General features: G+C 41.9%; 6 protein-coding genes across 8 annotated transcripts; 3 read left to right on the top strand and 3 right to left on the bottom strand.

Moving 5' to 3' along the window:
- Positions 1 to 33826: 33826 nt before the first annotated feature.
- On the top strand, positions 33827 to 62706 carry notch3 (notch receptor 3). Its single transcript, XM_083930977.1, has 32 exons — positions 33827 to 34079; positions 35116 to 35188; positions 46279 to 46421; positions 46523 to 46858; positions 47523 to 47645; positions 47738 to 47971; positions 48066 to 48221; positions 48340 to 48525; positions 49570 to 49683; positions 50848 to 50961; positions 52073 to 52306; positions 52387 to 52497; positions 52604 to 52796; positions 52929 to 53074; positions 53377 to 53610; positions 53718 to 53870; positions 53993 to 54221; positions 54326 to 54527; positions 54641 to 54797; positions 54885 to 55069; positions 55187 to 55319; positions 55432 to 55799; positions 55925 to 56448; positions 56545 to 56871; positions 56963 to 57111; positions 57223 to 57448; positions 57585 to 57675; positions 57833 to 58001; positions 58143 to 58447; positions 58577 to 58724; positions 58833 to 58930; positions 59034 to 62706. The coding sequence occupies exons 1-32, from the start codon at positions 34019 to 34021 to the stop codon at positions 60528 to 60530; spliced, it is 7419 nt and encodes a 2472-aa protein (XP_083787103.1). The 5' UTR covers positions 33827 to 34018; the 3' UTR covers positions 60531 to 62706.
- A 2000-nt stretch (positions 62707 to 64706) lies between these two features.
- LOC310959435 (retinol dehydrogenase 8) lies at positions 64707 to 68086 on the bottom strand (the record flags this gene model as incomplete). The annotated part of the gene is made up of 7 exons (XM_083930775.1): positions 67994 to 68086; positions 66493 to 66614; positions 66234 to 66395; positions 65955 to 66134; positions 65767 to 65860; positions 65430 to 65613; positions 64707 to 64916 (listed from the first exon to the last, which is right to left on the bottom strand). The coding sequence occupies exons 2-7, from the start codon at positions 66587 to 66589 to the stop codon at positions 64707 to 64709; spliced, it is 927 nt and encodes a 308-aa protein (XP_083786901.1). The 5' UTR covers positions 66590 to 66614; positions 67994 to 68086.
- Positions 68087 to 74808: 6722 nt separating this feature from the next.
- On the top strand, positions 74809 to 76881 carry soul5 (heme-binding protein soul5). Its single transcript, XM_083931774.1, has 7 exons — positions 74809 to 74894; positions 74992 to 75051; positions 75276 to 75357; positions 75545 to 75665; positions 76071 to 76219; positions 76327 to 76490; positions 76582 to 76881. Coding segments are annotated over exons 1-7 (681 nt in total). The 5' UTR covers positions 74809 to 74892; the 3' UTR covers positions 76685 to 76881.
- Positions 76882 to 78509: 1628 nt separating this feature from the next.
- nr5a5 (nuclear receptor subfamily 5, group A, member 5) lies at positions 78510 to 83071 on the top strand (the record flags this gene model as incomplete). Its single annotated transcript, XM_083931266.1, has 7 exons — positions 78510 to 78615; positions 80721 to 80836; positions 81036 to 81177; positions 81456 to 82213; positions 82337 to 82456; positions 82544 to 82691; positions 82824 to 83071. 7 exons carry the CDS (start codon positions 78510 to 78512, stop codon positions 83069 to 83071), a joined length of 1638 nt encoding a protein of 545 aa, XP_083787392.1.
- Positions 83072 to 84167: 1096 nt separating this feature from the next.
- Positions 84168 to 109120, bottom strand: camsap3 (calmodulin regulated spectrin-associated protein family, member 3). Of its 3 annotated transcripts, XM_083931381.1 has the most exons (18): positions 108881 to 109120; positions 108652 to 108785; positions 101550 to 101812; positions 94037 to 94177; positions 93727 to 93813; positions 92423 to 92561; positions 92196 to 92335; positions 91622 to 91706; positions 91480 to 91522; positions 91336 to 91391; positions 91016 to 91088; positions 88829 to 90920; positions 88601 to 88725; positions 87872 to 88164; positions 87671 to 87764; positions 86835 to 86947; positions 86621 to 86739; positions 84168 to 86498 (listed from the first exon to the last, which is right to left on the bottom strand). In XM_083931381.1, exons 2-18 carry the CDS (start codon positions 108776 to 108778, stop codon positions 86199 to 86201), a joined length of 4290 nt encoding a protein of 1429 aa, XP_083787507.1. In that variant the 5' UTR covers positions 108779 to 108785; positions 108881 to 109120; the 3' UTR covers positions 84168 to 86198. The 3 variants fall into 3 exon arrangements, with proteins under 3 accessions (XP_083787507.1, XP_083787508.1, XP_083787509.1); XM_083931382.1 differs by having other exon boundaries at positions 91016 to 91052; positions 108652 to 109120; XM_083931383.1 differs by lacking the exon at positions 101550 to 101812.
- Positions 109121 to 110694: 1574 nt separating this feature from the next.
- xab2 (XPA binding protein 2) lies at positions 110695 to 119000 on the bottom strand. Its single transcript, XM_083932093.1, has 19 exons — positions 118862 to 119000; positions 117680 to 117828; positions 117122 to 117245; positions 116796 to 116993; positions 116280 to 116414; positions 116009 to 116173; positions 115700 to 115844; positions 115460 to 115611; positions 115213 to 115332; positions 114971 to 115102; positions 114340 to 114471; positions 114045 to 114158; positions 113782 to 113944; positions 113473 to 113663; positions 112804 to 112926; positions 112523 to 112694; positions 112189 to 112315; positions 111686 to 111798; positions 110695 to 111568 (listed from the first exon to the last, which is right to left on the bottom strand). The coding sequence occupies exons 1-19, from the start codon at positions 118895 to 118897 to the stop codon at positions 111507 to 111509; spliced, it is 2553 nt and encodes an 850-aa protein (XP_083788219.1). The 5' UTR covers positions 118898 to 119000; the 3' UTR covers positions 110695 to 111506.
- Between the last annotated feature and the right edge of the window lie 1453 nt (positions 119001 to 120453).

Below are 120453 nucleotides of genomic sequence, written 5' to 3'. Positions count from 1 at the left end.
GTACTGATCTAGGGTCTGAGGGGAGCTATCAATCTTTGCAGCAGACGCCACAGGCAGAACGAACGTCTACCTCTCCTTCTCTGTCCACTCCATTTCTCTTTCCTTCTCACTCACTCTCTGAGGTGCACTGTCTGTCTGCCCTCTCCTCTGTCCATCTTCATAACTCCACTGTGCAGTGACCTCTCTCAGCCCCAACGTGGGTCACTTGTTTATTCACACACAGAGAGAGGGAGGTCATCATCTCACGTTGTGAGTAGAGCTGCTTGTTCACTAGCCCATTCAGGATCGTTTGGAGGTCACAACATAAATCAAAAGAATCTTGGCTCTAGATGGCCAGTCATACACATTGTTTTACTCTCACAGAACCACTATTGTCACCATCATTACAACATTAGCATTGTCCCCTTTTCCTAATGCTTTTCCAGAACATAAACAATCCAACAGGAATTTCCAGACTCAGTTTGCCCCCTAGTTTGGTTCCGCTCCCTTCACTCTCTCAAAACTACCAGTTCCAATGACTGTGAAGCTCTGTGATTAGAGGGTTCATTCTGTGTACAAGCGTTCTAATTGTCAAACAAGAGGATGATGGTTGATTGTGCTGGGTTTAGAGATGATGTAATCTGAGCTGGGGTAACATGATCCCCTTGTTGTTATTGTGGACAATGAGGTAAGATTGGTGTAATATTCCGCAAGAGGAGTCTCACAGCAAAGCTACTGACGTCAATGCAGAGATTTAAAAACCTGAAACTCCTGTTTATAGGCAAGAAAAGCCAAACGGCATGAAAAAGCAAAAAGAAAGAAAAAAGATTAGGGTTAAAAAATGAACTCAAACAAATAGCACTTTTCTCACCATCATGCACACTCACATTTCTTCCTGTAACATATCATCTTCCTTTGGGTTTCTAACCTCTTCCACCATGGATCAGTTGTTTCTCTTCTCAGTGTTGTAATTAGATGTCTGGGAATCTAGTGCGGAGAAGCATTTATAATTTTAATTTATAGAAAAATAAGCATATGATTTGCTTTCTGGTTTGACCGACGACAAGGAGGGAATATTTCCATCTAAGGGATGATTATGTTTTTTAATTTGTTTCCCAAGAACGGCTGTGTTTTTCTCTTATGACTCTGGGAATGTGTGTGTGCGTATAGATAGATAGATAGATAGATAGATAGATAGATAGATAGATAGATAGATAGATAGATAGATAGATATTATGCAAAGTGAGAGAGACAGTTAGTCTCTGTGTGACAGACAGTGACCTCATCAGTATTGAAGAGTGTCCTTGCCTGGCAACACTGGCTGAATCCCAGCCTAATTTCCCTGCCAGAGGAAAAAAATCCTTGCTTTGAACCCCATCAGCTCTTCCATAGATCTGATCCATTCAATGTCGCCAACCATAAAGATGAGAAACCAAACAGGGTACGGGCACACCCATGCCAGGAAGCCTGTCTTAGCCCAAAGAGCCCGCATCATTGTTTATTCAGCTTGAGTGCATCATATCTTGGCAGGCAGGGTGAGAGTGAATACGTTCAAAATGTTAGTTCTTAAGAACATAATGATAGATTCAAATAGCAGCGCACTTAAGCATAAGAAAGAATGAAAATGGCTCTTGTGCACACTTTCATGGCCCCAAACTCCAAAACCAGTATTGGTCATCTGTTTCATTCAGGAGCAGATGAACGTAAACTTTGTGCCGCATTCATGAATCCTCAGAGGCAGACTTTTTTTTCCTTCATCAAAACAAAAGAATGCCTCCATCTCTGGACCGTGAAAAGATGTTCATAGATTTGTCCTCAGTGAAGAGATGTCTTTGTTGATTATCTCTATTGGTGAGCCGCCTCCATTTGGCTCAGCCTAATCAGAACACAAACACGCCTCTGTCATTTGGCTGCTCTCCCTCTCACACTCTATCTCTCCCCCTCTCTCAGCCCGTCTCTTATTAACTCACACTACAAATTAGATTCTATTTGCTCCCTGCTCAATTCATTTTCACTTCTGTTTTTTTTTTAATATTTGCTCTCATCCTCCTGCTTATTTATGTGTGTGCATGTGCAGTAGAAAGAAAATCAAACCACACTCTTTCCCCATCCCTCTGTCCTCCCACCTCGGCCTCTGATTTGTTTATTTTCTTTCATCTTCCTTCTATCTAATCTGTTCATCTAGATGGTGTGTATCTGTCCCTGAGGCACAGACACTGAGGTCTGGCATAAATTAACGCTGCTTGTCTGTGCACAGCCTGGTTTCGGTTGCCGGAGGGGAAGTGGTGTGATGTAAAGACAATCCCTGAGGGAGAAGACTTGTGCTGGATTCCCAATGAATATGGAGTGGTCACATCCTGAGTATGTTCGAGACTACAGTTTCCTTACATAAAAGACACACACACACACACACACACACACACACACACACACACACACACACCTCTGAAGAACCAGAACAAGAACTGATTCCATTTTAACACAACTAAAGCAAAAGTTATTCACTACAAGTCAAATATGTTATGCACAGTTTTTACTGTTTTCGCATATTTGCTGGAACTAAGTTTCTAATTATAAATGACACTTATAAGAAAATGCTGCATATAGGTTTTTTTGATTTACATTACAAACACAGTCATATGTTCATTCCGAAGGCCCTGCCATTGCAAGTAAAGTTTGTGCCACTGGGCGTGCACTTCTGAATCCTATAGAAGAGCTCTTTTCAGCGTTGGGATGGTATACTCTTAACCAGGGCAAACTACAGGGGAGCCAGGGGGAGCTTGTTATAATCTATTTTTGCCATGCCTTTCTGCTTTCATCATCGCCATAAATTGTTTATTGATCACTAATTCACTTTAATAAACATAGCAGCATGCATGCTTTTCTTGCTATCACCAATGTACGTGCACTATACTGTGCCTTGCTTTAGTGGGTTGTATTGTATTAAACTGTATATCAGATGTGCTGACATAGAGCAAGTAGGCCTACGTGCTTGCAGCTATGAATGTTCAACAAGAATCACAGTAAAAACACAAAAAAAAAACTGAACTCCCTGAAAGCCATCGTACGCTGCTGCCAACCCTGCTGTTCTTCAGGCAATGTGGTCATATTGATGTGGGCACTACCCAGAGCTGGATACGTCACTCCAGGTTCTGTGTGCTGTCACTGGATTTCATAAGGAATCTTTCTTTTTTTGCACTATATACACAACCTTCTGCTTGTTATGTAGTGACTATACTGAATATTTCTCATTTAGGTTTGTTCTACAGATTATTCTGCATACAGCACAGTGTAATATAACACTAAACATGTAAAGCAAGATTTGAAAGGATAAAGGTAAAAAATAATAAATAAAGCATGTTAGTGTAGTTACATATTACATGTAAAATGAAGAATACATCTCAAAAACTCAAGCTTGTATCATAGTAACACAAAATAGGCTACTGTTACATATTGCAACATACATTGTTGTGCATCTATTGGTTGTATTTTACGGTTTTGAGCCTTGGTTTTTCTAAATGTACTGTATGTTAACAATTGAAAAAAATACTCCTCTTACTGTAACATCTAATTATGTAGTTGGTTATTTCTCAATACTGAGTTCCCGTTTTCCAAACACTTCAAACAACTGTAATCTGTGGATCAGTTTTCATTCACTGACCACTTTTCATTCACATTCAATCAAACTTAACAATCAACAAAACACCATGTGCTGTAACTATAACCGACTCTGCATATGTATATAGGCTATTCTATTCAGAACACTTAGATTTACTATATAGGTTCAAATAATGTGTAAGGCAGCAATATATTATTAATACCTTTCATAAAAAAACCTTGGAAAAAAACACTCCAATTTTAGCTTAACGCCTACATAGGTGTCTGTATTAGATTTGTTTATTTTGCATTTTATAACCATCTATAAAAAGGGAAAAAAGTGTTATATAAACAACAACAACAACAACAACAACAACAACAACAACATCAGTATGCATGTTCTCCCTGTGTTCTCCTTCGCTTTGGGTACTCCACTTTCCAAACATGCTTAAAAACATGAACAATCCTGCCATTGCTGAAATGAACTTTGGTCCTGGGCCCTTAACCGTAGCTGCCCACTGCTACTAAAATAGGTAACATCTAACCAGGAGGGACACATTTGGCTGCCATGACAAATACAAAAGTCTTGAATTATTATTGTATAATTTTGTATATTTTGGAATTACTCTATAATAGCGGTAAGAAGCAAACCCAACAACATCAGTCTTGTTTTGTAATGGAATAATGGTTTAGGCAAAATAAGCAAAGATCCCTCAGAGACACAAAGATCCTTTCTGTAATGCTTTATGTTGACAGTGCTTTTGGGATAATGTGACATGGTCTTCTTTTTGTTTGTGAAACATGTATAAAGTCTATGAAAAATAAATAAATAGGATTACATTTGCTGTGTAAAATCAGCACATCTAATATAATTTGGCCAATGTCACAGTAGCATATCCCTTGTCTTGAAGTTAAGTTGTGAATATGGTTGAAAATGAAAACATTTGTAATGGAATGAGAACCAAATGTTTCTATGCCATATGAGAGAGACCAGACCTTTCTCCCAGATCCAGGCCCTCTTCATATTTCCCCTGACCTGCGGAGAATGGCCTAACTGTGACATTGCTGAAGGTCAAGTTTGCCATGAGTACTGGGCAGGACCCCACTCATGTGATCGCCCACTTCCTTGGACTTTTTCCAGGAAAGAACAGAGTAATGTGTTTGGTCCATGGTGGGAAAAGCATCCTTTGGAATGTGACTTTGAGAGAACCATGTGGGACCAACAAGAGGTTCTTCCCTTTCTCAGTAAAAAGGCTTATCCTCCTGAGGCTGTGGGAAGATCAGAGGTCAAATGTACCCAGTGCCCACTCTTCGCAGCACACAAAACCCACAGCTCATGGTGCGACTCTATCCAGAAACCCTCAGGGCACTGTTGAAACAACCGGCTACACAGCTAGCCACACAATTCTTCTTGCGCTCAGTCTGACAAATCACAAATGCAGCTGTGTATGAGGCTGTCACAGGGAAAGTTATTCACAATGTATGGGGTTTGCCTTCATATTGACAGGTGGGATCAACAGATGAGTAATGTCTACTCAGTCGGGTGAATAGGTGTTCAAACCTGCAGCCAATATGTGCTACATGATGTAAGATGGTATATTCTTACATGTCTATTATGTGCTGTGTGTATGTGCTTTTTCTGTTTTAACACTTTCCTTTTAAAGCTTTGTTTCCTGTGCCTTGTTGCCTGGAATTAGTGTCCTATGTTTTGCTCCAGCACATAAAGCAAGCCAACCAGTGGAGCAGTCCAGGCACCTCACAAAACAACTTGCCTATGAAAGGCTTTCTACTACTCAAACATTACAGGGTTTCGACCAAAATGCTTTCCACTTCCCCTCAGGCATATTTATGACTAGTTCATGTTCAAAACCAATCATCCCAGTCTCTAGAGGTATAGTCAATGAAACATGGGAGAATATTCCCTCTATCTTGACCTTTATACCCCCTCCAACCCCCTCCTTCCTCTTCTTACAACACAAGTCCTCACAGGAAAATAATAAACAGATGAGTGGGATGGGAACAGCTCCCAGCAAAAGCAGCCAGGCACTTAGGTAAGCAGGCATCACTGCTCTGGTTCCCAGGCTGGAGGGAAGAGGGCAGGCCTCAGCTTGACTGTCTCAGTCATTGAGTAGAACCAGAAAAACTGGACAGAAATCACCGTTACCTGTCACCGTCATCCCCCAATTTACCATCTTCACACACCCCTTTGCACAAGTCTGGACACACAAACTGCGGAGCTGAGAGTAAAACAACTATTTCTACAACGAAAACACCAGTGAGGATTTGTTGTTCTGTCTTGTGCACTATGTGGTTTTGTGGCATGCAACTCTCCATTGGGTACTATAGCTTTTTGAGATGTTGTGTTTACAGTTGGGTAATCTTGGAGAGCGGAGGATTCTCCCAGTCTTGTTGGCCCAGGCCAATGCCAGAGTAATCTGCAGACAAACACTGACTATTAACTACTCAGTTTCACTGTGACCCCCCTTCCTGCACCCTTGTGCACACCCACACACTGAAACATACACCCATTTGCACAACTCTTTCCACAGCAGACACACAGAACCATGAGAAGGCTCAAAATGGCTCTGTCTGTCACATATGCCTATCTTGGAGAGGTCCAGCCTCAGCCTTATCGTCCGCAACGCAGAGAAGCACAGGATCGCTCGGCACTCAAACACACAGACAAAAGTACTGGCTTCATTTCCCCTGCTCCCTCTCTCTCCTTCATTCTCTCTCTGTATTCTGGCAAAGTCTGCTTTTGCAAATTAAACACAGATCTCCCAAAGATGCTGGGCTGACAGCTCCAGCTACGTGCCAACACTACTAACTGTCTGCAGGTCAGAGGGTCTAGGAACACAGGATTATCCCTACTGACTCTCTTGAGCCAGACAAGTATTTCAGTTGGCTCTAACTGCATATGCTTTTGTGTCACACGGATCTATCTGTTGGCCACCACCAGATGAACACCGCAGCTGTAGTGTGCTGATGATATTTTCAACAGTGTGGACATCGTAGAAATATTGAATTACTGAAACACACAAAGTTTTATAGACATGCACGTGAACACACACACACACACGCACGCACACGCACGCACGCACGCACGCACGCACGCACGCACACACGCACGCAAACACACACACACACACACACACACACGCACGCAGGCACACACGCAGGCACACACACACACGCACGCAGGCACACACACACTGTATGCACACAAAAACAAATGGAAATCAACAAAGTGGCGAAGCCCCAGATACACATAATGTAGGAGGGTGCAGTGACACCGCCGCAAGATTGAAGTGACGAAAGCATGTGTGCCTGGACTTGATCAGTGTGTACTTGCTTGTGTGTCTGAGTCATTCTATTGTCTGAAAGGTCTAGCTTGTGTGAGTCTCTGGTCACCAATGCAAAGTGCTTTTTCTCTACTGCTTCTGGGGAGTCGAGTAACCTGTCGGATTACTTCTTAAAGACTTACTGCCGCTATCAAGAAACTGATACCATGTGCAACCTGCTGCTATTTGTCTATTTGCCTAAATGTCCGTCCCTCTCTCTGTGAGTGTGTGTTTGCATGTTTCTTTGGCAGCATGTGGAAACAGGAACATGCTTCATCACAACCAGTCTACCGGGAGCCACATTGTCCAGTGGAACCCGGGAGCATATGGACTGAATGCAGATACACACTTTGAAAGGGCAAAAGAAAAGTCGGACGCCCCCGCAAATGTGGCTGTATGTGCTTTTAAGTGCTTGCACATACAAAAGAGAATGCTACAGAACAAAAGCACATAGATAATGTGCGGAACCCACAGCAGTCTGGTCCCTGAGGCAGCAGACCGGTCACTGTGGTGAGTGTGGTGGACGGTTTCGGCAGGGGATTGGGTATAGAGAGCAGGCCCTTGTATGGTGAAATGATGCAGACCCTCATTCCTCTGGCCTTACAAAAGACTATTTTGGGGCATTTTGAACTCTCCCACGCAGGCACAACAATTTTGGGGTTAGTTCATTTATTTATCTTTTATGTTTTCCATCTAATGAAGCCCAAGAGAGATGTGTATAGTTGTTCTTGGCCTTTAAGTCAGGGAGAAAAGGAGGAGGGGTGTGAGTGTGTCTGCATGCCAGAGTGTGTGACTGTTGCCTGAACAATCATTGCATTCGGTACTTTTGAGCCTTAGCCCAAAGCACCACTGCTGCTATGACTCAACTTTCATATTTGTAGCCTATTGCAAAAGGTGTGTCTGTTCCTCAACACCACTGAGCCTAACCCTTTCAGTGAGAGCCAGTTTCTTACTCTGTACTGGTCGAAGCTGGATGTGGCTGTGATTTATGGTTATTCTCATATACAGAGGAGGGGAAGGGGGAATGTGGAATGGGGCAATGGTGTGGGAGAGACCCTGGGGAAAGAAACTTCTCTCTCATAACCCCACTGCAAGGGCCAAGAGTGAGGTTATAACCTGAGTTTCTGTTCAGAAACTTTTCCTATGAAAGAGGGTGTGTCGCAAAAACCTACACACACACATTAAGTACAGCATTAAGGGATAAAGCCTAAGAACAGTACACAGTCAAAGCAAAAGCTTTTCTGTTTTTGTAATTAATAGCATTGGACGTGTCTGCTAGCATTAACAGGCTTCAAGGACATGGAAATGATTTGTGGGCCCCACATTTTGGAGAAGAAGCCTTTGTTTTCCTACCACTATTGTAGTGAGAGCTATGAAGAGTGCTCTATTATTCTTTTGAACAAGGTCATATAGTTTTTCTTGGCATATTTATGTTCTGTCCTCAGATTGTTTGCTGATTATTGGCGGTTTCAATGAGAGACTCCTGCATTAACTCACCACTGAGCTGCACAACCATAAAATATCTAAAAATAAAATGAGGGAGCATGTTTTATACCTCATCAAATATTTTCCTCTTATGGACTCATATGTCATCACAATGCAGTGTGTCAATGCAGCAGTGCATTTATGTCTTTCTGTAAGGTAGAAAAATGAAAGGGTCACCAAGGGCCATTTGAGCTGTGAGTTATGGACCATGACAGACTTTATTAAATATTTCTGTTTGACTTAGACCCTCATAGAATTGTGTGTTTTTTTAAACAGTCAGCCAGTTGAGACCAAGGGCTTTGAGCAGCAGTGGTGTGTGACTGGCTGCTATTGAGGCTGGTGACAGTTCTACTGTAACTACAGGCTCTGACAGAAGATTTCCAATGGGACCAGTAAAAATAAATGTCCAGCAAAGAGCTCACTTTCTCACCCTAGAGTTGATGACTAGATTAGTTTATGAGTCTCAAAGTGTTTGAATTGGTTGGTAACTATTTTGTTGCCCCTTAATTTCAGGTTATTTTTATGCCTATTAAGTTTTAACAGATTTTCCATTGACATGTCCACAACAATACATTGCTTAGCTTCTCTGTTGGAACTCCTGCCTGCTTCTCCAAACTGGCGTCTTGCTAACCATCATCTACTATAGGTAATACACTGACTTTTGATAAGTATCTCATAAATCTAAATAGCCAAAATGATCTCATTAAGTAAAAGTGGCATTGCAGCAAAATAAAGTTATAAATAAAGTAATTTACTGAAAATACCACAACTAAAAATGCACAAAGAAAGAAAGAAATGTAGCCTATTTAATGGGAAAGTTTGGTATTTTTCAACTTTGACACTATTTTGTCATGGTTTAGTGTTTAAGTGACTAATGGTGACCCGGACAACAATTTTAGAAATTAGTCCAGTATCGAACTGGAGCCTTGCAGCTGGCAGTCACGAATCAGGCTGCGATGTAATTGTTGGGTGCAAATGTGCGCTGTCAAACTATATCCACTAAAAGTGCTTGTTTGCTATTGTCAAATTGTTATTGTCTGACAACATTATGGAAAGAACCCTATAGAGAACTTTTTAAACCATGACATGACAAATCTATTAGAGTAATCGTTGAGCTATTGTTTCTGTACACAACAAACTCTTTCTGGCACTCCTCCCTTGTTCTCTCTGGAAATATAACATGTTGCGGGCCAACGTATTTTCATGAACAGGTTTGTACGAAATTGTATGAAAAGTTCTGAACTAAAATTTGCATGATATCTTACGAAACAGTTAATGAAAGTTGACCGCGAGACACGATGGACCGGAAGTGGACCGCAACCGGGCCACAACCGTTGCTTTTGTTGTCGGTTTAGTGTGGGCCCCCAAACTACGGTTGTGTGCCTGGTTTTAGTCAACAAAAGTTGACGATAAGGGTTAGGCATAAAAATCACTTGGTAAGGATTAGAAAAAAGGTTGTGGTTTTATTTAGTACATCCGGGACATCGAAGGCAACGGGTAAAAGGTTTAATCTTTCTGACTGAATCGTAGTAGCATGAAATTTAAATACTCAAGTAAAGAAGACCTACGAGTACAGTATAAATTTTTACTTAAGTACCGTGGTTGAGTAAAAGTCTTTGTTACAGCACTGCATATTTTGTTTAGCTGAATCTGTACACTACCATGACTTCATGGTACCATTGCCTTTGCTGTTGACCACTTAATCTTCCTCATCTTCCTCTTCTTCCTCCTCCTCCTCCACTCTGTATCCTACTATGTATACCCTGCTTCCTGGCCTGTCCCTAACACTTCACACATTAAAATGTGTACACGCTTCCAAGAACCCTGATGTGGGCCTTCTATATGGTACGTGAGATAGGACTAGTGCAGTCTTTCTGCTATCTTTACCTTTATCTGAGAGGCCCCATGAATGGGCCAGCATAGTTTTGCTGAAAATGCAACAATAACACACCTATCACACTCCATTCCCTCTCTCTCTCTCTCTGCTGGGATGAGTGTGAAAGATAAACTGTCAGACTATCTCACAGAGATCAAGTTCCAAGCTGCACCATCAAGCCTAAAAAAACTCCCTGAGCAAGATAACGCTTGCAGTGTGGATATACTTACAATAGGCAAGAAAATGACTTCACAATATCTGTGTGAGGTACATTTTCACAGTAAAATTAGTTGTTTATACTGTACAATGACAGCCAAACTGTCCTGAATGTTTATTCATGATTTATATTGTAAGTCACATACGCAAAGTCCAGTAACATCTCTCCTGCTGTGCCACACTTGCCCAAGTTCTTACCACCCTGTGAACACTGACAGGAAGTGATTTCACTAAGTGGATCTATTTCATTCTGTGTAGGAGTCAAACTCACACATCCTCAGGGAACAGACCTCTGACCCTTTTGTGTAGTCAGCCAGGAGGCTCCTTCTACATGGTCTCTTTTTCTTTATGGTGCTTCATCCCTCTCCAGTCCACTTGTTTTCTCACTGTAAGCTCCAACTCAATATGCATCCCACAGAACAACACCGCTAGCTTTTCTCAGAATGTTACTGTGTTGTTGATGGAGAGAATGACAGGTGAAATGGGAAATACAGCTCATTTTTTCACTATAGAATGGACTTTTCCCAGTGTTTAGGCCCCCCATTGGATTGCAAGAGCGTGTGTGGGAGGAGGAAAAGGGAGACAACTTATGGTTGCAATTTGAAGATGCTTTTTTTAGTTACTCTTAAATGTGGGAAGTCAAAGTCATTGAGCCTGGGGCGTCTGTGGGAAGGCGAGCTTGAGATCTGGGAGAGAGGGAAGTTTAGATCTCCTGGTGGAATTCTCTCACTTTCAACCAAAGGAGGGCTTTTGGTTTTTTGGGGGAATAGGCTTGTTGAAAGTTGGGAATGCTTATTTACATTAGATTGATTCAGTCTGTCACAGTAACGGGGGAGGCATACAAAGTTAATCTGCAGGAAACGGAACATGCAGCCCACACCACATGTAGTTCTCTGTAATGTGGGAATCCTGAACCACATGACACTGTAAATGCTGGAATGAGGCCTGGAACAGAGTCGCAGATTATAGTTTAACCAGGGGGTAAAAGTCAGAAACCTTAGTGTAATTTAGTGTGATGTGTGTGTGTGTGTGTGTGTGTGTGTGTGTGTGTGTGTGTGTGTGTGTGTGTGTGTGTGTGTGTGTGTGTGTGTGTGTGTGTGTGTGTGTGTGTGTGTGTGTGTGTGTGTGTGTGTGTGTTTGTGTGTGTGTGTGTGTGTGTGTGTGTGTGTGAAAGTGAAAGAGAGGGAAAAGGGAAAGAAAATAGGAGGAGGAGACAAGGACATGGGCTCGTAATGGTGTAAAGTGCATCTTAGCCTTTCTCACTGGTTCCCAGAGTCCGCGCCAGCTGGATGGTAACTGTCGGGTCTTTGCTACACAGCTGCCCTCCAAACTGATTAGAGAGAGCTGGCTCACTTCACCAGCAACCATTGTGGACTCTTTCTCCAATCTGAAACTCAAATAAAATGCGAAAACACAAAAAAGATTACTTTGGTGCTGTTTTTTTCTGTCTATTATACAGGATATCAAATGTAGCCAGGCGACACCCATGACATACTTCTAAGCGATTGCCTTCTGTGAAGTAAGAGAACCATAGGTTTGTAAACAGAGGGGATTAGTGTGAAAAATTAAGCAGGGAGAGTGAGTCTTTGAACGTACATATTCTTCAACTTTTCAAAAGAATATAGCTGACAGATGTGACAGTTGACCAATGACATTGCCAAGCTATATCCGTTGTGCGCGTGGCTTTTTAAAGAGTGGCTGAAATGCAATCTCCCCATCTGTACAGGGGCCAGAGCAGTCTGCTCCCGCCGGAACACAGCACGATGAAAAAGAGCATCAAATCGGCGTGCTAATTCACAGTAAATCCTCTTAAAAGACTCCGTTCCTTCCTGTCACTCACACACATACAGGGGTCACAACCTTTGGAGTGTATGGCTACAGAAGTTTTAAAAACCAGAACTAAAGTGTCATAGTCCAGCCACCGGCCCAAACCTGCAGCATAAGAAATAAGATATCCACAAAACGAACCTGCTGCTGGAAAAAAAAAAGCACAAAGGGGGTTTCAAAGACACAGGCATGCAGATGAGGAGTCTGAGAGGAGTCATGTTGAGGAGGGAACGTGAGTTGGAATGATGTGGAGGTCACACAGGCTTGCTGGAACGACTGGGTGGTAGCAGGTGGCGAGCAGCTTTGATTACCTGGAGTACGTAAGAAAAAGGGATTTTACTGTTTCGTATAATACATGCAAATTAAGTCCAAAAGGCTTGCACTCTATTGATGTTTTTATTTTGTTGGGATGAAGGGATAGTTCTGTTTTTTGTTGTGGAGTTGTATGAGGTACTACCATATAGTCAGTGTATTATCTACAGTAGATGGTGGTTGGCACAGCCCTAGTTCGGAGAAGACGGCATGAGAACAGACACAGAAGCTAAGCAATGTACTGCTGTGGATGGGGGCCACCTGAAAAAGGCACATCTAAAATAAAACATTTGTATAAGTTTAAGTGTAGGTTAAATTTAGAATATTTCAAAGCTTTAGCTTGCCGTTAAACCCCCCAGTTTAAGTTTACACAGGGGGAACTGAAGCTGATATTTATGCTATCGTCAAAGCCACCAGACTCCATTGAAAAAAAACACCAGTAATTTTACCTTGCAGAACATGGAAGTTACTATTCTTGCTGCTCTTTTAAAACACCAAAGTCACACAATTACACAAACTAACTGATGTAGGTAGCGATAAACCAGCACCTCCCATGTTCTTTTTTAACGTCCTTCTACCTTCTTCTCCAAACTGGATGTGCCACCGCACATACTGTACTGTAGCCAATACACTAACTATGTATAAGTACCTCAGACAAACTCACTTCATAAAAAATGCACACTATTCCTTTAACCTCAAGAAAAAACAGATTTTCCTGTGAAGGGAAAAACATTTAAAATGCATTTAAAAACATTTAAAAGTCACATGCACATCAGAGATGATAAATACCTAAACTGGGAAATAAAATAAAGGAACCATGCCACATTTAACTTTTATTATGTGGTCACAGAGTAAATACTGATGCATTTATCACTTGTGTTGTGGGAATCTAATTTACAGGCTGGTGCACTGAGTCTTTCCATGACTCTGTCCAGCGCTGCCACTATCAGCGTGCATGGTTGGTTTCAAGTTGGCTAATCAGATTCAGTGTTGATCAAGTTGTGTTATCTGGACTACCACGGTCCACCAGTCTGCCCATTCTGTGAGCTCTTAGTGGGAGTGCAGTTTCCATGCAGTCATGAACTATAAAGGGGAAGTTGTGTTGGCCTCCTGCAGTACTGTGGGAAAGTGTAGCTCTTGCTTCCTCTGCTTGTTTGGACCAATCTGGTTATAAATGGACATTCACAAGCAGGCAGCCCTGCAAGGACAGCCCAGAGCCTTCTTGTCACATTAGCCTCTTTAATATTCCCTATCTCAAGAGACCAGAGTTCTGAGAGAGAGGTGCTGGGGGGGCATGCATTTTTCCATTCAATAGAGCAGAAAAAAATGCACTAGTATGTTTTGAGTGGATGTTTAACCCAAGATGTTTACACTAGTAATTTAGATTGATTGTCTGAAACATTTAGTCCCCAGAGATCTTGTCAGATTTCTGATTTATTGTTTTTTCTCCCCTTTTTCTCTTTTTTTCCCCGATTGTCTGCCTTCTCCCTATTTATGTCCAGCATATAACGAGATAAAGGAGACAAGAAAGGCCATGGTAGACAGATTCCAAAAAGGAGAATCCGATGCATCTTATAATCTATGAAAGTTTCACACGTCTCTATTGTGCACTTGCACAGTCTCAAACTGCAACTCCATAAGAAAACCAAGCTTGTGTAAATTGCATTCCTGGACCCGCTATCACCACAGATATATTCCATATCATTAGATTACAGGCCTGCTGAGGTCAGAGCACCCACAGAGGAGCTTCATTGTTATGTATGGTGTCAGATCAGAAGCCAGTGGGTGGGGATGGAGAAAGGTCCTGGCCTCTGTTCCTGGCCGAGGTTCAGATTGGACCCACAGCTGCACAGGCAGGGTCCTGCAGAATCTTGGGTCAGAGCTGAGCCCTGACAGGTGCTGCATTAAAACTGCCCTGAAACCGCTCTCTTTGGCTTAACGTTGATCCCCTCTTGCAGGCGCCCATGGAATGGTACTTTCTTTGGCATGCTGTTAAACCAAACGCCTGTGAGCAAAGCACAGGCCGGCATGCCATCAGGCAACTAGATGGGCACTAGAATATTCAACTGTGGGACAGATGTGAAAGAAAGAAGGGAAACCTGAAAGGAAAACTAATGCTGTAGGGAAAACACAGGGATAACTTTGATCTGAGGATCATCTTTTCCTGTCTCATCTTTTGGATGACTTCCTTTGTATGATTTATATCATTCAGAGTTCACTGTTATCTCATGCCTGCCTCTCTCTTCACTCACATTTATTTGCAGTCTTATTTACTCAAATTCTGAGTTGAAACAACAAAACAGCAATGCAGCTTTGGAATGAGAAAAAAAAACAAATTACTGAGTCTTCTGGAGAAGTTTTGTCTGTGTTCCTAGAATCTCCCAGTTGAATGTAGTAGCAGCAGCAGCTGTCACTGTCGCTCGCTCTCTGGTGCAAAACAGCCTTATGCTTTTAATGGGTGATTAGTGTCAGATATCTGGCTTCTGCCGCCTGGGGCTCAACTGTGGGAAATAGTCGTGCTGGTTGCACCTGATCCAGAGCTCAGTTTAGAGTTTCCTCCTATCGAAGGAGGAACACAGGGATCAAACACACACAAAACAAGACTTAGAAGACTGACTCGAAATGGTATTTCATTAAGGAAAGCCCCGGAGCCTCTCCAACCATCACTGGGCCAAGGGGCATAGAGCACAAGTTAACCCTGCCACTTCTCTGCCTAAAATCCCCTTTACCATTATACAATATGACAGTTTGGCTAGCCTGTTCTGTGAAACTAAAGAGGCATGCTGACAGTTATTGTGTGCATGCATTAGGGTCAGGTGAGGTGAAATCTTTGACCTATGAATTCATAGCTGATGTTTATTATGTATAAAAGCCTACACACCCTGAAACTGAAAGTAGAAACTCATTTCACCCTGATCTGTTAATAATAAGGGAAGAAAATTGGAAAAGGGAACATGGTGCACACAAAATAGTTGTTGAAATTTATTTTTGTGTTTTGGGCCAAAAAAACATCAGGGAAAGTATCATTATATTAACCAGCTTTGTCAAAATGTGTCCGTTTCCTTTAGAGTTTGCATCCCACCGCAGATAAAACAATGGGATCCTATTGTTTTTGAAATTTTATTTTCAGTATTTAGAGGAGATGACTGTCTAAAAGAACAATTGCACACATCCTGGTTCCATTTATCTGCAATATCGAATTTACTGGATTTGGCTTTCTCTGTTTGCGTGTATTGCAACGGATCTGCAACCTCAGTCCTCTGTGTCTTCCCAGCAGCCGTGGGCTGACTCAATCACAGAGTGATGAGGACCATGTGGAACAGCTCTGAAAAAGCATCGGCACCTAATCACCTGTGTATTGCACAACAGCCTCATGCGGCTGTTTAGAGAACACTGGGAGATAGAAACAAACAGAAACAATGACATGAGCATTTGGTCGTACAGTATAGCAATGCTGATGCATATTGCCCCTCTCTCTTTCTGGCTCTACTGGCACAGCAGCATGTGAATGATGCCCTCACCGCAGCTAAGAGCAGTGGGTAGACGGCTGTCTGTGTGACGGCTGTGGTGTCCTCTCTAAGACAAAGAGAACTTGGCAGGCTGCTGGGCTGCGGCTGGATCAAACAGGGCCTGTTTATTGGACCTCTCCCTCTTTGCTCTGCGCTCATCAGAGGCTGTGTGTGAGACTGAAGTGTCTGAGAGATCTGCTCACCCCTCGAAGACGGGAACCACTCAGACCACACACAGGGCTGCTTCAACCACCACAAAGGAGGGCCAAAAACGACGCTGACACACTCACTGTGCATATGCTCTCTTTATGACTTCTTCAAGTCACCCAGTTCTCTGTATTGATATATCCCAGTCCTAAAAAATAATTTCTTTCTCTCACTCCTGCCCTTTCCTTTAGTTTTAGCCCATGCTGTCTCATTTTTTCCTCTCTCTCTTACTCAACTCCCCTCACCAACCCCCTGCCTTTCTTCTTTTCTGTCCCAATACTCACTCTGAGAACAATGTCCTGCTCCTGCTCTGTGTTTTCCCATGGTGCTAGCACAGGAATGTGTGCCTGTTAAAGGTGATATATATTTGCTATCGGGCTGAGAGAGAAGGCCTTCATTACTGCGGGATACAGATAGAAGGGTAGAGCTGAGGATGAACACCCCTTCCCAGGGATGGTATCTGAGATGTAGCCACTCCCAGTGGTAAATCTTACAACAACATGACAGCAGAAGGGAGTGGGTAGCATGCAAGAAAGTGTGTTGGTGTTTTTTACGACAGTTTGTGTGATAAGTGAGAGATAATGATCAGTGTGATAAATTTAAGTGGAAGATGTTGATGGAAGATCAGGTATGGACAGGTTGCTGTCTTATCTTTACATCTAACCGTTGGGTTCCCAGAGACTTATTGGCACTCAAGGATGACACACGTACAGTATGGAAGATTTCAAATTAAAGTTGTGACTGTAAGAAAGAAGACAGGTAAGAAGAGAAGAGGAGGATAGAGTCCCTTCTCTATCTGAGCCCCTTTCCTATAAATGTTGTGTTTGACTGACAGACTGTTCTTATTCTCCCACATGCTCCTATCGCTGCCCTTGATTCCCACGCTGAGCACCAACGCTGATGATGTAGACTCGAAAACACGGGGACAAATTCCAGGATTCTTGTTGTGTGTACAAATCTATCACAAAGGGAGAGAAAGGGGGCCAAGATGGCACTGCAAAAACTGTCCATTTTCCGTGTTGAAATCCAATTTATTTGAAAACATTAACAGTGCAATTCTTATAAGAGGGTTGTCTGTGTTCATGAGATTGTAAATTAGCAAATGTGCTTTGAATGATTGAAATGGATGATGAAAATTAATGTAATTGGTTTCAGCCTTCTCCAAAAAACAAAGGGCCTAATGAAGGTGTTTTTCAAAATATGCAAAATGATTCTGCTGGTATGATTGTATTTTGCAAAGTGCCCACTATTTATATTTATTTATATTGGATTTGCATTTCACTTTTGGAACCAGAACTCAATTGTTTGGTTTCAAACAATTGAGCTCTGGTTTCAGAAGGATCTGATTACACTGAACGAGCTGTTTGTAGTAGTTCAATAGCATTTTTGGAGCTCTGCTGGTTACATCTGGTATTTGGGAGGGCTGGGATAGAGTTAAAATATAGTAGTAGCTAAACCACAGTTTTTAGTCGTTTTCTCATATTTACTCTGGACAATGTCATGTCTGGGCATTCTCCAAAGTGTCCCTTTCACACATGTAACACACAACAGGAAATTGCCCATGTCAGATGCGTTCTCACTTACTGAAAATACTTATAATGATACTTGTTTTAGGTGAGGGGTGGTGCCTAGGTTGACAGGACTTGATGCAGATTACACTGTGGTTCATAATTTGGTCATAAACAACTGAGTTGCTTGCTGTTCCTCAAATGTGTCTGATAATTTTGGTGTCAGCCCTTATCAACAAAAGTTCCCGATCTCTCCAGTTAAACATTTCCGTTGCTGTCTTCATGTGAATCACCCTTCTTTTTCTTCTTTTTCATGTTTCCCGCAAACAGCATGATAGAAACGTCACATACGCCCACTCGCTTGTTGTGAATTCTTTGGACAATGAACTGCTCTATTTATACATGTGCTCAATCACAGATTACACAGACTTAGGAGGCTGGCAGGGTAAAGTCTGTTTAATGTCTGATCCAACTGATCTGGACATTTGCATTTTCACAAACAGCTCTGGGTAATGTCTAGATAATTTCAGGCTTTTCATGTGTGAAAAGGGCTTATGTTACATTGACACACAACTTCACCGGTGCCTAGTACATAACATGAAGATTTCAATAGTTAGCTGATCTGTTCTTTAGCCCCATATTTTTCGCGTCAAACTGAGCAATTCCCAGGCTGACTATACTGCTGCTCATATTATGGAGAAATTACAAATGAGGAGCAAGTTCTCACACATTAAAGGACTTCCATGCATGCTCAGCCAAGGCCACTGAGCGCTCTTATCTCTCCCTCATCGATCCCAACCGAGAGCAGCTTTCCCACACAGAGACCCCTCACCCAGCAGCACAAACAAATACACACAGCCTGCCATCTGCATGTGGAGCAGCAGAGCTAAGAAGGGACACACTGAGAACTCATTCACTGAAACATCAGAGCTACTGAAACCTTTACACAGTGGCCCAGTTGTGATATGTCTGATGAGGAAAGGAGAATAATATCAGGGTAGAGGAAGTCAATGGAGGATGTAGAGAGTTGGATGTGACTGAATGATGGAAAACATTAGAATGTGCAGTGTGCCAGGCTGTGTCATCTAGGTTTATAAAGCTAACCACTGGCCCACAAAGACCATGTGTTTCTGTCATCAGGAGGATTGTATGCCCTGAGTGCCGGTCACTTTGGGAGTTTTTGTTGCTTTGAACATGCTCGTGTTTATGCCACAGCCCCCATCAGGACAGAGAGATGAAACAGGTTATAGCGTTGTTAAAGCAGAAGTATAGATCTTATGTGAGCCACACGTGTGTAGAGAAGACCAAACATCCAAATAATTCAAAATCCGGAGTGTGTAACAATGAAACCCCCACCTGTTAAAAGTTTTCACTCAACTGAGTCAAGGTCAAACCTGCTCCTTCCAAATATCACAGGCTGAAAACTGCACTTGGCAGTGTTACAACCACTTTTAACTTCAAGTTATACATTTCACAAATGGGAACTTATTTGTAATTAGTTATGCTTGTAGAAGTGCAAACACCAGGCCTGATATTTTTCATCGTGCACAGTCAATTCAGCCATCCTCTAAACGCTCCTTTGTGCAAGACATGACATGATGGAAAATGAGTTTTGCCAGGGCTGCGCTGAAAAGGAAATCCAGGCATTAGTCACTCAGGCCCCTTCAGTGCTGTCACAGGAGGGACTTTCTGGCTTCGAGTAAACGCAAGGATTCCTAAGGACTTGCCACATTTTCTCTTCTTTGATGTCTCCTTCCTGAGTATCTCATCTGATCACTATACAAACAGTGTCCCGCATTCATTCATTTAGCCTTGATTTCAGCAACCACAGGGGTGGTGGTGCCTAATTTGTGGTTTGATTTAGAGGGGAATTATGACAGATCGAAAAGTTCAGTTCAGTGTTTCTATACAATCTTCTTTATTGATGTGTTTGCAAATGAACTCTCCCCGCCTAATCCAGATCACTCCTACACACTGTCACTGGGATTAATACTACACATGGAAACATTAAAGTTGAGGGTAAGACTCAGGACTCAGGTTTCAGAAGAACTTCAAACAGTCTGGGACTGGAGGCAAGTTTGCGTAAAACCACTAAATGAGCGGGACCCCATGTGAAGGAGAGAAATTCCCTAGTATATGAGGGCGTGGACAACCCATTTCCCTTATTTGGGACCCCCTCACTCCTGTGCCTCAAGCCCCACTGTGATTGCATTGACCCTCTTCCTCCTTGCTCCCCTAAGGCTGCTCTTATTGTTGCAATGTGGGACTTCAGTGCTTCCTCCTCCCTGTTTGTCCTACAGGAGCTAGGAGAGACAAGGGAATTAGAACAAGCTGTCGAAACAGCATTTCCATGGGAGCGCAGGTCAAGGAGACCCCCAAGATGGCCTTTCTCAAATATGTGGGAAATCCACCTCCAAAGCCCAGTGCTAAACAGGAAGAAGTCTATGTCCCATATATTCACAAAGAATAGTACAACATATGCTGAGAGGCAATTCATTGCCTCAAATTTGATGGTGTGATCTAGCATACACTAGCATAACAAATGACTACATTAGCCAGCTCTGACAAAACATCTGTAATTTTGTGTTGAGTGAGTGCAGTCTGTGCTGTTTACTGTATGCTCAACGTGTTATTGTAGTAACATGTCTGAGGGCATGCATGTACATTGGAGAAGGAGAGGGAAAATAAATCAACTGGCATCCACTAGCTTGAATCATAGAACGATTCCCAGTAATTATGTCCCATAAGGGAGTCAATAGTGTAATTAGGGGTTACTATGGACCACATTTAGGATCCCCCAGGGACTTTGTGTCTCAACATGTTTCCCAGAGTGTGAGAAACTCAGCCCATAAGTACACCTAAACACATAGAGTTGCTCCAAAAACAACACCACATCATGACCTTACATGACAAGTTTTATATCAAATGTTAGAGTATCATTTTCAAAATGCTTCAATCTTTGATCCAATTTTTCTCACAGATTTCCAACCTTTCATTTTCACTCCAGATACACAGTTCTTTTCTCTTTCAAGTTTGGCCATGTTAGGGGGAGGCCATTGCACTGTGAGAAGCCTCTGAGACATGGAATCTCATGACACAGCGCAATCATCACTCTTCCCTTTGACTAAAGGAATATGAATGAACCAAGCAACAGGTGATTCCAAGACTTTTTTTCTCCTCAAAGCAGCAGGTGTCTGCCTCAGTCCAAACAACCCAGCAGGAGCCTTTACTTTCCAGTGTGAGAACCACAAAGAAGGTCCAAGTACACATGAGAGCTGCATCGCCTTCTGACATTTCCAACACTCTGAACCTAATAAAAGTTTGGCCATGCTCACAATAATACTGATGGATTTGAAAACACAGTTTGTAAGTCCACAAATGGATAAAAAAACAAAACAAAGAAAAACTAAAACCCAATCCCGACCTTCCATACAAGGCTGTTCTCATTCATGGTTCGTATATATCCCTACAAAAAGTAATGCACTGTAATTCCTTTTTCATTTCTAGTATTGTTTTGTTTCCAGAGCAAGTGACTGTGCCAACAGAAGATCCTGAACTTTTAGGCACAGGGTTCCTACAGTAATGGGCAAGCTTTCCTGTCATGAAAAAAGTCATGGAATTAGTAAAATCCTTGAACTTTTTTTTTCATGGCTCTCTAATGATCAGTACAATTTGTAATGATTGTGGAATATTATGTATATTTATGTTGTCATTGTTTTTCAGACTTTTATCCAGGGATTAGATTATAATCAAGTGCATAAAGAATACACTGATCACTGTTAGAGATCAGAGTTGGTTGCTGTTTCATTTTTATACAATACATTCTTATTAGTTAAAGTATACATTACAGTTCTGTGAGTGTTTAGATGGTTACATCTCTGTCAACTGATTGATTGATAAAAATGTATGAAGAAATGTTGATTGAAAACGGAGTGAAAATTAAAAAAAATGGGAGATGTGCATTCAAATTATACACATTAGTGTGAATCAGGACTTAGTGGTTGATGGTGCCCAAAGGGTATAGGTGCATTTCTCTTATTGCGACCATCAATTGACTGACTTCTGTTTTAACAGCTGGGGACTGCAGTGAATAGAACCTATCCTGTAATCTAGCATCCATCCTACTTGTCACAGGTGTTCTGTTGAGAGTCAGTGCCACAACCTTGGAAAGTGTGATAGGGAGCATCAGTGCTCCTCATTCGCCCCGCCCCCACCTCCTTACTCAGCTTTGATGGTTAAGGCTTTGCAGGACCTGACAGCTGCTCTTAAATTAGAGAGTAGGAGAGAACACAACAGGACCCAGGAATGTCTGGATTGCCTTTCTCTTCCGCAGATTCCTGGGAAGATGGTTGCAGCTAAGTCAAAGTTTTGTCAGGATGCAGGATAATCCAGTACATCGTATCTATGCATAATGCATTCCTGGCCTTATATTCTAAACATTCTTGTGGAAAAAGCAGCTGGCTTAGAAGCATCAGGGGGTGGGGGCATATATGCAGGCAGTGGATATTGGAAGATTAATATAACTGAACAGCAGGGACAGAGGAATTGAACATGTCTGTTATTTGTGGCAAGCTGATGGTGTCTGCCCTGGGCCCAGTAGTCAGGCCATCCTGAGGTGAAGCCTCTTCTCGTATGCATTATCACACCTCCTTCATTAGTTGCTGGGGAGACAGTGACCTGGTCATAGGGGTCAGAGTGGCCAGAGGCATGGTTGTAAAATTGCCCGGACAATAATGTAGGCTGCAATAATGGTGTAGTGGCCATTCAGGAGAGATTAGCACTACACAGCCTGGGATCCACCCAGGAACGCAACCTTTACCTAAAGTCACAGGACACCAGGCAAAACACAGGACAAGACAGGCAGTGAGGGAGGAGCATCACAGAGTTTCCGGACAACAAAATCTGTGCAGTTCTGAGGGGCTCCAATGAGGTGGAAGAAGAAGCACAGATAGTAAGGCCATGATAAAGGAAATGGAGGAACAAGAGACTGATAGAGTGGGGGCGAGAGGATGGGCAGTATAGAAAAGATGAAGGAAGAGAGATTAAAGGAGTGGGCTGAGTCATGATGAAGTGAAGCTTAGAGGATACCAGATAGTGAGAAGGAGGTTGGATCCAGCCGTCATGCTGATTTTCTCCTCCTTCTGCCATGGACCAGCATGTTGTTTTTCTTCAATATGTTTTAATAAAAGTGGAATTACGACAAGCCCTCCTCTCTCCTCTGCCCCTGGGTGGTGTGATGTGGAATGTCTGCTGCTGTGAGCCACCCCTTCCACCAACTCTGCACCACAAGAAAGCCTTTCTGGAAAGGGCTACTACTTGTTTCAAATGTAAAATTTGACCCATGTGACCCATATCTGAAGAGCAAAATAATAACAGTAACTCTGGACTTAAAATTCCGGTGGTACGTGTTTCATCTCAATATGTGCAAAACAAACAAAGCAATGAAAAGACAATTATCCACACATTACAGTGTTTCCCGATCGCTAAGACACTCTTAACGAAACTGGGAAATTGCAAATGTGTTAAAAAATGTCACTGGTTCCACAACAGTTAACACAGACTTCATATAAAGACCCCAGACTCTGTTGGAATCATGGTTCGATACAAAGAAAACATCAGGAGTATTTCAACTCTTTATATTACTTTTTTTTTTTTTTTTACCAATAAGTTTCCTTTTGTTGATTTTATGTTTGTTTTATTTGAATTTACTTTATTCAGCATATTTTCAGTTTGAAAAGGATGGAAACAAGACTAGGTCAAAACCTAGAATATGGGTGTTGCGGTCCAGCCAAAAGGATAGACATAGAAAAATCTGATGCAGTACAATAAAAAAATGTTTCTGGTTAATTTCCGAAAGTAAGGTTAATCTTTTTATAACTACTTTGGTGAAGAAAACCTGTACCATAACGAATGTTTGAACTTGTCTTGTTTAGGTGCTTACCGTAGGTCTTACATGTCAACAATAGTTCATGGGCATGGGAAGACCTGCACTCAAGAATAAAATGAACAAAGAAAACTTTCTTAGAAAATTTCTTGTTTTGTTTCTTACAGTATTTCAACAGGGCATCACAAAAAGTGCAGCAGGGTTTATCTCTAGTAAAATCATCTTTGGAGAAAAGGATACAGTTCATGCTGTGATACGCTTGCTTGCCTTTTTTGGCACATACTATAACTATGTAAAGTATCAACAAAGGGCACGCATATAGCACAAATTAAGGCTGAAGTGGTTCATATTGATAGTGATATTTTGTTATCCATAGTGAAATGATTGATTGAAAGAATCTAAACATTTGAGCTATAAGTTGTGTTTTGTTGTATGTTTTTAAAGTTTTAGTGTTAGAACAAAAAAGTATGTTTTGGCCAGTGACTTTTAGTCCAGGCCTGAGTGTGAACTGTTTTGGAAATATTACTTTTGAAAGAGCAAATGTCTTCAAACTAATGAGAAAAACTGTAATCCAATCGTCTTTCTCAATGAGAGGCTTACAAGGCCGTGTCACAACAGATAATCTATCAGGGAAGTTTCTGCCTGAGTGAACAAGGATGGTGTGTTTGGAATAAACTACAATCAGAGAGCTCAACAATTCTTTAAGAGTTTCCTTTTTTAAAGCAGGATAGTCAGCCCTCAGGCACAGAGCACTTAAGCCATATCGACCCCAAACACTTCACTGTAGACCCACCCTATCTTATTCCATTACTGCAGTCCTTATCACTCAAGTGTGTCTTTGGGCTAGCTATAGCCTGAGGAAGGAATGTAGCATGCACCTTTCAATCCGTGTCCAGTAATCATCCCGTTTTTCAAATAAACTTTTTTCTACTTTTTTTTTTTTTACTTGATCCTAAATGACCATGGCACACCATCAGCCACTTTTTAATGAATTACAACAGCTGCTGTGGCATGTCTTTGTACGATAACATCTTTGACCGGACCAAGCTCTGCTGCTGCTTTCCACAACCCATCCAGTGTGATGAAGAGGAAGATGGTGGGGGTAATAACCACACATGTAATCTCACACCGCTTCAGTGGGCTGGGACAAAAGGGCCGGGGCTTCCATGACGGATTCCGCGATCAGAGACTGCTTGGCCGACAAAGAAAGCAGGCCTGTTGATCTTGGCAAGGAGTCAGTCTCACATTGGACAGCGTTGGACAGATCCATGCCAGACACTCACAAATAGCCGCTGTCCATCTTCAAAGCCATAATATCACAGAAGCATGCATCAATCTGGCAAAAACACACCAAATATATCCATCGCTTGGTTTGGGAGGAATGAAACTGCTGTCTAAGAAATCTCTGATGTAGAGTACTAGGAGATTTAGGTTTGTGTAGATGGAGCCAGGGCTAGTGTTGGGGGGTTGGGGGGGATTAATTAGGCAGGTACAAGATAATTATCCCATTCTTGGTTTCTTTAGTAGTAATTACACCTTAGTGATGCACTATCATTGTTGCTGTTGTTTTGATTGCGCACCATTCAGGTTTAGTGTTTTCTCCCTGTTCTTTTCTTAAGGAAGATCCTGGCTCATGAGGGCTCTGTTGGGACACGCTGAGGCACAGGTGAGGCTGTGATTGCAGACTCTCACCTCAGTGTGTAAGTGTGGGAACCACTCAGCCGCCAGTAGTGCATGAGTAACGAAGACCCTGAGGGAGTGTGGCGTAATCTCCTCCTAATGCTCGAGTCCATTCTGTTTCTCTCACTCGGCGGAACACACACATTCACTCAGAAGAAGCATTTATCTCAATCAGCATGCATTTGTAAACAGCAATCTTCAAATGAAAGCTCATTGTGAAATCACATAGACACAGAACTATTTGTATTGTAAATACAGCCACAGCCAGGTAAATAATACCTTGCATTGGTTCCATTGTTGGACCAAAATGAGGAGTATGTGACACAAATTTGGACGTCGGTGTGGTTTCAGGCAGCATCATTATCTACAGCATGAGATTACATCTGGTAATGCCATGCATTTATGAAAATACATTTGACAAAGTTTAACATTTTTCAGAAGCAGTTCACTATACCAATACTGCGAACACACGTGGTTTTGGTAATATCATCTCCTCTAAAACATGCCAATCAGCTAGGATAGGCACCAGCACCCTGCAACCCAGCAAAGGATAAGCTGGCATCGATAGGAATGAATAGATCAAACCATTTCATGACAGTGATAAACATATAATATGTAATTAACCATACAAACAATGGACTAATAATCTTAGTCATGACACCCTTGATTTCTCCCTTAAGTCCTTCTGGATAGAGCAAGGATTTTTATATTCTCAGACGGAACAAAATATACTATGACAAAATATTGTAATTTATATAAATCAATAGGTCTTTAAGCTTTCAGCCTATCAGATTTCACTTTCTTCTTCAGCTCTGGGAAGAGCTCTGAAATATGGCATCAAAACAACTAAAACTCAGCCACCCACTGAGAGAATACATAATTGCTATTCAAGTGCCTATGAAAAAATGGATCATGTTTCCCTAAATTAATACCATCTAATACATAACATCTTTTCACCCATTCATCAGAGTATACTGTGCTTAAGGGATTGATTCTGATGTGTAACGTGACCATCTCTGTGAAGGAATGTGAGGGATGACACTAAATTGCTGTTCTAATACAGATTTTATAGAGCTGAGTTGGCGGGGCGGTTGGGGGCAGGCTGGCAGCTGTTGTTGGTGTGCAGGGGCCCTCAGGTCTCGGGCCTACCCCTAATGGCCAGACCAGCTGTCGGAGTTCTGTCTGTAGGGGCGCGGGGCTTCAGGAGGCGGGGAGGGCATGAGAACTTCCACCCCCCTGTCCTGGGGGGCGGGTCCCCGCCTTGTCTGCCCTCCTCTGAAAGGGGGTGATTGATGGCGCAGGGTTGACACCATGCTTCCCCAACAATTGACTCAGGAGGGACAGAGGATGAACAGAAAACTCGGGACCCCTCCATGTCTTTCTCCTCTGGTTTTCAGAGGCAAATGTGGGATCAGTCGCAGTTATAATTCAGACATTTTTCTCAATATGTCTCTTATTTGACATTTTTAGCTAAGCATATACCACTCCAACCACTTTTTCAACCACTTTTTCTGTCACTGCACCAATTCTGCAGACAAACTCCACTTATTTTCTGCCTTATTTGTCAGATTACATGGATTTGAACATGGTTTTATGAAATGGCTTAAATGACCCTCTGCCTTTCGTTAAGATAAGCCCTCGTGTTGTAGTGCCCTCTTCCTTACACCAGTTCAATTAACCCTGACAACAGAGAGATCCATGGAGCTTCTTGGGTGGACAGCGCTTTGGCCTCAAGCGTGTGTGTCAGGTCATATCTGGGTATCAGCCCAAAGTCTCGGCACTGGGGCCTGCTAACACAGACCTGACCTTTTGCACTAAACTGCAGGATCCTCTCTGGATCCCTTTCAGCAAGTTGCCAGCACCTCCATCCTCTTTCGAGATTTACAGCCCCACGGAGGGAGAGAGGAGGTGGAAAGGGAGGGGGGCACTCTCCGGCAGCTGTTCACAGTGGTCTTAAGTAGCTATTTCACACGGAAACAGAGTCATAGCTTTCTGAATTCCTCCAACTGGCCAGTCTCCAGCTTGGTCTGAAACACATTCCCGTAAAGAGATGCCTTTGCACTCTCTGCCCTCCATTCTCATCTTCTCTGGGGATGCAAATTCGTCCAGACCTTCCATCGAGTCTCTGTCCACTGCCCACCCCAGAACCAAAAAGGAATAGGAAAAAATCATCTTGAAGTGACACAGGCGCCTGATCATGGAGAGAAGGACATCAAATTACATAAAATCTTTTTGTTTAGTCTCACTGTCTTCTGACAACAATTTAGCAAGAAAGATGGGCAATGAGACGCAGTTCAGAAAAACAAAACATTCCCATAAGTAGAAAAATCTATTTCCTTCCTTCTCTCTGTCCCTGTCCTCTGCAGAGTCATGTGTACACATACAGGATTTAATGGCCGTTTAGAGAGCTTGTGTGAAAGTCAAACACTTTTTCCCACAATCCAAAGAAAGATCCATCATTCACGTGTGTTTACTTTAGGCAAAAAGCCCCAGTCTCTCACTGTGTGTGTGTCACAGAGAGTGGGTGGAAGAAAAAGAAGAAAAGAATCACGGTGAAAGAGGATACAGAAAGTATGAATGCACACAACTCCAACAGAAACCTCTGCTGCTTTTTGCATGTACATGATGACAGATTAATCAATCACGGAGTAGGCGAGTACAATGTTTTTATTAAAATGGTTTATTCAAAACCTTTTGACTTGACAACAAAAGCAAAATATATGAATGTAATTACATAAACACACACTTTTCAAAATAACATAACAATACATTCTTCATGACATTCACTTTATATTTAAAATCTAGAAGATTAAAAAAGTATATTAGCAAAGACAGTACAGGAATGTCTTTTGTTTCTTTGATGTGTGTGTTTTTAAAACAAAAAAAACATTGACAAGAGTGTGTAAAGGGGGCTGGACAACTAACAGTGTAGGATCCTGGGAAAAGCAGAGGTGTTTCTTTCCTAATGGAGGATCACATAAGAGAGCCGAAACAAATAGAAGTTATCTTATCACTGTGGGATACAACTGTGTGTGTGAGTGTGCATGTGTTCATTGGGGCTGCTTCTGCCTTTGTCACACACAGAGACAACATCAGAAGTGTGCCTACTATCTCTTGAAACCTCAGAAGCCCTCTACACTTTACCCACAAACCCTGAATGATAAAGAGATCATACAATTATGAAGCAGCAATAAAAGGAGACACTCCAGATCATCATCTTGAACGCTGGGCTGCAATTGGCCCTGACATCTGTCTGTAGGGGGTCTCAGCTGCTGATTGGCCATGACCGGTTTTGTAGAGGGGCTTCTAATCCTCTCCACACTCTCTGTGGGTGCTCTTAGGGCTTTTCCCACATAAATCAGTCTGGCCTGGGTGGTAAAGTCATCACGTCCACAGTGTCCACAAACACTGCCTGTTAGCACCCCTATCACATGGAGCGTGCTAGCTCTGAAAGGCCACCAAGCAAGAAAGAAGAGCGCTGGCTGACCACACTATATATGTCGGCTCTAACTGGTAACTCCACTTGACACTTTACTGTTGAAAGCGATCACTGTAAGAAAACAACATATGTAACCGCCATGGGAATTTTTAGAGGCCCCATATTGTGCTCATTTTCAAGTTTACACTTGAATTTTGGGTTTCTACTAGAATATGTTTACATGAATTAATGTTCAAAAAACATATTATTTTTTCATATTGCCTGTCTAAATATACCTCCCTCCGTCTGAAACGCTCTGTTTTAGTGGCTGTCTTTTTAATACCCCCTCAATAAATGCCCAGTCTGCTCTGATTGGTAAGTGTTTCCATTTCTTCTGCATCTGGACTTTCGACATCTCTGCACAGTCAGTTCAGCCGGGGAATGACACTAACAGCACTGTTGTGGCACTTTCTACCAATAGATAGTATAGCTGTGACATCACAACCTTACGGAAGTCCTTTTACGGCTTGTTTAAAGGCACTGTTTCTGAATATGAGCTGTTTGCTTTCCCCTGTGGATTTAACATTTTCCTACTTTCACAGTGTTTATGTTGCATGAGAGGAAATGAGATGAGACTTTCACGCCTTACAATATGGGTCCTTTAAAATGTCCAACTCCACAGCTACCACAAGCTTTATCTTTGAGTATGGAAACTCAAATAATTTTTAGAGAAATATTATGCCAAGTTTGGCTCACTGACGTGTGCCGTGTACAGATACACTCCCCTGCTGTGTGAGTGCAAAGTAAATCTGGATTAAGAAGGACAGTGATAGCATGAGTACACCATTTTGTCTCTCACCCATGGGTGGTCTTCACTTAACAGGCTCTGGTCAGCTTTCCCTCTTTACATGGCAAACGTACAGTATCATTCACATGCAGTTCTGGATAAAAGCCTTTTTGTTAGCAATGTGCGTGACAATAGTGCTTGTTATCCCAAGGTATCAAATGCACAATGGTAAGAATTACAGAGAACTTTGTACAGCTGGGCATACAAAAGCAGAAAGGTAGGTTCTACCTACAAAAATGTGTACACTAAGGTGTACTGATTAAATGCGGTCCTACTATTTCTTCACATTTACACCTACTATTAACTATTAGCAATGCTAACAACTGTTCAAAGAGGAGTACAGCTCTCTCTCCAACAGAGAACAGCGTCATAAATCCTGTCCTGTCCCATCTATGTTTGTGTGTTAGGAGATCCCCCTGAGTCCTGTGCGAGAACTTTGTCGCCAGGGCTTCCACTCTCACACTTTGTCTCCAAAACAAACAAAACACTCACTAATTTCTTCTGTGTGTGTGTGTGTGTGTGTGTGTGTGTGTGTGTGTGTGTGTGTGTGTGTGTGTGTGTGTGCGTGTGTGCGTGTGTGTGCGTGTGTGTGTGTGTGTGTGTGTGTGTGTGTGTGTGTGTGTGTGTGTGTGTGTGTGTGTGTGTGTGTGTAGAAAGAAAGAGAGAGAGAGAAAGAGAAAGAGAGGGTGAGAGACAGAAGAGATAAGAAGACAAAGATGTAACATGATTAGGAATTCATTAAAATTACAATTTACAGACCATAGTAAGAAAAGAAACCAGAGGCTTGCCCTAATGCAGTTCACACAAGACTTAGTTCACTGTTCTCTTTCATTTCTGAAACAATCAAGGAAAGGTCGTATTTCCAGAGGGAAGGGCTGGAGCAGCCACTTCCAATAATGAGATCAGAGAGAAAGAAGACAAACTGGAATTTTCTCATTGGCTCTTTATTTTCTGGAGTCAAGCAGCGCAGATTGTAATCCTCTCAAACAAAGCACTTCATCTTGTGAGTGAAGAAAATTGGAAGTCTCGTGGACACGTTAGCAGCACTGTTTCCAAGTCTGGTCAAACACATGGGACAATGTAGTATTAATGAAATACCAGACATTAAAGGAATAAAAATTGCAGAACAACACTAAATATTCAGTCGAAATATATATTTTAAATGCTTCTATTTAATTGGATGTGATGTCACAACTATATATAAATAGAAAGTGCTGCCACAATGCCGTTAAGCCAAGTTCAGATCAAAGATTCGCAATGAGACGAAACCGTTTTAGAACGTTGCAGGTAAAAGTTGCAGCGGTGTGAACTGACCAGTCTCGTCTGGACTCAAACCGGCTTATGCTGTCGCCTGCCAGCTTGTCAAATCTCCAGAAGCTGGTTTTAGAACGTAAAACGAGTCATCTGTTTCAACAGCCAATTAAGTCTTAGCAAAGTGCTGGTCAAGTCACTTACAAACTGTCAGCTGATTGAAATGGTAGTTATGGATCGAGGCGTAACGTGCGTGCAAGAGAAAGAGAGAGAGAGAGAGAGAGAGAGAGAGAGAGAGAGAGAGAGAGAGAGAGAGAGAGAGAGAGAGAGAGAGAAGGGACGGAGAGAGAGGGGGTCAAGTGGGCAATACAATGTTATTTTCGGTGTTTCATCACTACTAGAAATGCCGATGTGGCATATATCTCACTATCTCTGTCATTTATATTTTATAATGCTACAAATTATATCCAGTTCCAAAAAAAGCCTGAAAAGTCAGGTTTCAGAACGTTGCAGACCTGCCCATGTAAGTAGTTTCCAGTTTCAACTTGTCTTGCCGTGAATCTTTGGTCTGAACTGGGCTTTACTCTCACTCACTGGGTGCACAGTGCAGATGCAGAAGACCCAGAAAAGCTGACCAATCAGAGCAGACTGGGCTTTTTCAGGAGGGGCCCTGAAATGGTTACTATATTCATATAAACAATGAGAATAATTCTGTTTTTGTTTTTTGTTTATTTTAACTTTAAAGCATGTGAACATGTTCTTGTAGAAACCCAAAATACAAGCATGAATCTAAAAATTTGCATACGTCTCCTTTAAGTTACTCTTTAAAGAATAGGAACATACACAGATCTACAATCCTGATCACATTAAGATATTTAATACATTCTTCTCTGAGCAGTTTTGTTTCAACAATGTGTTGAATGATAACTTGTGCTATTTTTGTTGTGAAAACATTGTCAGACATGAAGAAGCCAGCGGTTGTTTTTCATAATACGATCAGGGCCTTCAGTTTTTCAGAGAAAAGAGACACATGAAGCATTTGTAGACTGTGAGTGCAGGGATAGAAACATACTGTAAATACAACTGTGTGTCCCTGAGCACACTGAGAAATCTCTCCCTGGGACCATCTCCAACTGGAAGCTAGTCAAAGCACTGCCAACACCTGCCAGGGTGGGCTACAAATGCATCTACCACAACCCTAGGGGGTGAAAGAGATAATTCACAGTCAGATGAAAACTCAAAAACACAGTTTATTACACCTAATTGTAATATACATGAACCCATATTACACCTTCCTCCTTGTCTCTGCCTGGTTTTCACTTGCATGTGGAGACACTCAGAAAACATGTGAACATATATTTTTGGATACAAGCCACCGTTAAGATGAAAGAGGATTTGCCATCAGTCATTGTGTACAAAAAGCTGAATTCAGCTATTGAAGACTTTGCACTGCCCAACTTTCATCACATGGTGGGTGCCAAATGAAGCCTAGGAAAGTTCTTTTCACTGACCCCTATAGATGACGTCACATGCACTAACGAACTTCAGTCCAAACCAGCCTGCTACATTCATAGCACTACCCATGTCTGTAATTTATTCAAGGCCAGGACCAGGAATAGAGTGATGGAGAGGGGGAGATGGTGGTGTAGGGGCAGCGTGTTTGAATATTAGTGTGCTGCCCTCCCCTGCAGAGAGAAACTGTGTCATAATGCCGGACTCCTTTTATGATTCAAATCAAGGCTATTGTTTCTGTAAGCGACCGGCTCCGCTCTGTGCTGCAGAACAACCGAGGCACTATACGCCGGCTGCAGAAAAATGAGTCCACTGCCATAGGCTGAGACAGCAGGACTGCAACTTAGTTCATGGGCCGTGGGGATAACAGGAATGTCTGCACTCTCTGCTATCATATAAACACAATCCACTATCCACTATAATCCGCTTATCTACAATTCATCAAATGTAAACACACAAACAAACAAGCAAGTCTGCATAGCACTGGACACATTCTACTCTAGACATAGACATAATCTACAAGTCTAATTGGCTTGTTTTTTTTTGTTTTTTTTTAATTACCTTTGTGTTAGTGCATTTGCAGCATTACAAAGTGTAGCAGCCTACATTTTAATATTTAACGCTCACTTACAGCTGCATTAGTTATGTCGCCAAAATTCAAAATTAGTGACTTCATAGAATATAACCTATTCTTCCAACACCCAGAGTCCTTGTGTTAATATAAAAACAGGAATTTTGTGGTTCAAGGTTTGCAGAAAATAATAAGATACATGAGTGGTTTTCAGGGTTTTTCTGGGATGTTTTTGACAATTATTGAACTTTTTGGCGTTCCTAAAGATTGGTGTCAGTTGCAGTTGTGCTAGGTTTGCTTTAATATCTTTTAGTTGTGTTTTTTTTCACAATCGGGAAATTTGTAGCTCGGCGTGGCTCTAAAGTAACCCACAGAAAACAACTGTTGATTTAGCGCAGATTCTGGAACAAGAGACAGAGAAAGATGGCCTATACTTTTTTCTGTGATATCTGATGTTTGTGTGTGATGGGGGCAGTGGTGTCTGTGCGTAAAAGTGAAAATGATGTGAAGCTCTGCGCACGGACTATCTCGCGCGCGCGCGTGTGTCTGTGTGTCTGTGTGTGTGAGAGAGAGAGAGAGCGAGAGAGAGAGAGAGAGGGGGAGAGAGAGAGAGAGAGAGAGAGAGAGAGAGGGGGAGAGAGAGAGAGAGGGGGGGAGAGAGAGAGAGAGAGAGAGAGAGAGAGAGAGAGAGAGAGAGAGAGAGAGAGAGAGAGAGAGAGAGAGAGAGAGAGAGAGAGAGAGGCGGAGTAATACCAGACGCTGGGACAGATCGGGAAGCAAAAGTTTTTTCAAAAGTTTCAGGAGGTTAACCGAGAATCACAGCAGCCGTGGCCGAGCTGCGAAGGATAATACGGGATTGGGACCTAACGCAACGCTTTCCGGCTGACTTTATGAGCAAATCCTCATCGACCTTGGAGCCTTTATTTTTATGTGAACTTTATAAAGGATGTATTTCTACTAAAAGCCCAATTTGAAACGCTGGAAACTTTTCCACCGAAATGGAAGGGAATATTCCATGGATTATTTTGCCACTTTTATTGTTTATGCATACTTGCGAAGGTAAGCTAATTCATTAATGAACCATTAGCCATGCACTGACATGTCTGGGCATCTCACGGTTCCAAATAAAGTTGGATTACAATTGATTATTTAACCTACCAATGAGAATTGACACGTTTATATGCTTAATTGATTCAGCACCTTTTATTTGTATTTAATGTAGTAGTTTATTAGTAGTTTGAGTTACAGATAATCTGCAAAGATGTCCTAAATCATTTAGCCTAATTGAATCGCATCAGGTGGTAACAGCTACCGAAGCCACTCTATTGTCTTCAGGACTACATCTCACACTTTTGCATGGAACAAATGTATCTTGTATTTTTTTTTTAAAAACAATTAACCCTTCGATGGTTAATTTTCTTCTGTTGGAAAAGTCTGATGTGCCTGTATCATAGGAGCACCGCTGCTCCACCGGGTTAACGAAACCCTGTGATTCCTGAAACATCAGCAGCACTTTAAAGTCTTGGCTGAGGGCTTGCGCAATGATGTTAAACATGATACTTCCAGAAAAAAATGTATTAATTGTATACGGGGGTGCAGATTTGTTAAAGCTAAAACAAGGGCTTGATGAGCCGAAATCCCCCTCCTTTTACTGAACAAAGACTTTTTTAACAACTGATTGTTTTCCCTCGAAGCGTTGAGCAATGACTGTCACATGTGATAAATGAACGTCTCTGGTAGACACACTTGTTTGCAAGCAGAAACGATCTCATTATAGCTCCATAAAGCAAACAAAAGTGTATCTGCTTTTGATAAAGTAAACAACAAACATGCGGGTGTGTCTGCAAGTTGCCACAAGTGGCAAAGGCCTGCTATCTAGGAAGACATGCTTGAAATCTGCATCAGTAAGTTTAAGATAGTAACATTCATTTGAGCAACTCCTTCAGAGAGTGTATAGATATCTCCTGTACGTTTAACTATTCCAATGGTACATTATTTATATCTTTTCTGATATGTATTGCTTGCAGGCTCACATTAAGGTTTAGGTGATTTGTCAGCTGTGTGGTTCTCTAACAAGTTTCTCCAATTTCCACAGGGTTCCGTTGCGTGGATAAATACAGACCTTGTGAAAATGGAGGGACATGCATAGATTCACCCTCTCGATGCATGTAAGTGAAACATGTGTAAAGAACTGAATTTTCTTCTGCCAAAGTACTTCATAAACTCGGCTTTTGAAAGACATTCAAACCATAAGTGTAGGCCTTGTGTGTGAACTGACAGGCTGTTATTTGTCAGCTGATTCTTCAAAGGTTTCTGGGAAAAGATTTATTTCCAGTTTCATAAACAATGAAGTGATACAGCTCCCTTTATATCCTGTTGGCTGTAAATTTACAACAGTCACACAAAAGTGGTGAAAGATAAGACATTGATTTGGCCTGAACAGGTGAGCAACATCAGGCCTCAACGTGTTTGGCTGCCACACTCATTTTTTGCACCTGTTAAAGAACTTTGTCAGACGTACCATCACAGCATTATGCTGCACATATCGAGTTCCCCTCCCTTTGTCGATTTTATTGTGTGATATGTGAGTTCATATCAAGGTTTTAAAACATTTTCTTTGTGAAGTGCCTGATTCTGGCATTTTCAAGCTCTCACGTCTCTCAACAGTGATAAGGCTTTTGTTTTCCAAATTGGTGAGGGGGTTGTGTGGGAACCTATCACAATAGTCAAGTTAAATAGCCTACAGTGCTTGGCTTGCCTGGGGTCATTTGTCCTTTTTTAAGAACCCCTTAGCTTAGGAAGCATGCCTGAGTGTTTCAGATGGAGGAGATACAGTCATTGATAGAACAAACCCCCCCTTGGTTGCCAGCTGCTTCCCTCCAAAACAGTGAATTTATTATTTTATTGGAGTGGACTAGTAGTTTACAATAATGCAGGGGTCAAAGTTGAGCCAATACCAGGAATGCACTTTTCACAAGCAAACAATAAGACAAATGTTTTCTTTCATATTAAACATAAAGGTAGCTACACGCTTCTATAAAGTGACCATTCTGCCCATAGCCGCCATTACACACTAGACAATGTGTAACCCGACGGCATGTGGAACAAGTAACTACCACCTACATTTTTTTAATCATTAGCTGGAGCCAAGATGGGTGAGTGTCATTGAGTGAGTCAATATCAAATTTTACTCAGCCAGATTTTTTTATTTCAAAATATCCAACGTCATTTTTACAAGTCAATCGTTCATTTTCAACACCTCGCCAAAATAGTACTAGCAGTGAAAATTAACACACACATTAATCTAACCACCGGGAGTGTGTTTTCTTTTGGACAACACCATTCATTAGGCCTTTGTGCTCCTTTGGTCCTTTGTGCTGTGTACATGTATGTGTACACATGTTAGGGGTGTAGGAGTTGGACATGTGTAATCACTATGCTGGTTCAGTGCCAAGAAAAAGAAACCCTTAAAGTGCAAAGGGAAATGATTTCTAATGGAGGAGGGACATCAAATGCCATACCACACAGTGTAGAAAGAGTCCCATAGCAGAGCAGAGCAGTGGAGCGGAGCGTGGACACATGAGAGTGGTCAGACCAGTCCTAGACAGAGGTGAGCGGTGGAGCCACCCCACCCCTTCCCCTGGGATCCTACAGAAACAGGAGATCCGAAACAGCAGAAAAGATCCTTTCTTCTACCAGATACCTGCCTGTAACCTGGCACCATCAGAACAGAGCGTAGAGAGGGAGAGAAGAAAGGCCACAGCAAAGCGAAGCCAACACAGAGTAGAAAGACAGAAACACAATGCAGATACATGTTTTGGCATTTGAAAGGAATTTGGAGAACCACTAGAAAACAACCTTGCTTGAAATCACCACTGTTCCACAGAACCACAGATGTTGATGTGTGTAGAGAATGTTCATCTGTTCTTGCTTGTTTTCCAGCCACTTGATTATTTAATTTTTCTTACGGCAAGTAGCTTCTCAAGTGACAGTACTCAGTTTATGGCAGCTACCATTGTTGCTGTCCCAGATACCAGTGTATCCTCTGTCTTGGACAAAAACATACATGCAACAAATGTTCTTGTTACTTCTGGTATGTGTCTCTGAGGGTGCTGGCTTCCACCTCAGTACACTTCTACTCAACTCAACCTTCTGTTTTTAGCTTTCCATTAGCAAAAGTTGTGGATAATGTCTTTTGGTGCCAAGTCGGTCGAGGGAACACGCCAGCTGAGCCGATACTAGAAGGTGGATTTAAAAGCCCTGCAGACCACTGATTGACACATGGGACATCATGCACACACCCGCCATTTTAAAACAGCCAGCTATCAGCAATAGCGGCCGCAATTTCTTATGTCCTCACCCCAAAAAATGGCAGCTCGCGAAAATATATGTTACCAAAAGGGTCAAGCCAAACTAAACCATGCAGTGGAAATGAGGTACCCATTTCAACCTTTTTATTTACCCAATAACTAAAAATCTTTTAGTCTGAATGAGTAACCAAACCTGGCTTTAGACCCTGCAGCCAACCTATGTACTAACTACCATTAGAGATCGGCTGCAACTTCTTGTCAGCCATAAATTCATTTCTTGATGATTGCAAAGATGGTTGGATATGATGTAGAATGAGTGGTTGCATATAGTATTCCGAAAGTGATCACATTTATTAAAGTTACACAAAATCATTGGCCAATTTGAAACTCCAGTGTCCAAACACTGCAGTGATTAAGTGCAAATGTAGTTGTAAGCCAGGGTCTTGTGTGAATAGGGAAATCCAATATTTACTTTTGACCAGCAGTCTGATAGAAGTCAACTTCTATTGAGCTTAGATTCCATGTCATTAGGGTGCGTGTGAGAAATGGTATGATTAAGGCAGGTAGAATGAGTATGATGGAGATGATTCCCACTGAAATGGAAGCACTTCATGACAAACATGCCTCTGTGTCTGAGATTGCAATCATGTTTGGGCTGACATGTGCACTGGTGGGAGTGTGGCTTTTACCAAACCCCAAAGTAAAAGTTGCATAGAACGAAACACTAAGCTCTTCCACTATAAACCTAATTGTTAAAATAAACGAGAAAATGTTAATGTATTGTGTGGCATAATATAAGTACTGTTGGGTGTTGGTCCAACCCCAAAGCTAATGCATGCCCTTCCCTCACACAGTTGGCTGTGTTTGAGGGCTGCAGATAACCCCAAAATATAAGTGAGATTTTGCAGCTCTGCATGTCTGTTCCAGAGAAAAAGTTGCCTAGGGTTAGAAACACCAAAAACACTTTAAATAGCATTAGTCAACATGGCTTTAATTCAAAATGCATCCTATCTTGTAGTGTCAGGTTTAATCTACATTTTCTGACACTCTATGAAGTATTCTTTCTATCATCTTACTGTGGCCAGGAGTTTTGAACTTGACAGTGAAGAGTTGATGGTGTCACAGAGAGTACATCCTACAAGGTGAGCAGTCAGGAAGTCCAGTTGAAGAGCCTTAGGCCCCTCAGCTCCGCCCTGTGAGCAGAATGTGCTGCCTTGAGAGGGCCACAGTGGCGTGGCCGGAGGAGAGATAATTAGGCAGATTGAGAGGGTGTCATTCAGGGGATCCAGCTGGAGGGATCGGACTGGGGGTAGGGAATGGGTAGAGGGAGGGAGGGAGTGGGGGGAGGGGGTGGACTGCGTTGAGGACAGCTGGTGGATGTTGTGATGGTAATCCAGTGAAGTCAGATCTTGACAAAGGGGAAGCATAGGGCCAGGTGCTGCCATTGAGCAGTCAGCCGCCCCCATACTGCGAGAGACAAGCTCGTGGAGGAATGAAGCCGGTCGCTCACAGTCCCTCTAGCACATGTTGCTTCTCTCACAGTGCAGCGGGGACTAGCTCCGCTCTGCGTGTCGTCCCAGCTCCGGCGGCGCATCCTCTGCCTCTGTCTCTCAACACAGTAGCAGATCACAGATTACGACCAACTCTTTCCTCTCAGATCCTCCGAGCTGAATGGAAATAAATGTGGGGCTTCTCCGCTGCGTGAGGCCCACAGATGGATACAGTGGTCTTCTTTATGTAATGAATGTTTTGCCCTTGGCCTCAGTAGCAGAGTAAGCATATAAATTGTGAGTGTTTAGTTATGACCCTGCAACTTCCAGCCTCTTAGAACGAAGATGGAGGAGGACATCTTTGACTTTGATATGGAGCAGACTGTCCAGTGAGTGTGCAGTGCTGTTTCTCAAGGAAAAAGTTTGCATCTGCTTACTTTATTTCACTTTCGGAAAATGGCACTGTACATGTGTTTGAAAAGAAGAGACACATTATTTCTTCGGTTTTACCGGGGACGTTGTAACCTTCCCAAATATGAAATGCGACACCTACAAGATAATTTACTGAAAAAATGCATTTTTGAGGAACAAAAATTCACTGCACATTGGAAATTTACACATGCCAAGGCACATATTTACTGAAAGACCGTGGCAAAAGAGACAGATTATATTGTTGGCTTAGTTCAGAGCACCTCAGGGCTAGTGTTGTCTTTGGCATCTTTATGGTGGATTAGAAAGGAATGCTTAGTAAGATTCCTCCTGTCCCTCTGGTGCTTTCAGGTTATTGTCCATACCTCCCATCCATTCACACTGGTAGCCCCTTCAGGAATGTCTTTAACAATACTGTCAGCCTAGTCTCATTGAAAATGAGATGTTTGGAATGACTTGTTTGATTTGCAATTAGTTACTTTGCAATTTTGTGAGGCATCGTTCAGCCCATATCACTCATGCTGTCTCGACGGGCAGATGGAGCCATTGTCGTCTCATCCAGGAAAGTAATGCATTACAGACCCAGCAGTTTGAAATGGTTTAATATAAGATCACTAGTCATATCTAAGAGGAGAAAAGTAGTATCTGCCCTAGAGGTTACACCATCATAGGGAGGAAGATTTGGGTTTGTTGTTCCTTCTTCTCTCTGGGTCATGACTTGGGACTGGGAGCTATGGTTCCCAGGCCCTGTCACAGGAAGCGGTGCCTTCTGACCTCCCTGCTACGCACATCCTGTCTTATCAGAAAAGCTTAAGCAGCTTACTTATTGCACCCAAGTCTTCATACTCCTCAACTTTCTCATCTTTCTCTCATCCTTGTGTGCTAATTAATGTCAGTTTTGCCATTATTGTGAGTTGTCCTACGAACATCCAATTAGGATTTGTGAGTTATTATACTTTTTGAACTCTGTGTATGTCAGAACCACATGCTTATGTAGGGATAATCCTGCCTCTGAAGTCTCATCCCTTGATTGTTTGTTCTTATCCACTCCTGAAGAGACATTCAGGCAGGCCTGACTGGAATAACTGACGTCCGCCAGCAAAATTTCCCCAGTCTCTCCCTCCCTTTTAGGAGAGGAAGGGATGGGTCCATCATTAAATGATTCAGGAAAAGACGTTCACTTTTCCACTAAGCACATTTTCCACAGACATCTCGATTTCAATGTTTACCTTTTGCTTATTTAAGATTTATCAGAGGTTTTAGGATTTAAATACTGTGCCACATGGCAATAGAACAAACCAACCTGCTATACATTTAATTTGTCATAGTTTTATAAAATGTTTCACAGGGTATGACTGGCCCACACTCTTTTTTTCAACATCCCTAGCACTTTTTCTGGTGACAGCAGTTGAGATAATAGACATAATCTGGCTGTTTTCCTAGCATTCTCGTTAGCTTATCATTAAGAACCTTTGTCAGTGTACCGTATAAAAAATCTCATTCTTTCAGGACTATAAGCATTTGAAAGTCTGTTGGTCAAACAGTTTGTCAACATTATTAAACTGTAGTGTGGTTTATCAGTTGTAGTTCTATTTAATCCAGTTTGTGCAGCAAATGTTTGCTGTGAAACGGATAGCAAAACAGGCCATTAGAAGGTCTAAGATATAGTTTGTCACGTAATGCTTTTACTGTTAAGACTAATTTAAGACAAAGCATTGGATAAGGCATAGTAGTTGATCATTAGTTAGGTTGGGGATGGGGTCTTTTAAACTTCAGTTTCAAACGGAATCTGGTTCCGTTTAGGTGGTTGGGTGGGGTTTTATGTGGTTGAGTTCAGTGGCGAATGCTTTGAAAGACCTCGACCCTGGTATTAATGCAATGTGGTTTTGGGCAAATGCGTTGCTATTTGAAAAATGTCAAGGAGTATTCTTCCAAATATCTGTTGAAACTTGAGGCACATTTGTTCAGATAGTGTATGGACTAAAAGTGTAAAAACTATGAGCTGTTGTCTGAGCCTTTTCATAGCAGCATTACAGAGCACTTAGCAACAAGAGTACATGTTTTATTATCTTGGTGCAGAAGATCTGTACAATCCCCACTGCCAAGGAAATGCCAGACATTTCCTTGGCATTCTGGATTTATATTCTTATACGTGTAAATCTGAGCGCTGAGGGACTATCAGAGGTGAGAAGGACGCACTGACAGCCTTCCTAGCTTTTTAGTCAGATTTATTACTGCTTTTTCTTAGGAGAAAGTTAAATGTCCTTATATTCACATGTTTAATATTCATGCTCTGGGGGTGCTCTGGAAACCTCCTTCTGGAGATTTCAATACCTCCATTGTGTGTCTAAGCACAATTGTTGAAACAAACTTTGCACTTTAAACTGTGAAACACGCATCCTTTTAGACATGATCGTACTTAATTACCAGACTGAATTGGTCCCGCACGGCACTCGGTGCTACCTGCATATGAAGGGGATCAGTCCTCTGAAGTGCTCCAACTGTCCTTGTGAAACCCTGTCTCCCAACACCCCCTTTTTCTCACTCCGGCTCTGTCTCACCATGGGTTACTGTTGCCAGGCTACAGCCCAGGCCTGTTGGTCCGTGTAAACCCAGGCCTGAAAGACTAGCTGTTTGGGTCACTGCCCCCCCCCCCCCCCCCCCCCAACACTTTCATACAAAGGAGTTCTGACTACTTTAGTTCTTTTATTTGGGCCACAAAACACTCCCCAACCCCCAAGCTGGGGAGAGCAGAGCAGAAGAGGCTGTTGGAAGGAGGGGGGATGTGGATGGGCTCCTGTTGGCAGTGTAGTGTCGGTATGGACTTGCATAAAGGAGTAGAGCTGGTTCCTACTTGCTTGTAGAAAGAAGTGAGGAAACGAGGTCTATGTTGAGAGAAAGCAATATTGTTGTAAGAGTTTTCCCAAAAATATTTTGTTATAGCAACCTAAGTTCAAAAGGTTCGCATCACTTCAATTCTTGTTCAATATAGAAGTTGACAATTTTCCCCATGTCAAAAGAAATTAGTTCTGTTGCTGTTGCTCTTCCTCTTCATTTGTTTTAGCCCTCTGAGATAGGAAGACTCCTTTATACTTGTTGCTTTGTGGAGCATGACTGTGTGTATGAACCGTGTCAGAGATTACAGCCTCTTTGTTCACAGGTGAGCCACCCTCTGACCTCTGGCAGAGTAGCTGCTATTGTTTAGGGGAGGATGAGCTCAGGTTACCCTGCTTCATTGACCCAGAAAGCAGGAAAACTGGCATTGTGTTACACAAGTATAGGTGACAGAACGAACTTGCATAAATCCAACCATTTAAGTAAGGTGATCTTTATACTTCATGCAGAACAAATCAGAAATCACAGGTTACTGCTGGAATGTCATATTTCAAATTACGAAATGGTTTATTAAAGTAATTTACACTTCAAACTCAATGTTTAACAATTGCCCTCTCTTTCCTCCTTCTTTTATTTCTTTCTCTGTGCATCTTCTCTTATATGGGTTCACGATACTACCCCTCCTCAGGCTGAGGCTGGTTGTAAGTTTCTTTTCTTTGTGTTTGGGCGTGTAGTGATTGCATGTGTGTGCTTTGTTGAAGTGGTGCCTTCGTGTTACAATCTTCAAAGTATGTTAATAGGAACTGTTAATGCATGTGTTTGTGAGCAATGACCACATATCTTGAGTGTTGTGAAATGGCCAATATGTGTGTGTGTGTGTGTGTGTGTGTGTGTGTTGGTTACTGGGCTTTTCCCATGAGCAAAACAGTGCAGTTGTTATGGCTTAAAGTCTGGCAGGAGATGTAGATGCCAGACACCCAGAGGTGCACTGACAGATGCAGACAGATGCTTGGTGTCGGGGCTGCAGCTGGCAAAAGTCTTCAATTGTGTTGACACGGGGAGATTTCCCATTCTGGCCAACCCTCCGCTGCACTCAAAGACCTCCTCCTCATCTGCTACACTCTCTTCCTCAAAGGTCAGAAGTCACGTCTCACTAAATATGACTCATTGCACAACAGCAGCCTGCACCTGCTTTCCACATCCGGCACAAATAAGGCTGGGCCCAGACGAAGGCACAGTTCCTGCCATGCTGTTCCCAGAGGCAGTGGAATCCACAAGGTTGTAAAGAGCCTGATAAGGAGTCTCTCAGGTGCACCAGGACAAAGTTGCATGTCTCTCTCCACTGATAGCACTCTGATTTGTGTGTTATGGGAGTAGCATGTTGGCAGTGAGTCAGGTCTAGACAAAAGAATGTGTGTTTTGGCTGTTCATTTCAGTGTGCATTTGTAAGGGAGGACAAATAATTTATCAGGCATAACTACTACCGTCATTCTTAACACACCCCCCCACACAAAGATACTCACAAATAAACACCAATGCACTTCATTATTTTAATAGGTGAACACACTTTATTCCAAATACCCCAAATACCTAGTGTTTCCTTCTCTGTGGTGCAATATCAACATGCACTTGGGCACACAATACTTCCTGGAATGAGGCACAAGTTATTATGTATCCACAGAGAGTCACGATGGTCTTTGGAGAATAACAACCTGTTCAAATGCCCACAGTACAGAGCGGCTCCAGACGAATTAACTGTGAATTTCACTATGTTGAATTTTTTAGATCTATAAGCAAATTTCTTCCTGAGCCCTTTCAAAGCTCTCTTTGTGCCGCATTTGGGTTTCGTTTTTTAGTGACACCCTAGATTCCAGACATAGTTAATTTGCCTCTAAATAAACCCAGCCAAGCCATGACAAATAGCCATGGGGACCAAGGTTGGGGGTGGGGAGGGCTGTTTGGTTGGGTGTCAGGCTTGCTTGTTCGTCTGTGAGGTTGCTAGGGCAACAAGGATGGTGCATTCATAGCGAGTGCAGTGTTTTCATAGCAAGGAACGAGGGATTACAGGAAATATGACATGACATTCTTGCTGGACCAGACCACTCTCTCCTCCTCTTCGTCGACTCTCCACTGATTCCACCATCTAAAGACATTCTCTCCTGCAGAGCAGCCCCACCCCACTCCCTGCAGCCTGAGTGACATTATCATCACAATTAGACGGGGGACCTCTGACATTTGACCTCTCAGCGCGTGAGAGGTGGGGGTTGTTTGGGGGAAAGCCTGGCGTTCAGGGGGGCATTAGGGGAGATGGAAGAGTAGCTGTAAATACTGTCTGAATAACTCTCTTAACATTGTGCTCCAGTGCTGCTTCACTTTAACTTCCAAACCAAGTTTCAGTGCCTTAGTGCTGACCTTCATCATGGGAAAAATCTTAATTCCCTTTGGCATTTAGTTGCTACGCTTAGATATAATTTTTATAGACCAACAAACTATTACTTTGGAGACATTTTAATTTTTCTACACTGTTTCTGTGTATATGCATTCTTGTGGATACGCCTGTGTGCCTGGCTCCTTCATGCTTAGCCCTGTGGCTCCTCCAGTTGGCTATTGTCTTTGTAAAGCCAGGGGGAAAGCCCAAGTAGTAGTCTATAGTTTTTCTGAACCAGAGCAGAACAGTCAGAAAGAAAGTCAGCAATTTAAGCGAAAATCTAGATCCGGATCACATCCTTCTTAGCCTTACCTTGAGCAGCTTCAGTCTCCTAGCCAGGGGCAAAAGCAACAAAATTGTTCAAATCTTTGTTAGCTTATTAGGTGGGGATGGCACATCAAAAAAGTATGGATGAACTAACACCAGTGTAGTGGTGATGCTCCTGTAAAAGAGAATAGATGAGACCCCATTGTTGATCCTGCCTCAGGGTTTCTCCATGAAAGAGAAGACAGAGCCCAAGGGCGGTCTAAACCCAGCCGTCACTGCCCTGTCATCAGCATCAAACAGCCTGTTTGAAGAGGGGGCTTGTCCCCAGCCAGGGGCTCCACTGTGGGTGTAGAGTTACGAGCTCATACTGGACTCCTTAGTAAGTCCAAACCTTGTCTGAACTCCCATAGGACCGCTGCAGAGAGCCAAAGGAACCCTGTTTATGTTTATCTCAACTCTCTTTGTGTATGGGTTTAGGTCAAGCTTACACAACGTCTACACAGCCTGTGTTGCAAAAGCAGCGCGTTATCCTCAGTCCTTCACCTATGTCAGGATACATTCAGGCATAAATATTGAGTGTAGGTCAACTACGTTTTGACAGTGCTCAGAGACTAATACACAATCACTATGTTATGCACGTAAAACGCAAAAAAGAATTACGCTTCTAGTCACGTTACACACGTATACGACAAGTGAAACGTGAGCTGTTACGTGGCATGTGTAAGCAGCTATATTGATTAAATAGAAGCCTGTCTGCTCCGTCAGACGAGTGTGAGTGTGAGACTGATGACTGCAAAACATGTCTGAAATGTCTCATGCAGACACAGCATTAATCTTCATCAGGATATTGCTCTGTTAGCGTACGGTCACTGGGAGAAGGATGTACTGTTTCATTCAAGTACCACAGCTGCTTCTCTTATTGGGTCCATGTGGTTATAGTCCTCATTTTTCTCATGTCAGTATTCGTTGGCAATTGTTAAGTTTCCAGACTGCTGTTTCTGGGTGTGTTCTTTTACATATATGAGAACAGAAACGAGAGCTGAGGTGCGGAAAACTGTAACAGTGGAAGAATGTTAGCTGACACAGAGAAACTGAGGCTTTCCAGCTGGAAATAGCAGAGAACGTGCCTTGTGAGGCCTATAAGACACAGAGGGGTGGCCTCCTTCCATCTTCCTATTCTAATCTATTTGTGTGTGTATGTGTGTCTCACTTCATGAACCTTATATTGCATGATTAGTACTTATGGTGTAAGCTGTGTTTTTATAAATTCATTCCAAGGCCCAGAAGCATTACTCAAGCCCATGTATGAGTCAGGCAGCAGGCCTTGCCAAGGTGTCATTAGGGCCCTGATTGCCAAACCCAGAACATTGTGGGAATTGGGCTACACTGGAGTTTTAGTGTCACAACTCTGTTTTAAATACCTTAGCTTGTAATCTTGTGATATTTTTCTAGATGCAGGCTAAAGACATCCTAATTTGTGTGTGAATTTGTTTATTCAGATGTCGTCCGGGATTCATCGGTCCTCTCTGTCAACACCTGGATCCCTGTCATCGATCGCCGTGTCTGAACGGAGCAGCTTGCAAGAGCCAGGTGGTCAATGGAATCCCACAATACACCTGTGTGTGCCAGAGAGGGTTCAGAGGTACATCTATCAGAATTTCTCTTTATTAGAAAAAATAAATATGAGTAGAAAGATTGAAAGTCCCGTTTTTAACTGCATCCAATTCACTATTTAATCTCCAGGCCAAGACTGCTCTCTCATTGATGCCTGTGCCACAAGTCCCTGTGCCAATGGGGCCCGTTGTGCCAATTGGAATAACCACTACAACTGTTCCTGCCCACCTGGCTTCCAGGGAAAGAACTGCCGCAATGACATTGATGAGTGCCGCAAGCCGGGCGCGTGCCTCAATGGTGGCCTCTGCATTAACACCCATGGGTCCTTCCGCTGCCAGTGCCAACCTGGATACAGTGGGCGCACATGTGAGGTCTCCACCCTTCCCTGTGCCCCATCTCAGTGCCTTAATGGGGGCACCTGTCGACAGACCAGCGACCATTCCTATGAGTGTGCTTGCCTTCCAGGTATAATAGCTCTTTACCAGTGTAATAGAACACACACACGTACACAGGATCAGAGTACGTGTGCATACTCTGTTGTTCTCCCAGGCACTTAGCGCAGTGCTACAGGCATACAGATTTTCCCAGCCTGATGACGTAGCTGTTGGGATTTACTCTTCTCTCCCAGGTCAGCTTCCTGTCTGCTATTAATAGTTACTGATGGGAGTAGGGATGGTGGGAGAGTTAGAGAGGCAGCCCGCCGTCACTTTTACTCCACTCTACTCTTTTCAAAACAGAAGGAATTTACTTTATGGACCTTCTGGTTTCCCACTGGGGAGCTGACAGGAAATGACTTTTGCCAGAGAGGAAGTCATTGAAACTGTGAGAGATTATAAAACAAGCAAACACTGCGGGGAGTTCAGGCCTCTGAAGCAGGCAGGAGTCACGGCTGTTGCTGGCATCGTGTGGGAACCATCATGAGAAGATGTAAACAATCAGACACCCACTGAACCTTTTTACTGCCCACGTTGCCGCACACCTCCTTTTAGTGTGGGAATCTTGACTTGAGGTCAGGAGTAGAGATGCGTGGTGTTTGGAACAGGAACCACTGAAAGTTTAATCAACTCTCAGTAAGTGTGTGTTACTTTGTCTGTGTATAATAACTCTTTTCTCTCTCCATCTGTTTCAGGGTTTGAGGGGCACAACTGTGAGAATAATGTGGATGACTGTCCAGGTCACAAGTGTATGAATGGAGGAATATGTGTGGATGGAGTCAACACCTACAATTGCCAGTGTCCACCAGAATGGACAGGTACAGCTGTTTTTATATCACATTTGAAATAGACTTTATATATCATGGTGAATATTTGTGAGCCAATATGTTATGTTATCTAACCACACTAGGGCAATACTGTGCTGAGGATGTCAACGAGTGTCTCATGCAACCGAACGCCTGCCATAATGGGGGTACTTGCTTCAACACCATTGGTGGTCATACCTGCGTCTGCGTTAATGGTTGGACTGGAGATGACTGCAGTGAGAACATCGATGACTGCGCCATAGCCGTTTGCTTTAATGGTGCCACCTGCCATGACCGTGTAGCATCCTTCTTCTGCGAGTGCCCAGTTGGAAAGACAGGTAAGTGGGTGTGTTAAATGGCCTATGTGCCCCTCTCATTGCGGGCTGCTAAATTGTTGATGTCATGTTTTTTCTTTCTGTGCGCTCTCCACAGGTTTGCTATGCCACCTCGATGACGCATGTGTGAGTAACCCCTGCAACGAGGGAGCAGTGTGCGACACCAACCCCCTAAACGGCCGTGCAATCTGCACCTGTCCTGCCGGCTTTGTAGGAGGTGCCTGCAACCAGGACATGGATGAGTGTTCGATTGGTAAGTCTGCCGTTTTTTTATTGTTTTTGTTTTTTTACATTTCTAAGTGCTCATAGGCTCTCCACTTTGTCTGTTCTCTGAGTGTGTAATATACTAAACCTTACCCTTCACCCTGCAGGTGCTAACCCATGTGAGCATTTTGGAAAATGCGTAAACACAGAGGGTTCCTTCCAGTGTCAGTGCGGTCGAGGATATGCCGGACCACGATGTGAGATTGACATAAACGAATGCCTGTCCATGCCCTGTCTGAATGACGCCACATGCCTGGACCGCATTGGAGAGTTCACCTGCATCTGCATGCCAGGTATTCAGGCCTGTTGAGTTGTATTTCACACTGCCAATAAAACATTACAGAACAGCTCCAATTCAGCCCAATGCCATTCACTTTGGACAGCCCAAAACCCATAGCAGATTGGAACAACTTATTATTTAAACTTGCTGAAGCATCATCTACAATTCTGCCATACTGATTGCCAGTGTAGACTGTTATGTAATGCATTCCCATTGATGTTGGGGGTATAGAGGCACTCCTGCACTATACAGCCAGACAGGGTATTAGTTTGGACTAAGTGATGGTTTGGACACTCAGTGACAAAAACACAGTGAAACTCTCACGCACAGTCCTACATGCATCCTGGGGTTTTGGGAACTATACAAATTAGAGCTGGGAGTCGGGTCTATAGGACTGTATGTGAGAGAGGGCGAGCAGTTAGGGGGAGGAGTGTGCTGTGAATACTAATGAGTGGTAGAGTGGTGGGAATGGAGCAGAACAATAGGGCCCCTCTGTGCTCCACTTTGCACCCCTCATACACACAGAGAGGGAAAGAGGCCTTTTCCCAGAGCCTCTCCCCCTCCCTCTTCATTTCCAGAGACAGGCCCTTCCTCTTCACCCTCCTCATCATCAGCCAGGCTGGCAAAGCTCATGTGGAGCTGCTGATTATTTCTGATTCCACGCTAGCCTCTCTCCCCCAGCATTCTGAGCCCCACTCAGTTTCACCTCAAAGAAGGAACCCTCCGTAGTGTTAACACAGAATATATAACATGCATCTGTTGAATGGGACACTGATCCAGGCAGGGGTAATGCTCCATTGACAGTAGGGTGTGGTAGTTTTTAGTTTAGTAGAGTGGGAACACTGGGGATGCTCTAGTTATCTTTTATTTCATCCTGTGGTTTAGCAGAGACCAGTGTAAAAATCGGAGGCCTCCCATGAGAAAAGTTTCCCACAGATCCCTTCCCCATTACACCATGATGGTTTGATCTGACTCACCCATACATAACAACTTTAAATAGTGAATCTGATTCAGCTGCAAAACACATGTGAACTAAATGTGAACTTCTGTCTTCCAGGCTACATGGGGACTTACTGTGAGGTTGACATAGATGACTGTGAGAGCAACCCATGTGTGAATGATGGCATCTGTCGGGACATGGTCAATGGCTTCACATGCACCTGCCAGCCGGGTAAGACTTTTCTGACCGATTTTTATTTATATTCCCTGTGTTTATTTCTATCCCCATTAGCAACTCCAACTCAGTGACAGCAGCGGTAAGAACAGAGAGCCAAAGTTTAAATGTCCCCAGAACCAGCGGAGGGAGGGTCAGCCTTGCTACTTCTGCCTGCTGGTGTTTAGAGTCACCACTCATATAAAAAGGCAGGCCCACAAGGCTGCCTATCCTCTCCTGCTGTCTGAACAAAGACACTATTGTGACCCCCGCACCCCTCCTCTGTGGAATGTGGAAGGGACAGCAGTCTCCCTCATCCTGCCCTGGTGGTGGTGGGGAACAGCAGTCCTGCTAATGAGATTCTTTTCCAGGTCCTCAATTTACATCTGGGACAGACGTCCCCTCTCCACCCCCCATATAGCTATTGAGCTGGTGGAGCTGATGCAGGAAGGGGAGAGGGGGGTCCCTAAGAGAGAAAACAATCCCACCGTCTCCTCTAACCCCCCCTTTAGCAGCCCAAGCACCAACACACAGACCATCCTGACACTGTTAATCAACTGAGCAGTGTGCTACCAATGCACCAGTTCACCCCTGTCTGGGCACTGTGCCCACTGATTTTAAGCCTGCTCAGTTTCTCAAGCTTTTCAAGCCTGTAGATTGCTGCTGTTGTCATTATTATTATTATTATTATTATTATTATTTTATTATTATTATTGTAAAAATGAGCTGTTTTTCTACACATTCCAAATAATTTTATATACCAGAGTCCAGCCATTCCAGTGTGACTTGGCATTGTGTAGACACCCTGAAATGTACCATAACCTGAAGTGAGCTAAAGCTGCATACATTTGGTTTTGCTGCCCAGATATTCTATAACACCTGAACAAGTAATATTCATTTATTTTTCAGATATAGATTGTAAGTCCCTCCTCAAAAACATTATCAAGTTCACAGACTTTCCATTGCATTTTGTAGTGGTTGTCTTAGCATTGGTCCAAGTGCAGAGATGACATGTCCTTAACCAGTCGAGACGCTCTCAAACCCAACCTTAGCCAGACGCCACTAACCTAGCCAGAGACCTCTGCCCTTCTAAGAGGAGACAGAACTGCCCTCTGACCCGAGCATGGACCCTTCCACTGGACCTTCTTTCTGACCCTTCACCTTTGTGTTTGCATGTCCCAGGGTTTACTGGCACCATGTGTCAGATCGACATAGATGAGTGCGCCAGCACGCCCTGCCAGAATGGAGCGAAATGCTACGACCGGCCCAATGGATTTGAGTGCCGCTGTGCTGAAGGTAAGGGCTTCTGTACCTAATAGTTATCAGTGGGTGGATGTTAGAGAGTACACAGCTCACAATGTCTTCGCGGGCAGAAGAGCAGATGAGCCTTAACCACTTGTTGGGCTGTGTTTGGTCTTTGTTAAGTGTTCAGTGTTTTGGGGGGTCAGCGATTTTTCTGGATGTCTGCTGGCCAAGCAGACTGACTTGAGGCCCCTAATCCCCCGCTTTCCCTCGAAGGCTCTCAGGATCATGGGGTCACTGAGGACCAGCAGTTGCCAAGAAAGGAGCCTTGGTCATCACCCCGACATCTGTTCATCTGTTAAACCCCCACACACCACCTTATGCTACATCTTAACTTTCATTCCTTCACATTCAGTAATGTTCATGTTTGAAAACAAGCCCAGATACAGTGAGCTACATTAGAGTTGGTCACAAAGGCTGCATGAATAAGCATAGCCTACTGTGTGTATACATTGATATTTAACATGTTTGTTTGGACCTCAGCCTACAGAGGAGCCTGCTTATTGTTTCAGTGGCCAGCTGCTTGGTATTCCCTGTGTTTGTGGGCCCCTTCTGTTGAGTGAAGTGGCCCTGTTTGACGTGGCACAGTCTATTGTTCCCTCCGCCACTGAGAACAAAAGCCGGACTAGGAGGCCTGTGTAGGGCCCTTCTTTGCTGCTTTGACCAACTCAGCACTGCACTACACACATACCACACAAACCAAAACTTGCTTGCCCAACACACAGACACTGTCGACATGGAAACCACAGTAATCGGACCCCAAAACTGTAGACGGATTTATAAAGAAAAGTGGGAAACAGACAGAGGTAGTTGGACAAAATAACTCAATTGAGAAAAAGTGGAAAAATCGATGAAATGGCCATTCAAGGAAAAACTGACAACAAGAGACCAGAATTAAAAGAAATTGTGTTCTTTGTATGTATGACTGTTTGTTTGTATGTCCCATTTTTCACTATGTGAAGCATCCTCGGGTTCCTTGAGAGGCACTATATAAAGCCTAGTTATTATTATTGTTATTAAAAAAGTTTTGCTGCATCAAATTAGCAGATAAACACCTTAACCTAAATAAATCCCCATTTAAGCCTTTTTTCCTCTTCCACTTTAGGTTATGAAGGGACACTCTGCGATAGTAATATCAACAACTGTCAGCCTGACCCATGCCACCATGGTACTTGTGTAGATGGCATTGCCAGCTACACCTGTAACTGTGATGCTGGCTACACAGGCTATCGCTGTGAGAACCAGCTCAATGAGTGCCACAGCAACCCTTGTCAGAATGGAGGCAAGTGTGTGGACCTGGTTAACAAGTACATCTGCCAGTGCCAACATGGAACATCAGGTAGGAGGACTAACTCCTAAATCACACAGTTGGACCTTGTTAATTCAAACCTAAAGTCTAAAAACTCTTTGTCAACACAGGCACAAACTGTGAAATAAACTTTGACGATTGTGCCAGTAACCCATGTGACTATGGCATCTGCAAAGACGGCATCAACCGCTATGACTGTGTTTGCAAACCTGGCTTCACTGGTAAGGCCCTCTGAAAATAAAAGCACACATTTGAGAGGAAAATTCAGTCCTCATTGAAAATATTGACAAGCGCACTTCTGATTGTGTCTGACATGTCTCCTGCCAGGTGCCAAGTGTAATGTGGAGATAGATGAGTGTGCATCGAGCCCCTGTAGAAATGGGGGGACTTGTGTGGATGAAGAAAATGGATTTCACTGCCAGTGTCCTGAGGGCTTCAAGCCCCCTTACTGTTACTCCCAGGTGGATGAGTGTGGCAGCAGCCCATGTGTCCATGGCTCATGCAGGGATGACATCAATGGGTATGAATAGTTACACTTTAAATTGTTTGTTTGTTTGTTTGTTTGTTACTAATCCTAGAGGTACATACATCGGTTCATTTTCATTTTACCTCTAGAACTTTTGGATTATTGACTGTATTCCTGTATTTCCAGTTACCGTTGTGACTGTGAGCCTGGATGGGTGGGGAAGAACTGTGACCTGGACAGGAACGACTGCTTGCCCAGTCCCTGCCAGAATGCTGGCACGTGCATCGACCAACTCAATGGCTTCACCTGCAAGTGTCGCCAAGGTTTCAGAGGTAAGCTGGTGGTGTAGCACAACACACATCAACAAGTACAGCACAAAGACACGTACAACATGCGGCACATGCAGTAATTAAAGTAATGACGGAGAATCTTAGACTTTATAGCTATCTTTTAGTCTAAAAGATTCCTACCATGTCCTCCATCAAAGTGTTTCCCCCTAAATGACAATCATCTACCTCCCCCTAGTGGTATATTTAAAATTTGCAGGTACATTAACCAGTGTTAGGTCAAGTCTCAGGCTCATCTAAATTCAGTTCTGTAATACGTGTTAATGTCTTCTCTGCCCCTCCGACAGGTAACCTCTGCCAGGTGAACATCAATGAATGTTCATCCAGTCCCTGTCTGAACAAGGGCACCTGTGTGGACGGTGTGGCAAGTTTCACCTGTCTGTGTGAGCTTCCTTACAGTGGACCCACTTGTGCTGAAGTCCTCACCCCTTGCTCCCCTAACCCCTGTGCCAACCATGCCATCTGCACACACACACCAGACTACATGGGATATCAATGTAACTGCCAGTCAGGATGGCAAGGTAAGCTCGTTCTTGTATCATCTCAATCTCAATCTATGAGAAAGCTTACAGAAATTCTCAATGCATATCTTGAGTTAAACATTGTTTTGTCCTTTTCCATTCTTCAGGTCAGTTGTGTAACGTAGATGTAAATGAATGCATCTCAAACCCCTGCAAGAACCGTGGGACCTGCACTAACACACTTGGAGGCTTTATGTGCTCCTGTAGAGCTGGATTTACTGGGCTGACATGTGAAACAGACATCAACGACTGTTCTCCTAGTGAGTGGTCACATTAACATAGCTTGCTGAATTACTATGACTGTCTGTTGCTGGCAGACACAAAAAGCAGCTCCGTGTATATTGTTCTTGACCAAAGTCGTCCTCTCCTTTTGTGCCATTAGATCCGTGCCTAAGTGGAGGTTCCTGCACAGATGGTGTGAACTCCTTCCACTGCAGCTGCCTGGCAGGCTTCACTGGGCCCCGCTGTGCTTTAGAGATCAATGAATGCCAGAGTTCACCCTGTAAAAATGGAGGCACATGTACAGACTATGTTAACTCCTACACCTGTACCTGTAGGCCTGGTTTTACTGGCATCCACTGCGAAACCAACATCCCTGATTGCACTGAAAGGTGAGTGTCTGTTTGAGTCATGGTGATGTCTCACAGTGTACTTTATCAGCCTGCTCACAAAATCATGTATTACTACAGACTATAAAGATAAAATTTGTCCACAGCTCTTGTTTCAATGGAGGGACGTGCACAGATAAAATCAACGGCTATTCCTGTACCTGCCGCTCGGGCTTCACTGGCTCCCACTGCCAATATGAGGTCAACGAGTGTGACTCCCAGCCCTGCCTCAATGGAGGCATCTGTCAAGATGCCCTGGAGTCCTTCCGGTGCTCTTGCCCCAAGGGCTACACTGGCAACCGCTGCCAGGTAGACGCACACTCGCAGACACATCTTGAAAGGTCTTGTTAAGACCTCATGTCTTTATTGTTTTATGTTTTTAGACTGATTAATGCTGAGAATCTTGCCTCTTGCCTACCCAGACACCAGTCGACTGGTGCAGACGCTCATCTCCTTGCCAAAATGGAGGACGCTGTCGCCAAAAGGATGCTTCCTTCATCTGTGACTGTACGAACGGCTGGTCTGGACGTTACTGTGACATCTCCAGGGTGTCTTGTGAGACCGCTGCTCGCCATAGAGGTATCTGGGTATTATATGACATTTACCCTCTCAGTCTGTGTTTTTGTTATAGCTCAGTAATTAAAGTTACATTGTCTTTTTAATCAGGGCTCCAGACAGATGAGCTATGCCACCACGGTGGTCACTGTGTCAACACTGGGAATGCCCATTATTGTAAATGTCCTGCTGACTACACTGGAAGCTATTGCGAAAGCCAAGTGGACCACTGTGAAGACAAACCTTGCCGCAATGGCGCCACCTGCAGGGGATATGTGGGAGGGTACCAGTGTGATGTGAGTACATTGCTTTGTTAATATTATGTGCATCACATTTCAGCAAAGTCTGTATATACACAGTGTTTTGTCACATTTGTGGAGATAATATAATTTTTTATCTGCATGTTATTACAGTGTATGCCAGGCTTTACTGGACAGAACTGCGAGATAGAGATCAATGAGTGCCAGTCTCATCCTTGCCAGAATGGAGGCACTTGCATTGATCTGGTGGGACATTACATCTGCTCCTGTCCCCCAGGCACACTGGGTAAGCAAGCACATATTCAGCAGAAACCTGTGATCGTAACTACAGATTACACTATATGTGACTGAAATATAATAAATCTATAGTAGTATTTAATAATCATCTCTTTTTAAAGGTGTTCTCTGTGAGATTAATGAGGATGACTGTGCTCCACCTCTGAGGCTGCGCGGTGCTCCTCCTAAGTGCCTGAACAATGGCACCTGTGTGGACAGAGTCGGTGGATACCGCTGCAATTGCCCCCCTGGATTCACAGGAGAAAGATGTGAGGGAGACATAAATGAGTGTCTCTCTAACCCCTGCAGTCCCTCCAACAGTCTTGACTGCATCCAGTTACCCAACGACTACCAGTGTGTCTGCAAGCCTGGCTTCACTGGCCGGAGGTGTCAGAGCAGGTTCAGTGTGTGTGAGTCTCAGCCTTGTCAGAGCGGAGGAGTCTGTTCTGTATCCAGCTCTGCACTGGGATACACCTGCACGTGTCAGCTTGTAAGTGTACATTCACATTAAGAATTTAAACACTTCATTACTTTGTGCAGTTTGTGCATTATAGCTTTTCTTATTTGTGTATTGAAGGTTCACAATCTAAATGCATGAATTATTTCCATCTTAAGGGTTATGTTGGGCCCAATTGTGAAAGAAGCATGTCCTGTTGGGAGCTGTCCTGCTACAATGGAGGTAGCTGTGCTCTTACCACGAGGGGTGCACGTTGTACTTGCCTGCCAGGTTATGGCGGACCCCAGTGTCAGCATCGCAGTAATGAAGGCTGCTCCTCGCAGCCCTGCCGGAATGGAGGGCTGTGCACTGAAGAGACCAGCTTCCCATTCTTCCACTGCCAGTGTCCCAGTGGCTGGACAGGTAAACGGTGTGAGCAGAGCAGCAGATCCCTTGAGGCCCCAGCCCCCTCATGCCCTCTAGCAGACTGCCATAGCAAAGCCAATGATGGTGTTTGTGACAGGGAATGCAACACATTCCTATGTCGCTGGGACGGCGGCGACTGTTCTTTGGCAGTGAACCCCTGGGCTCGTTGCGCAGACTGCTGGCGTGTCTTCAACAACAGCCAGTGTGATGAGTCCTGCAACAACGCTGACTGTCTGTATGACAACTTTGACTGCAAAAGCAAAGAGAAAGTTTGCAAGTGAGTTTACTTTTACTATTAACAGGATCACCTGATTTTCTTTCTGTACTGATGTGCAAAAACTTGAGCTGATCCTTCTGTTTCTGTCGTTTCCAGTCCAATATATGAAGCCTACTGTATAGACCACTATGCTGATGGAAAGTGTGACCAGGGCTGCAACTCAGAGGAGTGTGGCTGGGATGGCTTGGACTGTGCGGCGAAGGTTCCAGAAGACCTCGCTGACGGTGTCTTGGTTTTGGTAGTCCTGTTGCCTCCAGAGGAGCTTCTCCGCACCAGCACGGCTTTTCTGCAGAAATTAAGTGCTATCCTACACACTACACTGCGCTTCCGACTGGACCCTAATGGAGAAGCCATGATCCGCCCCTACACCCGTCGTGAGGCACGTCTCAAGCGAGAGCTACAGCCTCAACAGGAGGTCATCGGGTCAGTCAGGCATACGATAAATACTAAAGCTGAAGTATTTCCTTTAAATTATACATTAGACTAAACACCTGCCTCTCTGCTATTCCTGTAGCTCCATCGTGTACCTGGAAATAGACAACCGTCTGTGCTCTCAGGGTTCTGTGGACTGTTTCCCTACAGCTGACAGTGCGGCAGACTACTTGGGAGCCCTGTCAGCGGTAGAAATGCTCCGCTTCCCTTACCCCCTCAAAGAAGTCCGTGGTGAGTACAGATACTTCAAGAACACAAAATAAACTTGCCACTAATCTAGTCGACCCTCTGTCGCCTAATGAGGCACAAATGTGTGATACATATTTTGTCTTTTCACCACAGGTGAGAGGCTGCCTACTGATGACCCCATACCTCAATGGGCCAAGCTGATTCTGGTGGGGATAGCTTCTCTTTTCATTTTGGTCATCCTTGTGATAGGCATGTTGATTGCTCGTAGAAAGAGAGAACACAGTACCCTTTGGTTCCCTGAGGGATTCTTCCTCAAGAAGGAACCCAGCAGCAACAAGAACCGCAGGGAACCCGTGGGCCAGGATGCTCTAGGAATGAAGTAAGTTATTTGTGTGCAAATGTTTACACTAATGATGGACTGAATTGCTTTAGCAATACAATTAGAATTTTTTTTTTTTTAGAATTGTCTATGTTTCCTTGTGCTTACATTGTTTAACATATTCATCTGTAAACAGACACATGCCAAAAACTGTGGAGGAATCCCTTCTCGGAGATCACAGTGACCAGTGGATGGACTCAGACTGCCCAGAGGCAAAAAGGATCAAGGTCAGTTGCACAACGTCTTTACGTTTATTTATTGTTCTAATTAGTTTACCTACACACAAGCACAAGAGTATTTCTTTAAAGGTTACTAAAGCATCTTGGCTTATATTTCAGGCTGCAGTAAGTAATGAAATTGAGTTTTCTCCTTCTGTGAGTTCAGGTTGAGGAGCCGAGTTTGCTCTCAGACGGTGAAGATGCAGTCGACAGCAGGCAGTGGACACAGCATCACCTTGCAGCCGCAGACATTCGTGTGCCCCCCACTATGGCTCTCACCCCACCTCAAGGGGAGTTTGAAAGCGACTGCATGGATGTTAATGTCCGAGGCCCAGGTTGGTAGTGAGATAATCTAAGCTTTAAGACTGGAGCTACGATGTGCACCTTTGTACTTTGGGATCTTTTTTTTAATACTTTCTTCGGATGATCTGTTTTGTTGAGTGCACTCACCCATGCCTGTTTTCATCTTCTACCAGATGGATTTACACCTCTGATGCTTGCATCATTCTGTGGAGGCGGCTTAGAGCCTGAGATAGCAGAGGAGGAGGAGAATGAGGAGTGCTCGGCCAATATAATTTCTGACCTAATCTACCAGGGAGCATCCCTTGCTGCCCAAACAGACCGCACTGGTGAGACAGCGCTCCACCTGGCTGCTCGCTACGCCCGTGCTGATGCAGCTAAGAGGCTGCTGGATGCCGGGGCTGATGCTAACGCTCAGGATAACACGGGACGTTCACCTCTACATGCTGCAGTGGCTGCAGATGCACAGGGTGTCTTCCAGGTAAACTAACATCAACGTACAGTATAATGTTTATTGGCCACATGAGTGGTAAAAAAGGCTTATGACTTATTTTAGCACATGCATAAATTATATTGTTTAACCCTTATTGATTCTTTTCCATCCTTCTAGATTCTGATCCGAAACCGGGCTACCGATCTGGACTCCCGTATGTATGACGGCTCCACCGCGCTGATTCTTGCAGCACGGCTGGCAGTAGAGGGCATGGTAGAGGAACTCATCACATGTCATGCCGACGTCAATGCAGTTGATGAATTGGGTAAGTGTGTGTTTTTTTTCACTCAAGATGATGCAGATCTTTTTGTTTTTTGATCATATTCTTTGAAACAATAGATGTGTAATTCTCGTTGTTTGTCATCTCTTTTAGGTAAATCTTCCTTGCACTGGGCTGCTGCCGTTAATAATGTTGATGCCACTATTGCCCTGCTAAAGAATGGTGCAAACAAAGATATGCAAGATCTCAAGGTATAACATCTACTTTTACTATTTCAAGCACGCACCATTATCAGTGTGGCTTAAATGGAGATATTTTTGTATCTAACACCTCTCTGCTCTATTACTTCTGCAGGAGGAGACCCCTCTTTTCCTTGCAGCACGCGAAGGCAGCTGTGAGGCTGTGAAGGTGCTGCTGGCTCACTTTGCAAACAGAGAGATCACAGACCATATGGACAGGTTGCCAAGGGACATTGCTCAGGAGCGTATGCATCACGACATTGTGCAGCTTCTTGATGAGTACAACACAGTAAGGAGTCCCCAGGGCCATGGAATGGGCGGGCACCACCTCACTGGGGGACACACTCTTTCTCCTCTCATGTGCCCTCCCAGCGCCTTCCTGCCTAGTCTGAAGAACACCCCACAGGGCAAGAAAAACCGTCGGCCTGGGGCCAAGGGTACAAGCCTGGGAGGCCAACATGCTGCCAGTCTGAAGGAGTCGGTCAAGGCCCGTAATAAGAAGCTGACCTTGGACATGCAGAGTGCCTTACTGGAGAGCTCAGTTACCTTGTCCCCAGTCGACTCACTGGACTCACCCCACGGGGGAGCTAGCAATGCTGGCTACATCACTAACCCCACATCCCCTGTGGCCATGCAGTCGCCAGGGCTCTACCATTCCTCAATGTCTGTCCCAAACACCCCAATGGTACATAGCAACATGATGGAGGGAGGTGGCCCCTTTGCTGTGTCTCTAGCTCAACTCAATGACCTGGGAGCTGGAGGAATGTCCTTGCAGGGACGTGTCTCCATGGCTTCAGATGTTAACCATGGCTATGTGCTAAGTTCAGGCCAGATGGGACTCAACATGGGCTTGGTCAGTCCTGTCAGTGTGCCCTTTGACTGGCACAGCCGGATGTCCTCCTCCCAGTGTGGTCAGCAGGTGGTGAATCTCGTGCAGAGTAGCCAGGCAGGCATGCACCCCCAGAGTCCAGCCATGCAGCAGCAGAACATGCTGATGCACCAACAGCTCTACCGTAGTGCCATGCTGCAGCCAACACCTGTCACCTCCACGCCCACGATCAGCCCAGTCAAGTTGCCCTCCATTGCTGAGCAGCAACAGCAGCAGCAGCAGCAGCAGCAGCAGCAGCTCATGAACCACACCATCACCAACCAGCAGAGCCTGGCCCGCATGGGCACCTCCACCCCACCAACACCCCAGACCTCCCAGCCCCCACCATCCTTCTTCCAGCAGCAGCAGATGCCTCAGCAGCCTTCTCAACCCCAGCCTCTTGCTCAGCCCCCACAGGCTGTCACACCAGCAGCCCAGCCCACTCAGGCTCTGCCCTCCCAGCCTAGTGGCAGCACTGCAGGAACAGAGGATTACCCAACCCCTCCCTCTCAGCACAGCTACTCATCCACACTAGATGCCACGCCCAAGCATTACCTCCATTTGCCCAGTGAGCACCCCTACCTGACCCCCTCCCCAGAGTCTCCAGAGCCCTGGTCCAGCCCCTCTCCTCACTGCGTCTCCGATTGGTCAGATTCCACACCCAGCCCAGCAGTTGCTGGACCTGCCCAGACCCAAATTACTCAAATCCCAGAGGCCAATGGCAAGATGCAGGTGTTTGCGTGAAGATCTCATGGCCCCTGCTTGAAAAGGGACCTGGGGTAAAAAGAATTTGTGGACTGGCTCTTTGGCCTGTCTGTTTATATGTCAGCCTGTTTCCAAGATTTTTTATTGGATTTGGATTGGCTATGATTATCACGAGGACCGTCTGCTAGTGATGTTTGCAGAGAAAAAGTAAAGGGAAATGTGTGTTGTCTGAAAAAAACAGCAGACAATTTAATGAAGTAATTCTGTCACAGATGGACTTGTTTTTTATTATAAAAAAAAGTATATGAAGAAAACCAAGTCTTTCATTTCAAAGACTTAGGGATGCTCTCCTGGAAACTAACAAACATTTAAAAAGTAGATATGAGAAAAAAAAAGTAAAAAGTTGAAGGGAATTCATTTATTTTTATTTATTGTTTTTATCTCTCTGAATTGCTCTTTTAGGTGTTTTCTCCCTCTTTCTGTCCTACAGCTTCTGTGGCCACCCCCATCTATTTTATACGGACCGCCTACATTTCTATTTAGCCATTTAGTGTGGCAAGTGATGGTACAGGAATATAATTCATCATTCAGACCAGTTAACAGACAGAAAGAGGTATTTTCACCTCTCTTGACTGATATTTATTTAGGCCAACGACAACTGGTTAAGATGAGAAACTGGTTCTAGCAGATATATATTAAGAATTGCTCAGCAGTAGTGATATGTTCTGATTTGATTGAATTGTGGTTATTGATTATTTTCCATATGAGTATTATGAATAAGAATGTAGATGAGTGTCTCTGAAGCACTTCAAGTGACCAGCCTCCAAGGGCAAGTGTGGGTCAAATACAACATTTCGCTGCAATGGATATTTATAATATATGGGTGGCATTAATCCATGGTAATTTTGCTTTTGAACTTTCAAAATAAATCAGCAGAGGAAAGGTTTAATGTAATGCTCCCATTTCAACTGTAGCTTGACTCTACAGCTCGACTTCCATTTCTACCGTCAGCCCTTATACCTGTGTTGTTTTGCCTTTAAAATCAGCCTCTCACTGCCCTTTTTTATTTTTTGTTTGTTCCATTTGTTTTATACTCTGTATATTTGTGAAAACCATGGATAGCTTTTTTTTTTTTTTTTTAAACATCACTTCGGATGTACTAAGCTATGCTTATCAGCTGCTATTTTATATCACTATTCCCTGCAAACATTCCTCCATTTGCCTGTCGTGTTGAGTCGCGGCTTTCAGCAGCATCCAACACAGAATAGAACCACATGGCAGACAGGTAGAAGTTTAATCTTTTTGAGCCCACATTATGTCTTTCACTAGACTAAATGGAAACATTCGTGGACTATCTTTGGCGGTTGAGGTCTCGTTGACACTCTCACCTTGTCTCTGGTAGTGATTGGTGGAGTAGTGGTCAGTGTGAGGGTGGCTGCTGGGCTGCGACTGCTTATGCCCTGTCACTCCTCAGGGAGGTGTTTTATGGCATGCAGCGGGACTGTTCCCCTGCATCTAAAGTAGCTCCCAGTCCAGGGGCAGTGGAGATGCATCTTAAGATGATTGTTAGAAGAGACTGAAGGAAAGAACACTACTATGTAGTGCTGCACCCTTAAACCTTTTACAACATTCTGAGATGACACTCCCAGTCATCCAGCTAACACCTATGTGTAATGTCTGACCAACTCTTTACCCACACATGACCTGAGTGTTTAGGATAGAGGTCATCCTCTCCTTAACATAACTGTGGACATTTCAGCATAAAGTTAATTGATAATAGTAGAAGTTTAAGAAAGTAACCACTGCGTTTTCATTCCTGTGACATAAACAGAAATTAGCAGGCCACCAATCCTAGCTACTTCATTTGTGGTGGCCTAACACTGCCCCTAGTCGTGTCATAGAGTTTATTTTTCATTCATTGTTGTATCCTGTTCATAGACTCTGCTACTATTTTGTCAGACCTGGGAAATGTATTGTTGTTCACAGTCCAGTTCACATTTTACTTACGAAAACTGTTTGTTTTTATTTTTATACATAACTGGTCTCTTCAATTTCCCTACCAGGTCGCACTAAGTGTTTTGTACATTTCAACCTCCGAACTTCTGTTTGTAAATATGTTTGTTCTGGGTAGATCTTTGCTTGAGAAGTCTTATGTTTCTGAAATGATTATGTACTAAAAAGGACAAAAATAAAAAATGTACTTCATTTAGCATTATTTGAAGCTGAGGCTGTGACTGATATTTCATTGGTCTTGTGTTATTAGAACAGTCATAGATCTTTTCTATCATTATTAATTTCTATACTTGTTTAAAAGTAGTTCAAATTCATTGTAAATAAAAACCTTTCCATGGTTTTTCTTTCTAAAGTCAAAGTCACGTTGTAAAGTTACTTATAATAAAACTGTAGGGAACTACATTTTTGTGTCCTGGTTTTCAGTGATTGTTTCATACATTAAAGGAGGATGTTTATTAATCCATGTCCTCATAATCATATCAATTAAAATAAAACTCAAAACGCTGTGATCAACTCTTTCAGCAGTTTTATAATATGAAAGGTTACTTCTTCTGACCAATTTAACAGCCCTACAATTATTGCTGTGTTTGGAACTTGTGTTTAATAATACACAACCTGATTTTGCATTTAGAGAATGTGGTATTGGACTGTATTATATTCTAAGTTGCCTATTGTTTTGAACACCAACATAGAAAATGACCACTTCGCAAAACACCAATCAAATTTCTCTGCATCAGCAACATTTACATAAGTGTCACAATGATAATATTAGGATTATTTTATTAGACTGTTTATTTAGATGCTTGTAATATTATGTATGGAATGCCATATAAATCAAAATTAATTAAATAAATAAATATCCCTATGAAATGAATCCTGAAATCAACAAAAGAGGCAATGAGTTAACATAGTTCAACGAATAAATGCATAAATAATGTTTATTGGAATTACAAAATAAAAGTCCCCTGCAATAAATAAACATAATTATGAAATAAACTACTTTTTAAAAAAATAAATAAAAAACATTTATTTATTGAGCTATGTTGACTCATTTATATACCTTGTTTATATTATTTATATATCATTTTATTCAATACAATATTGATTTAACCCAATGAAGTTTTATACTGCTAAAAATAAGGTCAAAAAGAAAATAGAGAGGGTTAAAATAGCCTGCATCTCATTCACACGCACTTGTACACATACCACTGTCTAAATAAGGCCAGCTTGAGAATGCTGGTCCTATTTTTAGGGGTACTTTCTTGATGTTTGGCTTGCACTGTAAATTTGCCACACAGAAGATTAAACCCAGACTCCGATAGTAATGGTGCCAAACCGTAAACAGATACCCTTATAAGGATGTGCTTCATTAGGGCAGTAGTGGTAAGTTCAGTCTAACTGATTTTATATATTTTTTCTATTAAAATACCATTATAGCAAAATAGTGCTCAGAGCAGATTTTTATTTTTGTACAACAGAGTGTTTGGTCATAGTGGGTCATACAGCACCCAGCTGGACCGATCTGCCCTGTCTAGGTCTACTCTGACATGGGCTGTGAATTGTTCTCCGTTTATTTTGTCTACAGAACAGGAAAACACTGGATGGGGTGAGAGATGAGTGGAGATTTATATATTGGTGTTATTACAACATACGTATACATACTTATATGTGTGTTGTACAAACTTTGCGTTATACGTGTTTGTAGCTTCAAAGTTGTAAAAGCTGGGGAGTCTAATAGATGTGAAATAGTAGCCACAACATCTGTCACCAGATGTGAAAGTGTAATTCAGCAGTGTGAGGCTCGGTCATTCATTTAATTTCGTAATTACATAATTTGCATATTTTGTTTGTTTGTCAGTCGATCTGCCAATATGATAAGTCATATACCATATTATTTCTTACTTCACTAGTTTTAATTTGTTAGAATCATAACAGTACAATACACTTTTTGTATTCTTTGTATTGCCTTGCTCCTGCTCTTCTAACCTTACAAACCATTATTTAAAAATAAATAAATAATAAAAACTTGCACAGCTAGATATGAGGTCCATAAATAGCAATATAATACATCACACAGTAATATGATAAATCGTATGGCTCATGCCACGTTCATTGCTTCTCCACTTCTGTCACCTTTCAGTTTGATATCACACATATTTGTTGTTGTCTTCTTAAGGAAAACATTTATGGTCTGCGCAATCTTTATTTCTTCCCTGCCCTCCTCTGCAGCATGCGCAGCACCCCTAGGGTAGCATTGAACACACTGTCATGTTTAAAGATCATCTTATAGAAGGTGTCCAGAGGCAGTCGACCAGTCGGATCTGCATGCTTCAGTGCAGTCATGGGCATGTACAGGCGGTTAGTCTGGTGACGCAGAGGAGGCTCCTTGGCTGTGATCACTCTAATGGTTTGCTGAAAGATACAAACAAAAGCGGGCTTCCTCATCATTCATTTCCACAGGCAGATCCAACTATTCTTAGTGACCTTTTAAACTGAAATGTAGGGATGCCCTTAGATGCAAGTGTGATGTTTATTTTCTGGCGATACATATTCTTAAGCGTGTCTAAATTGTTCTCTTTATTAATTTGTGAAAATTGGCTTAAAAAAGTTTTGGCAAGTGATTTTTTTTTCCTTCGGCAAATTAGGTGAAAAAAGTTTTAGCAGGCTGTATCTTTGTTTTTTATTGTACTCCATGTTCTGAATAGACACTGGAATTGTAATATAGGCAACAGCTTGGGAAGTGGTGCACTCTTGTGGTCGAAATGAATACTACAAAAAAACAAAAAACAATCACCTGCCAAAATGTTTTTCCACCTCTTCTTAAGTCCAAAACAGGAGAGAACACTATTTAGATGAGAGCTAGAAAAAAATCCACTTGCCTCTCTGGGCTTCCTTACAAATGAAAACTTAAATGGCATCACTTGCCTCTGCCACTTCCTCTGGTGTCTGGCCTAATGAGGCGAAGACCTTTTTAGAGTATGGCAGGTAAACTTCACGGAAGATTTTGGCGGTCTCCTCGTCTGTCCCTGATAGATCCATCTTCCCAGCGTCCTCATAAACTTTCCTTTCAAACTCTGTCACCACAGGGCCAGGTTCCACTAGAGTCGTCCTTGTGACAGGGATATACAAAAAAAAAGATACATGTGTTATAATACGATTAACGAGTTGTAAAAATCTCACAGTCTCACTGATAATTCAAGTTTTATTTGCTGAATAGCTGCATTAAGTTGTTAAAGTTGATACATATTTCACATGTAATCACTTGATGTTAAACTTCATTGCTTGCACTGCCAGACTTTCACAAAATCCTTCCACGGCAAATTTGGAGGCAGAGTAGACGTCATTAAACAGAAGCCCTGCTTGGAAACATAAGGACACCCGTTAGCAACCACATTACTCTCTGTCAATTCTTAGATTCTTCTGCAATTTCACTGACATAAACAAACACACCCTGTATTCCCATGACACTACTCATCACCACAATATGGCCGCTCTGCCGCCGCTTCATGTCGGGTAGCAGCTCTTTCACCAGCCGTGCCAGGCCAAAGAAGTTTGTGTCAAATAGCTCCTTCATGGCATCAATACTTTGGCACTCCAGTGGTCCGATCATGCCGACACCAGCATTGTTCACTATAAGAGCAGAGTATTTTTCAGTCATTATATGCTTGTGGAGAATTCCTAAGTTCACTTAAAAAGTGTCTATGAGAATGTGAATGAGAGGAGACAGACCAAGAACATCCACCCGTCTGTCTGGCAGGCTGTTGACACACTCTCTGATGGAGGCTTCACAACAGGCATCCAACTGTTTGATTTCCAAGGTCTGGTTTAAAGAGTCACCTGCCGCTTTCTCCAAGGGCCTCCGTTTCCCAAGATCCCTCATTGTGGCAACCACTGCCTCGAATAAAGAATCAATATTGAGTAGCTGTGGTGATTTCGATCATCTACTCTTTTCTTTTTCTTTTTTAGTTGAGGAGAGCGAATGGCTGACCTTTAAACCGTCTGAGCTCATCCTTGGCCAGTCTTGTAGCCACAGCCAAGCCAATGCCAGAGGAGCACCCAGTCACCAGCACCCTCCTGGTTCCCATGGCTCTTTGACCTCTGACCTCAAAGCTGAGGAGGAATACTGCTCGGTTAAATAAGACTGTGAACAGGGACGTTTATTTCAAGTAAAATCCTCCCAATATTATGTCCTCATCATCCTCATCATCGTTCTGTAAAATAAAGATGGTATTTGGTGATAAAGTGTTTAATGTGCTTTGAATGCTTTTTAAAAATCCTCAGAGAATTTGCAAGAAACTTGATGTAAGACTGATTTTAAAAAGCACAATAACAACTAGGGTCCAGTCAATAAACAAAAGAAGCATCTAAAGAAAAAAAAGTGAATAGCATGCACAAAATGCAACAATTGATTTATGGACATTGTTGTAAGTGCAGCTACTATTATCTCTCTTTTATTTCTCTATTGTCTTTATTTCCCTGTATGATCACTGAATGCTGAATAGTCTTCTAAGAAGCATTTGTTCTTCTGTGAGCTGATATCTAATCCAGATGTTCAGATTTGATGTTGTTGATTGGTGTTGGTCATTTACCACACATAAATAGGGAACCACCACACAGTGCAGTGCACTATTTTTTAGCAGTAAGAGGCTTCCAGGTTGAGTTGTTGCTCTTTACTTTAACTAAGAACTCAAGATAGGAAGTCACCCTTGTCCCTCTGAGGCACCACTAAGGCCACTTTGGTATTTGTTCAAAGATTATATTGGCTCTAATCTGATTTACGTATCCTGGAATTTTTATCTGCTTACAACAGGAAGCTTATTGTACTGTGCGCATAGAAGCCCCTCATTTATGTTTGAACTCTGTAACAGTTGCTTATAATAACAGTGAGTATTTGGGCAGTGTAGAGTGTCACAAGATACACAACATGATCATAAAATAATAACAATCCCACCCCAATTACTGTCTTATGTAATAACATGTATATAATCTGTTTCACATATGTACATGCATGCTTCAGAGTTGATGGGCACATGCAGACCACAGGCCTGCAAGTCCACAGGCATTAATGCTGGAAAAAAAGTTAGTTTACTCCTTAAGAAAATATTAATATTAATAATAATAATAATAATAATAATGGATGAGGTACAAAGAAAAAGGGTAAAGACATAGGTTCTTCCACAGAAGTGAAGCTAAGTTTATCACTCATACTTACTGAGTAACTTCTCATTTGTAGTTGCAGTATTTCCCTCTGAAATACAGTATAGTAGAATACACTGTATTTTATAACACTAAGTCGTGATACTTAATTATTGCTTTAAAACTGTGGTCGAGCACAGAACTGGAGTAATGCACCACACCACAGGGGATACAATACTGTATATGCTACAATAAGGTCACTATAGACTTTTGCAGACACTGTAAAGACGAGTTGACCTCATCCAAGTCCAGACTCAGAGGCCTGTGGTTCTTATTGTAGATGATGTACCAACCTGTAGAGCGAGCAGAGCGTCCTCCACAGCGGCAGATGTGGGAAATAAAGGTCTAGTGGAGAGCAGTGTATCGATAAACTGACGCTACAGCAACATTCAAAAGAGGGACACGACCAAGCCACAGCGGGACAGGCGGCTACATAAGCCCAGCGATTACCTAAATGGGTCACAAAGGCGGACTCGGTATGTGGGAGTTGTAGTTTTTCAAGTGAAGTGACCACGACTCCCGTGAAAACAGCACATCAGACCACAACATGTAATGCTATGGGCCACTTGGCTCACTGTGGTTGGTTCGGGGTTTACACTATAAACTACAGTAGGTAAACTCCCACGTGTCCTTTATTATTATTATTATTATTATTATTAATATTATTATTAATATTATTATTATTATTATTGATATTATTATTATTATTATTAGTAGTAGTAGTAGTAATAATAGTAGCAGTATTAATAATAATAATAATAATACTTACATGTATTATTATTGTTATTATTATTATTATTATTATTATTAGTAGTAGTAGTAGTATTAATACTACTAATAATAATATTATTATGTATTATTATTATTAGTAGTAGTAGTAGTAGTAGTAGTGGTAGTAGTAGTAGTATTAATAATAATAATAATAACAATAATAATAATGATAATAATTATAATAATATATTAGTAGTAGTAGTGGTATTAATAACAATAATAATATTATTATGTATTATTATTATTATTAGTAGTAGTAGTAGTAGTGGTAGTAGTAGTAGTATTAATAATAATAATAATATTATTATTATGTATTATTATTATTATTAGTAGTAGTAGTAGTGGTAGTAGTAGTAGTATTAATAATAATAATAATAATAATAATGATAATGATAATAATTATAGTAATAATATTATGTATTATTATTATTAGTAGTAGTAGTATTAATACCAATAATAATATTATGTATTATTATTATTATTATTATTATTGATGATGATGGTGTTGTTGTTGTTGTTGGTATGTGAAAAATATTTAATTTCTATTTTCTATTCAAAACAAATACTCCTTAATAAATTCAAGATAGTTATACACATTGTTGCGTTTCAAAATCTGTTATTTTTCATTTTTATATTCAGAGGGGTTTGATGACAGAGTAGCCCACATTAGTAATACAGGAGAAACCATAAACATGAATTGGCCTGCTAAACGTATGAATACTCTTATTGATACAGTAGTACCCATTTAGAATTATATTAATCCGTGTAATTATCTTGGACTGACACTTATTGCAAAAGTATTTACCGGAAGTAGCAAGTTCCTCAAGGTCCCTATGTGGTTAATTGAATTTAATATATTGCTAAGCTCAAGTTTCCAAATCAAGTTTTTTTTCACCACTCATCCTGCAAATTTTGGCCAATCGTCACCAAACTAAGTACAGAACATCTTTGAAACAAGCCAAAAAAATGTCCCTCAAATGCTGAGTGCAGGGCTTATATTATAAAACTTGCAATACTTCCTGAGTGCTGTGTGCTATTGCAACCACATTTTGTGGATGTGTGTAGATATTACGTATGTCTGAGTGGCCTTGACAAATGTGGTGCCATTTGGCCAATAGGTGGTGCTGTAGCACCATCATCATCTAAGTTTGTTGAAAAAAGTCATAGAAAAGTATGTCCACAAAATAAGCCCCCCCCCCCCCCCCCCCCCCAAAAAAAAAACCTCATAGTATGTCGAAAAGTTAAAATAATGTGACGTGTCCAAAAAAAATCGGTCATAGATAGCCTGCCATGGCATAATTTGTTGAAGAAAGCCATGGAAAAGCCATAGAAAGTGTGTCCAAAAAATAGGCCAAAAAAGTCATAATATAATACATAAAAAATGCTAAAATCAGTCATAGGGTAGCCTCTCTAATACAGTCATAGCATAGTTTGTTGAAAAAAGTCAGCAAAAGTCATAGTATAGTGTGTCCAAAAAATAAGCCAAAAAACCAAAGCCAACTCGTAGTATAGTATGTCGAAAAAGAAAAGTCAAAATATAATAGTTCCAATCATGCTTAAATCAGACGATAGCCTGTCTAATGCAGTCATTGTATAGTTTTTTAAATAGTCAGGGAAAGTCATAGAAAAGTGCGTCCAAAAAATAACAAAAAAAAGTCATAGTATGGTATGTCGAGAAAGTCTAAATATAATATGTCCAAAAAAATTCTTAAAACAGTCAGGGCATAGTTTGTTGAAAAAGTCAAGAAAAGTCATAATATATTGTGTCCAAAAAATAAGCCAAAAAAAGTTAAAGTATGTTGAAAAATGTAAAAAAAAAAAAATCAAAATATAATATGTCCACAACACTTGTAATCCTCAATACAATCGTCGACTGATAGTTACAGTCAGAGCTATGCAAGTCGAAAGACTGACACTATACCACATTTCTGGTAAGAGCTATTCCAATAAAACCAGGTCCCAGCTGTTCTAAACAGGTGCAGGGGTGCCTACTTAAATTAAACACGGGTATTTTTTTCAGGAATACATTCAGCCTAGTTTAGAAGAACCAGATACGTTTTGTTTAGAGTTGGCTTACTTCACCAAGAACCACTATGACTGTACAGGTGTATGGAAACATTCCCATAAACATAGGTTCGCCTTGGGAATAATTATTATTGTTGACAGAATTTATATCATAGCCGACTAATATTATTCTACACATATTGCAATGCATATACAAGCACATTTAAGATTTATTTATCAGACAACATGATAAGGAAAATAGTTAACCATGTGTTTTGTAACACTTGAGAGTAAGACTGCATGAGAGCTGGACTGAGGCCTGAGGGTGGGTTTACCATGTCTTTATATTGATGGTTGCTTTTATTCAGATGTAATGAGAGGAAAATCCTTTAAATATATGTTCTACTCAGGTTACCCCTATTCAGTGTCCCTGTAAAGACTGTCAGGATCCAGGTCCTTTCAGTCTCTTCCCTCTTCCTTTTGTGTGAGTTTGTTTCCCTCTGTCTGTTTCTCCCTGCATGCGTCTTTCCCTGTGTGTTTGTTTGTCCGGAGCTGGTAGGCTTGGTTCCACCCCAGCTGTATCCAGTTCTACTGATCGCCTCCCTGAGTATAAGAAGCCGGATGTGGCACACAGGTGGTTGTTCTCATTTACGTGGTAACTTCTCGTCGGTTGGCTCCCGTTTCTCGTCTGATTGTATTTCCACTCCGTGTTGGTTTGTTTAATAATTATTGTTTCCTTGTTCTTTTCCTTTGCAGTTTCCCGAGATCCCGTTCCCTTGTCCACATCCCCGACTGTTTGTCTGTTACCCGTTCCTGTTACCCTCGACCGTCTCGTCATCCTACGTGTTGTACTTTAATTGTAATTGGATCCCTTTGTTTTTGTTATTAAATATTTAAAAACTAAATTGAAATGAGGGAAGTGGTTTAAATATGATTTGATCATACTTTTATTTATTGTGTAGACCCTTGAGTGAAATATTAATCCAAGTAAATTATCTTGAAAATGAAAATTGGCAGAACTAACCATAACACTTACTTTCCTCCATGAGTTATCAAATATAGACCCGATCTCATTAATTTGAGTCTACATTTATTTAATAGCAAAATAATTACATCTGGTTTGTGTTTAACATGGTAAATAGCTTTCATATGTTTTTCAGAACGCCACTGAAAACCATCATGAGTCTCAGTGTTGCTTTTAAGAAGCAATGCTCACATACTTCCAGACATCTTCCAAAGTAACTTACACTGCAAAACATCTGAATTTGCATTTTTTCTATTTGTTGTTATAGCATCTTTGGAATGTTTTTATCTTATTAAATATCTTCTTTCATTTGTGGTGATTATTTAAAATAATACGTTGCCAATATTCTGGCAGCACTGGTGGGCAACACCCCCACACCACATCCAAAACTCCATAGACTTTGTGAACAAAGTCAGAGACTTAAAAATGGATCCAGATGAAACCATGGTATCCTGCGACGTGACTTCCTTGTTCACATGTATTCCAAACATGGAGGCTTTGGCCACAGTAAGAGAGCGGCTCACACAGGACAACTCATTACACAACTGAACAAATCTAAAACCAGACCACATTTGCTAACTTCTGGATTTGTGCCTGAACACCACATATTTCCAGTTGAATGGCACTTTTTACAGACAGAAACACGGCTGTGCCATGGGTTCACCAGTATCCCCTATTGTGGCAAATCTATACATGGAGGAGGTAGAGGACAAGGCTTTGAACTCCTTCAAAGGAGTAACCCAGAGCCATTGGTTCAGGTATGTGGACGACACATGGGTTAAAATCAAATCCAAAGAGGTGCAAACTTTTACTGAACATATAAACTCAGTGGACAGAAACATCAAGTTCACCAGAGAAGAAGTCAAGGACAATAGTTTGTCTTTCTCAGACTGTGACGTCCAGATGGAGAATGACAGGAGCCTCCACATTGGGGTATACAGAAAACCCACTCACACAGATCAATATCTACTGTTTGACTCCCACCACCCCCTGGAACACAAGCTTGGAGTTATCAGAACACTGCAACATAGAGCTGATAACGTACCCACCAGCTCACAGGCCCAAGGGGAAGGTCGCAAGCACCTGATAGGCACCCTCACAACTTGTGGCTACCCCAGCTGGACCTTTGTGAAAACGGCAGCTGCTTCCAGAAAGAAAACCAAAGCGGTTGAAAAAGAAAACAAGAGAAACAACATAGTCATCCCATATGTGGCTGGGGTATCAGAGAAACTCAGGAGGATCTTCAACAAACACTGCATCCCTGTGTATTTCAAACCCAGTAACACACTCAGACAGAGACTAATACATCCCAAGGACAGAACACCACACCACCACAAAAGCAATCTGGTTTATGCTGTCCAATGCAACAAGGAATGCATAGATCTCTACATTGGAGAAACAAAACAACTACTGCATAAACGCATGGCACTCTAACGACCGTCGTTGGCACTTGGAGCACAAAGGGTTCCAGTGACATCATCGGTCTTGCGAGAGGTTAAATACCGGGGATCTCCACAACAGATAGCTGGACCAGTCCCAGCCTGGTCAGTTACGTACATGAACTGATGAAGCCTCTTGGATGAGAGGTGAAACGTCTTCCTAGACAAATAACCAAGTCCAGTTGCTTTTGACTGAAATTGCTTTGGGGATAACGATGACCTGGACAAATGAGAACATTCACAGGCATAATTGTATAATATATAAATGTTTTTTTAGCTTTGTTCTGCACCAAAGCTCTTTCACCACTTGTACACGATGATGTGATTTTATCTTTTGTCTTTTGGTTGAATGCATTGTTTTGAAATGAGAAAGAACTCAAGGGATTTGCTTTTGCAGGTACAAAGCACTTTTGTGTTGCTTCTTTCTGTATCTACCTGTGCAAGGACATTCAGTACAATGTGGTGGTAAATAATATGGCATGGGAACTAGGCGTGTCTCGTGTTCTGAGGGTAAACATCTAAAAACACCTCCTCACCTGATGTTCTTTCACACTGTACCTGGTGTAACTTTGTATTCAGATTATTCTGTTACCTAGTTTATTGATTTTTTTTTTGTGAAGTGGGTCCATCAGAGAGATACATCGGGTCACATTAAAGATAAATGTTACTTGCAAGTGACAAAAATAAAACAAAAGATGACATTCAGGGTATTTTGCTAGTAAAACTATTAGTTTTATTTAATATTTTCCAGTTTTATATTCAAGACACAAACAAAGAGAACAAAACAAAAAGAGAGAGGAAGAGCAGGAACAGGAACAGGAACAGCACGAGCTGCCAGACATAATATTATTGGTGCATACATGGTGTTAAATCAGTTATTGTAAGTTTATAAGTAAAGAGTAGAGGATTATATCGCTGCAGAAAATAACAATTATTAGTCTCTGAGATGGTTGATGAATGGTCCCCAAACACCTTGTTGTTGGGCACTTTGGAGATGTTGAAGCGTATCCTTTCCATCTGTATGATTATGATCTGGCAGCTTCACGTTTCTACATCACACTTGTAGAAGTTAAATATTGAACTAGGATTTACTTGCAAACTATTTGTGATGTCACAAATTTCGGCTGTAGGCTGTTTAAAATTGGATTTTCATTGAGCACAGAGAAACTTCCCACCTTAAGAAGATGAGTTTAAAAACAATCTTCTTTAAAATCTGCAGACATATTCTGTACAGTGAAGCTCAAACATCCAGCAACATATTTTTGAGTGGAGGAGGACTTAAAACATATGACTGAAATATCTAGATGACAGACTGTAAAGATTACAAACAATCTAATACAAAACACAGGTCAGACAGTTTATTTGTGAATTTTACTTATTCTATATTTTAGGTTAAAGATAGGGGACATTTGTCAGTACAAAAATTGTCTGTTTTATATGTTCCCACATTTATAAAATCAGATTTTAAGCATGAACAAAGAACCTGCAGCCTGCCAGATTAGAATCACCTGTCTCATTTTACTTCATCTTCTTACCGTCATGTTGTACACATTTACTCACCTACCCACATGCACCCAAACATACACATAACATTGGTACTTCTAGCTGACCTTTTTAGATGATGTTGTTAAAAGTCAGTAAAAATCAACACCTCTCTGTCTGTTTCAACCAGAACTAAGCCTTGGTTGCATATTCGTTTGTGTATTTAAAGAGGTTACACAATATGCAAAGGACACGTGCAGTTAAATGTTTCTCACATTTAAAAAGAAAAATTTTTTCCCAGTTTCTTGTTTCTCCTCCCATGAGCCATGACAGACTATTGTCTGCTTTGTGTTATGGTTTCAGGGAGTGGCTCCTTTTTTCTTTCATAACCAGAGTTGGAATAAATAGTTGCTTTTAAACCAGACTGCCTACATTCAATTTCTGAAAGCAGGGAAGCCAAGACTTTGCTACAATGTAAGTACAATGTTACTGCCAGGTTAGATGAAAATCATCGAATAGATATGTATGGTGCATTTATTAAGCTTAAATACTCTATATGTGTATGTTTCAGGATTTTTCTTTCAGGGCTTGCTGGCTTCCTTTTGGTGCTGACAGCTGAGGCCAAAATTGGGTAAAAAGAATTGCATTTAATCCCCATTTTTTAGTAGATTGCTGCATTTGACCAACATTACAGAGTGCTGGTCAAACTGGAAGCACCGTTCATATATTGAGGAATTGGAAGGGGTTAATCATTTTTACCCAGATCCTAGCACAGATGATTATTGCTATCACATATTATGCCTCTAATTTATTATGGCATTTAATGTCTGCATCTGCGCCTGTTCTTCCTCACAGAAACTCATCTCAGTTAGAGTTCTGTACTGAGACAAAACAGTGCCTGCTGTTTGATCTGGTTTGTGAGACTGACAAATTTCAGGTGAGTGTGTCAGAGCAGGAGAGAAAATGCTTTTACATCTGAGTTGCAAGTAACTTTGAAAATGCCCACTCCAACGTGTTCCTTCATGTTTAGTTTAGTGTGGTAGTTTGAACATGTGAAATAATAATTCAAAAATATTAAGTTTTCACTTCTCCGGTCCGACTGATCCGACCACTTCTCTCCTCAGGTCCTTCACTATGATGCTTTGAAATGGGTTTCAACCGATGAAACATCCTTCTTCATGGAGATTGCAGCAATGAGAGCATTCCAACGACTTTTTAGGTACATCCGTGGTAGCAACACGAAAGGTGTGTTATTTGTTTTTGTTTTTTTTACTTTTATTGAAATAGATCAATATGTCTTTTTCAAGAGAGACACAGAAAATCAGAAGCATTTACATACACAGTACAGTGGTGCATAATAAACAATTGCACTCCAAATGCTTGGGTATAATGTTTTAAACTTTTCAGTTTGCAAGGAACATAGTATTTTTCCAGCCTCTCTTTAAATATGTGGTGCAGCTAAACATAAAATGTCCTTTTGCCCAGACATCGTAATTACTGTATTTAGTTGTGATCAGACAGCAGAAATGGTTTGGCAGTTTTATTGGCTATCCAAGCCAGAATATTCTGATCATTGTTTTGCATTTCCTATTTGTGGCATTTCTAAAAAAATATATATATATATTGTATTTTCATAATGTTTATCTTCAGGACAGAAAATTGAAATGACATCACCTGTCATCATGAAAGTCTGTGAGAGCAAGTCATTTTGGCAAACAAATTCCTACACAATGAGTTTCTTGCTGCCAGCCGAACACCAGCAGGCGGCGAGCCCCCCGCCCGACCCTACTGACCCTGATGTAAGCTTCTCTGACAAAACATGGCAACAAAAAAAAAAAGTGTTTGAATGAATTCTGTGAAGTCTACTTTCAGCTCTGGGAGATAATAAAACTTTGCCGGCTTGCAGGTATACATCCACACGTTGCCAGATATGAAAGTATATTCAATGGGCTACGGTGGATGGATGACAGGCATGCGTGACAAATCCGAAGCGGAGAATCTTGCCAAAAAACTTGACTCAATGGATGCAGACTACAAAAAAGGTTGCCACTATGCTGTTGGATATAACAGGTAAACAAATCACCATCGTTTTCTCAGTGAGAATCAGAAAGAAGGAGACTTGTTGCTCATTTTATATTGTGTGTGCATTTGTTTCTTGCAGCCCAATGACAATCTTTAACAGGCGCAACGAGGTGTGGTATGTCGTTGATGATGAGCCAGTGTGTTCCAGCAGTGAGGAAATAGAGTCTTCTCCTATCTCTTGATTATCAAGAACCCTACACAACGACAGCTTATAGTAGACATTGTTTCATGGCATAATGTGTCATATTCATAACATTAAAAATGCTCATGAATTTGAAGTCATTAAATACACCATGTAGTACTTGTGATGATAGTAGTACACATGCTTTTTGGTGGTGGATATCTGTTCAGTCCAATAAATTTCCCATTTTGCATTGAATTCTTTGGTGGTTCTTTACCAATAAAATGCCTCATCTTTGGATCTGTCTGTTGGTTTATCAACAGACAGATTGAGTTAAACTCAAGGTTATAACAGTGTTATTCTACAATACCACCAGATGGCACTACTAAACTCAAAGATACACTTACTTCAGGATCCCACATAATGCCTGGCATTTGTCAGTGACATTTAACAAGGATTGTTAAATATTTTGAAGATTTACTATCTGAGAGAAGGGAGGCAGACTGGTGAAAATACCATGGGGGTAATTTTATTGATGAATTATAGTAACTTTATTTATATAGCACCTTTAAAAACAGTCCATGGTGCGCTTTGACAGACAAAACAAAGCAAAAGCAGGACAGCCTGACGGCAGCATAACAAAACAAGGACAAACAAAGTTAAGGAAAATTTCAAATAAGAAGACAAAAACTTAATAGAGAGGAGAAAAATGAGAATGGTAATAGAGATAAAAAAAAACAATGCACACATTTTTAAATAAATAAAAATAGGATGAATAAAAACAAGAAAGAGCATTCTATAAATGAATGCATGTCATAATCCATTTACAAGCTAATGTGCAGAGTCATACCCATCCACCCTTGAACTGCCCTATTGCTTTGACGTCACTTTGAGCTTCACTGCAACATTTTGTCTGTTGAGTGGCACCTTATCATCTCACACACTGGCAGACAATGTAGAACAGTTTAATGACAGTCTCTGATTTTATCAATTGGCTCATATTGTATGAGCCAATTATTTCATAAAGCATTACTCAACTTTAGCCATATTTACTATTACCATATTTTACTTTACCATATACACTACTACCCCTACTATAGAGTGACTTCCTCTCTAAACATCTCAGAAATTTTCATTTATATAACCTTTCATTCAATTTTTCCCAAAAAGCCCATTTTAGAGATTTCTTTTTTTTAGAATGGTTTACATTAGGAACCTTTGGTTGTACCCTAAGGTTGGGAACCAGCAGACTGTATACTGTTTGTGTATACTGTGTATAAATTAGTTAAAGTAGCTCTACCTCGGCAGCTACGAGACAAATGCAACAGCATGTACAATCTAATAATGTCATACTGTGTACAATATATTACTTAAAGGGGCCAGTTTGAGTACTTTTACTTTTGATCATTTAGGTACATTTTGCTGTTTATACCTATCTGCTTCTTAGACCACCAATTATTATGTCAGACATAATGATAATGATAATAAAGGAATTAACATGAGATCTGAATGGCTGTAGCTTTGACTGTGATTACCTTCACTCTTCGGTGGACTCTTATCTTATCAACTGTCCTCCAGGATGGCTCAATGATACTGGAGGGATTTCATTACAGTAACATTCCAGCAGGTGGATATCTGACTGTCCCCCATGGAGGGGCTGGTTGGCTGGCTGACTGACTGGGTAGGAGTGCCAGTTAGGAGAGGTTTTATGACATTGACGACAGATCAAAGTCCAATTGTGGGCCTCAAACAGCCGTCAGTCCACCAGGGCTGTTGGGCCTGACAGACAGTTTTTTTGTGGCTCTCTGGCCACGTCTGTCCGGTCTCCGGATCTCTGAAACAATGAACATCAGGCTGGACTGACCCTGAAGCTCCCATCAGCCAGAATGGATCTACTTGATCACCTACAGCAACCCCAGCAGCCAGAGCCACTTGTCCACCACACTGGCAACTATCCAGACAATCTGTTAACTTTGGATAGGTCATCAACATGTGAGTAAAATAGGCAGATAGTGTTTGCATGTATACAGTGTTATAAAGGTATAATTTTTTTTAAATGTGTTGTTTTAAAGTTGACGTTTAACAGCGGCGCAGAAGTGGTGCAGACATGTTTATTGATCACGTCCATGAGGCAATCCACATTCACAGAAGTAAAGGCATAAAAGTGGTTCACTGTTGTGCTTTGATTTACATTTGGAAGCCCTGGTTTCTGTGGACGTTATAACCAGTGTTCTCTGGGATTTATGTAAGGGTCATATCTGTGATCATAGTCAAGCAAATCAAGCTGGGTGATAAGGTACTGTCTCAAACAGAGGGATCGTCCTGTACTGCTCGATATCCTCTCAACAGCTGAGCAATAAACATGAGATGACACACTTATGTCACAGTGTTCCTATTTTAAATAGAATCTGACAGTTATTCCAGACATATTTTAATATATATATATTATTTTCAAAATTTCAGTTTTGTAATTAAGAGACGTGCATACAACCTAAAACATCAAAACATCAAACTAATAAATACATTTAAAAAAGCCGCCAGAACCACAGTGTGCCTAATTGTTTAGCCGTTTTCGAGATGTGTACATTGTCAGGTGTTACAAGAATACCTTTTATGATGATTTATCTTTAAGAGAGTCAATGAATGGACCCCACATTGACTGGAGAATATGATTGGACGCTTCAGTGTTGTAGAAACGTATTCTTTCCATTTGTATGATGGTTAGGATCATCTTCTTTGCAGCAAATCTCTGAGCATCCAAAGAGTGCCAGTTCTGGGCCAAGGGCGATTATCCATTCCATAGACCCTGGAGAACCACTTAAATATTTCACACCAGTAATTATGCAATTTGGGTTTTATTGCTCATAGCACCTTTTCATCTGTGACAAAATGGAGAAATACAGATGAACATATAAAGGGATAAACGGTTAATGGATACATTCAGTGCATCTTGGTCAACGAGTAATGGAGTCTATGGATGACTTTGTAATGAATCAGTTTGTAGAATTGTAAATGTTATATCTGGCTTTCAACGGATTAAATTATGCAAATTGTTTATCTATATATAGGTCACAATGGGTTGCAAGACCCATGTTCCTCCAGAGAGCAAAGACCCCATCCATCTGGGAAGTCTGGTAGTTTGCAAAGTGTTTTCTACCAGATTCAAAACGCCCTTGCCAGTACGTCAAAGCCCTCACATTAACTTGCCTAAGCCTCCCTCATTGGTTGGCTTTTGCAGACGCGCTTTTGATAGGTGATAAGCTTTATATCTCTAAAGCTTGTTCGATCCCCGGTTCCTCTGGTCCGCATGTCGAAGACAAGACAAGACACTCCCCGTGCTGCATGTGTGTGTGAATGTGATTTGAATGATCAGAACAGAGGATGGGCAGTTTGCCTCAGTGTATGAATTTCTGTGTGAATGGGTGAATGTGACAAGTAGTAAAAGCGAGTGGACAGAAAACTAGAAAGGCGCTATATAAGTACAGGTCCATTTACCAGAGTGACATCAAAAAGTAGCCTTGTATAGGGACATTCTATGATTGTAAGCAATTTCTGCGTTCAAGACATATTTTCAATTCAGAGTCTTCTTTGTTGCAGATTTGAGATATTACAAACACTGATGCAAAACTGGAATATGGTGTTAATCCAGAGGTTTTCAAAGTGGTAGGCAGGACTCCCAAGGGGTGTTTCAAACTGATTCAGGGGAGGTTTAGTGTTTGGAAGTGAAAAAATTACTTCAGTTATTACAAAAGGACGTCACATAGAATAGCTTAATGTATGTGCCTTCGACACCTTTTTTAATGTATTTTGTGTAATCTGAAGATATGTCAAACGTCAATAATATGCTATCTTGGCTGAATCATTGAGTGTCAATGTGAGCAACCTAATGAGCATTTCCCCACTGAAAAAAAATGGTGGATAGATAACCAGAACTGGTTCAAAAGTGCAGTCCAAGTTGATGTGGTTTCTTAGTGAGGCTCCAAAAAGACGTATGCTATTATTTGCACATTGTAGAGGATCTTGTCTGCCTTCAGTATCAGTAGTTTTTGTCATACTGTACATTTGATGTCAACGTTAATTGTGGTGTAATTCTCCAGCTCAGGAATCAGGGACAGAGCCAGATGGTCAACCAGAGTCAGAGGAGAGCTGCCCCATCTGTGGAGACAAAGTATCAGGATACCACTATGGACTTCTTACCTGTGAAAGCTGCAAGGTAAGACAGGATTTGAAAAGCACCACTTAGGGTTGTCTGATGAGCAGAGAATGAAGGAACAGGGTTCTCTCTCTCTCTCTCTCTCTCTCTCTCTCTCTCTCTCTCTCTCTCTCTCTCTCTCTCTTTCTCTCTCTATCGCTCTCTCTCTCTCTCTCTCTCTCTCTCTCTCTCTCTGTCTCTCTCTCTCTCTCTCTCTCAGGGCTTTTTTAAACGCTCGGTGCAGAATAACAAGCATTACACCTGTGCAGAACAACAGAACTGTCCCATGAACCGTTCGCAGAGGAAACGTTGTCCTTTCTGCCGATTTCAAAAGTGTTTGGCAGTGGGCATGAAGAGAGAAGGTACAGTAAATAGCCTCCACCCCACACACAAAAACATACACACACGTCTTTGTACTATTGCATTGCAACATGCCTTGTGTTCCACTAGCATGTACGTTCTTTTTCCCCCACATGACTCCTCTAGGAGATCATAAACCAGTGCTGTAATGACCCAGATTATAAATGATGACTTTGTATCTGACATTGTATGAAATTGAATGGGCACTTTTATATAGTAAATCATCTCTGGCAATGTCTGTTGTGAAACCTAGATAATCCTTTTCATGTTCTGTCAACAGCTGTGAGAGCAGATCGTATGAGAGGTGGCAGGAATAAATTTGGCCCTCTGTACAGACGGGACAGGCAGATGAAACAGCAAAAGGTGTATCACCAGGCAAACATTGCCTCCTACAGGATTAAGATGGAAACTACTCAAACACACCGGCCCACAGAGCCATATGACCCTCACCTAATGAGCAGTCACACAAGTGTGCCATTGTCTTCTAATGCTCTTCATCAATCCCACATGTATCCCTCTGGCATAGGGCAGTCAGGGGCGCCCATGTCTCTGGACTGCACTATGAATGCAGACAGGGTGCTCACATCTCTATCGCAGCCCTGTCCTGGACTGTACCACCGCACCTTCCCTGGAGTCCTCCAGGAAAAAGGAGAAATGTCTTTTAGCTACAGCCCGGTTCCCACAAACTATCCAGAGCAAACAACCCCGAACAATTCATTTACACCAAGAAGCACACCAGCATCATCCCCCTGCTCGACACCAAGCTCAACTATCCTGTTCTCCCAGGCTCCCACCAAACCTCCAGACACCCCCTTATCGGTCACACATACACCCAACTTTCTAAGCCAACTCCTGGAAGGGGAGCAGGATGAGAATCAGCTGTGTGCCAAAGTCCTCGCCAGTCTGCAGAGAGAACAGGCCAACCGAGGCAAACACGACCGCCTTAATACATTCAGCATCATGTGCAAAATGGCTGACCAGACTCTGTTTGGGCTTGTGGAGTGGGCTAGGAACAGTGCACTCTTCAAGGAGCTAAAGGTGATGAATCATGAAATTAGGAAGTTACATAAACCTTTTTGCAGTATTTGTAGGGTGCTTACTGTAGGTCAAAGGTAATAAAATTTGCTGCTACATCAAATAAATTGTTTGTGCTTCACACAGGTGGAGGACCAGATGGTGCTTCTGCAGAGCTGTTGGAGTGAGCTGCTGGTCCTGGATCACCTGTGTAGACAGGTGACCTACAGTAAAGAGGGCTGCATATATCTGGTCACAGGACAACAGGTAAAATTTAACGTTAACAGCACAAAATGCAGAGTTCCTATGATCTTCAAAAATATCTGTGGATAATTCTCTCTCATTCTGATACAGATCGAGGTGTCAACCATCATCTCTCAGGCAGGAGTGACACTGAATAGCCTGGTATCAAGGACTCAGGATCTGGTGTCCAAACTGAAGGCATTCCAGCTGGACAGACACGAGTTTGTCTGTCTCAAACACTTGGTGCTATTCAATCCTGGTGAGCTTTACATTTTGAAAGTCTGGTTAGACAAGACGCTTCATAGATGTCGCTTTTCAACTTTATGACCATTCAGTTGTGCATTATTCTTTAATTGTGTTTAATGTGCCCTTTATCTTCTTTCTGCTCTAGATGTGAAGTCAGTGCAGAGCCGCAGACAGGTGGAAAAGACACAAGAGAGGGTGAACAGGGCCCTGATGGAGCACACCCAACAGAGTCATCCAAGACACTCAGACAAGTTCGGCCAGCTGCTGCTCCGTCTTCCTGAAGTACGCAGCATTAGCTTGCAGGTTGAGGAGTATTTGTATCAGCGCCATCTTCTGGGAGATTTGCCGTGCAACTCTCTACTCACTGAGATGCTGCACACCAAGCACAGCTGAGAAGATACTTGTGTATCTTCACGTCCTGGTGACACAAGCTGTGTTTGCTGCTGTGGACTTTTATACCTCCTTTTTGGACTTTCAGACCAAACTGTGCTTTTTACTTTTGATGTGTTGAAAACAGGTATGCTCTGTTTAACAGCCCTTACTGCTTCATCACATAAGTGACAGGAAAAAAAAAACATGTGATCCATGAGTCAATCAGTCAGTATGTGACCATTAACAGTATTACCATATGTTGGTCAATATTGTTAAGTAGAGATGAGATGTAAGCACTACCATAGTGTTTTATCAGGCAGAAAAAGGACAATCATGCTCATTTTCAGGTTCATACTTTTTGAGGTTTCTACAAGAACATGTTTACTTGCTTTAATGTTCATAAAAACACACACTTTTTCTCATACGGCTGTCTGAATATACCTGTATTCACTACGTCTTCAATGTTCTGTCTCGTTATGCTCTCCTGCAGAAAAGCCCAGTCTGCTCTGATTGGCTTGCAAGAAGGCACAACCCTGCAAAGGTAGTTCTCAAGCCATGGGTTGAGAGACTCAGAGGGGGGTAGGGGGTGGGGGAGGGGGGGGGGGTACATTCTAATGAGCCTGCATAAAACATAGGAAGGGGAGCCAAACCTAAATGGCTGGCTGAGCTAGGCAGCCATGAAAAAAGTGACATTGTCTTATTCCAGTTTCTGGGTTAGTAGGCACTCTGGATACCAAAATATAAGTACACAATAACGGATAAGATATGTTTCATGATATGTCCTTTTTAACAGTGTAAAAGAAAGAGAAAAATAATTATTGAATAAAGAAAGGTGGTTTCTGGACATACCAATGCATACTCAAATCCAATCTGTCCCATAACTGAATTAACTCAACATGTGTCAACACATAAGTCTTGCTATTACCGTAACTGCCTTAAAAGCTCTTTTCTGCAGCTTCGCTCTTTCTGTAGCAAGATTTTGACTTCACTCATAGGCTAGTGGCACAAACTGATATCAACTGCAATCCTTCGAAATTCCAATAACAAACAATGCAAATGGGGAAAATAAACATGGGAATGACAAAACAAAGATGGTGATTTTTTTTTTTTAAAGGATTTTTATTGGTCTTGTCCAGTTGCCAAGGATAGTCAATTTATGAAATGATCATACATAATGTGCTGGCACAGATTTGATAACAGAAGAGAAAGAAAACAACAAAAAATGTATGACAATTTCTATGAAATGAATGAGAGACTTAACCACCTTAACCGAAAAAAGATGTGTAGAAACTAAACATTAAATGCACCATCTAATGCAAACAAAATAAATACACCTCTGGGTGACATGTGGATTTCTAGGGGAGAATTGCACAGAATCAAAATATAGTGTTTAACTACCACATAAATACAAACATCCACTAATTCCATATGTACTCCTGCACTCAAACTTTTAACCAATCGTGTTTTTTTCATAACGTTGCTCTCAACATTTTTTATTTCCACATTTGTATTGGAATCTCATTCAAACAACACATTTGTTGGAGGCAGTCAGTGATTTGAGAGAAGACAGCTGCATCACGGCAGCTGCTGTAGTGCTAAAGACTGCAAAGGAAGCGGTAGAAGACCAATTTTCGACGGGCGATACTGACCTGATCACAACTGCAGTGTCAAGTGTTTTCCTAACAGCATGGACACACTGGCATTAAATAAAGTGTTTTACATTCCCCCAGCTACACATAAAGGAGTCTCTTGAGTCTGTTTGGGAAACATGAGGGCTGTTACAGTCCAGAATGATCGTTCATCAAGAAACGTCAATGAGGGAATCACATAAACAGACTCCTAGTGACCTAAAGGATTTATTAATCCCCAGACAAAAAGGTTTCAGCAATTTTCAGGTGTTTACACAATTCCTTTTCATTCTCATACACTCATTCTCATCTCAAACATACATCTCACTAATGCTTAAGCAGCAGGCTAGCTTATTCGTAGCGTACAAAAGGTCAACTTACTTCTTTACAAATCATTGTCAAAAAAAAATCAAAGTAATCAGCATTCAGTATATATTAAAATCAGTATTGATTATCGTTTTCACACAGAGCTGTGCCCAAGTAATGATAAACGTGGTAAAGCCCTCCTTCATGTTTCCAGTTTTTTCAATACAGGCCAAGATGACATTTCAATTGATCACATGTTGAAAAAATGCGAAAGCAAGTTAAGAGGGAAAAAAAGTCACATGAATCTCATCCTTCCTTCAACTCTCAAAGGCTGAAGCGATTTGTCCAGCAAAAACATGTCAAAATAGTATAAAAAAAAACATCCACATGTCTACAGCTGAAGGAGTTGGAATGGAGTGGAATGAACTGTGGGGGCACAGGCAGTTTCTAGGTGTGCAAGTCCATTGACAACCACAGTAGCCAGCACCAGTGCAGCCCACAGAGGAACCACCAACTATGGTATTTTCTGGCAACGACCAACCAGTGAAAACACCCTTGAATGGAATGAGTGGTCAGTGTGTGCCCTACATTCATATGAGAGCGGCGTTACCTGCTATTCAATTTCAGCTAAAACCTTATTAAACTGAGAGCTGAGCCACTCGTCTCAGCAAAATGGAGAGACATTGAGCTCTGGAAGGAGAAGAAGAAAAGGCAGCAAAAGGAAAAGCAAGCAGAACTGAGAGGGGCGGTAACTACTCTGGCCCATAATGCGGGCAAAGGCAGTGTGATTGTCCCTCCTTTTTCTTAGCTAAGAGTTGCAAAAATGACTCCAGGGGGCAGGGTAAGGTAAGGCATGAGGAGGCAGGGTGCAAGGAAAATAGTGTACTTCATCCCAACAGAATAAGTTGCATTTACATTTTACAATCTAGTAGATGAGGCAGAGCCAATCAAAAGCCCTCAAGTGAGAAACTAATGTAACTACATTGGCTGAATGAGTGAGTGATTGATTGGCCCTTTCTCTTGGCATGTAGAGTTGACTGGATCGTTCTCAGGGTCAAGATTGATTGCTGGCCGAAAGTTTTATCAGTCATGCTGTCCATTGTCAGTTTAACCGGTAATACACAATCTCAAGAACCTCACTGGCCAAAATAGAGGACAATAGATGTGAAGGTGGGTCCCTGAATGGTATCGTCTCTACTCATCTTTACCCGACATTATTTGGGGGTGCCAAGCTTCTTCGGAGTTCCAGGGCGCTTTTGCCAAAAGTGACCAGGGATGGTGAAGGCGTCAACACTCATGGACATAGTTTTGGACGGGATGGCAGTGAACTGCTTGCGGTCAGAGCTGTACTTGTAAATGGACTCAACCATATCTGGTGCAATGATCCGGGGCCCGATGCCGGTGAGCCGTACCATCTCCTCAGTTTCAGGGTTCATGGTGTAAACTGCTCTGAACTGGCAGCTGGCATCTCTGAAGAGAATGAGGAAGTGGTTGGCCGTGCTCGTCTCCATTTCCTGAAGAGGAGATATGACAGAAAAAAAGTAGGTAAGTGCAGCAGACAACAGAGGTCACAGTCACTTCTAGCCTAGTTAAGGTGGTTCTCTTTGTTGGACTCTGACACAGCAGCATGGCTTACCTCTACAATCTTGTTTTTCTGTGGTTCATTGACCTTGCCGGCCAGGCAGCAGCGGGTGATAGCATTATGGATTATGAACTTGTTGGACTTAAAGCTAGGCTCCTTGTACAGCTTTGGTCCTGCAAGACAAAACATCTCAAAATGTCATTAAGATTAAAACAGTGTTTACTGTTTATTTTTCATCATCTACTTTAGTTTGGAACATATCACTGACCTGTATATTCTGGGATGGAGGCAGGGGAGGAAATAGTAGAGCCATTCTCCCAGTCCTTCTCTCCGTTGCTTATTCGTCTTGGTGACATTAACCGGGAGGGAGAGTGTGAGCGGCTAGAGGAAGAAAGAAGAGTTTCGTGAGGTAAGTCAGTTATAGACCCTGAGGCTGTGTACATGTTGTATGGTTCATGTACCTTTGCCCCTGATAACACTGATAATGGCTACCACAAAACCTATAGTTGGTATACAATAATACATGTACACACACATATAGAATAGTTTTGATAATTTGACAATATTATAGGGGAGGCAATTGGTGCTGGCAGAAAATGTTTATATTCAATGATAATGTGTATGAAATCAACACCTCCAGGGAATTCTTGTTCATTTGACTTTAACAACAATCTTGTTGTAAAACAACAAGAATATTTAGGCTGAAATATGTGTTTATTAAAAGTCCCATTTAATGTTTATTTCAGGTTCATACCTTATTATTTTTATCTGAATATACCTATATTAAATGTTTGTCTTCAACGCTTAATTTAAGCACCTGTCTCTGTAAGCCCCCCTCCTGAAAAAGCCCAGTCTGCTCTTTTCTTTATCCGGAACCTGTTATCTGTGCTCTTGATGTCTCTGCACCATCATTGCAGCCTGGGGAATGGGAATGACTGTTCCTACAGTATATATATATATATATATATATATATATATATATATATATATATATACATACACACATTATAGTTGTGACATCACTTTTTTAAAGACATGGAAATCTCACTTTCTACAATAAGGGACCTTTAGAAAAATACTAGCCAGTGTTACTGTGCAGATTACCTGGGAGACTTCCTGACAGTCAAGCCTCCATGGTCATTCGCCATGGAGGACAGGTTCATGGTTGAGTGAGAGTACACCTTGTTCAGCCTGGTGCCTAGGACGAGGAAAACAAAATCATAATGAGAAACCAAGAACATATGTGTGTAAAAAGAGGGCATACAAAGACTAAGACCATGGTGGATAAACATCAGAATTATTTACCCATGAAACCCTTGGCAGGGCTATGAGAGAGGACAGAGTCGTCTCTGAACACAGTCTTGGGTCTCTGCTTCTTGACACCGCGGACCGTGGTGGGTTTCTGCCTCAGCACCTTGTCCAAGTCTTCCATGATCTTCAGCTGGTGTCTCCTCTCATACTCCTGCCGAGTGAAGTCTCCTCTGCGCTGGGGGGTCCCCTCCGCTGGTGGGGTGCGTGATGTTGGAGGGGTACCTGGAGTCTGGGGTCTGTCCTCAGTCTTATTCCCCCAGCCCTCGATGATCATCCATTGAGGCTTGCTAAAAGTATAGGGAGATCATGAGTGGGATGGACTTGTATGTCCACCAGGAGGCTGGGACACTGGTGCACTTTTATTTACAAGATTCTTATGGTTTGTGATCAAATGATCAGTTATTGCTGTCTGTTCCATTTGCCCGCACAGAACTAGAAAAAAGGGCTTTCGTCTACTCTGCTCCTTCTACCCGGAACATGCTGCAAAAAGACTGGAAATTAACTGAACTGATTCATTTGAACGCTTTTAAATCTAGACTGAGAGCACTTGAGATGACCTCCTTTACTTTATAACTTTATTTGTTGTCTGTATATTGTAACTGTAACTTTTACTGCCTCTACAGTCATTTTAAAACTTGTTCAAGCTTGACTAATCTTAATGTAAGATACTATATGCTACAGTCATTATTTGGTACTTGACTAAAAAAAAAAAAAGGCTCTCACTTTGATTCTTTTTCTTTTTCCTGCTCAAGTTTGCGTCTTTTCATCTCTTCTGCTCTCTTCTGCTGTTTCTCCAGCAAAGCTGCTCTTCGCTGGGCCATCTCATCCTCCGGTCGCTCTTTGTCATCCTAATAATCAAGACAGAAATAAAAAAAAGGCATGAATGCACTGACCATACAAAGAACAGTATATTTAAAAAAACATATTCAGTTTTAATAATCAGTCACCTACCTTGAAAAAGAAACCAACACCTCCTTTCGCCTCTGGCTCTGTCTGGTCACTCATCGAGTCAGAGAAAGCGTCAGGTACTTGGTCATCCTCCTCCCCATCTCCTCTCAGAGCAGACAGCGAGATCTCTATCAGGCTGCTGCGTTTGCCATTCAACATCCCTGCAGGGAAATCACTCTCGAAGGAGCACTCTGATGGGGCCCCGGAGCTGCAGGCCCTGTGTGCAAGCCCTTCTCTCCTAGGACCATGTGAAGGCCCGGCCTCCAGGTCCATGCTAAATATACTATGATCGTCATTGGAGTATACCTCTGATAGTGTGTCGTCTGCTGCAGGATTGGGCGTCGGAGTTGGTATCGGGGTGAGTGTTGGCGTGGAGACAGGAGTTGGTCCAGATGAGCGTGGCTCATTTAGGCTGTCAGAGTCACCAATGGAGAATGAGGACAAGCTCTGGTCTTGGGATTGCCAGGGATTTACACGACGAAGATGGGGGATGCGGTCGACGCTTTGGGGTGCAGTGATAACCCTTGACGAGGGGCGACTGTGTTGGTTGTGTTTGGGGCTTTTAGGGGGCACAGACTGGGCTCTACGGTGGACTTTAGGGGATTTAGGAGGAGTGTTGTAGTTTGTGATCTTGCGGGATGGAGAGGGAGAGGAGGAGGCTGAATTTAAATCTCGGGTGGATTCCCGCGACAGGCGTGCAGAGGGAGCTGGGGTGGAGGTTTTAGGGCTGGCTGGAATAACCCAGGATTTATTGCTGGAAGCTACAGGTTTCTTCTTGATAAGGTGGTTCTGTTGCTCAGTCAGCCGCTGCATGTCACTTTGCAGAGAGCTAAGAGCTGCAGTAAGCTTCGATACGGCGTTGTTATAGTCCCCTAGTGGAGCCACCGTTTTCTCACCAGGAGTCCCAGAGCCCTCTCCTGGTGTACCTGCCTTTTCTTTGGAGTGACGGACCTGTTTGTTGAGCTGAAGTCCTCCTTTGACATCACCGCCATCCTCCACTGAGGGGCACCGTTGATCTTGTTCCTGCTGCTCTTCCTCTTCCATTCGAGCTAACCTTTCTTCCAGTGTCAAGCGAGAGAGGTCTTCTTCTGTGGATGAGGTGGTGACCTGGCCCTCCCCTCCTTCCCCCTCGCCTTCATCCTCACGCTGCTCCTTCTTCAACTGCAGAAAGGCACTCTTCCCCAGTCTTTGCCGGTGCTTTGCAAAAATGGCCTCAATGCGTTTCTTCTGGGCTTCGATAGCCTTTCGCTTTTCTTCAAGCCGAGTTCCCAGCTCAGACATCTCATTATTGAGTTGCGGGCTGCTGCTGGGGCTTTCTTCTGACTTTTGTGCCCACGTGGTCATCTGAGGAGAAGAGGGTTCGCTGGCTTTGGGAGAATCCATAATCTGCTTCTTTTTGCGTTCTGCAAAGCTGGTCATCTTGACACTACTATCAGACACCTCTTTGCCATGTCCTCTGGCAGAGTGTGCACCAGCAGCCGGTGTGGTCGGAGTGGACTGGGCCTTAGGCAGGTCTTCGGATGCATCTGAGTCCACACTGCCGTCTCTCAAGACCGAGTCATCATCTCGTGAACATTCAGAGCCGTTTCTGGTGCGAGTGGTCTCCTTGGACTCTCCGGTGGGCCGACACATAATTCCTGAGCGTGTGGGGGCAGAGCAGCTGATGGGTGCTAAGTTGTTATGTCTAGAACTAGCAGGGTCATCAGGAGAGTGGAGGTAGAAGCCATCAGGAGCACCATCAGGGTGTAAACGAGGCTCCATCTTGCTCTCGTTGTGGATAATTTGGAGAGCCTCTTCAATGGTAGGCAGCTCTCCCGCTTCATTTGCTGTAAGGCCGTTCTCCTCTGCCATCCTTGGAACACTGGGAGTCGGGGTGGCCCAAGAAGCCCTCTGTGGACCATTGGGGCCATGGGGTTTGCTCAGCAAATGGCTGAGGTCTTCAGGAGGGGAGTAGGGCACTCGGGTCATGTTTTGGCCTGCTGGGTTTAGTTGGTCGGAGCTTACAGAGCGGGTTATCACAGGGTTACCCATCACAATGTCCACATCACTGTCCAGACCAAAAGGAATGCTGAAGGATACTGCTGACAAGGGGCGGCTAAGAAGAAAAATAAAGAGACTGTAAGTAAAAGAAATATATATATATAAGCTGAAAAAAAGACAGGGTTTAATAGTACTGTATACGAGTCCTACCTGAGAGGTTTCTTGCTCCATGTCTTTCCAACTCCTTCTATATGAGACATTGAGGTAGACTGAGTCAAAGATCCTGAGTACAATGGGGGACACACAGACACGTAAAGGCATGCACACCACACAGGGATGCACAAATCAAGCAACACATCAATGAAAAGGAAAATGAAAGCAACGTAAAATGAGTCTCACATAATATCCATAAAAATAAGGAAAACAACACCATACACAACTATAACACAGACATGGGTTGAGGGATAGGTGGATGAGATTCTAAAATGATACAAACATACACAATAATATGATAAGAACGATAATCTTACCTGACGCAGGAGAGGAGATGGGGAGGAAAGGCTTCTTGAAGATAGAAGGGGAGGTACTGTGAGGGAGAGAAACAAACAATCTTTCAATTCAGACAAAGAATGTGCCCGATGACTACAAAACTCATATTCAGAGAGCTTCTGTACCTGTTGCAACTCAAGCTACTTGGCGTTACTGGTGTGGATCCATCTAACAAAAAAGAAAACCCCCAATAAGACGATGTAACAAATACTTAATGTAATTATCGTACTAATAGGACTACACAGAATTCCACAGGGCCACACTTACCCAATGTGTCTACTGGCTGAACAAATTCTGGCCTTCGTACTTCAAACCAGCTAAGCAGTTCTGTTAGGAAGCTCAGCAAGTTGGGCTGAATATATCAGACAGAATAAATCAGGCGTTAAGATGACAATACAACACTCAATATTAATGTCTAAATCAGCAGGTTAGAGACAAGGAGTGTGAATTTGTGATAGGCCGATACAACATATTATCGGCTGATATTTGCATTTTTTAGGTGTATCGTATTGGCCAATGCGGGCTGCTGAGTTTGCCGATAGTTTTTAACCGGCATTATTTACAGACAGGTGTCCACAGACAGCTCCGTGTTGCTGGAGATGCCTTTTTAAATTCAATAAATGTTCCTTCTTTTTTTTTTAAATTGAGACTCGTAACATTTGTTATCATAATTGTGTAATTTTTATGATGTAAATTGAGGGAGCAAAAGTAGTATCGGCTCAAGAAAATCGGCAGTCCGTATCAGTCATTGGCTAAGGCTGATGAAAAAAAAAAAACGGTATCGGCCCTAAAGAATCCATATCAGTCAATGTAAGTACTGTATCAATGTGAATGTAAGTACCTGAAGCTCCTGTGGTGTGTATAGCATGTCCTCCAGTGTCAAGTGACAGCAGCTCTTCAGACAGCTGTCACAAAATTCACGGATGAACTGCAGGTTGTACAGGCTGTCTGCCACAGACATGGAATCCTTCATACAAACGTCTTAGAGGGAGGAGGGGAAAAATGTTAAACACGTATAAACACGCTAAGTACTAAAAGGCTGTTTGTGGTTATAATGTTTGGTTGTACCTTCAAGTCTTAGCAGGCCAGGGCAATAGTAATGTATGACTGCAGCAACAGCACAACCACTGGACAGGTCTTTGACTTCATTCACCACGGGAAAGATGGGCTTTTGTTTGGACTGTATTTTATCCTTCCTGTAGCGGAGCTAAAACAATAACAACAAACAAGTTCAGTGTGTGACCTTAAGGAAACTTTGCCCATGTTTATATGTAATATACAGTAATATTTGACATATTAGTTATCAAAGTCAGGGTTTTCAGGTTGGAGACTTTAAAGTCTATACGCACCTTGACAGAAAAAGCAGTATGAATGCAAATAAAGGTCATGCTAATGTGTACAAGAGAGAGCTTAGGTCAACAAATGGCAGATGCAGAGTGAGTGGCAGAAAGAAGGACGCTTTTGTCAAAAGAAAGTAGGACAAGTGAGAGTCTCAGGAAGCAAGAGAGAAAGAGAGAGAGAGAGAATGTTCCAGGTACAGCTACAGTATATGTACAAACAGCCCACTGTCTGCAGGCACCAGCTGACTAGAAGCTTGTCTCGGTTAACCCCTATAGCCATTCACACACAAACACACATTGCTGTTGCACAGAGGACCAGAGGAACCGGTTGTACACGGCAGTTTCAAGGCCTGCTTTAGTGCCGATTGTGATTCATGCACCATCTGTGTGTCAACAAACACAGCGCCCCTGTTCTGCCCCACCCCGTTGACATTTATGCTGTGACGTGCACTTTAATGCAGATTAGGATGTGATGCACATTAGCATTCTCACACCAGCATATGGGGAATAAAACACACCTGACCATCAGATATTTGCTGATAAATTGGATGAAGACACTGGAGGGATGGAGGGACAGGGGGAAGGAGCAGAGGAAAGGAGGGAACTTACAGGAACAAGTTTCCAGTACCAGCGAGTAGGACACTGTCAGAAAGGAGGAGGGACAGGAAATAGAGAAAGACAAGGATATGGAGAACAGGAGCACAAGCAGAGGTATTAAGCCTACAGTGGAAGAACTAGACAAACTAGAGAAGGGTTGAGATGACAGTACTTTCTTGAAATGACAAGACAACCTTGTTGACAAAGCAATGACGCTAGCCTTAGTTTTATTGTGTCAACTAAATGAACTGCTTGTGCCTGTGCTGTATGAGTGAGTTAAAGGCCTAGAAGTGCAGCAGAACCAACAATATGAGCTTAATACACAGCACTTAGGTGCTTTTTTTTATAGCACTGAGTACATAATCCTCAACAGATTATCACATGTCTGGATATAATGATGTATGACAAGAGAAACACACCGAATGCAATACTCACAGAGGGTTGAACAGGTGAGGGCTCTGTAGTGGCCTGAGACGTGTCATTCTGGGTCCCTTCGGTTTGTTCTCTTAACTTCTGGTTTAACTGAGAGCGTGACAAGAAGACAAAATGGTCAACACACATGGATCACAGATCTACAGCATACTAAACGTTTTCATCTCTGTAAGACACAATGGGTTAAAGAATGACAGCATCCTTATTTCTGTATTTAAACTGATCATCTACTGAGTAATTATTTTTAATTCTTTCTTCTTTCTGACATGATACAATACAAAAACAAGTATGGTTTCTCTGGCTTGCTCCTTACCCCGTTAACCCAATGAAGCAGGGCACCCTCCCAGCTAGAGGCTCCGCCCAGTAGCTCGGCAGAACCACATGTCTTCACCGCAGTCACCGTCTCCATGGCTCCCACGGACATCAGGGCATCTATCACTGCCAGGTGAGCACTCTGCACCAATCACATGGGAGAAGAAGTAGGAGGAACTGTTAGATACGGGAAGCGAATGCCAGACAGCCCAGACAGCATCAATCAATTACAGTTAACACAATAATGCTGGACACTGACATTTTTACTGCTCTAGCAGAGCACTGCTTACTGCAGAGCTGAGACCACCTCTAACTGCTGCAGCGTGACCATTATTTACCAGCGGCATCCTCTAGAGGTCACCAGAAGGCAGCTGTGAGTCAGCAGAAACACTGACCAGAGTTTTCGGCAAGCAAACACACACAAGTCAATGTGGGTGAACTTTGGACCTATGTTTGTACAATCATTAAGTCCTTAAATAAGCAATAGACCTGTAATATGATAACATGTGTGTCCCAGGACTGTCATTCCTCAGCTGCTTTACCTTTATTTGCCTTCTCCTCAGCGTGCTTCCCTTCCCTTTTCCGCAGTGAAATATTGCTTTGTGACTACAGGATAAAATGAAGTGTTGTAACTGGATCACCAGGAAGCACAACAATGAGCAGTTTTCTCTGTAAGAAACAGGTGTTCCATGTCTTTTCTGCAGTTTTGGTGTCAGACAGCATAATGGATACAAAATCTAATCAAGATTTTTCACACAAACCCAACAACTAAACAACCATACGGTCTGTTACTCCACAAATTTGACATTCCCAAGGATCTGTATCCAACAGACATGCATGCCTTTCCTTATACTTGAGAGACCATTAAAGAGCCCTTTCTAACAGCTAGAGCCCATTAAAATGCACCGGCAACATTATCAGCTCAGTCAGAGAGAGCGCCTTAACTTGATAACCCTCTTAGCTCATTAGCAGTTGTGCTCAGTTTTCAACGAGCAACAGTACTTAACACGTCTGAACTCCGTATTGTTACATGACACCCGTTTTAGGGTACATTTAATTCATACAGACATTTGGCAAATAAGAAATAAATTCTTGGGCTTATTCATGATTAAGCACGGTCATTGTCCTGTTCTTTTGCAGTTATTAAGATAATCATGGTAGCTGGTAAATAAAGTTCCTGCTAGTTTTAGATAGCCTCCTCAGGACCATAGCTCAAGTCTGCGGGGGCTAGAAAGACTAGGAAATGATTAGTCTTTGAGGTTAGTCTATAAACAATTCTTGTTACGTATAGTGTAATTAATGTATGATCCTTGTATTTTTGTCTTCCCATCCAACAGCAGTACTGTGGCCCCTCTCTTCGCTGGCTAATGGCAACAAGCTCCTTGTTATAATAATCAATTAAGGCCGAAAGAGTGGACAGGCAGTCGCAAAAACAACACATTCCTGTCAGGGGGCCACTCCTTCAATCCCAAACCTTCAATTTTGAGCCTAATCTGTGCAAATCAGTGCCAGTTCCCTTTTACTACTTACAAATTCCACTTTAGAGGCCAGACATTCCTAATCTACCCTCTTACGTTGCCCCAGATGGGGGCTGGTGGCAGTCCAGCTGTGTGACTGAGCCCTGTCTGCATGTCTGCCTACTCAACCCTGATGTAAAGTGCTGACCTGGTCAGACCCGGTGCTGTGGCGGGCAAAGCGGGCTATGCCAGCAAGGGCTTGTCAGATAGCATTGGGTCAAGCTCTCTGGATGTGATGCAGTCAGTCACTGGGGGCTGTGTGGTCCTGGCTGGCCTGCTCTCACAACATTGTTGCCAAGACTAGGGATGCTGTGTGTGTGTGTGTGTGTGTGTGTGTGTGTGTGTGTGTGTGTGTGTGTGTGTGTGTGTGTGTGTGTGTGTGTGTGTGTGTGTGTGTGTGTGTGTGTGTGTGTGTGTGTGTGTGTGTGTGTGTGTGTGTGTGTCATGACTTGTCTGTTCAGTGGAAATGTCTGCAGGACAGAGGGACAAATGGCCAACTTGTCAGAGCTAGTAGCCACAATCTCACGGATTCAGAGCTCTAATATTTAGCAGGAGCAATTGAAACACGGTAAGGCTGGGTACAAATTAAATTAGATTTTATCCAATGAAAGAGTGTACTAGGGTGAGGAAGGAAAACCCATTACATTTTGGAGCAGATCTGAATCATGGGGTAGTCACACAAATTATTTTCACTTATGTAAACATTGTGATATAGGGCATGGCCATGGTGGAGGTCTGTAGTATTGAATTGTGTTTCTAATATTCTTTGCCCCTCATGTTTGTCACTATGATGGACTAAACATGATAAACACTACTAAATATAATGAAGCACAGTTTAACACCACTAAAAACTACAACCTCTGTTAAATGAAACATATAGATGAACTAATACCTCTGTGACAGTGTTAGTAAAAACTGTCTATTAAGTACTTTGTACTGTATTTTGAAAAGTCCTATCCAAATGAAACATATTATTATTATTCTGTCTGTAAAGGTAGAATTCATGGCCAAGCTGTTGTATTGGGTTACAGTAATTTTGCGGGGATAAATTAAATATTAAGTGCATGTCAATAATACTCAGCCATTTTTGTTTTCAGGCCTCAGAGGGAACAAACAAACAAACACAAGACTGCTGCTAAACTGTGCCAGTAGCTGTTTCAGACTCATTTAGCCACAATGTGTAATCATAGTTCGGAGCCATTGTCACAGTGTGAAAGGAGACAGGATGACAGAGAGAGAAAAAAAGGAAATGAATAAGAATGGAATGAACGACCTAGTGAAAGCGTCCAACCCTGTTGTCATGCTGTACAGTAGTTATTCAGAGGAGAGAGTTGAGGGTGATTCATGACAATAAGTGCAGAATGAAAGGGGAAGAAGGGGGGTTGCTAGTGGATTTCCCGTTGCAGGCCCAGGAGAGCTTGCTAAGCTAAATCACAAGTCTCCCTAATGAGAGGGGAGAGACGAGCACCCTTCATAGAGCCTGCCAAATCACCATAACAACCAACCAGCTGACCCACAATGCATCTCAACACAAGCCTGACCGCAGCAATGCTCCCTGCCCCTGGTTTAGCTCAGAAACATCCAGCCAGCAAACAGTCAGCACCCCTCAAACCAATGTAACAGAGAGAGGAAAAATTAATACCCCCCATCAACGGGTTAACCCCATCAACATGAAATCTTAACAGGCTCAATTTGCAAAATCTGCTTTCAGTCAAACAAAGAAGGCAAAGTCATCTTGTGGATCATTAAGTGAGATTACGATGGGGGCAAAAATCTGATTATGTCTGAAATATGACTTAACCCCATCCCCCTTCCTTGCCTGGTGCTTACTGAGGGGGAGACAAACAGGGGGATCAAGCAGGTCTGGGGGCCAGCAGGGGATTTAGACAGGTGGTTCCCCCTGAGCACATGGTTATACGCATACTGATGTGTACAGGCACTGTATGCTTAAGCAAGGAAAACCAATCTAGAATAGCTTTACACAAAACTCATTTATCGTAGGTCAATCAGTTTAATTACCACTCCACATTCAATTTCCATCAGCGAAGGCCAAAGCAGAATAAATGGTATAGGATGATGGTTAGCATTTCCGATAGTCTGCCACTTCTATTTTCAACTAAGCTCCTGACTGATGCTCACTTGACCAGAAACATGCCAACACAGCACTAAGTGTCAGTGCCTATCCAAAACCGACAGGGGACCAGGAAGAGGGTTAGCTGCATTATGGCTACATGACTTACTTTGTGGGAACAAATGCTTAACCCCATCTCTAGTGACATCAATATCAATTTGTTTGAAATGTAATATTATTATTATATTCCAATATCTTGACCAACAACAAATGCAACAATTAGGGATGTTGTTGTGAGTACGTGGTCGTCTTTGGCGTGTCATCCGATAGTGCATGATGACGTTTAGTCTGCATGGCAGATTATCTCTAATCTGGGCTGGGCCACCACCAGAAGGACAGTTACCAGTAGGGCACACACAACGCACACACACACACACACACAAACACATATACAGCAAGTAGGTGATGGAGGCCGCCAGAGGCTCCATTGCTGAGCCCTAAGGATGTATCATCTACAAAGCTTTCCTTTCCTTTGGCCTGTAAAGACACTGGTGTTAGCCTGTGTTGGAGGAACAGTATTACTGACTTTCGTTTCAAGATACATCAATACTTATCAATTTATTCGACCTGCATTTTCTGAAGATTTAGTTATTTTTTGGGTTTGGCGGAATTTATCACAAGATTTAATGTCAATGATATAACAGAACATTTCTAAGATTGTGGTCAGTACCATATACAGGTCTGTCCAGCGTGCAGGGTTTTAAAAATACACTGCAAACTAATATGAACTAAATCCAAATGGCAAATACCACATAATTCTACATAAATAAGTACAGCCTATGTCACATACAAAGTTAGACTTTCAGATCTTCATGTTTCAAGATAAACTAACATGTTATAGATATAGTAGGAACAACATTCAATGAAACAAGATTAAAAAGTAAATGAATACTTCTTGCCTTCTGCTCTGAGCTTATTTTGTCAAAATATTTAATTTTAGACCTCACCGTCTCATATAACCTACAATTCAGAGGAAAATGGGACTCACTTTCCACTGATCACACAGCTCACACCATTTCCTTCCTGAATAATTTGAATCAAACTATTAATAAGGGAATTCCAAGGACCAGAAGCGAGGGCAAACAGCAAAAGCTTCTTCATCCTGTAGCAGAGGCATGCAGTTTGATGAAGGGTAGTACATTCATATATGTGGGTCATTGGTGCTCTGTTCTAGATGCAGCAAGCTAAGCCAGCAACAGCATCTTTATAGGTTAGAGTAAACCTACATCCCTGGATTATACATGAGACAAATTTCAGAATGATCAGCAATGAACAACAAAGATGACATATGTGTCATGTATCAATGACAAAGGGAAAAGTCTGCAACAGTGTATGGCTTGGCAGATTAACTGGCAGTAGTTTTAACTTGTCGGTGACAAGCATGACTCAACACACTTTTATATATGTGCACCACATGTTAGCCTCCTGTTCAACATGGATGTGTGAAGCCTTAATATACAGCAGGGCTGCAGCAGATTGCTGCTGCTCCAAAGCCGTTTACTGGCCAAGACCCACATTGATGCTCCATCCTTCTAATGCTGCTGCAGCATGACCCAATTTTTTTGCTTGCCACACTGTGCCAGTCAGCAACAGACAAGCTCAGAGAGCAGCATAGGGCCAAACAGCTACTGGAAGGCTCATATACCAAAGCAGCAAACGGCAAATGCAGCATTAACCGTAGCAGCCAGATAAGAGTTTAATGCTTAGGATTTTCAGCTGAGATGGTTCGTAGTCTGGCCTGGAAGCGTCACTAAAAACTATGCACGCAAGCGAGCAGATTAATCCATGCGCACACAAATTCCAGCAACATCATGCATGGAAGAGACCTACTGTGGCATCAGCCCAATGTTGCTAGTGCTGTAGTGATGATGATGCAGTCATTATTACTATGACTACAAATGTTTTTCTTTAATGCTTGCAGATTTAAAAATATATATTTTTACCATTGAATGCCTTGTTGGTGCCATGGTGTGAAATGGCACATCTGACTGATTGTCAGAACCTTTTACGGGCAAACAAGTATGTGGCCACACACACACACACACACACACACACACACACACACACACACACACACACACACACACACACACACACACACACACACACACACACACACACACACACACACACACACACACACACACACACACACACACACACACACACACACACACACACACACACACACACACACACACACACACACACACACACACACACACACACACACACACACACACACACACACACACACACACACACACACACACACACACACACACACACACACACACACACACACACACACACACACACACACACACACACACACACACACACACACCTTACCCAAACAGCCATGAAGAACAAAACAGTCTACCTCCTCCCACTTCCAGCACCTTTAGAGCACAGCACCTTTTGATAATTACCTTCTGTTTAAAAATGTCTTTTGCACTGCTTTTTAATAATAATAAAGACCATCTTATCTTATCTGTAGATACAACCAACATCCAAATTCTCATATCACCTGGTTCTACTGGTAATGGTCACACAATCTCTATGCTATTTAGTTAGTTAGTGCCATAGATGCACACACACCTTTTCATGCACACAATTAAGCTAATTATCACAATGGCACCAGCAGTGACGCACCTGCTGCAGCGGCCAGTAGACAACAGCAGTGGAGCAAATGGCTTTCACCTAACAACAACAAAAACAACACTATCTATGTAGATCCCTGAGACTTCCTACTTAGCCTTCAAAAAACAGCATGTACAGCATGTGCATGAACTGATGTGGCCAGGAGAAATGCATTCCTCAAAAAGAGTCACTTTATGATGAAGATAATAGTCTGTATAGAGGGAGTTTTTGTTGGAATACTTTATAATTGAGTTACAGTGAGTCATTGTTGTGTCAGCTGAAGCAAAAGAGCAGTAAAGATCCCATCAAACCTAAAAGCATCCCTCTTCTTTCAGGATATTATGGTTCCTAATTGGAAAATAAACTTAGTTATCTGGAGTTTTTCCTAGCTGGAGAGAGAGAGAGAGAGAGGAGAGAGAGAGAGAGAGAGAGAGAGAGAGAGAGAGAGAGAGAGAGAGAGAGAGAGAGAGAGAGAGAGAGAGAGAGAGAGAGAGAGAGAGAGAGAGAGAGAGAGAGAGAGAGAGAGAGAGAGAGAGAGAGGAGAGAGAGAAGGAGAGAGAGGAGGAGAGAGAGAGAGAGAGAGAGAGAGAGAGAGAGAGAGAGAGAGAGAGAGAGAGAGTGAGAGAGAGAGAGAGAGAGAGAGATCCATTGTCAAGGGAGGAGAAACCAGTTTATCTTGATTTAACTCACTGGCCCAGCCCAGAGTATTCTCTCAACACAGAATCTTAAGTTTCACCAGAACTGTTTAGCCATTGTACTGATCTGGACCATCTATTGAATCGAGACTCTCCCCCTTTCACACACCCTGGAAAAGTAGTCATCCCTTGTGTCACTATGACTTCCCTTGTCCTGGCAGCTGGATCCACTCATCCTCTGGGATGAGCTGGGGGAAGCATAGGGGGCGGGATAGGGACATGATTGAATGAGTAGGGGTCTTTTTGATGTCCTTTAATCCCTTGAATCAAAAGCATAAACAAGACCCTCTATCAACCAAGCCCACTCAAAACCCCTTCTGCTTTCTACAGACTCATAGTCAGCAAGGTATCACGAGACAGCCACTCCTTATGGTGGTAAACAAACATTAAGCACTTTCTACCCAAACAAAAGTTCTGACATTTTTTTAATCAACCCATTCAGGCCACTACCAACAATATTGCAAGCCAAACTGTTATGGCATCATCGCCTTTGTGTTTACTGTCCCCATAACTGAACCGTAACGTTACCATTTTGATGGGTTTACGTCGGAGGTCTGCATCAGTCACTGGCGTGTCCTTGTCTTTGGAGACTACGCCTCTCTGAGTGAGGAGCTGCAGCAGGGTGACATTGTCTTTGGGTTGTGCCTCTGCTCCGCCGCCGCCCTGTAATAGGCTGTAGGTTCGGCAGTAGAGCTCCGAGGACTGCAGGAGCCGCGTGACTGGTGGTTTAAGGTGCTCCTGCTCATACTGGTCACAGTAGAAGGGGTCACGCAGCTCTGCAGGGACATTCTCTACCAAGAGACAAAACATACAGACACAGTTAGATAAGTTCTTGGAGCATAGCGCTATTTACCAAACAATATGTTAAGGGAGTTGTATATATTAGGATGAAGTTCGGAATGTTCTGAAAACAAAGATCATCTTGCACATGTTTTATTGTTGCCAGGTTTGGTGGCAGACTGAAACAACTCGTATACTGGTGATTATAATCATATGATTGAGTAAAGCAGAGCAAGCATCAAGGTCAGTGGGGCATGATGAGCTCAGAGGTTGGCATCAGCGGATTACAAGATGCCCTGCCACTCGTTCCTTCCCCCTTTTTAAACCCCTTGCTCAATTTTTGTACAAAGCTTGAGTGAAAATTAGTCTGATGATGCAAATATGAGCAGTTGAGATAAGCAACCTCATAATTATCTAAAGCAAATTAGAAAATTCAAATTCTGTCTCAACTCAGAGAAAGTGTACTAAGGCAGTATGTAGCACGTATCAGTGACTACCTGAAGGTTGCTAAAGAATCTGTTCAAACTGGTCGTTTTGTATATTACATCACAGCAAACATTATCCTTAAAACATACGCTAGACACACCCTCTGTGAAACTGGTTTCTCTGAGCACTGACAAAACCAGCAGCAAACTCAATAGCCTGTGTCTCTGTGCAAACATACTGGAATAAGTGTTAAAGGGCCGTACCAGAAGTCTGTCTGAAAAAGAGAAAGGAGAAATTTACAAGTACCTATGATTGTACCTGTCAGAGAAACAAAGGGGTGGTTACAAGGGAGATATGTTGCTGTATCATTATAAAGTCATGTAATGGATCCACTGCCATCGGACAACAAAACGCCCAGCTCAGAGGCTAGACAATGCCCTCTCACTCCCCTATGACTATAGTTGTCAGACAATGTTGTCAGTCATGCCACATGGTCCATTTTGCTGTAAATGTGCTCCTGTGTGCCAGAACTACAATGCTTACTTTACTGCTGTAAACACTGTGACACACCCACCAGCATGTACCTTTCAGGCATAGGTCACAGTTTTTTACTTAATACATGTAAAAGAAAAAAAAGTTGTCCCACGATGACGTGTTCAAAAAAAAAAGAATTCCCAGAAGGCAAAGCAGGATGCAAATGCCACAACTCAGTGAGATGAGAGAGATCGATATGAGCATGATTTCCCTATGAGACGGCCTGGCCACGAATGATGCCTCAGTGTGTCACAGAAACTGGATACAAACTTGAGGATGTGTATCAATATAGAGTTTTCTAAAGCTATGAACCTGGACAACAAAAATAACAACAATCATAAGATAGAGCACACACCTAATTTTAAAGGACTTAAAGAGAGGGGGATAAAAAGATGACAAGTTTGTACCATATTATAAAAGATGACATTTTCATGTCTTTTTTATTAGGAAGCAGGTCAAAATGCCATATAAATAATGTGTAAGTATCAAAATGCTTAATCCGCAAAGACGCAGAGAGTGCCGATGTGGAAGACACTGTAACGCTGAGCAATCAGAGCAGACTTAAAGAGACGGACGCTTAAATGCAGCATCTCAGAGAGATGGTGAATACAGGTATGATTAGACAGACAGTATGAGAAAGATTTTTGAACATTAAATAATTCAAACATGTTCCAGTATATAGTATAATAACAATAATGTGGGAGCTTTAATCGTAACTAAGCCCAAGCGAAATGGAATACGATACCTCCATAATGTTGACATCAATAGACCTCCAGGGAAATATTTAGATTAAAAACACAGGCTTCTGTGTTTGCATAAACTGTCACGTTCACAGGCCATTGGGTCAGTGCTTATCTACCATTCTGAGTTAGAAGGCAAACGCGTGCAAAGTTTTGAGTATTAACACGTCACCACATTATCTTGGTGTGTGAGCATGGAGATCACTCATAAAGTAGAGAGGATCACAAGAGCATACTGAGGAGATTTTGACCAGGAGACTTGATCCTTACCACTTCTGCAGGTGTAGTAGGGATTGCAGGTGAGAATTTATCTACGGCAGTGCCACATTGTAGTGTTTCAAACGGGGGAAAACCACAACACCATTTCAGTGATGAGCCACTATGCACAATATTAACTCATGTATTATTTATTAGAAAGTATAGTGGAATTGATGCAGCTCATCATCATGGCTGAAGCTAGTTCAGCTGTGCTCAAACTGTCCTGATCTGCATTGCTTGATTGCCTGCTAATAACAGAAGCCATGTTTCCTTCTACTGATTGAGCTGGTGTGCTGGTCATTCCACAGACATTACCACATATGTCTGACAGTAATCAACGCACACACACACACACACACACACAGCAACAGCATAAACATATCCAAACAAAGCTTGGTTCAAATCAGCTACAGTTTAAATCAAACTTACTCTGGGATAGACAAGACCCCATAACCATTCCTTCTCACTTTACATGTAAGTCAAACTATCAGCATGTTATTATTGTCACATAACATGGACATTATAACATGGCATAGCAGTTTGCAAAACCTGCTGGATTTGACAACATCAACTGTCAGGCGGCTTACTGGAGCCCTTCAGGAACCTTGACACAGTTTAAAGAATTCATAAGAGCTCAGATATGCAAAAGAGTGCAAGGTAAGCATACAGGCAGGAAGTTCAGGATTAGCCATTTCACCCACATGTCTTGTTTAGGCATTAGTGTATACCAATCAAAAGTCTAATTTGGTGACTTTTCTTGCACGGCTACTTCTGGAGAACATTTTACAAAATGAATACAGTTTAGATAAGGCTGCTGGCTGTGACTTCTAATCACTCTTGGAAAACTGAGCTAAAAACAATCCTCATCATGTGGTGGAAAGGATCAAACACAGATGATTATCCACTCATACAACAAAGCAGGTACTGTTTTCTTGCCCCCAAATCTAAGAGTGGTGAGAGAGGCTATGTTAACAACACCCTACCTTACATGTTAGCAGTGGTTCTGAGTGAAATGGTTACACAAACAAACAGCTTAGACGTCTCAGACATTAGACCCGTCTATATGTTCAGACTGCATTATTCCATTTACATTTTACAATAATACTGCTGCCTAATTTCAGTGTACCAGCTGTAAAACATACATTCATGCATTTATCAGATGTATGTATGTATGTATCATCTACTGGCTTGAGGAAATAATAAATCATCAAACTTCAATTGTGTCAAATTCAGCTAATCTGGTTATTGACCTGTTTTATTGCCTTGGTCAATGGATGAAAGTGAGACATTTACATGCATGCAAATGAACAATTCTTGTGTATTTGTTCAACAAACTGTACACGCACTTCACACACTAAACATAAGGCTTCTCCCATCTCCCTAAAACATTCAGGTGCACTTAGCACAAATACAGTATGCCATTGCTAACAGCCCTGTGTATCCTGTAACAGATCATCGTAGTGCTCTAGACTGACATGTCGCTTTAAATTGCATTAAAGGGCCAGTATACACGGAAGCCCATCCTATAGACAGAGAGTGTGATTATATTATGGGTGCCTGGGGGACTAACAGGACAACATTAGATGACAGAGTAACAAAGTGTGCAGGATACATTCGTCTTGGCAAGTGTACGCCTTGCAGTCCTTTGAGTTAGACACCAAATCCAAATAGAAGCATGTTTACTTTATTCCCTGTATGCTGTGTGGCAAAATGACTTCTCTTATGATAAAGTCTCACCTTATCTTGAAACTCACTGCAACTCAGTAACTGCATCAAGGGGTTTACCCAAAGAGTTTTATGTAGTAAACCAAAATGACTTCCTACAACTTGAGTAAACATTAAGAGCAATGCAATATCCTCATCAGGTCCTTGTCCCTTGTTGACTCACCATTGTTACAAAGATTGGAAGAGGATGAGTAATCATTCCAATGATGATCCGAGCAGCTTTGTAGCTAGGTGGAGCCAACATGTTAAAGAAAGACACGTTTTAACACACGCAGGTACAAGGTGGTTTGGTATCGCTCAGGAGAGGACACCAAAGACACTGATGAAAACAGAGAATGAGTGCGCGATTCATATACACTTTGAGTCCTATTCAGACATCATCTTCTCACTTTTCTCTAGCTTTCCGTTCTGTGTGTGCGCACTATTAACACTATAACTTTAGTGCTTGTGCACAGGAGGAGGGAAGGGCCACGGATGTATAAAGATGCGACAAAAATCTGCCGTATGCTAACATTCATCGGGGAGCACTCAACACCCAAACAAATGCCCCCGTATTTGTCTGGGTGTTGAGTTCAAGTATCATCAATCTGTCTCCAGAACGGCAAACTCTACCTTTAAGATTAGCGATAAGCTGTTTCAAAAGCGGCAATTATGTTGTGTACAGATTAATTAAAAGCATGTACACATTGCATAAGTAGTGTGGACTAGGAAGGAGAACTGAAAAACAGAATCTGCATATACCATCATCCCTATGAACATGTCAGTTTATATGAGCAAGTCTTTCCCAAACCTACTAACTGGTTATTCCAGAGATTCTGGTTTCATTCCAATGTAAAAAAGGTACAAACTAGTTTGAGTCATCCTTGATCATGATTTGTCAAGTCATGTCACAACTACAATGGCAGATCATACACTTGATCCTTGCCTAACCACTTTTCCTTCATCTTGAATTATATATCAAGGCATTACAAAAGATTATAAGACACTGTCTCTGTACTGGGCAGCCAAATATCTACCATGCAATGCAAATCTTCAAATACATATAGCCTAATAAAGTAAATGGAGAAAAAGGAAAATATGAATAGTCCAATACATGAAAAAAAAGAGTCAAATAGTATATTTTTTATGTACATTTGACATATATGAACCACTAATTCCCTAACTAATTATGATATATTACAGTAAGCTATGAGCTTTTATGATTATTCATAATGGTATTATGGAAGTCCAAAAATAATGTTACTAGGCAGACAAACAGTCTATAGGGAACACCCACACTGTGGGCCATTTAGAGCAAGGGATTGTGGGGATGACATGAACTCCTTTCCTCATTCTGTGTTCCCTTTGCTAAAGGAGACAAATAGGTACAGTAGCTCTCTTCTTTAGCATTTAGAGAAACTGTTAAGCGTGGGCGTGGTTTAAATTGTTAATTTGAAACATTTCCTTAAGATGGTTAACTTACACTATGGGTTTGGTTGTGGTGAAGATGAGGGTCCCACTCCTGTAGGGTCTCTGTTTAAAATGTTGCAGTTGTTTTCCATGTTTCTCGCCTTGTTTGGTTTGGTCGTTTGTTTTTTTCATGCTAATATAGGTATTTCAGTCCAAGCCTATAAGCAGCTTTCAGATTATCATGACTGCACATGGATTCATTTGAGGGTAACCTATATACGACTAGAGATATTTGGTTTGTCATTAGGCTCTTACAAGCTCCCATAACCCTCTCCCATTTAACCTTTTAACATTCCTCTATCTAAATAAAGGTGCATGATGTAAACAGTGAGCAGTCCATGTGAAAGTCCATTTTGTATTGCAAAGACTCAGTGATTAAAAATGTTGCCTATTATTATCATTAGGTTAGTTGACCTGGAAGAGCTGAGGGCCAGACGACCCGGTCTGTCTCCTGCTGTGCTATCTGTTGTTCAGCCCAGCTGAGTTTATGGGAGGGGACTTGATGATGTCATCTTGACTCTGCAGAAAACTATCAGTAAAACAAAACTACACATCACCACAGTCTTGGTGCTCCTGTATCTTAGCACAGAGAGTGACTTTGACCAGAGGGCGTGGTTGAGGTGCGACAACAGAGCCCACAGAGGCTGCAGCAGCCTGTAGTCCTGAACCCAAGGCCTGGCTGGGATTGTGTAACATACAAGTCCTGTTGTTAAAGTAAAACTGAGTTTACATCACACCTCCTTCCTGCAGAGTCTGTGAAAAAAACCTTGAACATTAACCTCCAACTGAATATTCATTTACATGTACATCCCATGTTTTGTACCCAAGATAACTTGAGGAAAACACAGTACCCTGGGCTATCATTCGACTACTGTGTGTGTGCTCTTCAGGTAAAGTCAGAATGAAATGAAAGGGGGGCATGTCACCAGGCCTTTCCCAAATAGGATTGTATTGGTGTCTTTGTGAGATCTAATCTTCACCAGATAGGGCTCTAAAACAAAGAGACTTGTCATCACCTCAGGGTCAAAAGCTGATGCTGTTCTACACTCAAAATACCTAAAGGCAAAAACTATGTCTTATCATATGATACGTATGATCTATGCAACTAAATCATATTCTAAAGGTGGGGGTGTTTTTGCATCATAGTGACTGGAAGAGCCAGTGAAAAAAAGAAACACCTTGACAAAATTCTGTCTTTTCACTCAAACCACGCAGCTATTTGACCCTGGTTATGATCTGCAGGGGAAAACAATGTTCAAATGTGGGGCTGTCATCACCGAGAGGGGAAGAAAGGTACTGGGACTCATCTCCGCCCCATGTGCTGTGCCTGTGTAACCGGATTAAAAAAACATACCCAGTAGCGTGCGATTTGTGACTGAATCCTGGCGGATAGAAATACGACAGAATAGGGTAAGGCCTAGGGAGGAGGCCCCGTCTCTCTGACACACATACCTATAAAATGTGACCACACACTGAGCGAGAACAAATGACATGTGTCAGAGTCACAAAAATGCGTACCGTGCACGGTCCCCCCCTTTCACATATGCTGCTCTTTGTGCTGGAAATCGCTGAGCTATACACACACTTTAGTCCTCCTACATGCATGTGCTTCTCGCTACACTGCTGCAACTGAATGTAAATATTGCTGGTCAACAAAGGGATGGTGATTATGTTATAATAAGTCACCAGGCCCGCAGCCTGAACTAAAAAAAACCTACCTGCACTGCCGTAGGACTTTGCCAATAGCCATCCGACACTTGCGCATATTTTTGCTTTAGTACAGTCATACAAATCCAATGGCTTTATGTCTGGGACCACAAAAGTCTTCCTCATGGAGTCCACCATAGCGAGTCTGTAAAAAAAAAAAAAAGAATGGGAAGCGGTGCTGGACAAAAACGCAACAACACAGTATAAAAAATATTCACGCAATCATTTTTCTTAGCTCACTATATTCCACACGACCCGGGGCTGGGAATACGAATGTGGGCTTTTTTTGTCGGGAAAATATCCGCCCCGGAGCAGCTTCCAAGCCCCGTTAATGTCCTCTTTCTGTGCGATTTCTGAGTCGTAATCCCAGTTGAATCATGCCCTACGACCAAGCAAAGCCCCGATCCGCCGGGTTGTTGGTGAAAAACACACTATTCCCCTCGTTTTTGCCCTTCTTCGTCCGCATCCCTGTGTAGTCAGCTCTCCGTACGCAGCTCCACACTGAGAGCCCCGCCGATGACTGACTACCAGGTGCTCCACACTGGCACCGCTCACTCATCCCGCCGTCCAATAGAAAAGGATCTCAGGGCGATGGGGGCGGGATCTCCCTGTGTGAACGCACACAGCAGGTAGAGGTGTGGTGTGTCTTCCGCTACAGGTTCATCTGCTAGACTCAAAAAGCTAAGGGCACAGTAACAATATTACTGACACTAACTTTGTAGATTTACTCAACAGAAAAGAAAATGTATAATCTACAAGAGTAATAACAACTGCAAACGTATGTGTGCGTATACGGGGCCTTTAATCTAATAATGCATCTTTTTTTTTTCCAAGTTGATCTTGTGATTTGTATGTAAAATCAAAGAAACTAAACAGGAGTCAGATCAAGTTTAATATTTAATATGTAAACTACCTCAAAACTGTGCATTTCCAGTACTAGATTAAAGGAAAAATCTAATTATACTTAGTTACCTTTTCCATCAGTTACACTGACCTCCTGCCATCTTTACGTATCTGTATACACACACACACACTCATATGGTCATGGTTCAATACCATAAAAAAAAATCAGTCCTGCTGCAGTGACCTGGGCAAACTCCATCAACCTCAAGGGTGCTGCTGTAAGCAACCCTGACCAATGACCTCTTGCAGATGGAAAAAAAAAAAAAGACCAGTCATTCTATTGCATTTGGTTTTCTTTTAGGATATATGCCATATCACAACAGTTCTGACAAATCTGCCACGACCAGTTATTGAGATGCAGACATTTATGTAGAACCCTAATCATGACACCCCGAGGCAGCTTGCTTTAGTAAATACCGTAAAATTTGTCATGAACTCACATTTCAACATGCAGTGCAAATTAAACATGTTTATCAGTCCTATACTTGTTCTTCTCTGGAGTGCAACATGCAAAAACGCTAGGCATATGATGGCATTATCAAGGTAGGGGTTAATTAGATACTATTTATATCAGCTCGTGATTAGATTGAGTTACTGTCCCGTATAGATCAGCAGCAAAAACCTGCACACGTTCAGTTGCGTATATACCTTGCTGCACCTTAAAAGCAGGCTGCAGTATATAGCCTACAATGTTGTCTTGAGACACTTTCTTTCCAGTTGTTTTGGAAGTGTTGGAACATTGGAAAACAGAAATCTCAAGAGTGCCTCATCACATGATGTTGCTCAAAGCTCCAAGAGCACTCCAAGTGCCCCACTGCAGTAACTTTGTAAGAGGATTACCTCTCAGCTATTTTAATCTAATTATGAAAGAAACAATTTATTCCTTATTTCATTTAACTCCTTTGATGGGAGGGTGTTTAAGTTGCACATATAGTATGACTGGAGGACAATATTACAGTATTTAGTGATGTCTGACTGAAGAGTAGTTTCACTGTCTAAATGTCAGACTTTAATGCTTCTTCAATACATTTTCCTGTCAGATTAAAGTCACTGCATTTAACAAATACAAATTTCTTTTATTATTACAACTGCATTTTCAAGACAATGTAAATAAAAGTTTCAGACATTCAAAGAGACTAGAATTGCTGGAGCATCACATATGCGATGGTAATAGGAGCACTTTCAAAAACTGTAGGGGGTCACAAGTAAAAGTTGAAAACCACTGACTGAGATATTTCACAGCATTACTGCCTACAGCTTCAAACATGATCAGTGAGCAAAGTAATCACCTGCACTTATCACAAAGTACGATCAGAGTAGAGTACTATCAACTGGCTGCAGGGCTATTCAATTGTAAGTTTTCAAAATGTTTTACAGACCTATTAATCAACTCTTAATATTTGGATGTTGACATACAAGTTCTAAAAATGTTTCAGGATCATCTGGTTTTGCAAGACACCACCTACTATCCTCAAGCCAACAATGTGAGGCTTGAAAGCTCAGCTCCACTTTCAAATGAATGCTGACAAAACTATGCTCCTCCCCTGTGTTTTCTAGGGCAGAGCTTGCCGTTAGAGAAACATCTTTGCATTCCTTGGATGTATAAACATTGTTTTCACTGTTCATTTTTTTTTACAAAATATTGTTTGGAAACAAAGTCAAACTACTTCAGACTTCAGTTACAGTTATGAGCACAAATATTAGTATTTTATAACAGAAAGCTGCTAAATTGTACAATTATCTTGAGCTTCATACTTAAGAAAGACTGACACCATATGGCCAATAGTAATACACGTTCATTGTATACTGTTGTACAAAAACCCAACAGGAAAATACACCTATGTCTCATTCTATTAAAAAAAGTGGATACAACTAAGCAATTGCACACATTTTTTTTTTTAAATGGAGCAAATTCAATGTCTAGAAGAGAAACTGTAACAAAATTCGGCAAGGGAGGGATCTTTCAGTCATCTTTAAGCCCTCCAAAGACAGCTGTGGGGATACTCTTCTGTTCAAGCTGCACTTCTGTAGAAAGCCAAGAGGAGAAGACAATTAAAAACATGTTTATGAATGAAAAATGTCTGCATGAATGCTTAACTAAACACCAAATATTTAAATTTTCCTGTTGTGTCTGTCACTCACCCTCTGGTCCCTGGTTTTCATCATCTTCATCCTCGTCATCATCATCAATGTCAATCTCGTCAGGATTGGCTTGTTTGGAAAGTTCAGCCAACTCACTGCGAGAGGTGTCACTCCTGCATAGGCAAATGCAGGAAATACGATTAGATAGGTTAGAGCATGTAGTCCAATTTCATAAAAGAGGCATAACCTTTCAAACAGGGTTTGTACAGCATTACCAAGACCACTCTCTAGGTTCATTTTCAAGCTTTTCCAGCACCTTACAGCTGTGGTAAATTACATATTTCTACGAATACATACACATTGAAAATTATTATTTCACTTTTTTAAATCACATTAATTGAATTCCTATTCAATAGAACTGATAGACCATTTATAACTGCTGTTGTTGATCATACTTGTGAACACCAGTGCATGTTCTGGTAAAGTTAATGTCTTCAATGTGAACTGTTTGCATACAAAGATACTTTTCACAAGAGTGAAAAAAAAGAGAAAAAAGGACTAACCTGACAAAGAGAATCTTTTCTTTGGGCTTGGGTTTGTCCTGCTCGGCCTCTGCAGCAAGCTGCTGTGCTTTGTGCTCCAGCATCTTCATATCATCGATTCCCATTTGGCCTGGTGCAAGATCGGACACTGGATACAAGACAAAACAAATGGTTGGACAAAAACATTAGAAAAACATATTAGCACATTTATTCATTCATGCCGTTCTGGTGTGTAAGATGAGGATTTGGGACAAATAGCATGTGTGGCTACCATATCAATATAATTAAACATCCCACCAATGATCCATACAGCCAATACAGTTCACGGCTAACAAGTTAGTGAAAGCTCCCTCACCAGTGCCTGTGGAGCTTGTTGTGGCCTTCATCATCTGAGAGGACATGAAGTTGACCTGAGTGTTGTATGTGGCTTGGACACTACGTTTGATCCTCAACATTTCTCTAATAGTGTCCTCATTTCCATGGCGGATCTCAAATTCTTTCCAGGTCTGCCAGAAGGTTGCAGTCACCTACAAGATCAAACATATCAAGTGGAATTGAAGAAGAAATTTAAGTAAATTGAATTATGATGTGCAATTTCATTCAATGCGGGTAATGGCAGGAAGGGGTTTATCTCACCCTTGGGTCACAGATCTGGGAACAGTAGGAGTAGATTGCTCGGGCCCGATCTATCTCACCAAGTTTACTCTCCATGTCAGCAAATCGCAGACACATGTCCCGCGCATGCTCATCGGGAAGAACCTGGTTAAATAAAAAAGGTATAATTCAGATTTAAGTTATTTTAATAATGACTAGAACCGTGTCATTTTAGGTTACATTTTTTCATTAAGTTGAAGAAGGATGTGTTACAATCCACAGATAATAATTTGAAAGTATCAAAAAAATCGAGTTAATGCAACAGAAAAATAAACTTCAATATAACATTTCTAGAGCCAGAACAATAAATCCGTCAGTCAATATTGTCCTATCACGCAAATATCGGTATAGGCATAAATGTGGTCTGATTTTATTTTTAATTATTCTTTATTTTCTCTCTGGTGTGTAATCTTAAAGATTCTTTAATAAAGTTATTTGTTTAGGAAAACAGCATTCTAAGTTTCTGTGCAGTCATATTTGCAGAATCCACATAGAAAAGATCGATCGCTCGATTTCAAAGGTTCACAATGTTGGCCGCAATTTCGGCAATCGAACCTTGAAATTTTCTCTCTAAAATTGGCGTCGGCCACAAAAATCCCATATCCCTCCGGCCCTAGACATGTCATATTTGTCAATGCTTAACCAATGTACCTCGATAGCTTTCTGGTAAATTGCTCTGGTGTACGTGACTCCATAAATTTCCGCTGCTCTCTTGATGTAGATATTGAACATGTGATGTCTCTCCTCATTGTCTACTGCCTGTGTTGCTCTTTCATAGACAGCCATGGCGTGTCGTGCCAATCCATATCCCTCCTCTAATTTGGCATACAGGAGGTAAATGGCTGGAAAGCAAGGCACAGTGGTACATTTGGTGTAAGTACATTTTTATAAAGGAAAAAGGAAACAATGTGGAATATAGTGTATACAAATCCTCAATATAATTCTAACAAAGCTACTTACTCTTGGCAAACTTGGCAGGGCAGCCATCCAGGGCTTGCTCAAATAAATCTCTTGCTCTTTCCAGCTTCTTGCCTCCATAACGATCAATGAACTTGGTGAGGTAAGTGTTCCAGATGTCATAAACATTGGGCCACCTGAAGAGAGCAATACCACGCTCATATGCCTAAAAAGGTATTAACAAAGACATTTAGGAATTGTTAAAATGCGTGACACTTTGACCAAGATATTGAATGTTGGCTTATTTAACTGTGGCATGTTATTACTTTGAAGCTTTCCTCAAAGTAGTTGTGCTCTTCAAGGAACATGGCATAATTGATGATGATCTGTGGCGTGGCAATGCGGAGGTCAATGATGCGATCATACACTGCTTTTGTAGACTGAGGAGAAAAGAGTTTAAATGGAGGAAGAATTAAACCAAGTATATATTGCTCACAGAGGTGACAGCACTGATTTGAAGAGACAAGCAAAAGCACACACTGAAATACAGCTTCTTAATATCTCTGGCTCATATGTGGTAATATACACTTCTAAACACAAACAGATATCTAGTGAACATACCTGGAAAGTGCCGAGACTCTCCTCCAAGTCCGCCAGCATAGACCAGACCTTCAAGGACTTGTAAACTCTGTTTTGGACTGGCTCAGATGCATCAAAGTACTCTGCTTTCTTGGATGGGATGGCTGTAGCTTTCTATTTTCAAATAAAAATATATTTTTTAAAAAACATAAGTACATTCATACACAAATACATAAGTCGTCTCATATATTTAAAAAAAGATGCAATCAGTAATACTTTGCTGTCAGAATTTGAATCTCCTACTCTCCTAATTAACTATCAGGTATGCACTTGGTTGTGTTTCCCCCAAACACGTGAACATCTGTGCATTGTCTGAAAGGTGGAGCGATTCAGAGAAACGACCAACATTATGTGATGTTTTTGTTAGTGACTACTCATGTTTGTGTCTTAAGTTAAAGTAATATCAAACTTTTACACTAAACACAATTATGATATGCAGCCTCAAGTCTTATCTATGGATTACTAGTAGTAGTACTAGTAGTACAGTAGCAAGAAGCCAGGCAATGTTGTTGTAATTTCTCAGTCCTCCCCCTAGATGTCACTAACCGTCTAGTGGAAATGGTGTTACTATTTTACTGACTGCATCTGTAATGAAGAGATACAAGTGCCCAACCCTCAGTATGCGCAGCGCTTGTTCATAGTTCTCATGGCGTAGCTCCATCTCTCCATATTCACACCAGACTGCAGCAAGGTCATCCACCTGCTTGTAGTTCACTTTGGTAGCCTTCTCAAAAATGGTCCTAGCCTGAGTGACAGTGAGTAAATGTAAGACATATCAATCAGGTAAAGAAACAGCATCTGATCTGAACTGCGGAGGGTTTCTAGAATACCAGTTGAAAGATCTCATTGACTTACATCATCCAGCTGCTCATTTTCCTCATAGAATTTAGCGAAGGAGACCCAGAGAGAGTGAGGCTTCCCTGTGGCCTTCATTGGATCCACAGTCTGCACCGCCTCAGTGTATGTGTTGATGATCTGCAGAAGATATGGTGAGATCTATGAGTTATGTACAACATGAAGGCATGTTACCTGTATGGTGGATGAGTGTATGAATTGTGTGTGCACTGTTCCTATGCCAAAAACAAAAAGGCATAAACTTCACCTGTCGTGGATTGCCATCATAAAGTTTGACTCTCTTGTGCCACTCATGGACATTATGAGGGTTCTGCCGAAGTAGTACACTGTTCAACAGAAGGGGCCGCCGGGCTATCAGCTCCTCAAAGCGGGCCAGTCTAAGCTCCATGTCTATGTCATCTGGGAGGAGAGGGTCTGAGAGTAAGGCATGCATGACAAGAAAAGTGAAAGCAAAGAAAATTGCCAATATTAATGAATCCACACACACCATCTTCTTCCTTCCCCATCTCAGCAGTTGTCTCCATTTTTGCTGCGATCATGCTCTCTTCAAACTGGGCGTAACTATCAAACACTTGTGTGAAATCCCTTACTGTTACCACCGTAAGGATTGCTTCCTCATACACGTCACGGGCCTGAGAAAGAAAGACGCATTGGTATTCAATGACAGTCAAACCGACAAAAAGCAAATAAATGATAATTCAATTGAGTCAAACTAACTCCTAATATAAAGTATAGGACTATTTTGTATAAATAACTTTCAATACAAGTCCTGTATGATATACAAAGGGGAAGCTACCTTCTCAAAGTGACCACTCCTGATGTAATAGTCAGCTAAAGAGCACCAGAGTTTTCCAAGCTGGTCTGTGAAGCGAGTGAGGCCTCCACGGATGATGGCTCCTACATTCAGGGAAGTCACTTTATCAGGATTCTGGGAGATCAGGTCGCAGAGCTCATGCCAAAGCTGTTCAACAAATAAACGTAGACAACATATGTTAATAATCCTGGCCATCTTCTTTTTTAAAAAAACAAAAAAACAGACAACATCTGGAATGAGAATAAAATCTTACTTGATAGTTTGACTTGCCCTCTTTGGACACAAAGCTTTCGTCATTCACAACAGCTGCTAGTCGGACAGCTGCTTCATCCAAACGGCCAACAGACCGTAAGTAGTCTATGTATTCCTCTGTATTCTCTGGAGAAAGCTACATGGCACAAAAGCAGACATCAAATAGAGGATATGCTAATTTGTGTCAAGTTCACTTTAATTTCAACTTCATAATCTATTGACAGCTTTCCTTTTCAATAGCGGTTTCATCCAGAAATATTAATCCTGACCCTCACGGACATACGCAAAGTACAATTTCATTTTAAATCACAAAAATCCAGTAGCCTTTCCTTGTGCTGAGAATGTTATAGAAAATGTTCATACATTTAAACTTATCATACCACATTGTGAAATCATACCAAATCACATCCATTTCCCATACTTTGCCTCTGAAAGCGTGCAAATACTTTTATTGTGATCAGAAACCTTCCTAAATGACAGTTGTTTTATGGAACTAGTTTGTGTACCATTCTCTCACCTTAAGGTACCTGCGGTATACCCGGATGGCAGTCTCAGGGAGGGGTAGGTCTCGGACAAAGCGTAGATACAGAGGCCAGATGCGCGGGTGTTGAGTAACAGGAAGCGCTCTGAGGGCACGGTCAAAGGTTTGCCTACTTCTTGTTATCTTGCACTGAGACACAAGTGACTGGCAGTAATCAAGCCATATTCTAGGCATCTGGTTTAATCAAGGAAAGACAGATGTTTAGTTCCAAGCACAACGTACAAAGACAGCAATGTAATGCTATTTCATCATAGTCATATTGTAATGTATTGTTTAGTATGGAATTTTATAGTATGTATTACCTTATGCATGAACACCAACGCCCTTTCGTGGCAATTATTGACCTCTTCGTGGCCTGGGTCAGTGACACATTTCCCCTTGACTTGTTTCCGTCTCTCTCTCAGATAATTGTACCACAGTTTATAGCTGGAAAACAAAAAAAGGTTAGACCACAAGCAAAAAACGCTGGTAGTTGTACAAAAGCTTTCTTGATATTATCACCTAAATGATAATACAAGTACAATTATTTTAACAATGCACAAAAACAGGATGGAGACCGAAAAAGTATAGGCTGAAGCTACAGTTTATTATGCCTACCCTTCTTACTTCTTTTAGATTATTGGCATAATTTAAGGCTTGCTTCTTTTGCTGTTCATCCCCTTAAATTTTGAATTGAGTTACACATTTTTAGTTCATCAATATTATTCCATAAATTTTCGCCTTTTAGATTAGTTCTAACTTGCTTTTTTTTTTTTAAATGACCCGTTCTTCTGAGTTGATAAGGTATCAACCACCTGCGCTTTTCAGTACAATGTCAATGCTTTATCTACAACGGCACCCTGTAATGTTAGTTACTGTACCTGCCAGGCAACTCCTTCAGAGCCCGCTCATAGATCATGTTGAGGGTGGATTTGGCTCCGTTCTGTTTGAATTCGATGTAACGCATCCAGCACTTGACTGAGTATGGGTTCCTGATGATCTCCTCTTCATAAGGCAGATCATCATCCTCCTAACAGAAACAGAAACCACACAAGACTTCAAGTAAAACTGTAAAAACATCTGGAGGAGTGCGTAGAGTGTAATTTAAACATGAATAGATTTACGATATCTTTAAAATATAATATTTTACCCACAACTTAGGAGCCAAGCATGTCTGACAAGAAGTCTCTCTGATTTCTACCGTAACCCTCCTGTTACTCAAAATTTTACTAACACCATTTATCCTTGGGGTCAATTTGACCCCAGCAATTTAAACCAGAAAAAATTCATAATCAAAGTTGTTACTCAAGTATTCATGTCAGGTACTGCATGTGTATTTGCTGACTACCTAAATAGCATTTTAAATTACATACAACACCCCAAACACATTGGTATACATCCAGAATACCTACAGTATAACGTGACTTTGGAAATACACGGGAAAAAATAAAATATCTTACTGACTGATATAAAATTTCATCAAGGAATATTTGTTTGTGTGTTTTAAAGTAATTATAATATTTGTAAGTGCTATTTTGAGTTAATTATAATAATTGGAATGAAAGCTATTTCCATTGTCAAGGACAGTAGCATGCATTATGCACATGGTCAATGTGAAAAACAAACAATTTCAAACATTTCTAAATATTTGATTTGTAAATTAGATAGTAATAATAATGATTGAATCATTAAAATCATCACATTGACAAAAAGGAGCACAATGCAACAATTATGTGTACAGGACAATGAAAAAATATAATCATGTCAATTTTAGGTTTTCCCATAAAATTAGGAAAAGTCATTTAATATGAAGCAAAAATAAAAATGATGTCAACCATGTTTTTAGAGATGTTAAACATTAAATGGGGTCAAATTGACCCCTAAGGTAACAGGAGGGTTAAGAGCCATTACAAGTTAACTTCAACAGATACACACACAAATACGCGCACAAACATACAACCAAGCTAACGTTAGCGCTCCAATAAAAGTTAGCTCGCTAGCTAGCTAAAGCTCGTTACCAGTGCATGCTAACAGTTAAAAACATAAAAAGTGGTGTCGCTTACAAACATAACATCCCGTTTTCCGTTTAGCAAAGGCATTTCTTCCTAGAGGGAATAACCGTGTTTGAAGTAAAAAGTAATGCTAACTGTAGCTAACACTATCAGGCTATTTCATGCGTGTAGTGCTCGCAGTACTGTCTTCTGTAACACTTCCGGTTTCGTCGCACAAGTGTGCATTACCGCCACCTTCTGACATGGAGTGTGCATCAGAAGGACCTACTCTACTGGATGAAACGAAAAGAAAACAAAGGAAAAAAATAAAATAGACAAAGAAAGAAAGAAATACTATATTTTCTTATAGTGCAGTTTACTGAAAAGCAGCGGCAAATAGAAAAGTCTTGATCTTGTATCAAATGTCGTATATGTGTTTTATCTGACAATGATAAAGTCTCTCTTTTAAATCACGTGTCAACTTGACAAAATTAACCTTTATACATTAAGGCAAGGCAAGTTTATTTGTATAGCACTTTTCAACAACAAGGTGCTTTACATAAAACATTAAAAGCAGAAACACATACAATGACATCATGACATAAGTTATATTCAGATAAAATAATTACAAAAAAGAAAAACAAGCAAATAAAACATAAATAAAACAAGAAAATTAAAAGAATAGAAGTTAAAAAGCAGTACAAGCAATTGCTTTGTTTACTGAAAGTCAGCGGCAAACGAGCTGAGAGTAGCAGCAGACCTGCAGTTTGTTTAGATATGTGGAGCATAAAAACTGAACGCTGCCCCTCAATGTTTAGTTCTGACTCTGGGGACACGGAGCAGGCCTGTCCCAGAGGATCTGAGAGGTCTGGATGGTTCAAAGCAAAGCAGAAGATCTGAAATGTCTTTGGACCCTAAACCATTCAGTGCTTCATAAACCAACCGTAGTGTATTTTGAAATCAGTTCTTTGACAAACAGGAAACCAGTGTGAAGGGTAGGTTGGCTGAGCAAAGGCTACTGCGGACATGACATCATATGAAAATCTGAAATCTACAGTATTGTACACTACTGCACATTCATTAATTTGTGTATTTACAATGTAATGATAACTATGATTTGTGTACAGGTAGATTCCTGATATGGTATATATCATAGGCCACATAGCCCTTTTAAATTAACACAAATAGAGCTCAAAAGTTATGTATTATTGGAGACCCCTTTTCCTTACATAAAAAGTAAGTCACAATATTTTATAATAAAGCTTCTTTTAAACAGTGACCATGGGTTTAACTGCAAAGGTGAAATGTCTACATCATCAGCATATATAAGTCATCATGAAAGTGTGCTGCACCAAATCGTGACATGCCTTATGACTTTCAGACACAGAAAATTATATCTAAGTGAGTAAATGGAATGCAGAGCTATTTTTAAGGTGTATTTCCAAAAGTTAAAAGGCTGTGAAGTCAATTTTATAGTTAGTTATAAGGTTATTAAATAAATTAAACATGAAAAAAAAATGTTATTGTATAATTCAATGTTGATACTTCTGGAATGCATTTCAATAGTTGTTGGTTGTTTTCAGGATAATAATTATATTTTGTAGCCAATGCCTACAAGGTGTCAAAACCATAGTCACATAGTTTTTCAAGGACACTGGGTTTCC

The sequence above is a fragment of the Echiichthys vipera genome (genome assembly GCF_963691815.1).
Source record: "Echiichthys vipera genome assembly, chromosome: 17".
Taxonomy (NCBI): Eukaryota; Metazoa; Chordata; class Actinopteri; order Perciformes; family Trachinidae; genus Echiichthys; species Echiichthys vipera.
The sequence above is the reverse complement of the archived record's forward strand: the minus strand, read 5'-3'. Positions and strand labels throughout refer to the sequence as shown.

Coding starts and splice junctions, on each gene's coding strand:
- notch3 (XM_083930977.1), top strand. CDS start 34,019: ATGGAAGGGAATATTCCATGGATTATTTTGCCACTTTTATTGTTTATG. Junction 58,002..58,142: donor TGTTAATGTCCGAGGCCCAG/GTTGGTAGTGAG, acceptor ATCTTCTACCAG/ATGGATTTACACCTCTGATG. Junction 58,931..59,033: donor AAGATATGCAAGATCTCAAG/GTATAACATCTA, acceptor TTACTTCTGCAG/GAGGAGACCCCTCTTTTCCT.
- soul5 (XM_083931774.1), top strand. Junction 75,358..75,544: donor GTGAGACTGACAAATTTCAG/GTGAGTGTGTCA, acceptor TTCTCTCCTCAG/GTCCTTCACTATGATGCTTT. Junction 76,491..76,581: donor TATGCTGTTGGATATAACAG/GTAAACAAATCA, acceptor TGTTTCTTGCAG/CCCAATGACAATCTTTAACA.
- camsap3 (XM_083931381.1), bottom strand. CDS start 108,778: ATGGTGGACTCCATGAGGAAGACTTTTGTGGTCCCAGACATAAAGCCA. Junction 101,813..108,651: donor AAAGTCCTACGGCAGTGCAG/GTAGGTTTTTTT, acceptor GTCTCTTGGTAG/AGAATGTCCCTGCAGAGCTG. Junction 90,921..91,015: donor TGGAGCAAGAAACCTCTCAG/GTAGGACTCGTA, acceptor TTTTCTTCTTAG/CCGCCCCTTGTCAGCAGTAT.
- xab2 (XM_083932093.1), bottom strand. CDS start 118,897: ATGCCTTTGCTAAACGGAAAACGGGATGTTATGTTT. Junction 115,612..115,699: donor GATGGGGAAGGAAGAAGATG/GTGTGTGTGGAT, acceptor CTCTCCTCCCAG/ATGACATAGACATGGAGCTT. Junction 111,569..111,685: donor TGAAAACCAGGGACCAGAGG/GTGAGTGACAGA, acceptor GGCTTTCTACAG/AAGTGCAGCTTGAACAGAAG.